Source organism: Acartia tonsa, chromosome 1 (genome assembly GCF_053477335.1).
Source record: "Acartia tonsa isolate MP-2025a chromosome 1, ASM5347733v1, whole genome shotgun sequence".
Classification (NCBI taxonomy): domain Eukaryota; kingdom Metazoa; phylum Arthropoda; class Copepoda; order Calanoida; family Acartiidae; genus Acartia; species Acartia tonsa.
The window spans coordinates 13,726,930-13,871,108 of NC_137260.1; the positions used below are offsets into that span (position 1 = coordinate 13,726,930).

At 31.6% G+C, this 144,179-nt stretch overlaps 6 protein-coding genes across 18 annotated transcripts; 1 reads left to right on the forward strand and 5 right to left on the reverse strand.

The window, feature by feature from the left end:
- Nucleotides 1-14,180: 14,180 nt before the first annotated feature.
- Cbs (Cystathionine beta-synthase) lies at nucleotides 14,181-48,624 on the reverse strand. 4 transcript variants are annotated; one of them, XM_080172278.1, is made up of 18 exons: nucleotides 48,506-48,624; nucleotides 32,019-32,113; nucleotides 31,495-31,571; nucleotides 30,361-30,449; nucleotides 28,838-28,900; nucleotides 25,934-25,977; nucleotides 24,974-25,148; nucleotides 24,327-24,474; nucleotides 23,013-23,114; nucleotides 22,573-22,638; nucleotides 21,753-21,857; nucleotides 20,946-21,060; nucleotides 20,579-20,745; nucleotides 19,930-20,086; nucleotides 16,877-16,929; nucleotides 16,267-16,408; nucleotides 15,506-15,587; nucleotides 14,181-14,847 (listed from the first exon to the last, which is right to left on the reverse strand). In XM_080172278.1, the coding sequence occupies exons 2-18, from the start codon at nucleotides 32,089-32,091 to the stop codon at nucleotides 14,775-14,777; spliced, it is 1,731 nt and encodes a 576-aa protein (XP_080028404.1). In that variant the 5' UTR covers nucleotides 32,092-32,113; nucleotides 48,506-48,624; the 3' UTR covers nucleotides 14,181-14,774. The 4 variants fall into 4 exon arrangements, with proteins under 4 accessions (XP_080028404.1, XP_080028395.1, XP_080028412.1 ...); XM_080172269.1 differs by lacking the exon at nucleotides 48,506-48,624 and adding an exon at nucleotides 48,019-48,142; XM_080172286.1 differs by lacking the exon at nucleotides 48,506-48,624 and adding an exon at nucleotides 37,469-37,623 and having other exon boundaries at nucleotides 25,934-25,980; nucleotides 28,841-28,900.
- Nucleotides 41,271-48,198, forward strand: LOC145328557 (glutamate formimidoyltransferase-like). Its single transcript, XM_080172297.1, has 12 exons — nucleotides 41,271-41,318; nucleotides 41,906-42,018; nucleotides 42,213-42,279; nucleotides 42,540-42,586; nucleotides 42,929-43,034; nucleotides 43,405-43,479; nucleotides 44,378-44,450; nucleotides 45,157-45,222; nucleotides 46,106-46,182; nucleotides 46,389-46,460; nucleotides 47,472-47,557; nucleotides 48,050-48,198. The coding sequence occupies exons 1-12, from the start codon at nucleotides 41,274-41,276 to the stop codon at nucleotides 48,165-48,167; spliced, it is 945 nt and encodes a 314-aa protein (XP_080028423.1). The 5' UTR covers nucleotides 41,271-41,273; the 3' UTR covers nucleotides 48,168-48,198.
- Nucleotides 48,625-48,970: 346 nt separating the features above from the next.
- Nucleotides 48,971-54,957, reverse strand: LOC145328565 (peptidyl-prolyl cis-trans isomerase FKBP5-like). The gene is made up of 10 exons (XM_080172308.1): nucleotides 54,903-54,957; nucleotides 54,407-54,471; nucleotides 53,361-53,414; nucleotides 52,580-52,649; nucleotides 51,601-51,647; nucleotides 51,088-51,227; nucleotides 50,483-50,552; nucleotides 49,913-49,983; nucleotides 49,592-49,659; nucleotides 48,971-49,116 (listed from the first exon to the last, which is right to left on the reverse strand). The coding sequence occupies exons 2-10, from the start codon at nucleotides 54,419-54,421 to the stop codon at nucleotides 49,064-49,066; spliced, it is 588 nt and encodes a 195-aa protein (XP_080028434.1). The 5' UTR covers nucleotides 54,422-54,471; nucleotides 54,903-54,957; the 3' UTR covers nucleotides 48,971-49,063.
- Nucleotides 54,958-56,625: 1,668 nt separating this feature from the next.
- Nucleotides 56,626-66,108, reverse strand: LOC145326418 (uncharacterized). The gene is made up of 7 exons (XM_080169769.1): nucleotides 66,010-66,108; nucleotides 64,706-64,753; nucleotides 64,364-64,415; nucleotides 58,697-58,773; nucleotides 58,094-58,151; nucleotides 57,054-57,133; nucleotides 56,626-56,700 (listed from the first exon to the last, which is right to left on the reverse strand). The coding sequence occupies exons 1-7, from the start codon at nucleotides 66,055-66,057 to the stop codon at nucleotides 56,626-56,628; spliced, it is 438 nt and encodes a 145-aa protein (XP_080025895.1). The 5' UTR covers nucleotides 66,058-66,108.
- A 700-nt stretch (nucleotides 66,109-66,808) lies between these two features.
- LOC145328574 (uncharacterized) lies at nucleotides 66,809-92,619 on the reverse strand. Of its 10 annotated transcripts, none has more exons than XR_013882508.1 (22): nucleotides 92,482-92,619; nucleotides 90,539-90,598; nucleotides 84,962-85,021; nucleotides 84,449-84,562; nucleotides 81,833-81,981; nucleotides 79,669-79,755; nucleotides 78,565-78,623; nucleotides 78,107-78,206; nucleotides 77,563-77,650; nucleotides 77,221-77,286; nucleotides 76,829-76,884; nucleotides 76,327-76,450; nucleotides 75,786-75,844; nucleotides 74,348-74,487; nucleotides 74,017-74,121; nucleotides 73,445-73,637; nucleotides 72,966-73,152; nucleotides 72,433-72,575; nucleotides 71,613-71,712; nucleotides 70,828-70,948; nucleotides 68,914-70,221; nucleotides 66,809-68,707 (listed from the first exon to the last, which is right to left on the reverse strand). XR_013882508.1 is itself a non-coding variant. In XM_080172354.1 (21 exons), the coding sequence occupies exons 1-21, from the start codon at nucleotides 92,602-92,604 to the stop codon at nucleotides 70,163-70,165; spliced, it is 2,178 nt and encodes a 725-aa protein (XP_080028480.1). In that variant the 5' UTR covers nucleotides 92,605-92,619; the 3' UTR covers nucleotides 68,848-70,162. The 10 variants fall into 10 exon arrangements, 5 of the variants coding, with proteins under 5 accessions (XP_080028480.1, XP_080028473.1, XP_080028466.1 ...); XR_013882522.1 differs by lacking the exon at nucleotides 66,809-68,707 and having other exon boundaries at nucleotides 68,848-69,492; nucleotides 69,923-70,221; XR_013882520.1 differs by lacking the exon at nucleotides 66,809-68,707 and having other exon boundaries at nucleotides 68,848-69,546; nucleotides 69,923-70,221.
- Nucleotides 92,620-94,175: 1,556 nt separating this feature from the next.
- LOC145328618 (uncharacterized) lies at nucleotides 94,176-140,593 on the reverse strand. The gene is made up of 13 exons (XM_080172374.1): nucleotides 140,455-140,593; nucleotides 137,899-137,972; nucleotides 136,531-136,589; nucleotides 130,056-130,125; nucleotides 124,012-124,054; nucleotides 114,970-115,106; nucleotides 104,389-104,478; nucleotides 100,809-100,905; nucleotides 100,438-100,494; nucleotides 99,450-99,583; nucleotides 99,071-99,160; nucleotides 94,860-94,946; nucleotides 94,176-94,314 (listed from the first exon to the last, which is right to left on the reverse strand). Exons 1-13 carry the CDS (start codon nucleotides 140,492-140,494, stop codon nucleotides 94,246-94,248), a joined length of 1,047 nt encoding a protein of 348 aa, XP_080028500.1. The 5' UTR covers nucleotides 140,495-140,593; the 3' UTR covers nucleotides 94,176-94,245.
- Nucleotides 140,594-144,179: the final 3,586 nt, after the last annotated feature.

Here is a 144,179-nt window from a genome sequence, read left to right on the forward strand (position 1 = left end):
GCAGGCCGGAGTGTGTGCTGAGTTTTCCAGAATAGTCACATTCAGTTGTGCCGTGGAAATCTCCGTGATGCATTAAGGATGCCATGTCCCTGGATATCTGGGTGCCTTTCCACTAAAAGAGTACAAAATTATATCTCTCTTAAAATCTACACGCGCAGGCTTAAAAGGTCAAGAATACATATTTATTTATCAGAAATATGTATTTTGACTTCTTGGAAATTTACTAGAAAAAACAGGATAAAATCATAAGATATTACAAGTCTTAAAAGTACTAAGTTTTATAACTAATTACGAGATCCGTCATTTGTGGACTTAAAAATTCAAATAAAAGTAAAATCAATAGAGAAAATTAAACGCTTTAAAATGTTACTAATTTCATAAAAATCTGTCCACTCGTTTAGAATATCGTAATGTCATTCTGCTTTATTTTCCAAGTGTCTCAAGTAAGCCCCACTACACCATAAAAATGTTATTATAAAACTTTGGGAACTATTGTAATAAACAGCCAAATGTTACCTTTCTCTCTGGTAAGATATGACTAAAAGCTCTGTTTAAACATAAAATCTAGCTAGACTTTTATTTCTAGTCTTTCTATGGACATAGTTATCATTGTTTTCTACACCCTAAGGCAATCTTAAACAGGTATCCTAAAGGATAAGACATTAGGCGATTTATTCTGACAATTATGATAAACAAAACTACCCCCATCTGTACATTAATTTAATTAGTAATAAAAAAGTTTGGACAAAGCTAGATTGTAATCCTCAATTATAAATGATTAGATAGGCTCAAAGAATTTTGGGTACCACAGTAATTTGTTTCCAATTTCCCCTCACTCCCTGATTTCAGGAGTACATGTATTATCTTAAATTTAGAGAGAGTATTGAAAACTTTTAGCTCAGAATATTATTTTACAGTATGACTTCCAAACTGATTAACATCCGCTGGATTAGAACCTGTTCTTAGCCATACGGAAAAATCATGTGTAGCATTGTATTGCAGACAATTTTCCACGAATATTACAATAAAAATCAAAAAATTATGCTAAATGCTAAAATGCTAAATGCTAAAATATTTATTACATGAGATCAAATTGACAATATGTTTACAAATAAAATATTTTTATTAATTATTACTATTATTGTATATTGTAAATCATGATGATTTTGGTTGAGTTCATAAAAGGTAAGATCCATGTGATCCAGATTCCAAGAAGGCATGTAAGCTATCCACTGTTACAAGGAAAGCTTGCCTGTAAAGCTGGTTCCGGAATAGAGTAATTAATATTAATAGTAAAATGGTGATGTTGTTGTCAGGAGTGGTGGCTCGGTGGTGGCCCAAGCAGGACAAGGTGGGTTGGTTCAGGTATAGAAGTATTAAATTATAGTAGTCACGTATGATGTAAATATTAATATTTGTTGGTAAATAATTTAGTATGGTGTTCTCTATCTTTAACTAAAGTACAAAAATCTATATCGAATTTAACAGGTAATCCTTCACTTTTTTCAAGTTTAGAATTCTATTAGTTTCAAGATTCTTAAAATCATTAGGTAACTCGTTATAAACACGAGGGAAATTAATATCAGTTTTGTTAGTCCGGGCTTTCGGCCCCTCAGGACTAACAGAACTGGTTTAAATCTTATCATTTTAAATTTTTATATCTGTGGAAAACTGTCATTAATACGAAAGTTATACTTTTTTTAGGATTTTTTTGCGTCAAACGCAAGAGACACATAGACATCATTCTGCTTTCCATTAAAAATCAAAACTAAAAGGGTTTTAGAAAAAAAATATATCAGATAAAATATTTTTGTGAAATGTTAAAATGTTTGTTGAAAGTGACCAAATTAGAGGAATTAGGGGAAAATTGTCTTTGATTGGAGGCTAAATTGTTCAAGGGTGTTTTTATGTTACAGAAGAAAAGATTTTACATTTTAAAAACAGCAAAAAAATATTTCTTTATATAATTATCACAGCCAAAGGAGGCAGCTTATAGTGCCTAACAAAAAATTACGTTATCCAATACAAATGACCAATGATAGGCCAGTTACATTGTAATTGTCCAATGGTAAAATGTATACTGGCCTATTATTGGTCCTTTGTATTGCATGATGTTATTTTTTATTAGGCACTATCAGCCAAAGGAGTTCTTTTCTTAAGCATACATTCTCTTTAATGCATTGAACGAATAGCTTTTCAAGGAGTATTTTTGTGGATCTAGGATTATTTTAGCGTAGGTGAGATATAGGTTTAATGTTCACAATTGCTAGGAGTTTTAGAAGTAAAAACAATACAGAAAAATTGAGGATTTGTATCAGTGTATAAAAAAATTAAATAATACTTAACTCATTTCTAACTTTAACTATTATTTACTTGCTGTTGTGCGAAAACACTTGAAATTGGTATCTAAATCTAAGACTGTAGAAAAATGTCATAAAAGTCAATTTGTGTAAATGTTTTAAGATTGCCATGCGCAGGGAAATGGAAAGTTATTCTAATAAAAATTACTGGTAATGGAAGGCGGATTAATATGTCGTAAAGATGTCTGTCCGCCTGTTTGTCTGTATTGATGAAGCTTAAGATCTCTAAAACCGCTGGACCGTTTGGCCTCTGCTATTCAAAGAATATACCTACTGTTCATACCAAAATTTGAAATGTTTTTCTAGGGGCTGTGACAATGTTCGCCTCAACCCCCATAATCAAAACAAAAATTGATAGGGGAGGGGGGGGGGGACACCTCATCATCCCATTGCTGGATAATTACTTCTTAATACTGTTTCAGTATGGCTTCGACACCGATTAATATTCGCCGGATTAGAACCGGTTCTAAGCCATACCAAAAATCATGTATCGTATAGAATTATATCCAGTTTTCTACAAATATAAAAATGTACAATCATAATATAAGTTTTATTCTTATAATGGTACATTTTTTATATCCGCGGAAAGTTGTTTATAATACGATGCGATAAATATCTATTACTTTTCAGATTAATTGTCCCCTAGTCCTTACAAGTCAAAGTGCAGAATCTGATACAGTCAAAGCAATTCTAGGACGTCCGTCTTATTAAGCAGCGCAGCTATCTCAAAATTAATTTTTTCATTGAAAGTTTTTAACCTTGCTTTCCATGAAATATAGAAATAAATAGATTTGAAACAAGTAAAAGAAATTATAATTTTATAGAATTTTATATAAAAGATTAGTTTCCATAAAAATTTGTGTAATTGACTTGTTTAAGTTAATTGTTCTTTCGATGCTTCCTCGTTGTGGCAGCAGCTTTGGATGAGTGCGGCTGCTGCTTTTAAGAAACTGTCTGACTGAGCACCCTTAGGCTGAGTAATGAGACTCAGGGTGGCTGTTGCTAAGTTGAAATTTGGTGGCTGCAGCTGACTGTGTCTGAGTTTATCGAGCCCTGACGAAAATAATGAAAATCACATGTATATCCTTCCAATCAGACAAACGGCTAAAATATACCGCAAATTTCAAACAGTCACATATCATACACCCTACTACTTTAAGGCTAAGACATTCAACTATTCAACTCAGAGACAGCTGGAAGTTGTTTACAAAATAGGGGACGTGCATGGATATAAATCATTTGACGATTTGAACAACTTGTATTTTTATGGTATCTCAAGTACTGAGTTCAATTGATGACAAATGTTTTATTGTCAGTACTTAACTTTTATAGCATAGACTAGATCAACTTATTAAAAATCTGCTACTTTTTCTATGGGCAAAGCAGGGATGGGACATTGGACTGTAAATCACACTGATACCCAAAGTTTTATAAACACTTTCATTTGTTGCCTAAGAAAATTGGGTACTTTTTATCGAACCTTGAATGGTTGGTTTCTTAACTAGCAGTGTTCAAAATTTTCAACTAATAAATTAAATCCACAGAGGGGGTAATTTTGTTATCATCATTGGGGCTCTATATTTATCGTTCATTGTCTTATCCTTTAAGATTGCTAGGGCTTTAAACACTACTTTAAAAGCTTACGATCATATTTTCTATGAAACAGTGTCTTTTCGCTTGTGATTCTATGAATTCTATGAATGAATTCACTATGTAATTCTACATATTTATTATTCTATGGGCATTATTGACATATTTTGTGTTCTTTAAAGTCTGTCGGTTGTTTTACACTGAAAGTAATCTACATATGAATGAATACACTATGCAGTTCTATTTACTTGTTATTCTATGGTTATTATTGACATATTTTGTGTTCTTTAAAGTCTATCGGTTGTTCTACACTGAAAGTAATCTATGAATGAATACACTATGTAATTCTATATATATGTTATTCTTTGGGTACTATTGACATATTTTGTGTTCTTTTAAGTCTATCGGTTGTTCTACACTGAAAGTAATCTATGAATGAATACACTATGTAATTCTATATATTTATTATTCTATGGGCATTATTGACATATTTTGTGTTCTTTAAAGTCTGTCGGCTGATTTAATATTTGATGTAATCTTGACAAGTAGAGAGCAATACTCATCTGATTTCATTTAGATTTTATTTGCGCAGCTACTCTATACATAGGAATATGGTCTGTTTGTTCGTCCACACGTCATGGTTACATATTTTTCAGTGTGATCTGATACATTTTCATTAGATCACAACAGTCTATCAGCAATCATATATTGCATCAGTATTAGAGAGAAAATTCTACACAAAAAATAATTACAATAAATCCCTTTTATTTGCCCCTCGGGGCTAACAAAAGTGGAATTAATCTCTTAACTTTTCATTTTCTTATCCGAGGAAAACTCTAATATTTTACATTTATTGTACCTTGCTGATTGAAATAGATTTTTCATGTATTTCATCTTAGAAATGAACATTTTAAAAACTTTTAATGTTAAATAAGATATTAATTAAATAATATTTGAAATAAATCTTTTTACAACTTATTTCATTTAAGAACCCGAGCATAGAAAATGTTTAAAATATATTATTTGAAAATACGCACATCATGTAGCTCGGGGGCATACACAGGATAGGTTGCGAGATTTTTTATTGAATCTTTTATTTTTTAACACAAGGTAACATCTTCTTGGTATTAGAAGCTATTTTTAATATTCTTTAAATTTTTAAAGAAGCTTTATATGGGTTCTGTTGTAGTTTTGGCTATTTCTTTTAAAGTATAGGCTAACGTCCTTACATATTACACTAGTACTTTAAATTTCACCCAATATCCTATTTCTCAATGTGAAATGTCTGGGGACAAAAATCTCGGAAATGGCTACTCTAAAATGGGTTTTAAAGGGTTTAAAGCCTCCTATAGGCTTGAGCCGCTATTATTACTTTAAAAAATTATTTTTAAACTTATTCAATGTTGTTTTATTTATTTATTTCCAGTTTTGCTGGGCTCAGAGTGGTCTAAGGCCTGTTTTAAAAAAAATAGTGATTAATTTTATGATTTTTACATTCTATTCGTGGATACATAGTTTTTCAGTAAGGCTCAGAACCGGTTCTAATCCAGCGGAAATAAAACAGGGTTATACTATCCTACTAATTCAGTTTATATCCTGTTCTAATATATTATTCATGAATATTTTTTATCATATCGGAAATAGCACTTTTTATAACGGAAATGAAGAAAATTAAGCATAAGAAAGTAAATTAAGAGAGAATCAATCAAAAATTAATCATAATTTAAAGCAAATAATGAATTCTTAGAAAAAGGCTACAACTTAGAAAAGGAAATATATAGTTTTTTATAAAGAACTAAATTTTCAATAACTACTAAAACCATTGAGTTGTCCATTTTTAGGAAGCTTCAAAAAAGTTCTGGGTTGGTTTTAGGCTATTCAAAGCGACCTACTCACCCCATTCAATAAAGAGTCCTAGATGTTAGGGGCGCATGATGCATCCTTATATTCTAAAAGTAACAGGATTTAAGTCTCTATGTATCGAAATATCTCGCCAACCGTTGAACCTATACGACTCTTCTTAACAGAGAAGGTTTTTTTCGGGGGAGGGGGGGGGGGGGTTTCGGGTATACCTTGTACTTCACCCTTTCAAAAGAAATCTCCCAATCAAAAAACATACCCCATTAAAAAAAATATTTATCTTTATAAAACTGAAAATCAAGATGGTGGTGTGTTTTACCTCCTCATTTAAACTGCACCTAGAAGCTTTTAGTAAAATATCTGCTGGTGTAATATAATCTAGGTGTAAAAAGGATTTAAATGGGATGTACGCCAATTTATCGGTCATTGACTTATCCCTATAGATCCCTACTAGTATTAATAAACGTTAATAATAAGTTTGTGTGTTAAACTTAATCTGTAATAAACAAGAAAAATTGAGTCCAAGGACATCCAAGCTTTAAAATTTAATTCTAGTTTTTCAATTCTGACTAATGAGTTTGTTTACAAAGAAGGTGTATCAACTTTTTTTTATAGCTAGCCGGTTCTTTTAGTAAGTAGTAGATGTAAAATTTTTCATAGAATTTAGATATGCAATCGGTTTTTTTGTAGACCTCTTATTTTTTAAGTAATTTAAGTTTTTAAAAAAAAATTAAGTCGATTTTAAGGTACTAAAATGCAACAAAAAAAAGAAAGAAAATGGCCATTATGAACAAAAATAGTAAGATCTTTAATTTGACACCTTACTTTTTCAATTCTGTCAAGCAAAATTGAAAAAAAAAGTTTACAATATAGTATATAAACTACAATAAAAGGAATTATATGAAAATATCATATTATATTATACAGGCAACGTCTTAATTCTTGAATTGAGTATAAAAATGGGAAGGGGGTAAAGAGGGGGTAAAAAAGGGAAGACGAAAGTGTTGCCTGAACAAAAAATATAATTGGCCATTTGTTTATTTTTTATTTTTTTACTTTTTTTCAATTTTCCTTACAATGGATTCGTAATATTTTTCTGATTCTAAAGGTATATATGAACCCATATCTTTTTACCTGTGAAATGATAAAATTAAGTTCAAAGTTTTTATTCTCGTGGGTTTAAAAAAATCAATTTTTTCAATAATTACCTGACAAAATTCAAAAAGTAAGGTGTCAAATTAAAGATCTTACTATTTTTGTACATAATGGACATTTTCTTCCTTTTTTTTGTTGCATTTTAGTACCTTAAAATCGACTTAATCTTTTTTAAAAAAACTTAAATTACTTAAAAAATAAGAGGTCTACAAAAAAACCGATTGCATATCTGAATTCTATGAAAAATTTTACATCTACTACTTACTAAAAGAACCGGCTAGCTATAAAAAAAAAAGTTGATACACCTTCTTTGCATCTTTTGGATTATCACAGACGATTAAATGTCGTCTTTTTAGCTTCTACTTTTAATTAAGTGTTTGACTTAAAGTAATATTTGAAAATTTTCAGTCAACTTGATTTTTAATTGTATTTTTGCCAAAATAAATCATTGATTAGCCAAAATCCTATAAATAACTAAAAAAAAGTGTATTTTCACAGGACATAAAAATTTCCCATGATTTTGTGGTCATGGATGGTGATTTTAGAACACGCGTCCAGAGCAGAAGCTGTCACAAAACAGTAAATGAATGAAAAATAGCAAGCCTTTTTAATTTCAATTTATTTGAGATAAGGGTTAGTTTTGAGTGCTTTTTGGGGTATTTAATCACCAAAATATAAGATCTTACCTTTAATAAGATTTCTGAGCTCATACCAATAACAAAATTAATTCGCGAAAAAAAAAAAATCAAGAAACCTATAACGGGTTTTCAGCTGTCGTTGGGGGGGGGGGCAACATATGGTAAATTTGACGATTTCTCCATTTGGTTATCAAATATTACTTAAGATTTACATATCTTACTTGTTAGTTAAACTTTATACCTGAAGATTTCTATTATTTAATAATTTAATTTGAAGTATTGTCTGGATACCATATTGAGTTGACCATAGAGGACACACAGCTGAGTTGGTGGCGCGCAAATATTTATTAAATGGCGGGTAAACCAATTCTTAGAAATATATATTTTCCACCCGGGTGCGCACCTGATTAATCACACAGTTTTTTCCATGGATCTTAAGTGATAAGACAATGGCCGGTAAATTTATATGTATCCCTATTATATACATAAAATTACCCCTTCTGTAGATTACAATTAGAGGTTGAAATGTTTGGACGCTCAACTTAGTGAACCAACCAAACAATAAAAGTTGTAAGGCCAACGAATAAGAAAATGATAATAATACTTTGGGGACTAGTGTTATAAAAAGCCCATTGGTTTATTCCTTCCTGGTTTTTTTTTCTCACATGTGTGATATTAATATAGGAAAGGAAAGGGGAAAATAGGATATGGGAGAAAAAGGATATGGGGGGAAATCAGGAAAAAAGTAATGATAACATTTCTAAACAACTTTGAAGTTCAACACTGAGTTCACTCTTACTTTTTAAAAATAAAGAAAATAGAGCGAGGGGATTTTTTCATATGACTAACCTTTAAGTGTTGTCCTAACTCAGAGGGGGCTATACCTAACCTTACCTAAATAATACATAATAAAGTACATAAAAGAAAAAATACCCACCCCCTCTTTAATATTTCCAATTTATTTAAAAATAAAAGGAGGACGTGTGATAGCACCAAAACATCAATAAAATTGTATGTTAACAATAAATACCAGGTTTTATATAAAATATCTATTTTTTTTTATTTTTAGTTAAAAAAGCAAAAAATTGTTCTCTTATCATATTATGTAAAGTAGTAAGTTTTTTTTATATCTCTAGCTTTTCAACCTATTTTTGAGAAGCTTCACATTTGTCCAGGGATAGTTTTTGGACTATTTTCTTCCCTTCCATATCCCTTCACATATTAATTTCTTTTATTCTAGGGGCACAAACCAATAGATTTATAGCATTGCTTATGATAATTTACCTCTTCGCTTCTGTCTGAAAAAAAACTTTTAAAATGTTTTCACTCTGGTTTTTCTTAGAATTTGCGTCAATTTTCCAGTTAAAAAGATTTTCTTTTTTCATCAATTATTACTGCAATATGTGTCATTCATTTATATCATTTTCCCATGGTAGTATTACTATTAATGGTCCTGCTTCTGTTCAGTTGGTAGCGCTAAACTGATTTTTACTAGACTGACCTTTTTCTATGCGTTTTAATATAGTTTAATGACCCATTCTGTTATTATTCTACCTCTTTCTACATAGTAAGAATTGTTTTCATTGTCAAATTGGTTATATTTCTGCATAGTAAGATATGATTTCATGATTCATTCTTTAACATATTAGGACATGGTTTTTATAATCCATTCTGTTACTAGACATATCTTTTTCTACATAGTAAGACATGGTTTCATGATCCATTCTGTTACTAGTCATACCTTTTTCTACATAGTAAGACATGGTTTCATGATCCATTCTGTTACTGGTCATACCTTTTTCTACATAGTAATACATGGTTTCATGATACATAATGTTACTAGACATAACACTTTCTACATAGTAAGACATGTTTTCATTATCCATTCTGTTAATAGACATACCGCTTTCTACATAGTAAGACATAGTTTTATGATACATGCTGTTACTAGACATTCCTTTTTTACATAGTAAGACATGGTTTCATGATACATACTGTTACTAGACATAACTCTTTCTACATAGTAAGAAATGTTTTTATTATCCATTCTGTTAATAGACATACCTTTTTTTACATAGTAAGACATGATTTCATGATCCATTCTGTTACTGGACATACCTATTTATGCATAGTAAGACATGTTTTCATGATCCAATCTGTTACTAAACTTACCTCTTTCTACATAGTAAGACATGGTTTCATGGTCCGTACTGTTACTAAATATACCTCTTTCTACATAGTAAGACATGGTTTCGTGGTCCATTCTGTTACTAAATATACCTCTTTGGTCAGATTCTAAGAATTTTATTTTCATGTGAACTTGGCATTTAATCATAATATTACATTTCTATTTTATTCATTATACTCGAAGTGTTCAAATAACTTTGTCCCACTCGGAAGTTTTTCCCTCGAGCGTTTGTTAACTCCGAAGTTTGTCACTCCTTCGTTTGTCCTGGAACCATTTAAACCTATTTGGGTGCTTTGAAATCTTTTTTTGTAAGGAGGGATTGCTATAATTGGGTCAGGTTTAGACCTCATTTTTAAAATTTAAAAGGTTGATTTCCATGAGACTTATTGGCGGCTGACGCGCGGCTGTCGAGCCCTGCTTGTTTTGAAGCCCCTTGAAGCATAGGAGCTAGTTAGATAATCTACTAATATTTTTTGTATTAAAAAATTTTGGTCATTTTATAAAAAAAAAAGTATCAAGTTGCTATTACTTTGCAAAAAATGGCATATCTTTAACTTTCCCCACACATATAACACTTTAATTTGTGTAATTAAGTCTTAATTTTGTGTAAAATTAAGAGTCCGTTAGAAAAACACATCACTTTCTTAAAAATAAAGAGTGTCACTACAAAACTACCGTTAGTTGGGATTTTCTATAATTAACTCACCTAAAGATAAGTTGAGGCGGGGATAGATAAGTCTAACCCCTGTGCGGCCAAAGCCTAGAGTTCTTCAAGGGAAAACGCCGACTTGATATTACTGAATTTAAATAATACATTCATTCAAATAATATGATGTCCAAGTTTCTATTCTATCAATATTATAAATATTAAAATATTATTGAATAAAGAATACTTGGACATATTGACAAGGGAAATGGGTAGCCAATATGGACCTCATTTATTGGTAAATTCGTTTATCCAGAAGGAAGGGAGGGGATTGAATGAATGGGGGTATCGGTATATTAGTCAGTTGGGAGTATCACTTTATTAGAGTACATAAAAATCGGGTGCAACATCCAAGTAATTATATTTCGATTACGATACCGCTCTGTCGATAATATTACAACAATGGCTACTGATTTAAAAATGACATAAACTATAGAAATTGCATGGCGACAAAATGCATTTTATTGATACTAATACTAAAAACATACATAAATTGTTGCACTTATTTAGGGTTTGCTAAAATGAACGAACACCACATGTGAGTAATTTTCTTTAGAATAAAAAATGTGTCATTTTTACCAGAAATTTCTTAGAAACTATTATAATGGTCTTGTTAATCAGGGATATAAAGGGATAAGACATGTCGATAAATTAATGTACTCCCCGATTATGAAGCAGAAAATTACCTCTTCTGGAGATTACAATTAATGGTTGAAACGTTTGGACCAGTGTGTCGGAGCCGTTTGATTTTGGTGCGGCTCCGGCTCCAACCTAAAATCAAGAAAAACATATATAATATTTCCCCCCATAAAAAATAATTTTTATTTTTGACTTTTGAAGGTTTTAAAAGTTCAATTTTTGATAAAAATGGACTTGAAATACTTTAAAAGGGCATTTGCACATGACAAAACAAAGTTACCAAATTATAATGTATAAAAAATCTCTTTATTTATCTAGTCCGGAGCCGGAGCCGTTTTTTAACGAAAATTACGGCTCCGGCTCCAGCAAAAAATGGCGGCTCCACTGCTCCCGGCTCTGGCTCCGAAACACTGGTTTGGACACTTAACTTAATGAACCAAACAATCAAAATTCAAATATGTTAAGCAAAACGTTAATAAGACTTTAGGTGTAATAAACAGTCCAATTCGGTAGCTACACTATAACTAAGACATGTCAGTTACTACAATGGATTTATTATTACTTGGATCTTACAACAGGTTTTCATGTTATGTAATAAAGTGAAACACGCATCGGGCTCAATAAATAGCGATTTCCCCTCTTTCACCACATTTACACAATTCCTTTTCCTCCTACTGGATGAAAGAACTGACCACTGAGTGATGTCCATGTTAGCAAGCTAAATGGGCAATTTTCCCCAGTCATAATATCCACGTATATTCTACATCCATTTCTTCCTAGTTATCCAGGGATCTAAAGGGATAAATCAATGGCCGATAAATTGATGATTATACACAAAATTACACCTTCTGTAGATTAAAGTTAAAGGTTAGAACGTAAGAACGCTTAACCTATTAAACGAACTAAAATTCACTAAAGTTCCCAAAATGGTTATGAAACCAATAAGAAAAAGCTGTCATGAAACTTTGGGGACCAGTGTAATAAACAGCCCATTGTCTCCTCTCTCTCTGCTAGTTATATCTCACTCTCAAGAAGGACTCGCCCTAAAGTTTTGACTGTTACAACTGTTTCAATTTTGTGTGGGAATATTTCAATCATCTTTATTCCTCACTTTAAATTAACTGGGCATGCACAGAGTTTTCCAATGGTGGTTTATAAGGGGACTGTGAGGGGCTGGGGTGTAAAACTGGGAAGGTAAGCTTTTCCAAATTTTATTTTCAAGAAGGATTGAGTTAATAGATATATTATTACTTTGATCTTACACCAGATTTTCATGTTCTCTAATCAAGTGAAACACGCATCAGGCTAAAATAACGATTCCCTCATCCACCCACTTTACCCAATTCTTTCCTTTCCTACTGGATGAACAAACTGACCAATAAATAAGATCCATATTAGCAGCTAAATTGACGACAAATTTTCCCCTGTCAATATAATCACATATTCTAGTATCTATAAAAACTGCTTTGCTCCTATAATAAACAAAAATCTACCTATTAAAGTGAAATATAGCCACTCTGTGACAAACATTCAATTTCCTCGGGTCAATGTTCTAATTTGACTTCTTCAACAACAAAATGAGTCTCATATTTTGGGGGTCTAACTTTTTGCTAGAATTTTAAGTCAGAATTTTTAGTTAAGGTTATAAGTTTATTTTTTTGTGATCCTATCCTATTATATAAAATAGTAATTTTTTTCTGTTACGAGCCTAAGGTTTTAATGGTTTTAGGCTTTTTAAAATTTTTAGATTTACGTCTTGGGAATATTTTAGGCTCAGAGGTGGTTTTAGGCTGTTTACACTACCCTCTCACTCCTCCCCTAGATGCTAATGGCACATCCTCGTAGCAGTTAAGAAGCTTGGCAGCTAAATTCCATCCGCCATTTAGATTACAGTTTTGCCACATTAATGCACGTCAGTTGTTAACTCATTAGTGGCGGCGGCTATAGATTTACCGAATTTAAAACGATAAAAGCGGCTTGTTGATGTAACTGCGGCAGTTTTCACAGCTTTAAATCCCTTGTTACTATACATAATAATCAATTTTCACTAACAAACCGCTATTGAATTAGATACTTCTATAAATACTTTTGACTCTCTTGATCAAAATCTTCTAATAATAAAAATCAAAAAGATTGGCCTGTTTTAAAGAATTTAATGTACTAACAATATTGCTTGTTTTAAACAAGAGGACTTTTACAAAACATCCAGAAAAAAAGAAACAATGTTAGGCCAAGTCCAAAAAATTACTTAGGCCAGCCCAGGATTTATGGTCTCTTTAGTTTTATATTTCAAGGAAAATATAAATAAAAATAAAGCTATACTGAAAAAATCATGTATCTTATCATATCCAGTTTTCTACAAATACAAAAATGTACAATCATAATATTAAAACCAGCTTTGTTAGCCCGTGCCTCCGACATCTCAGGGCTAACAAAACTGGTTTTAATGTTATAATTTTTCATTTTAATATCCGCGGAAATCTATCTATAATACGATGCTGTAAATAACTATTAATATTAGCTAAAACAGTATTAGTCTGTGCAGTATTATTGTTCGAACTGATAAAAACTGTAGGTAAATAATTGCAACTTCCTCTCATTATGTAATTACACTGAAAAATCATAATTCACAAGACTTAAAGAACATAGGGATAGGGCAATTGTAGAATGGATTTGTTATTACTTGGATCTTACAATCTAATAAAGTGAAACTTGTAGCCGGCTAAAAAAACTTTAAATATAACAGTATTTTTTTTTAAATTGAAATAAATTCCTTTTTTCAAAATTTATTTTGAACTCACAAAACCTTTGAAATTATTCAGTCACAAAATAAGAAGTCGTCTTTTCTATAAAACTCAATTATATACAAACTTCTGTAGATTGTCAAATTTCTTGTTTCTACAAGCCCATACAATATCTTAAACGTTGCTAAGGACCTATACATAGCTTTTCTGTAGAATAACAAATACAAACATAAAAACATCATACCTAGTTCTTATCATATTGATGAAATGAAAAAATTACCTCTATTCCCAAAAAAAAACTTTCGATAAATCATATTTATTTAGTATAAATAGTATCAAAGTTACAATAAAAATGCAAAATTATAAAAATGCTTTCAATAAAATAGATAAATGTTTAAAAAGTACTTTAACGACTATGGAATCTGTAATAAAAAATGAATAAAATTTTTATTATGGGAGGCGATATATAATATGATTTAGAAAATTTGGAAAATCATTACTATTTCTTAAAAGACAAAATAATATACAGTCTTTTATTGAATATAACATATGTTTAACGTATATAGGGGTGATTAAAAATATACAATACATACACAGATAGAAAAAAATAGTTTCTGGTGCTTTCCCACAAAGTAACTTGTTGAGCACTGAAAACCACTCTGTTTTTTTAAATATATTAAAAATAATAGGAGGTTGAATTTTTTTATTGTTTATTTTTTATTGTTTATATAGGTTAGTACCCTCCACAGGGGTTATATATAGGAAAATATGCCCCCTTATTTTCCTAATAAGTGGGCGAGGTTATCTGTGCTCAACGGGCCACTAATTGGGAAAGCACCCATTTATTTCATAAAATGCATAGGTAGATAAAAAGTAGACAAAAAAGATAAATTTTTAGTTTCCATTTTCAGAAACTCTTCTTGAAGATTGTTGAGAACTTTCCTGACTTCCCTTTGCTTCGTCACATCTACAAAAAAAGATGAAAAATAAAAAATAATACAATGAAATGCATGATTTTTCAGTATGGCTCATAACTGGTTATAATATAGCGGATATTAATCGGCTTCGAAGCCATACTGGAGATAATATTAATTTTGAATGAACCTTAAATTGTTTTGATTATTATTTTAACTAAATTCAAGAGGATAAAGTCTTAATTTGCAATTTCTTGATGTTAACAAAGCATTCGACTGAGTAAGCTAATTAATACACATTTGTTAATCATAGGCCCAAAATAAATATACTTCTTTTCTTTAAAATTTGCTTTATAAAAGCTAATTAATAATAATAATAATGCCTTCAATTATTATGTTTCAAAATGTTTTGTAGTTTGATATTTATAATTCAATGCAGATTTGCATCAGAGAGAGAGGGGACAAGGGCTGTTTATTACACCCAAGTCCCTAAAGTTTTATAATAACGTTTTCTTATTCGTTGGATTAACAACTTTGGGGACTTTTGTTGAATTTTGATTGGTTGATTGATTAAGTTAAGTGTTCAAACGTTTCAACCACTTATTGTAATCTAAAGAAGGGGTAATTTGTGTATTATCATTGGGGATGTACAGCAATTTAACGGCCATTGTGTTATCCCTTTAGATCCCTGGATTTGCATGGGTAACTAACCTGCTGATATAATGGATCAGATCAATATCTGTAGCTATACCAACAATAACATCTCTAGTCTCAACATCGTTCGAATTCGTGTCTAAAATAGAATCATCATTTTAGAAAAAAAATTGATAGGTATGGTAAATTATCACTTGAATGTTGCACCAGATTTTTATGTACTCTGGTAAAGTGATGCGATCCACCCTTTATACTCCATCCAATCCCCTACTATGATGAACGGACTGACCAACAAATGAGGTCTAAATTAGAAAGCTAAATTGACGAAAACTTTTTCCCTGTCAATATATCCACTTATATACTATATCCATTAAGAAGCAACATATCTGTTTACGACGACGAATCTTGCTAACCGCGAGAACCATATGGCTCTTTTAGGTCCATGAAGGGTTTTTATTTATTTTGAGATGGGTATCTCCACCCTCCAAAGTGAAATTGCACCTTAAAATAACCTCCAACTTTCGTAAAACTATGGTATTTAGCTGGTAAGTAAAATGTTTGGATCATTAAAAGAAAACGAAGTAGCGGGTTTCGTCGTATTTTCATAGTAGCTTTTCTCATATTTCTAGACGCCTGTGAAGGAATCTAACCGTGTAGCCCTATTTCCTATTCCTGCGTTGCAATTATTAAAATTTACCTAACCTAACTCAAAATAACCTATCAAAAGCTACTGTCAAAATAGGACGAAGCCCGCTACTTCGTTTTCTTTCCATGTTCCAAATATTAATATTACTTTCTAAAGGTTGGAAACTACTTACATAATCTTTGAGAGTGTACAACCATGGCAAAGTGCTCTGAGTCCAGGATCCTGTTTAGCTTGCCCAGGGTCGTGTCCAGGGTCACCTTCTTGAAGGTAGAGTATGTCGCCTTCATGATTGGGTCGTCAGACATTATCTTACCCTACAAATAAAATATATAGCCTAAAACTTTGGCAAAAAATATAGTTATGTCTTGGTCACAAAAAAAAGTTATCTTAAAAGAAAGTAGTATATAACAAAGAAACAAAAAAAAAACTCGGTGATTTACTTTTTAAAATTTTACCAATATGTCATTTTCTGTACAGTTCTTACTATTTTTCTAATATTCTATGCTAGTATATAGAGAAGTAGTAAGGTTTTTTTTGTTTGTCCGTTAAGTAAAGATCTCACTCACTACTGAACTTATTGAATTTTCCATTTTAGGGAAGCTTTACAATTACATAGCGAGATGACTTTATGCTGTTTATTTTTAAATTTAAGTCTTTATGATGGTTTAGTCTTTATTTCTTAAATCTTTCTGCTCCTTGAATAAGTGCCCATATAGTTTCTGGGAGTGAATGCGGTAGTACTTTTTTCAGATTATTTATATATTTTAGGAAAATTGTTTTACCTTCAACAACTTTGCTTTCAGACTTCCAAGTGATACAACACCTCCAATCTCACCTAAAATATTGGAAGAATAAGAAAATAATAATCATGGTTTAAGGCTATTTTTATGTCACCTAACCTCACCCTTGGAATAAAGAGCCCCCCAATTGGCAGAGGTGCAACCGCTAGTGATTAATACAAGCATCTAAAACGTATATCATATATTCCTTTGTGACATTGTGTACAATTAATGTAGTTTCTAAAACCACTGTGTAATAATACCCCAAGGATCTAAATGGATAAGACAATTGCCGACTAATTGATGTACATCCCCAATGATGATACACAAAATTACCCCTTCTGCAGCGTAAAATTAGTAGTTTGTTTGTTTGTGTAGCCACTGAAGGTCACACCAAGAACCGCTAACTGGTAGATATCTCTTCAGGTGATTCCCTCGTCAAGTTTTAAAAAGTTAGCGGCCTGATGTGGCGTTGTCCAGAGGCTGATGGGTGTTAGGTCAGTAGAATTTTCTGTACAGTTGAAGAGGTGGGGGGTGTCGTGGGGGGAGGTTCCGCATTTGGGGCACTTATCTTCTATTGTGCCCGATTTGTCAATTCTATGTTTATATGAGAACAATAAGCTGCTGTAGCCGGATCTTAGTTGTGACAGAAGACATCTCACTTTTCTGGGAAGCTTTTCTTCTTCACTGCTTATTTCTGGTGGAGTGCCATTTAGGACTTTATTATTCTCATATTGGTTTAGAGTGGACTGAACAGATTCTGTATGTACCCTCTTAATACTTCGTTTCAATGCTGTTCTGTCGGGTACTGGTAGTAGGTGGTTTATGGTCTGATTCAGTCTCAAAAAAGTAGGTTTTCTGTTTGGTCTTGCTGGAACTGGATGATCAAGAAGCTTGTTACCAGGGTGACCAGGGAGGTGACAGTTGAGTAAAAATTGTTTTGTAAGCATCTGTCCATGTTCTCTGAGAGGTAGAATTTTAGTTTCTCTGTGAAGGTGAACAATTGGCGTTATTTGCATACAACCTGTTATTACTCTTAGTGCTTGATTTTGAACAACCTGTAATTTAGACCAGCAAGTTTCTGAAATAATGGGACTCCAGACAGGTATGGCGTATTCTAGAGTGCTTCTGGCCAAAGCTTTATATGTCATAGAAAGTGTTTCTTTACTTTGGCCCCAGTTATTTCCAGCGACACATTTCATCAGATTGAGTTTAGATTTTGCCGTGTTGATTGTGTTGTTGACATGTGGTGTGAAAGTGTGCATAGTGTCAAAAGTTACCCCTAGAAGTTTAGGATTTCGTTCAAGTTTGACTAAGGTGTTGTTAACTATGACTTGTGGATGGATGTTGAATTCCTTTGTGTCAGGGGTGAACAGAGTAACAGTTGATTTTTCAGCTGATAAAATCAGGTCTCTTTCTTTCAGATATTCAGCGACAGTTTTGGCATATGAGTTGATTTTTTCACTCATTTCTGCTATGTTTGTGCCTGAGGTGTAGATTGAAATGTCGTCGGCATATTGAACCACATAAACCCCTGAAGGAGGTTTAGGGAGTTTAGAAAGGTAGAAATTAAAAAGAACAGGTGAAGTGACAGCTCCTTGTGGGACTCCTGTTCGTACATTTTTAAATCTGGATGTTGAGTTGCGGAAATGTACCTGTGCTTGTCTTCCTTTCAAGTAGCAACAAAACCATCTCTTAATTGAGGGTGGCAGAGTAGACTGGTTCAATTCTGAAAGAAGTTTATCGAGGTTAACCATGTCAAATGCTTTAGAGAGGTCCAACTGTAATAAAACTGTCCTGTCAGGTGGTCTTTTTTGACTAAAACCATCTGAAACTTGAGCGTTAAATTCATTCAGGGCAGTAACAGTTGAATGTAATTGTCTGAAACCATGTTGAAAATCTGGAATCGGTAGGTTCTCCTGCAGGGTTGGTAAGATAAGTCTTTCCAGGATTTTGATGGCTGGGCATAACAGAGAGACTGGACGGTAAGAGTTTGAATCTCCTTTGTCTTTTCCAGGTTTCAATAGTGGTACGACGAATGATTGTTTCCAGATATCAGGGATTTTGCTACAGCTGACAGAGATGTTGAAAATGTTGGTGAGGAATTCAATTTCTTTCTGTCCAAGGTGTTTGATGTGTAGATTAGAGATCCCATCTGGGCCTACGGCCTTAGAGGCTTTGCATTTCTTTATGGCTTCTCTTGTTTGTTCAGGGGTAAAAGAGATAGAGTCAACTAAGGTATTCTTTTTGATATCTTTGGTTACTTTTCTGGAGTTTTTGGAACTCTTGTGGTGAACGACAGATGTAAATTGTTTCACAAATCCTGTGGCAATGTCCTTCCCAAGAGAAAGGTATTTACCTTTAAATCTGATAGCCTGGTTAGGATTGGCAATGTCTTTGTTACTCAGATTTTTTATCAGTTTGAATAGTTTAGATGAACATTTTTTGTCTATATTGTTGACTGTTTCCTTCCACTTTTCTTTTCTGAAGTTGTTGATTTCAGAATTTATTTCTTGATTTAGTTGTTGGATTTCAGGAGAGGAAGGGTTACTATCTCTTAATTCGTCACGTTTGGTAATTTTTTCCATGGCTGAGGTAGGAATTTCCGGAATAGTATCCTTGATTCTTCCTGCAGGAATGGATGCTTTAGCAGCTTTATTGATAATGCGTCTAAAGGTTTTTTCAGCATCAAAGATGTTTGTTGGAGCTGGTTCTTTTGAGAATTTTTCTTCAGTTATGGATGTAAATTTTTCCCAATCAGCTTTTTTGAAATTCACATATGTTCTTTTGATAGATTTGGATATTTTCAGAGATGTTGAGATGGTGATAATTATGGGAAGGTGGTCTGACCCAAGACTTTTCTTTACTTCTCATTTTATGTTGGGGAGAAGGGAAAGTGAGGCCAGGGAGACGTTGAAACGTATGGATTGGACACTTAACTTTATGAACCAACCAATCAAAAGTCCCCATAGTTGTTAAGCCAACGAATAAGAAAACGTAATCATAAAGCTTTGGGGACTTGTGGTCATTGACCCCTCTCCCTCTCTGAATCATACCTGTAGCCTGAATAACCGGAAGCTGATCATACCCCTCCCTGCTCATGATCTCGATGGCATTCTCCACGGACACTGTGGGCAGGATGCTGAGGGGAGCAGACAGCTCCAGCGAGCTCACCTTCTCGTTTTCCCACCAGTTCGTCACGTGACCTTCGTCCTGCGCAAGAAAAAAACTGAACAGCTTTCGCAAAGGATTTAATTTCGAATTTTTTTCTACATAATATTACATACTATTAGTTAAATACCTATACACTTGTTTCTACAAAATAAAATCTATAAAATCTGCCAAGTTGCCTTTTTTTAAAGTGCTAATGATAAAATGATTTTTAAAAACCAGTCATAAACTAGAATAGTTTTATCACATCGTATTAGAGACAGCTTTCCGCTGATATTAAAATGAAAAGATAAATACCTCTCGGGCCTAACAAAACTGGTATAAATCTAAATATTTTTATTTTATTATTCGTAGAAATTTGTCTTTAATACGATGCTATACATGGTTTTTCAGTATGACTGAAAACCAGTTCTAACCCAACGGATATTAATCGGTTTCGAATCCATACTGGAAATTCTGTTCGTGAACGAGAGGATGAAAGGATGGCACCTTAAAATTTCTTGATATCATAAACATACAGTTCAATTCTTTTACCTGGATGATATCTCTATCAATGAGCCAGTTGTTGTCCAAGAACTTGGTCATATAGTTCCTGATGCTGTCTGGCAGGATCACCACGCACCTCTGACCCTCCTTCAGGTCTGCAGCTGCTCTAATAGCGCTGGCCACAGCTGCACCACTGCTGCCGCCGCAGAGAATACCTGAAGATAAAAAGGTGCTGTTTAAAGAAAGAGGATCTGGTGCATTTATTAGGCTCAGTCTAGTTTAGATTTGTAATTTCTCAAAAAGTTTTCTATAGGTAATCACAAGAAATTAATAAAAATTATAATAATAAACATTTCCAAGTGCCTCTAGAGGCGTATCTGCAAGTTTTTTATAAGAGACGACATTTATTTTTTACCTTCCTCCCTGATCATCTTCCTGGCGGTGATGAATGAGTCCTTATCATTAGACTTGACCCATCTGTCCACCACAGATCTGTCCAGAACTGTTGGGATAAAATCATAGCCTGTACCCTAAACATTAATAACAAGGATGACAACATTAGACTTGATCCATCTGTCCACCACAGATCTGTCCAGAACTGTCGGGATAAAATCATAGCCTGTACCCTAAACATTAATAACAAGGATGACAACATTAGACTTGATCCATCTGTCCACCACAGATCTGTCAAGAACTGTTAGGATAAAATCATAGCCTGTACCCTAAATATAAATAACAAGGATGACAACATTAGACTTGACCCATCTGTCCAACACAGATCTGTCCAGAACTGTCGGGATAAAATCATAGCCTGTACCCTAACCATTAACAACAAAGATGACAAACAACATCAGTAGCTAACGATGGACAAAACTGGACAAACGGCCAAAATCATTTTTAGAAATAGATATAAAAAATACGTGTATATTTACAGGGGAATGTTTTTCGTCAATTTAGATTACTGACATGAACCTCATTTATTGATCCGTTCGTTTATCCAGTAGAAGGGGAGGGGATAGGTAAAGGGTTTAGATAGGGTTTATTATTTTAGCCATCTATCACTTTATTAAAGCACATGCAACTTCCAAGTAATAATAAATCGATTGTTTTTAGAGCAGACCTTTTATCAAAAATAGAAAGAGAAAGAAAGCGGATAATCACGTAATCTTTATAAAAAATATGAATTTATATTATTAATTTTTTTGTTATTTTAAATGTTTACCTCGACATCATAGTATGTAACATTGGATTTGTTAAGGTTCTCTGGTTCAGCCAGTATTGACCCCTCGGGGTCTACTCCAACTACAACACAGTCAGGACAACGTTCCTAAGTGAATAGGTTTTAATGTTTTGTTTAATAATAATATATGTAGGCAAAAATACTGGGGAATAATCCCTTTCGTGGCAACGCCCCTCAAGGGGCGATTTGTCGTATTTTTAAAATGGCTTTTGATAGGTTATTTTAGGTTAGGTTAGGTTATAATGGGTTAGGTGATTGCCCCACAGGGTTAGGCAATTAGCTCCGCAGGGGCAAGAAATAGGAGAAAAACTACTGTGAAAAAAATGAAGAAACGCCCCTTAATTGCCACGAAAGGGACTATACCCAAAAACTGTAATATGAAACTTCTGATCTCTCCTCCTTTTATTTGAAAGCGATTGAAGCCTTATCCGTCATCAAACCATCTCCGGGTAAATAGACTGTAATAGATATTAGTGTCTATAGTGTCAAAATGTCTATCTATGTGTGTGTCTGTTTGCCTGTAGTTTAAGATCTCGCTGGATAGATAGGTTCTGGGAACTCTTTTGGGTAACACTTCCTCTAAGAGAAATTGCGCCTCGAAAAAAATTACCCTCTCACCTGCTAATTTTTTACTTCTATTATTAAAGTGGAGTGGTTCGCCTTTTTACCTCCCCAAAACTGCCACTGATTGCCTCCCTCCAGTGGTAGTATAAAAATAAACAGAAGTAGTGCAAAGGATACTGCTATTACTTTTATCAAAATATGACAATAAAATCTAAAACCTTAATGTGAATTTGTTTACCTTTATTTTCCTGCCAATACCAGTAACAGTACCTCCTGTGCCAGCTCCGAGAACAATCATGTCAACCTGAAGATAAGATATTTGTCATATTAAAGTTAAACTAGTCTTATCAAATACCCAGGGTTTATGAAAGTTTCCATTATATGTCCTTGACTATCGAATCTGACGTACATATAGTAATCAAAATTATCATAGTGTAAGTACTTTTTAAATTAAAGTAAAGATCCTTTTCATTATTTTCCTATCCATATTTCCCTGATTAAATTCAAACAGACTTAATTCTTGTAAAACGTATATTAACATAAAATTTTGTATACCTAATATATAGTGAAATAGGTTAAATGTAATATAATTTTTTCTTAGAACATTAATTTTCCTAACTTTTATATGCTAGTTGTCATAAATGTTAAAAATACATTAAATAAACAACATGTCTATACCTTTCCATCGCATTGTTGAATAATTTCCTCAGCTGTTGTGTCATAATGAGCCAGAGGGTTGCCAGGATTACGGTACTGGTCCAGGATAATAGAGTTAGGAACCTGTAATACAATACAATAAGGTATAGCAATGAATATGTTGTATCATAATGAGCCAGAGGGTTACCAGTATTACTGGTTCAGGATTATTGAGTTAGGAACCTGTAATACACAATAAGGTATAGTAATGTTTATGTTGTGTCATAATGAGCCAGGGGGTTGCCAGGATTACGATATTGGTCCAGGATTATTGAGTTAGGAACCTGTAATACAATACATGAGGGTTGCCAGGATTACTGGTCAAGGATTATTGAGATAGGAGTTTTTGCTCATAAAAAGAAAACTATAAAATCTAATATAATTCCTATAACACAACATGTTTAATTATGATGACAATTATAACATATATAACATAATCTTCCCCCTCCCAAAATCGTTATTTAAAAATAATGTTACTGTGATTATGTTTTACTTTTGATCAGGTAAGGTTAAAGTTCCGCAAGATTATACCCCCCCCCCCCCTCCCTTCCACAAAGATTGGGCAAGGCATAAAAGAAAAACACTCTTTATTATCATGCATTTCAAACATAAAAGGGACATCATATAATTTTTCAGTGCTCGCTTTATACTTAATACTAATCAGGAAAATGCACAAAGGTTTGTCCTCAGATGAAGTATTAAATTGAGCAACATTTTTAGGCCATACTACAAAGTACGTACTTTTTTCATATGATTTTTTATGTTTGTGTCAAATGAATACAAAAATTCTTTGTTTAAGTTTAAGTACGAATATTTCATTTACTAAACATGTGTGAATCAATATGTTCAAATTCAAAATAACACGTTTATTATTTGCTTTTACATGTTATTTTCATTTGATTTACATTTTGTTTTGTTTTTTGTACTTTTTTTACAAAACAAAAACTTTGGAAAGAAAACGAAGTAGTGGTATTCGTAATAATTTCACAGTAGCTTTTGATAGGTTATTTTAGGCCAGGTAAATTTTAATGATTACTCCGCAGGGTTAGAGCCCTCAGCAGGAGAAAAGCTACTGTAAAAAGACGACGAAACCCGTAAAACTTCGTTTTCTTTCCATGATCCAAAACTTTTTTCATATTTCTTTTATTCTTCATAATTTTGCTTTAATAAACTTCTACCTTTATCTTCTTAAAAATTATCATAACATTAGAAAACTAAATATACATCATTGTTTTGTTTTTTTGTGGGGGGGGGGGGGGAAGGGGTTGTCGTTAATTATTGAGCCTAAAATCATACCTCTGTAAGAAGTCTCTGTGCAACGGAGATGTGAGACTCTGGAGAATCCCAGCTGGCAGAGGTCGGAGTCCTAACTATTTCAGCTCCGAGAGCCCGCAGGGTTGACACCTTCTCGTTTGACATCTTTTCAGGCATCACAATAATACACCTAGCCATTAAGTTAATATAGATCAATGGATGTAGAATATACGTGGATATTATAACAGGAGAAAAAATGTCGTAAATTTAGCTTGCAACTTCCCCTCGCTTTTTTTGGGACGTTCATCCAGTAGGAGGGTAGAAAATGGGATAAAGAAGGGGGATGGGGGAGATCGTTATTTTAACCCGCTCGAAAGTTCACTTTTTCATAGAACATAAAAATCTCGTGTAAGATCTAAGTAATAATAAATCAATTTGTAGATCGCAATTAAAAATATTTTTACTTACTACTTATCTTATGTAAATATGTCTGTTTTTGAAAAGGACTGTAATTTTGCGATACAAGCAATAAATAAGTCAAGATTTTATGAACTGAAGAAAAAGTATTATATCCATTTGTTATTTTAAGTAGATAATATTTTGTTGTATTTGCTGTAATTTAGAAAAAAGTGCTATGTTAAAAAAATCATGTTTTGACTGGCTAAATCTTCCAGATGAAAAACCTGTACCTGTATCCCTTAACGGCAGCGGCCAGTGCCAGTCCAATACCAGTGTTGCCGGAGGTTGGCTCGATAATAGTGTCTCCAGGCTGCAGCTGGCCGCTCTTCTCGGCATCCTCCACCATCCGCAGGGCGATACGGTCCTTCACGGACCCACCAGCATTGAAAAACTCGCATTTAGCCACTAAAATATTATTAATTTATGAAACAAATTAAAAACATGACCTTCTGTTCGTCTGTCAGAAGCGAAACATCTTGAAAACCACTAGACTGATTGGTTTCTTAAAGTCAATTAAAGCACGAAAAGTAGATAATAAAAAATTTAATCACGAAACCTTTCGATTTATATCATAAGTGAGGGATAATTTTCAACATTTTTAATATTGTTAAAAGCGAAGCTTTTCTATAATTAGGGTCGGTCCGTCCGTACGTCCAAACGTCCGTAACGGATAGCTTTTTTCGTTAATTTAGGCATGTTAGAATTGTCCTATCGATTTCAAATTTTGCATGGTGATTCCTTTAATAGGTACGATTTAGAAAGCGTAGCAACTCTATAATCATCATTAAAATGTCCGTAATTCCATTTTAAACATGTTGATTTTTTTTACTTTTTTAACAACAAATTTTGATGTGATCTGATCATCCGATTGATCTGATTTTTGGTGTATTGATTCCTGGGACAACAAAGTATAATGTAATAAGCGAAGCAACTCTATAATAAAATAAGTCCTAAAAATGTAAGTATGTCCATAAACATTATCCTGAATCAAGCTGTTTTTCAACAAATTTACTTACAATTTTGCGTTGACATTTATATTCTGATTATTCAGTTCTGACACTATACAAGTATTAATGTCCATTTGTCTTACCGTTTCTGTGCTTCGCTTTTATGGATGTTATCATCCTTGTTTTTAAAAAAATAAATAAGATACTTGTAACTTATATTAAAAGTATAAAATTAATACTTACGCAATTCACACTTGAGCCCAGCTTGTTTTCCCAGCTTGTTAATTCTAATTATTTTATTATGTTATCAATTATCATTCATTCTCATAGCTATTTAATTTATATTGAGATTAAATTTTAAACTTTAAAAAAATTGTATAATTCTTTATCTAAAAGCAGAAATACAATTTAAGTTCATAAATTTTGACCATTAGGATAGGTGGATTGGAAACTACCTGCGCTCTAATTGGTTGAATGATGTGCGGCACTTGAGCTTCTCCAATCAGAGCGCAGATAATTTTCAATCCACCAATCATATATGTCAAAATTAATTAACTTAAATTGTATTTCCGCTTTTAGATAAAGAATTATACAAAAAAAACGAATTTTATATAAAATCCTTAAAATTTGATGCAGATTTCAAATCTCCCTTTAACATTAAAATTCTTTCCAACCTATATATCTTAATGTCTAGTCTATAAAATAAAAAGACCCGAGGTTAATTTTATAATTTTTTGTTCTTTGTTAAAAATTATCTGTAATGCGATACGCTACAGGACTTTTCAGTATGGCTCAGAACCAGTTAACTCCAGGAGATAAATCGGATTCAGAGTAATAATACTTGAAAAATCAATTCTCAATGGACCTAACCCCTGATCCCTAACAGTATATGCGAATTATAACGTATTTTAACATGATAAATATCATGTTCTTAAAGCTGTCCATTTGCTTCCGTATTTATCACAACTTTATCATGATTTATATTCGCAAAAAGACACAATCATTATATAAAAGTAACAGGATCTGTGTCTGTGTGTTTAACTGTCTGTCTGTACCAAAGGATCTCTGTAACCGCTGAAACGATATGGTTCTCCTTTACAGTGTACCTTCTCATAGGTCCTCGGAAGGTTTATAACTATTTTGGGGGAGGATACCACCCTCCCAAGAAAAATCAACTCTAGAAAAAATATCTCCCCTACTAAATTTGTTTAACTTTTTCTATTTAAAACTACAATTAAATGTGGGGGATTGACTTCTTCCCAACACCCCCCCCCCCCTCTCCTCATCATAGGCCCCTAGATACAATAATTTGAATATAACATAAATGTGTGGAAGTGAAAGTACACCGTTCTCAAACAAGATTTGATATCATGAGTTCCTAGAATGGTTTGTTATTTTATTTCATTTAGTTAGTTAAAAAATATCTAATTAAAAGTGCTTATGCATTTATGCAGAAAAATTAGGTAAATTGAGTTAATATTCAGCTTTCCACGGATATTAAAATGAAAAATTATTAATCTGGTAGGTATTAATCTTATGATTTATATTTTAATATTTGTGGAAAATAGTCTGCAATACGATGCTATACATGATTTTTCAGTATGGCTGAGAACCAGTTAACATACAGCAGATATTAATCGGTTTCGAACTCATACTGGAAAATGAATACCAAAATAACCTCGAAGAATTAATAACTTTTTTCTCTCACATACCCTAATTCGCTAATTGTAAAACAATTCAATTTTGTTTAAAACGTAATTTTATAGATCTGCATAAGGAAAACAGTTAATGAAAGTTTAATTTTCAACTTTATGAATTTTTACTTCACATTTCTTAGATAAAAATTAATAATATCAAATTCAAATAATATTTTTACAATTAGAAATATGACACTTATCTAAACTATTATAATTTGTGTATTTTATAATGCTGACTTGTAATGTACTTCATTGAAAATATCAGTATCCTTTATTTTTCCAGTAGCCAGTTTACTAGGGATCTATAGACAATTGTCGATAAATTGATGTAAATCTCCAATGATGATACACAAAATTTCCCCCTTTTGCAAATTACAGTTAGTGGTTGAAACGTTTAGACAGTGAACGTAATGAACCAACCAATCAAAAATCAATAAAAGTTCCCTTTAGTTATTAGGCCAACGAAAAAAAGTTATTTTAAAACTTTGGGAACTAGTGTACCTAATAAACAGCCCAATGTCCCCTCCCTCCCTGTATTTTTCTTAAAATATATGTATTTACGTGGAGTGGGCGGGAGTGGCCCCATAGCTAAATAAGGGGATTTGTCTATAATAAATGAAAAGGTCATTAAATCCTGATTAAATGATGAAATTTCAAGTAATATTGCACTTATTTCATGTGTGGACATGTTTATATGTGGACATTTTGACCTTTATTGAAATTATAATAATGTTTTATGTTGATATTAAAAAGTTAAGTTTTGAATATTATACTTTTATTCTCACACATAAACAAGAGATAGATAACTTGTAGATAACTTTGGCACTTGAATCCTCGACAAAATTATCCCTTTGTAGATTAAAATTATTTGGGAATAGTCCTTTTCGTACAATCGCCCCACATGGGGCGATTCGTCGTATTTTTAAAATGGCTTTTTATAGGTTATTTTAGGTTAGGTTAGGTTATATTGGGTTAGGTGATTGCCCTACAAGGTTAGGTAATTGGCCCCGCAGGGTTAGAGCCCCCCGCAGGGGCTAGAAATAGGAGAAAAGTTAGTGTGAAAAATACGAAGAATCGCCCCATAAGGAGCGATGTTACGTAAGGGACTATACCAAATTATTTAACACTACTAGTATGTACCATCCAATTAAGATTTAATATTAGTACCCAAAGTTTAAGAGCCAACAAATGGGAGCATATTGATAAAACTTTGGGCACCATGGTAATTTACAGTCCAATGTCTCCTCCCTTCCTACTTATACCTGTAACCCTTAGAATATTCAATATATATGTCTAAATTGACACTTGAAGAAAATCCAATGCCATATTGGAGGCACAATAATCAAACATACTTGTCAATATTGAAGTTATAAAACTTTCTTTAATAAGCGACAAAATAGACGCAATGAAATTAATTTAGATGGTAAATTATTTTGAATAACATAATTTCCTGACAAGGGGTGTGTTTCCAATGTTGTGCAGAATATCTGGCATAATCTTCACGCGTGCCAACCTAGAATAAAGTCAACTAATTATAGAGATGCTCCGATCCATAAGTGTAAAAATAAAGTCAGCATTGTTCATATGTATGATTCTTTTTCAGCGCAACTACTTTTTATCTTAGGTATTTCGATCCAAATAGTTTCAACTTCTCTAGCTACGCACACATACATATATACATCATTCAACAGACAGATATACGCAAAATCAAATTAAATTAGGTTTCTAGAGGGCTGTAGGAATCCTCTCGGTAGAAATTTAAGTTACAAAAAGTTATTTCTAGGTTAGGAGAATTTCTATACTACAGTCTGTATTACAGTTTACTATTCTTCTTGCACTATTTAAAAACATAAAAGTAATGAATTTATTATTACTTGGATCTTCCACCAGATTATCATGTACTCTAATGCAGCAAAACTTAAAGATGGCTAAACGTTACCCCCTATTAACACCTGAACAACATCGCCTCCTCTCCTACTTGATGAAAAAACTAACCAATAAATTAGGTCCATGTTAGCAGTTTTTTCCTCGTCATAATATCCATGTATATTTTACATCCTTTGTAATTGTATAAGTTAAGTTTTGAATTGTTGATTGACATATATCAACAATGTATAACAACTTTAATGAAAACATATCATCATAATGTCCTTGACATAAAAACAGTTTTTGTTCACTATTTTTATAACATGTAATACGCATTTTTTGAAGTTACATAACAATATACAACAATAGCTAAAACATATGTTCTTAAGAAATTAGATTGTTATATGAATTATATTAAAAAATCAGCGTTTTATCTAAGATTTATAGTTACTAGAAAGCTATAACTTTTATCTTACTATTCAGCAGTGAGATTAGATTTCAAACAAAAGATCGGATCTAGTGCAGTTTACGGTAAAATATTCCTGGTAAATATTATCTTATAAATCTATAAAATGTAAAGGCTGCTAGCTGCCAAACGGCTGGATGTACAGGGCAAGCCGCACACCAAGTAAAGCGACAGCATAAAAAGTCCTATGAATAAATTGGAAAATCCAATTTCCAATGATGCACAGGGAAAGCTTCAATGAAGAAAAATCTTGTAAAATTGCGCATTTTTGCGCATTTATGTAAACTAAGATATATTCTTTTGTCAGTTAAAATTTTGTGCCAGCAAAATATATAAATTCTACCATTTGGCCGATAGCAGCCTTTAAAGTTCTTATTTTTTTTGAGATAATCGTTAATAGGAATGTTTTATCCTAAACTGCACTAGATTCAAAATATCTAGCAAGGACAAACTTTTCTAAAAGAGCAAATATCATTAAGATATTATGCAGTAACGATTAGAATACTATTAATAAATGGATTGAATTGGACTTTGTACTTTAAAGCATTCTTTAGTAACCGTATATTATGACATACAGATATATTCTAGTTATAGATTAGCTCCCATTTTAAATAATCTGAGCATTTAATATTTTTACTTACACATCTTTCTTGGTGCTCTTAGTGTGAGGCGAATCTGATGGTTTGCTGTCCTTCGACCATGTACATCTGCTGGGCAGATCTGGACGAATCTAGATAGATAGATAGAAGATAGTTAGTTAGATAGATACATGACGTCATAGACTGATAGTCTGGGCAGATCTAGACGTATGTAGATAAACTGCGAACCAAAAAAATAGGCAAATCCGAACTTTCACAATAGCAGCTTCATTATTCATTTGGGACGAATTTACTGTAAATATAATATGTAGATGCATCTTTTTGTTACAAGTTTCCACCGTTGATTTTTTATTAATAAGCACCAATGAACCACAAGATCAAAAACAGCATTTTGGGTAAAAACTGGTGAACCAAGAAGATATGCAAATCCAAAACAAATCCATGGAAAAACGATTTTTTTGCACTTTTCTTCTGTTTTAAAGATTGATTCTGATAAATTCACAATTTTTTAAGAGATTTATGCATTAATTATTATGAAATGTAGTATAAGGTAGAAATTAATGATTTTTTTGAATAAGAAATATTAGAAAAAAAGAAATTCATATCTTTTTGGTTCACCAATTTTTACCCAAAATGCTGTTTTTGAGATCTTATGCTTCATTGGTGCTGATTAATAAAAAATTAATGGTGGAAACTTGTAACCAAAAGATACATCTACATTTTATATTTTCAGTAAAATCATCCTAAATGAATATTAAAGCTGCTATTCTGCAAATTCAGATTTGCCTATTTTTTTGGTTCGCAGTTTAGATAGATAGTTAGATAGATGACAATATAGTTATAATCAAATGCATCTACTAAATTTTTTGTTGGATTTATATTGTAATTTGCAGTCCTTTGACAAATAGATAGATAGTTAGTTAGTTGGACAAATAGATGATTTTTATGAAAAAAATAACAAATCATTTGCTATCTATTTAGAATTTAGTCACAATAAAGCTATCAGTCAATTTTTACATCTTATAATAGCATACCTCAAGAATTTTGACGTTAACAAAACATTTAATGGAATTTCAGAAACAGCTCAAAACTGGTACAAAATTATTTTATTCTCAACATAATCAAAAATAAGTTTTATTATGAAGACATAACTTGAATAAGGAGAAAAATGCTTACCAGTTCAAATTCAGCTTGGCTTTCAGTAACTTTTCTCATGCTGGGTTTTCTTCCACGCTTAATTGGTATAGGGGCAACTAACAAATTCATAAATCAAAATTATTCTAGCAATATATGCTTTACATTTCTGAACACTTTTTATACAAGTGTGATATACAGTGACAAAGATTACTTATCTTGAAATAAAAATAACAGGAAGTCCGTCTTTGTGTCTTTTACAGTGAGGCTTCTTAAAGGTTTAGGGAATCCTCACAAGAAAAATAATCAATAGAAAATAGATACCATCCATTCAACAACACCAAAAAAGTCTTTCCTTTTTTACTATAACTAATTTATTTTTTAAAAATTGCAAATGTACTAATTTTAAAAATATGTTTTCTAACATAAAAAATGCAAAAGAAATTATGCCAAGCCTCCACTTTAAATCTTTATTATGTGTTTATTTCATCACTTTCACTTAAAGCATTTTTATGACATTCAATGTTTTAGCAGCCGAGCTACTCTATAATCATGATTATATGTTCCTGGTGGAAGGTGGGGACAGGCAGGTCCTCCAGGAGAGTTGCTGGGAGGTGATCCAACTGATACTGGTGCCATCTTAGCTTAGCTCTGTCTCAACCTGAGTCACGATAGTTTGTTATATGTATGTATATGTGAGAATAACTAGTTTTCTCTCTATACAATTATTTATACATGCAATTGAAAACTTACACTTGTAAGAGTGAGAGCAGGTCGTACAATGTAGAAAAATATCCTTTAAATAATAGCAAAAAAATACTGTTGAAAGCATAATAAAGACCCTTTTATTGGGTTTTTGGTCCTTATTCATTAGGTAATAGAAAATTAAAACTCTCCATTTTCACATCAAAATTTTAAAGAAATTGGTAATTAAGGAAGAAAAACGTAAAAAATCTTTCATTAAAGAATTTTATTTGGCATAAAACTCTCTTTTACTTGAAAGATGTAGAAACTCTTATACACCGTTAAAAAAGAAAATAAAAATTTATAGTTTTGAAAAATATTAGCTATTTTTGATGAACACTTATAACAGCGTAATTGTATGAAAGCCTTTCTCCCAGGGCTACATTACGCGTAAAGGCTTAAGGCTTGGTTTTGAAACACAATAATGTTTAAAATAATAATAAAAAAAATTCTAATATTTAAAGTTTACCTATCGACTTTCTATTTAATCAAAAAATAAGTGTAGCAATAGTCCACAATAAAGGAATTATAGAATATTTTGAAATGGACTTGCAAAAATAAAAAAGGTCAAACATTTTTAGATGAAATTGCCTAAAAAGCAAGATAAAATACCCCTCAGCCACAATTTAAAAAAAAAACAATAATTGTCTAGCTTAAGTTAAGAAATATAACTTTTCCTTTGTGTTTTCAAGATTATGTTCCAAAAATATAGTTAAAATAAAATATTTTTAAAAACTTATCTTCACTTAAATATACAGTATTGTACAAGATTTCTTCAATAGAGATTTTAAAATGTTAGCTCTATATGGTGAGGTAGTTTGTTCTATTTTTAGAAGCGGAGCTTTTCTATAATTTCTATTTCTAGTTAGTTTAGAAATGACAAATTGATTTCAATAACGTCTACTTATTCGTTGGCTTAACATCTTTGGAGACTTTAAATGATATTTGTTTTGTTGGTTGATTAAGTTGAGTGTCCACAGGTTTCAACCACTAATTAGAAGGGGTAAATGTGTGGGGATGTATGTATATCAAACCATCGGCCATTGTCTTATCCCTTTAGATCCTTGGTCTCTTTAGGATAAAAACATTATAAAATTCTTTCTTCTTTATAAATATAATCATCGGCCATTGTCTTATCCCTTTAGATCCTTGGTTTCTTTAGGAAGAAAACATTATAAAATTCTTACTGCCCTATCAATAAAATGTATGTTTGACCGTTTTTTTCTGATGAAATAAGCTTCCCTTCAATTGATGTTGTAGTTCTTGTTAAATTTTAAAGGTAGAGAAACTGGGAAGGAAAGGAAAATCATGATTTGCACTTTTAACCAAAGATTTAGATTTATTATTTATGGAAATTTTAAGTGTCAAAACGTTCCAACCAATCAAATAAATCTTATAAACAGCAAGACAAATAATAAACATTTAGATTTAAATTCAATTTTAACTTTTTGAAATTTTTGATTGTGTTTTAAAAAAACATTAATTGATCCAAACTAATGAACGTTTCATGAAAATTTTTGTTGCTCATAGCAACTTAACACCAGCCTAAGACTAACATGAGGCTTCTCTACAATGATACAATGCAGTGTAAACAATACAATTCATTTCATCAGCATCCATTTTTTATATGTACAAGGCAACTAAAAAGAATCATTTTTCTTCATAAAGTATGAACATCAAAATTCAAGGTAAAATTCATACGTTTCTGGACAATACCAAATTAATGGGTGCGCCTTCTCTTCCGCAAGGATAAATTGTCTCAAGGATACTTTAGGAATAAAAAATATGAGAGAAGATCAATAGGGATAGCTAGGGATCTTAAGGGATAAGACTATAGACCATTCTAAATGATGATAAACAAAATTACCATTTCTGTACATTAAAACTATTGATTGAAAAGTTTGGACACTACTAGAATAGAACAAACATATCAAAATTTTATAAACGTACCCAATGTTTTCAAGCCAACGAATTTGAAAAACGTGGCAATAAAACTCGATATAATATCAATTGGATGTTGCACCAGATTTTCGTGTACTCTGATAATAAAGTGATTCTCGCAGCTGGCGGAATAAACGATTCCCCTCACCCAACCTCTTTAACCTATCCCATACACTCCTACTGGATGAACGAACTTACCAAGAAATGTGTTGAATAATAATAAGCTAAATTGATGACAAATTTACCCCTGCCAATATGTCAACGTATATTATAAAATTCGGTTATAATATGAAATATTTTGCGGAAATGGTAACACACCTCTAGATGTATTTCTTCACTTCACGCACATAATAAAGTAATGGTTTATCTAAATGAACGTTTCATGTACCATTATATACATTAGGATAAAGGGATGAAATAGAAAAATTGAACTGGGGTTGGAATTAAATTCCCCCCCAAAAAACCTTTCTCTGAATGTCTTACTTTTATTCCTGTGTGGCAAGTTTAAAAGATAAATTGATAGGTCAATAAAAAACAAATATTCCCCAATGAAAACGGGCATTTAACTTTTTCTTTCTGTAACTTGGACCAGTTTGTCTTCCATTGCCATTTCCCTCTAAAATTTTTCTTCTCATTTAAGAATATTTCGGTTTTTTTTCATTTGGGCAGTTTTAAGAATTCTTTTCTAGCTAGTCTATGAAGTAGGAATAGAAATAGAAGAGTAGAAGAATATTCTGAACCCTTTTTTCGTCAAATCTAAGAGAGAACATTCCTAGCAGACAAAAGTATTGTTTACTTTCGACTAAAGCTGATGTGGATTCTTAAAAAATGATAGACTCGCTATTCGATAGTGAGGCAAAATTATTTTTGTGAAAAATCATCCAAAAGCACATTAAAAATCTACAAAAAATTAAACAAAATCATATGTTAATAACCCTCTTAAGATTTTATTTCATTTTTGTAAATTTTTTTATTCGATTTTGGAGGATTTTTCACAAAAATAATTTTGCCTCACCAGCGAGTTGCCAGCCTAACTTTTTTTTTAAGAATCCAACTTTGTTTCAAGCTTTCAAATTGTAAACGAAATTTTTGGGCAATTAATTCTGATTCCGCAAAACTTTCTACTAAGAAAATATACTGTTAACAGCTGACTTTTATGTATGTATGACATGAAAAAAAACATGCCTTCGTAGGAAAATGTGTACATAATTTCAACCAATGAGATCCAATGTAAATTCCGATGCGATTCTCCTATTGGCTCAATCAGACATTCCCTCTCTTTCTTAGTACCTTTATTGAAGTAGGGATATAGCAATTAAAGAAAAAACCTATTAGTTTATTGTTCTACTTTATAATCTTCATGTTAGACTGGACTTAAAGAAACCAAAGTTTTTCTTGTGTTGCCATATCCCCCTCCCTTGTGGTTCCCCTATGCATCTAGTTTTTTTTGCAGGGAGGGAGGGGACATTGGGCTGTTTATTACACTAGTCCCCATATCTTTATAAAAAGTTTATTCGTTGGCTAAATATCTTTGGGCCTTATATTGAATTTTGATTGATTGGTTCATTCAGTTGATTGTCCAAATGTTTCAACCACTTATTGTAATCTACAGAAGGGGTAATTTTGGGTATCATCATTAGGGATGTACATTAGTTTATCGGCCATTGCCTTATCCCTTTAGTTCCCTGAGTTTTTTGACCTGTTATCTACGACTCAATCTTTCTACTAATCAAGATTTAGGGGTGACATTTATGTGGTTTTAACAGGGACCTTAAGGGATAAGACAATGAATGATAAATTAATATTGGTCTCCAATAATAATATACAAAATTCAACATTAAGATTATTGGTTAAAAAGTTTGGACACTACTAGTTTAGAATCGACAAATCAAAATTCAAAGAACTGAAAGTTTCTGAGCCAAAGATTGAGATGACGTTCTTATAAAATTTTGAGTACAAGTATGATTTACAGTCCAATATCCCCCCCCTCCCTGGTTTTACATTTGATATGGAAAATTCCACTGCTAATTAATATTTTTCCCAAAAAAATATATTTCTTACACCAGGGAGGGAGGTGATGTTAGACTTACTTTAAAAATATACTGGTCCCAAAAGTTAAAAACACGATCTCACATTCGTGGCCTAAAAAGTTTATGGACTTTGTTGAGATATTGAAAGGGGAAATTTTAACATTAAGAAGAGGAAATTTAATTTATTGTCCAATGTCTCTCCTCTTAATATCCATAATTAAGCCAGCCTAGCATTAAAATGGCTAATTACAAAAATATAACCAATCTGCCCTATCAATAGGACACATAAAATGTTCATTTGAATAAAATAAACTAATTATATAATTTATATGGCCTGTATGAAAACAATGTGTGAATACACATTACTGCATACTTCCTAGTTTTTAGGAAACTGCCATTTGGGAAGAAAATTTTTTTATAAATTAATCATATCAATAAAATTTGACTGTATATATAAATGTATATAATATTCATTTAATTCATTTATTATTTTGTTGTTTTTTTTCTATGTATGTACACCCAAGAATAATAAATCTAATCTAATCTAATCTAATCTAATTAGAAGGATTTTGCACCAAATCAATTATTAATCTAAATATTTATGTTTCTAATTTCCATTCTTAATAGCAATTTATGTTTGATAAATAATGGTACTTGATTACAAATAATTGATCTTCTTAAGAGTTTTACATAAGAAAAGAAAAATCATGTAAGATTCTAAAATCCAATAATAATAACTTATTTAGAAAGAAGATCTTGATTTCAAGATTAGCTTTAATTAAAAAAAACAAGTATAATGATATCCATTGAAAGGTAAATTGATGTAAATCCCTTCTGTAAATAAAGTTGTTTATGGGAAAGTACGGATACCGATAGTTTGTACTAACCAATCAATATTTAATTAAAATCGTCAAAGTTATTAAGCCAAAGAATGTGAGCATATTTTTTAGTCCAGTATAATCTACAGTCCAATATCCCCTTCCTTATATACCCCTTAAGCAAATATGATTTGTGATACTAGAAAGTTCATTTTTATTTTCAATTAAGACTGACCTGACTTATTTTTAAGTAACTTCGTAAATAAGTTTTAATTTCACTTTAGCCTTAAAGTATACAATTATAACCCAACAAAAGGTATACTTCATATGGATATACCTATTTTCAAATAGTTAATGCTAAGGCATGTATATCTATCATAGACATACCCATTTTCACAACTAAAAAATTTCACAATTAAAACGCACAATGACAACAAAACAAAAACTATTACGTAACCAATACATCACTAAAATAAAACGTACCTTTAATGTATGTATGTACTATATAACAGGCAGCTATGTATATGTCTGCCTTGATAGGATGCTCCTCTTGGTGTGCTCAATGTTAAAGCCGAAATGATAGTGAACGATTGAAGGAACTGCTTGGGTTTATATTATCTAACTTTGATGTCAGGGGCGGGGACTTAAATACATAAAATAAGTGGTTTTAACAGGACACTCGCAGATAAAGTAATCTCATTTATCTAAAGGGATGAGACAATGGCCGATAAATTGATGTACTTCTTAAATGATGATAAATTCTGTAGATTACAATGAGTGGTTAAAACGTTTGGACACCTAACTAAATGAACCAACTAATCAAAATTCTATAAAATATATCAAGGTTAGGTCAACGAATAAGAAAATGTAATTATAAGACTTTGGGGACTAGTATAATAAGCAGCCCTATGTCCCCACCCTCCCTGAATTCATCTACACTCTGCATTGTATTTCAAGAACTTACAAGATTTTATAGGCATTATTTTACCAAAAAGAAAGACTTTAATGGCTATTGTCATATATCCTTGTATCCCTGTTTGAGATCGAGAAAAAATATTTCATTTGCCCTTCATCAGAAGCGTACTTAAGCAGATATTGAATCTATGACTGTCTTATTCTCCAACTTATTTTTCTTGATACATATCCGCGAACGTGTTTAAAGCATGGACCAAAACAAGTTTAGAAACCCAGGCCCCTCTTTTCAAATCAGCGTCTATATAAAATAACATATAAAAAAAATAGTTAATTTATAGAATATTATAAGCTTTAATTTTGTCGGTAAGTATATTAAGAAATATAAGATCTCAATAACTACTAAACTGATTAAATCATTCTTTTAAGAAAGCTTCATATAGGACCTGGGATGGTTTTAGGCTATTACATTTTTAGATTTCAGCCTGTGGATGGTTTTAGGTTATATTCTTAATCTAGGGGCGCATCCACTAGTGTTTACCTATCATACTACATGTAATGATGTATGTATTATTTTTTTGTATGTATTGAATTAATTGCAATGGTATTCAAAGAAGACACACAATTTTGAATGGCGGAAAAGTTAGTCAAGATTGATTTATAATGTTATTAAAATATCTTCACTCAAATTTATTGAAGATATCATTATTTGAACCAAGATTGTAGGAACCTCCCCTCCCCCTACTATCTCTTGAACTTTTTAATTTTGCTATAAAAATATTTGCTACAGTGTATGTTATATTTCTATATTATCCTCACTTCTTCTTGTTTATATGTCCCAGTGTTCCCAATAATATTGACTCAATCTATAGTGAAGATTATTTAAATTGTACTATTAAAAGCTGACAAGTTACAATTGTCAATTAAAAAGGGGATAGTTTCATAAAAGGGTAGTTAGTGTGTTTAGCTACTTTGCATAGTGAATCTGCAGTTAGTTATTTGCGTTTAGTTACATAAAAAAAAACTTTTATCGATGTTTGTGTGTATAAAAGTTACCTTTTTGAAGATTAATTTAAAGCATACATTACAAGATGATGAAATATTTTCATAATAAATATACACTTAAAATATCATATTCTTAAAAACATAGGAAAATGTTGATTCTTTGAAATAAGGTGTGTAATAATAAAATCCAAGGATCGAAAGGGATAAGACAATGCTGATAAATAGATGTACATCCCCAAAGATGATACACAAAATTACTCGTTCTGTAGAATAAAATTAGTCGTTGAATTTTTGAACACTAAACTAAATAAATCAACCAATCAAAATTTACTTAAGTCTCCAAAGTTGTTAAACCAACAAATAAGAAAACGATATTATAAAACTTTGGGGACTAGTGTAATAAAGAGCCAATTGTCCCCTCTCTCTCTGATAAAATCCTTATGATGAAAGTATCCCTTTGTATGAAGGACTAACAATACAAAATGTGATTTATAAAATTTCACCATTTTATAAAAGTTGTGTCTATCTAGAATGATCTGCCTTACAATAGTTTTCTTGATTGTATTTGGAAAATTAAAAAAACAATTAAGCCATGATTTTTAAAATCACAATTGTTGTGATAACAATAAGGTTATAGATTTATTATGATAACCCCTATACTGTAATTGGCTTTTCTACTTTTAATTATTTTGCAGAAGTCTGACTGTATTGTATGTTAAATATTATTTTTCTATTTATTTTTCAGATGCCTTATCCCCGCCCTAATTATGTCTACCTATTGACTTTTAAAAATATGTAAATATGCTTACTTAAAATGCATTGATTTTCTTTACTTAACATAAACTTGGTTTGTTTTAGATGTTTTTAAAAGCAAAGCTTTTCTATAAATAAGGTCGGTCTGTACGTCCGTCACCGACGGATAGCTTTTTTTGTTAATTTAAGCATTTAAGAATTGTCCTATCGATTTCAAACTTTGCATGGTGATTGCTTTAATAGTTAGGTACGATTTAGAAAGCGTAGCAACTCTATAATCAATACCAGAATGTCAGTACGTCCATTTTAAACATGTTGATTTTTTTCCATTTTTAACAACAAATTTTTATGTGATCTAATCATTCGATTGATCTGATTTTTGGTATATTGATCCCTGGGACAACAAAGTATAATGTTATAAGCGAAGCAACTCTATAATCAAGTCCTAAAAATGTAAGTATGTCCATAAACATTATCCTGTATGAAGCAGTTTTTCAACAAATTTATTTACAATTTTGCTTTGACTCTTATACATTTATATTATGATTATTCAGTTGTGACACTATACAAATTGTTCATGTCCATTTGTCCTACCGTTTCAGTGCTTCACTTTTATGGATGTTGTCATCCTAGTTTTTTAATATAATACCTAACTAATCTTTTTATCAATCTTTAGAATTTAGGTAAGATTTACATAAGCTCTAGTTTGTTAATGTCTTGCAGGGTTAAAGCTACCCTAAAGGGCTAGAATAACATTAGTACAGGGACATTAAGTAACTTTTTAGGAAAAATACAAATAATTGGGCTACATCTAAATATTTAAGTACTTAATCAATTATGTTGGAAATTAACTTAGACCTTATCTTATTCATATCTATATTGGAATGAAATATAAAGAAATTTTCCCATATATGCAATTCATGTGCAATGCATGTGCTAATAAATCTTGATATTGAAATAAAACAAGGATGAAAACATCCATATGAAGTAAAGCACAAAAAAGTTATTGTTAGACAAACGGACTGCGTGAGACATACAGCAGATGTTCAGCAATCATAAAAAGAGAGGAAGAAAAAAATAAAAATAGGATGGTAAATACATAGAACAGCATAATACCTTCATGTAAGAATTAACATGTTTTATCTAGAACGTTCAACAGTCAGCATAGCAGCTACGCAATTCATTTTTCACCCATTTTACCCAAAAACAAAGACGATAACTTAATAGTTAAGAATCTTAATGTAAAAAATATATATAAATTGTTTTTTTTCCCTACAATTTTAAGGGCATAGACGTCCAGGGGTGGGGTTAATGGGGTGTTTATCCCCTTCAAACTTTGCAACCCCTCATATTATCCCCTTCAAAATAAAAATAAAAACTTGGACGTCCCTGGTCATGGTCAAGGGATATAGGTATAAGACAAGCAGAAAAGTAAGGATGGGTAAAGGAGGAGGGTGTAATCATAGAATATTAACATCATGTCGGAATAGTGTACATACTTTCATTTAAGCATTTTGTAGAATAGCTAAAATCACTTAACTAGATTAGGAATATTCAAGCCTTCTTACGCCATTAGTGACAAATTCTGAAACTTGTTATAATTTTTTTCAGATTAAGAATGTCCAAGAAGAAGTTGTTAGCTTGTCTGCTAAACATTTCAGAAGTAAGAATTTAAGTTCAACTGATGCATTGCTGCATTACATTCATCCCGTCCGTTTGAATTTTAACTAAAACTATGAAGCTCTAAATTCTTTTAAAGAATGATCATTTAAACTTTCATGAAAATCGTAGAACTTGTTGGTATTGTGTACTACTATATATAGCATATTTTAGGTAGTATTTTTATTTAAGAAAAAAAGGGAAGGTATAGTCCCTTTCGTGACAACACCTCTTAAGGGGCGTTTCGTTGTATTTTCGCAGTAGCTTTTGATAGGTTATTTTAGGTTAAGTTAGGTTAGGTGATTGCCCCGCAGGGTTAGGCAATTGGTCCCACAGTGTTAGAGCCCTCCGCTGGGGCTTGAAATAGGAGAAAAACTGCTGTAAAAATACGAAAAAACGCCCCATAAGAGGCGTTGTCACGAAAGGGACCATACCTCCAAAAAATTTTGCTCTTTACTTGGATGACCCTGCCAGGTTTGCTGGCATCCTGTTCCCGCCAGGATATGTTAAAAAATGATTTTAAAAGTCATTATTTAAGGGTCAATCTGACCGAACTCAAAACTTCCAACTGATTTAGTTAATATATTTTAGGGAAGAGATGAACAAATAATCCAAACAGTATTGCAAGCTACAGTAAAATCAATAAGGACCAACAAAGTACCAGCTACAATTCTCAATGTTTTCTCAAATAAAGAATATAACAGGTTAGAGGCCAATTATTTTGAACATTCCAAACTTACAATCCATTTTTGTGTTATACAGTCTTTAAAAAATATTATGGTGTTTCTTTTGTTAGTAAATAGACTTATAAATAACTATTTAGTGATACATAATACACATATTTTGGAAATCTATAGGTTTGATCAATCCTTTGTAATAAATCAAGCATAAATTTTAGGACTGTTATTTCCATTAGTGGGGAGAAAAATGGGGTAAAATCAGCTGTTGCCGAAGCCGCTATACAGGTATTATTGTAGTTCAATTTATATCAAAGAAGAGTAACCTAATTACACAAAAAAATCTGAGATATTTTTTTGATTAAAAGACTTTATTATTAGAATAATTGTATTAACAAAAAAACGATTTTAAAATCTTTTGTTATTTCGTCTTTTTCAGAGCAAATTTCATTGTTTTATAACCCAGCTTCTCAAAAAATCAAATGTCACGTGACTTTTTTCAATTTATGTAATCCATAAAAATACCTATATCTTTTTATTAATTGTAGGCAAATAGCTTGATTGATATGAATAAACAAACTGGAACGCATCCAAGGTAAAAACTCTTTAAATCTAATTAAAATACAAAATAGTTGTCATTTAATTATCCAGGGAGGGGACATTAGGCTGTTTATTACACTAGTCCCCAAAGTTTTAAAATGTTTTCTTATTCGTTGGCTCAACAATTTTAGGGACTTTTATTGAATTTTGATTAGTTGATTTATTAAGTTAAGTGTGCAAACGTTTCCACCACTAATTGTAATCGGTAATGAATAATAATATGAATCAATCGGCCATTGTCCCGTCCTTTTAAATCCCTGAAATTATCACTTTAAATTCTTCTTATTATTAATTTTCTACACATTTAGAATTTGATTAAAATAACTTAAATGTTTAGACTTGGAGCTGTAGATTTGATACCAATTCATCCGCTGACTGCAAATATAAATTTAGAAGAATGTGGACATCTTGCTCATAACATAGCCACAGATATACTAGCAAAGGTAAACTTAAACACAATGGAAAATAAAAGAGCTGTGGCCTGAAAAAATGCAATTTTTTGAGGTTTTGATGGATAATTATGGTTTTGTAATCAAAGAATAGGTTAATCCTTCATATAAAAGTAAGCTTTTTTGTCTGTAGCTTAAGATATCGATAACTATTGAACCAATTGACATCTCCAGTTTAGGGAAGCATAGGCCCTGGAATGGTTAACTTTTTTTATAAATTTTTTAATTGGTAGGGTTTTTGGCTATTTTCTGCCGATTTACCCTTTGAATACGGAACCCTTAGATGCTAGGGGCGCAGCCTCTAGTGTTTTTATAAAGAAAGATTAGTAAGGAATCATTATTAATCGAAAATTTCTTAATTAAGGAACCAAAGTCTAGTTTCTTTTTCTATAGAAGTGCAGATGAACAGAAAAGAAGTCTAATACAAAGAAGAAAACAGGTAGAATAATTCATCATATTTAAAATCTATTCTTGATGAATTCTAGAGTAGCATAGCTACTCTACATGCAGCCTATTTATCATCATGTTTATAGTTTATCTATCAAAGAAGATGTCAAGTCATGATATTGCAATTATATTAGGTCCTAGTTTATTCAAAGGTAGAAATATTTCTAAGCGGTCATAATGTGTCTTTACAGACTGTTTTTTTGCTTTTCTGGTTATGTACATAATTGTCCATGTTGATCTTTTGGAACAAGTTTGGCAGTTTCCCTTAAAATGCTTAGTCGAGAAAAGACCCCCCCACCCCCCCCCCCCCTCCCACCTTATTTCAAAATAATCAGAAAATAAGGGGAGTAGTGAATATTTTACTTTGGGTTAGGTTAGGTTAGGTTGGGTACAGGGTAGCCCCGCATGGGCTAGAGATAACTCTTTGATGGATAGCACCACAAGACAAGGTTAAATGCATGTAGTTTCAATGGACATTGATACATATGTACATATTGATCTTGATTTTTAAGTTTAAAATATAAAGTCCCAAGTCCAGAAAAATAATCTTTGATCATAAAACTCTATGCAATGTTTCTGACTTATTTACTTAATTTTTTTTGAAAACTAAGTTACTACTATAGTAGTCGAAACATGAAGATTAAGTTTTCATTATTTTTCAATATTTCAATGTTTTGAGGTTTCAATGTTTACACGAACGAGTAGTTTTAGCAATTCTCATGAAGACTTGATTTTCCAATGTTTTTATTTCAATATTTTCATAGACATTTTTAAAACTCTTTAAATTGAAAAAAAATCCTCCAATAATGCTAATGCTATTCTTTCTAGTACTCCGTATAAAAATACTTTCAAGATTTTAAAATAATGACAAATCTTTGTCATACTCTTAGATTGGTTGGTTTAGCAGAAAAGTTGTGGATTCTCCAGATTTAGGTGTTTACCATTCCCAACTTGGAGTCACAGGTTTATATTTATTTTTCAACAGTTTATTTTAAAACTAATACTACTTTATTTGATTTTAAATAACCCTATAAGTTTTTTGACAACAGGTCAGGTAGAGAGGGGACAATGGAATGTAAATTACATTAGTATCTTAAGATTAATTCCCCATTTTCTTATTTGTTGGCTCTAAAACTTTGGGTACTTTTATTGATATTAGTTCTAAACTTGTAGTTTCACAATTTTTTAATAATTTAGATTTATAGACGGGGTTATTTGTTTATCATTATTTGGATTAAGTTTTCGTCCATTGTCTTATAATTTAATATCTCTGCTACCTAATACATGAAACATATTTTAAAATCATTTCACTGTCTAGGTATATATCATTAATATTAAGGGGGGGGGGGGAAGAGTTTTGACACATTTGCGTAAACCTGGAGTATAGGCTTAACCTTTGGACTGAGAGTTAGGTTATTAAATTTATTTTTTATTTTTACCTGTACAGAGACCACCTGGAGGCCTGAAGCTCCGTAACCTGGAGACCTATCCAAAAAATCTTAAAGTTGCGGGTATTTCATCATATAAGAATGATTTTATCTTTAATAACCTATCCTCTCAGTCCAAAGGTAAAGCCTATACTCCAGGATTACGCAAATTTGTCAAAAACTCCCCCCCTCCCTTTTTCTCTAAATTTTAGGTCATAGGAAACATTTTGTTTTATCTTTAGGAGTTGGAGCATCTTACTACATGACAAATTTCAATATTATTATCAATACACAAGATAGGGAAATTGGTAAGTAATTTTAATTATTCATTAATATACATTATTGAACATTTTTAAAATGTTTAAAAGATTTGAACTCCTTATTTAAGACAGAATTAATAAAATCCTTGTAAAAATTAAATGAAATGTTTTTTAAAGGAAGCCTGCAAGAAATACCACGCTTTAACTGCTGAAAGACTGCCACAAGTAGACCAAGTACCCCAAATTTAAAGCCTTCAGCTTCTATAACAAAAAAGTTCTAGGCATTTTAAAATGACATTTTATGTACATAAAATTTTTGAAAGAATTGCAATGCTCATGTTGAAAACTTTGAAATTAAACTACGTGGCCTAGAAACAAAATTATAAGCTTATTTTTGTCAAAAATTTAGGTTTCCAGTAACTAATTTTATTTTTACAATAAAAATACCCATTTTTATAGTCAAAATCATTAAAAAAAAAATAAGTTTTACTTGCGTTGTACCGAATGTACTGTAGCCAATCAGAAGGCTGAATCAGCTTAACAACCAATCACAGCTAAGCTTGTATTAGTTTACCCCTTTGTTTCCGCTATGATTTTCGTTTTAAAATGCAATCTAAATCGAATTTTTTTCATAGATTTTGACTATGAAATGTGGTGTTTTTATTGTAAAAATGTAATCAGTTACAGGCAATCTAAGTTTCTGACAAAGATAAGGTTATAATTTTGTGTCTAGGCGACGTAATTTAATATTGTTTTTTCTTTTATAAGCATTAGAAATCTTTCAAAAATTCCATTGTACATAAAATGCTATTTTGAAATGCCTAGAACTTTTTTGTTATTAAAGCTGAAGGCTTTAAATTTGGGGTATTGGGTCTTCTTGGGCAGTCTTTCAGCAGTTAAAGCGTGTTATTTCTTGAAGGCGTCCTTTAAGGTAAGAAAATATTGATCAGTATTAGAGAAAAATCAGGTGGATTTCAAGGTGTTTCAGCAATGGCTTTTGATTACCAGGTAAGAATGGAACAACGAAAAATAGACTGATGGTAAATAGGGATACTTTTATGATTTCTATTTCTTAAGTTCTTTCCTAATCATTTTTTATTTTAAACAAAATATTAGAAAATTCCAACAATTCACAATCTAACAGGTGAATAACCTTAATCATAACCTTAATACCTTTGACTTCCACTTTAAAGTGTTTTTTGATCTTTTTCTAGAATGGAATAGAAATAGCTTGTAATGTTGATATGTTCACAGAAACTCCTGCTAACATAGAACATGTAACTGAGGTACAAAATATTCCTTCAATTTTTGGTGTAGACCAACTCAGAAATCTGAGATAAAACAATAGCTGATAATTTAATGTACATCTCCAATTATGATACACAAAATTACCCTTGTAAATTACAATTAGTGATTAAACGTTTGAGCACTTAACTTAATGAACCAAGTAATTAATATTCAATAAAAGTCCCCAAATTTGTTAAGAATGGAAAAACGTCAGAGGTATTATAAAACTTTGGGGACTAGAGTGTAATAAACAGCCCAATGTCCCCTTCCTCCTTTATACTGCTGTTATACTGACGTTTTAGATATATTAAGAACTTAAATTTAAATTTTCTTTTCTAAAAACACATTCCATTGCAAAAAATGCGATTTTTGGTTTGAGTAAATATAAATTATTTCAAACTATGATGTAAATGGGGTATTCCTATCCAGTTTTTTGTTTAGAAAAAATATTCATTCCTAAACAAAAAACTGGATAGGAATATCATTCTCATTTAAACAAAAACTCATTTTTATGCTAAAATGTGGTTTAATTTTGGTTTTTAAATTTCATTTATTTCCCTGGTATCATTTTTCTTTCTTTTAGTAATTAATAAAAATTCTAAAATCTTCCAAAAAAAATTTAAAATCTTCTAAAAATGATACTAAGGATATAAATGATGATACCGGGGAAATAAATGAATATTTACATCCACTATTTAAGGGGTTGTTTATATGGGAATGACCATTTTTTCTAACAGCGAACCTATTTAATACCTTACTGAAACATTTTGTTTTAGTAAAAAACTCATTTCATAGTGATGAATGAGGGGGAAGTGGTTTAATGACTGCATGTCCCCATCCCAAGGACCCTGTGCATATTTTTAATTTGGTCTTTGAAAATCAACCAAAAGCATCAGGAATATTAACACAACCAAGTAGCCGAAAACAATTTGATAACCGAAAAAGGTTCCTGACAAGGGGATCCAGGTAGTTATCTGGTAATGCATCTATACTATAAGTTTCCTATCCAGGTAATGCCAGGAGTATGGAGGGCAAAATTTTCTTCCATAGAGGAAAAAGTAGAACAAATATGTACTAAACACAACATAAATATAAGGTATTGTTTGCAGACGCATAAAGGGAATAGTAGCTCACGCATTAATCCGTAAAACTGTGTGCAAGCTTCCAATCAAATGCGCTTTTTAAGTCTTACTTTTCTTAATGTTGACCAAACGCATAGTATAATCAAACGCACACCAACAGTTTGACCTAATAAGCGCATTTTACTGGAATCTTACTCGCAACTTCACGGATTATTGCGTTAGCTACTATTCCCTTTTTATTTCTTTATACTGTCCAAAGTCATCAGTTAAGCAAATCTGCATATTTATAGCGCAAATCTGCATATTTATAGCACAAATTTCCTTCCATAACCTTTGCTAAAAACACCCCCATTTAGCTATAGGTTTTTGTGGCTACCATGTAACACAGTAGAGACACTTTGGTACTATGACTGTAGGAAAATCATTTTATCATTATCATAAAAAAAACCAATTTCTTAAAAATCTTAAATTTTACCTTAATAAAATTTTAAATGTATTTTTCATAGGGATAATTCCATGGTGATTGGATTTACTCCAGAGGACGCGGCAAGAAGAACAGAACAAGCTTTACAAGATGGAATACCTGATTATTACCTTGATATTAATAATAAGAATATCATGTAATCTATACCTGCAATAAACTTTCCTTAAAGTATATTTGTTTTGATTTTTTAAAGGACAGGAATAGTTATCTATCGTATCGTATTATAGACATCTTTTCGCGGATATTAAAATAAAAATTATAAGATTAAAACCATTTTTGTTAGCCCAGAGTGGACAAAGGTTTAGGATAACAAAACGGGAATTAATTTTATGATTTTTATTTTAAAATCGGTGGAATGGAAACTTGTCTGTGTTACAATGCTATACATGATTTTTTAGTAACTTTGAACCGGTTCTAAACCAGCACATATTGATCGGTTTCGAAGCCCTACTGGAATGATGTTCATGATATGCCTCACCTGGCCCACGAATGACAGATGTCGTAGTTTGTTTATTCTTAGGATGGTCCATACATATTATTTCTTTAACATTTTACATTTAAAAACAACATTTTGAAAACTAGACCTGAAAATAATACAACAAAATAAAGAGTAGGTACTACTGTTTGATTCCTATACAAACACTGGCATAGTTAGGTAACATTATGATTACTATACAGAAACTTTAATTTTCAAAATAAAACACAAAATATTATGCTGTCTATAAAAAGAATGTCTCATTACAGAAACTTAAAATGGATGAAATACTAATATTCTACATTATATTTTACATTAAAAAATTGTCTTGAATGACAAATAAAGAGTTCTTTACAGAAAATCACTGGTTATTTAATCATTTTTATAAATTACACTATTGAAATACCAAAAGAGGTCTTTTAGGAATTAGGGACGTCCAAGCTTTTTTTTTTTTGGGGGGGGGGGTTAAAATGAGGTGTTTTAATGTTTAAATGAGGGGGGTTAATACCCATTTACTCCCATCCTTAAACGTCTATATTTGCAATTCAATAATAGTATATTTTAATCATCCATTTCAGTGTCTGTGATAACATCACTATCATCACCAGTCTCCTCTACTACATAATTTTTGTGTTCATACAATATCATAGGTATAACTTCTCTCAATTTAATCATCTAAATATTTAATTTATCGCCAATCCTAATAACAGGATGTCTTGTGTGTCTGTCAGTCCCAAAGAAAATTGCTAACCACTGAACCGATATGGTTCTCCTTTACAGTGTAGTGTCTCATAGGTCATGGGAAGGTTAATAACTGTATTAGGGGAGGGTAAGACGACTCTTCAAAGAGAAATCGCAAATAGAAAAAATGACCCCAACCCCAAAGTTAGAAATATATATTTATAATTTTCCCTTTAAAAAATCTCCCACTTATTATCGAAACCCTGAGGAGCTACCCTAACTAACATAAAGTAGAAAACACACGAACGAAAAACTACAATTTTTTAAATAAGGGGAGAGGGGTTGCGATGATCAACAAGGCATTTTGAAGGAAAGTTAATTGTAAATTACTTTGTATAAACACTAGACCTTCAGATTCTATTTCCCAGGGCTTTATGTTATCATCATCATAATCCTCATAGTTTGAGGTTCCAATCCTAACATAAAAAATGTAACTAAGAGTTCATCAGTAAAAAGTAAATGCCTCCAATTTTTATTCTTATTTTCTATGTCAATTACAATTACGTCAAAATAATGGACATGCTCAAATATAATACAGTTTGTTAATTATTTTTATTGTCTTAGAAACAAAATAGTCTTTCCAGGGATATAGGGATGGGAATATGGATCTAAATTCATTTTGTTGGCTATCCTAATTTCTTTGAAGTTTTCATTTAAAACTAAGACTACCTGTCTCTAGCGTGCAGCTCTTTTAAAGTTTCTCCATACATAAACTGAACATTTCTCATATCAGGCCTAACCTACAAATTAAAAAGAAAGTTAACGTTTCTAATATCGAAGCTTTTCTATTATATATTATGATCGATCCGTCCGTCCGTAACGGTTAACTCTATTCGTTTATTTAAACATGTTAGAATTATCCTATAGATTTTAACTTTGCATGAAGATTCCTAGAATATTTAGGTACGATTTAGAAAGCTTAGGATTCCAAGAGGAATTATCCCTAGAAAAAAATAACTCCTAACAAAAATTAAAATTTTGTTTTTACACAGAAATTGAAAATGGGGTGAAGGTCGATTCTCTCCTATCTCCTCCCCCCCCCCCCCACACACACAGGCATCAAGAGTCGTAGCCGCTAGTGTAATATTAGGGCCAAACTGCTACTTGATTTCAACTTATCTATCAGTTTGAATTTATCCTAGGTGTAACTAAATGGTCTCTAATATGATTTTTGTTTTCATTTGCAAATATATTGATTGATAATTAACACTGTAAATGTTTGAAAATTAAACAACATACTTCTAGAACTTGTTGAAAAAGTCTCAACGCAGATTCAGCATCCTCTAACATCAACTTTGCTTTCCCAAATCTAAACATAAACCTGGTATTACTTAAGTCCTAAAGAAACTTTAAATACTTGGTAGCTGTTTTACCATAATTATAAGTTTAAAAGGGTTTTATTTTGATGTACTTGAACTTGAAAATTAAATAAACTGCTGATCATGTGGCCAAACGTCTATGAAGATCGAACTATAAAAACAGCTTACGTACAGGTAAACATAGGTTTTTTTTAAGTTTGACGGATTATGGGTCCAGATTAACCATTCAGATATACTATCCTATCATATAAAGTAGTAAGTTATTTTTGTCTGAAGCTTTAGATTTCAATAAATACTAAACCGATTGAGTTTTTCAATTTAGGGAAGCTTCAAATAGGTTCCGGAATGGTTTTAGACTATTTTTTCAATGAAAACAAAGCCACTAGATTTTAGTAGTGCTGTTACTAGTATCTATTATTGCACTAAAGTTTATATTATTGAAAAATGTGACAGTTGTATAACTTTACTAGACAATCATTTGTAGGGGCAATTAAATTAGGACAGATGTCTAACTTCAAGTTTTACCTGTACATTGCCCTGATATCACCAGGACGTAGATCCAGCGCCTCTCTACAACAGGTACATGCTATTGCAGGTCGCATTATCTTGAGACTTGAACTTGCAAAATTCAGGTATATCTTGAACAACAATCTCTCCTGCTTTTTCTAAAAAACGGATTCACAAATGTTAGTATCGAGATAGAAATAAAAATTCGGAGTAACTCTCAATAATATTAGTGACATTTACCCCACTGATTCTAAACCTGCAGTACCTTTTCCCTGCGGGGCTGACCAGTACCAAATATAACCTAACCTTCTGAAGTAATAAACAAACAAAAACCATCCCCTGACCCCTGACCCCCCCCCCCCCCCCCTATTTTAAAACAATTTATTTCTCTATGGATAGACCATGTAGCCCAAACCTGCGATGTCCTAACCCTGCGGGGGCTACCCAGTACCCAATAAAACCTAACCTAACCTGACCTAAAGTAAGAAACAAAACAAAACCCTACACAATTAATAAATCTAAATTGAAAACCTGCTCTTTCTCATCCTTGAGTCTGTATCTGTTCAGCAATATGCTTGCTAATCACAATATAGTCATTAGAATAAATTAAAAAGGATGACAACATCCATAAAAGCGAAGCACTGAAACGGTAGGACAAACGAACATAAACACTTGTATAGTGTCAGAACTGAATAATCATAATATAAATGTATAAGGGTCAAAGCAAACTTTTAAGTAAATTTGTTGAAAAAACTGGATATTTATGGACATACTTACATTTTTAGGACTTGATGTTTTAGTTGCTTCGCTTATTACATTATACTTTGTTATCCCAGGAATCAATATACCAAAAATCAGATCAATCAGATGATTGGTTCACATAAAAATTTGTTGTTGAAAAAGTAAAAAAAATCAACATGTTTAAAATAGACGTACGGACATTTTGGTAATGATTATAGAGTTGCTACGCTTTCTAAATAGTACTTAACTACTAAAGGAATCACCATTCAAAATTTGAAATCGATAGGACAATTCTAACATTCCTAATTTAATGAAAAAAGCTATTCGTTAAGGACGGACGGACGGACGGACGGACGGACGGACCGACCCTAATTATAGAAAAGTTTCGCTTTAAAAAGGATTGTCACTCAAAATGCATTTCATCAATATTTACATGAAATGCATTTAATGATATATTTTTTTAATATAGCTACGAAACCGATTAATATCTGCTGATCTAGAATTGGTTCTGAATCATTGTAGGTATGCATTGTCGTATTACAGACAATTTTCCATGAATAGTAAAATAAAAACCATAAAATTAAAATTTGTACCCCCAAGGCCCGTGCTTACAAAACAGGCTTTAATATTAGAATTTTTCATTTTGATATCCACATAAAGATGTTTACGGTGATATAAATGACTATTCCACATATTTTAAAATCATAAAATCTTATAATAAGTGAGGAATCTTAACTAATTTTTCTGAATGTACTTTCTGATGATATTCCTTTTTCAAAGAACTGAGAAGCAGTGTACCAATCTGCATCCTTGTACATCTTTATGCCTTGCTTGTAACACTAAATAGTAAATATTATATATATAATCTGCATCCTTGTACATCTTTATGCCTTGCTTGTAACACTAAATAGTAAATATTATATATATATAATCTGCATCCTTGTACATCTTTATCCCTTGCTTGTAACACTAAATAGTAAATATTATATATATATAATCTGCATCCTTGTACATCTTTATGCCTTGCTTGTAACACTAAATAGTAAATATTATTATATATATAATCTGCATCCTTGTACATCTTTATGCCTTGCTTGTAACACTAAATAGTAAACATTTATATATGAATTATAACTTTTAATAAATATTTTGATTTTAATAACAAGTTTACCAAAAAAAATCACTATATCTAATGAAGAGTAAAATCTTTATTTCAAAACTGATTTTCGGCCAATCAACAAAGTAAAAGACTTTTTAAATTCGATCAAACAAGTAACCTATAAGCGCAACAATCCCCCCATATTTCAAAACAAATTGAAAATAAGAGGGATGAATTTTCCTGAGAGGATCTAACCCTACGGTTAGACCACAGTCCCCTAAACCTGCATGGATACCCTTTCCTAACCTGACCAAAGTAAAAAAAACACGGAAAATTTACCCCCTTTCCTTGTTTTAAATTTATTTTTGAACAAGGGGGGCTAATGTTTTCTATGCTCGACTGGGAACTTTGGGGGAATTCGCAAAAGAAATCTTTTTATGAAGTGATTTACCTTGACCGCTTGTCTGTAAACCTGGCGAAACTGAACCTGTCCGGATGCTGAGCCCTGTAAAACAAGAATGATTTCCTAAAAATTGATGCCTTTTTGAACTGAAATAATAAGCTTTTTGTCTTTTTGAGCATGACCGACAAACAGCCGGACAAAAAATAAATAGAGCAGATGCGCCTAAATAATAGGAATAATAGGAATCTTTTTGGGTACTTAAATAAAATAAGTCCCCAATGCCATAGAAATGACGAGAAAGCATTGACATTTTGAATTGGTAAAAGAAGTGAACACTGTATGACTTTTTTTTATCCAAAAAATCATAATAAAAACTATGCTATAATACTGTTTTTTCCGCGTATTTTAAACCGTTTAGTCAAATGCGCTTCTTAAGTCAAAATGTTTTTAATCCTTATACTTAAGTGACAGGATGTCTGTTTGTCTGTGTGTTTGTACCGAAGGATCTCGCTAACCGCTGAACCCATCTTGTTATCCTTAACAGGGTAGATTCTCATAGGTCCCGGGAAGGTTTATAACTATTTTGAGGGAGGGTACCACCACCCTCCCAAGAGAAATAATAAAAAATAAAAAAAAAATTGCGTTTCACTTTCTCGATTTAACAAAGAGAGTTCAACGAAACATAAACGTCAAACGCAACATAGACATATTTAAATATAAAAAAAAAACATTTAAAGTGCCACTAGAGGCCTCTAGGGGCGTAGCCGCTAGTTGTGAATAAACAGTTACGCACAACTTTACGGAAAATACGCAAAAAAATAACCCCTTTTATGGCATTAACAAAGCAATAACATACAAACTGAATAAATTACAACAGAAGTGTTTCTGCCAGCTAATCTTCTGATACCTAAGTAACTAACATGGAAATCACTAGTTGGTCAGCTCGTTCATCTAGTAGGAGGGTAGGGGCCGGGATGAGGTAGAAGTGGTGGATGGGAGGGGATAGTTATTTTAGCCAGCTAGAGAAAATATAAATCTGGTGAAATATCCAAGTAGTAATATATTGATTATGTGTGTAAACTTGAACTGATTACCTGAAACATATCCATCTGTTCTCCTTCCTCTGGTAAACTACTGATAACATGGTCTGCGGAACCAGCCTAGTTGCATCATTTAAATGGATCAAAGTAAATAGGATACTTTTATATGAAAAGTGAAAATATAGATTTTTAAAGTTTTAAAGCCTGCAGGAAATGAACAGCTTTCACTGATTAAAGACTGCCACAAGCAAACTTAATATTCTAAATTTGAAGCCTCCAGCTTTAATAACAAAAAAGGTATTGGGTTTACTTGTGACAGTCGTTCAGCAGTTAAAGCGGTGTATTTCCTGCAGGCTTCCTTTAACAATCAATATTTTAGATTTTACTTGTCCATGGATTGTGTTTTAGTTTATCGTATTAATTTTCCCTTTCATTGACCTGCTAGGTTAAACGCTTTAAAAAGTAATTTAGAAAATTATTCTTAGGTATTTTAAAGTCTGCAATATAAATTGGGTCATATCAAAAATCAATTTAAACATTAGTCCATTATCCTTGTAGAAGTCAATAAGCTGGATAGCTACAATAATCCTGGCTTTTCCTGGGATCCTATTTAATAACAATACTTTCTTTTGCAAAGATTACATATGATTATGCATTTTTTCTACAAACTTTAAAAAACAGTTTACTCGGCGCTTTCACACAATGTACCTTATTGAACACTGTTATTCTCATCCCTTATTTTCAAATAAATTGAAATGGGGGATGAGCCAGAGTTGTTTTCACTTTTATCAGATAAGATTAGCAGGGGTGTATATTCTACATGGGATCCCCTGCTCAGGGGGGGGGGGAATAAAAATAAGTGGTTGGAGGGACAAAAAATGTAAAAATTAAGAAAAATGAAAACATTTTTTCCATTTCCCCCCCTCCTTGGTGAAAAAAACTAAAAAAATGTGTGGTAGAATGGATAAAATAAATAAAATATAGAGTTCTTTAAATATTTTTCCATTTTCCTACTTGGTGAGAAAAAACTAGGGGAATGGGAGGAGGGTGGAAAAAATAAAAAAAATTTTAGCCGGGGAAAAAAAATCTTGTGCAGAATATACACCCCTGAAGATTAGTACTTGGTAGCCCCACAATGTTAGGGTCTTCCCTAGGATTAGGCATGCGAAAAACTATTCCTTCCTCCCCCCCCCCCCCCCCACCTTATTTACTTCAAAAATAAAGGGGAGGAGGCGTATCAGTGCAAAACGTTCTACTGTTGAAAACATTGCATATACTCAAATGTCATGTTTAATTCTAAATGATAAAAAAAATTTATAAGAAAATCATGAGATCCCTAAAACATATTTTATGTATATTTAAACACGGGCGACAGACAGACAAAACAATGTATAAAGTATATGAGCAAAGTTATAGGAATCTTCACTAAAAAAATTAGCAGTCTATTAGCATAAGAAATCACATTTCCCCTATAGCGTTACGGACTGACTGTTGGACGGATAGAAAAAGTGAATCATACAAGGTCATTCAAGAGAAATGATTTTTTTTAAAACTTAATTATGCATAGAAAATAAAACAATTATGTAAAATGCTTTATATATTGGGAAAACCTATTATGGGACATTTATGTTTCAAATATTTAAAAATGATTATTTCAACAAAATATACCCTAAAAACCGGTTTTTCCGAAGGCCTTTTTTTCGAAGATTTATGGATTTACAGGGTGTGCAAAAATATGCACATTTTTGAAATTAAAATTGCGTGGCTTGTGTTAATAGTAGAAAAATGTTACGCATACCGTTAGAATCACTATAAGCTCTAGATTTTGAAAATATAAATACCGTTTTTGTGCTTTTTGTAGTTGAGGAGCTACGTTGAAAAAAGTGAGAAAAAGGTTGAAAAGTTTTGAGTACTTGGAATATTTTACCACGTTGCTCCTATACTATACGTAGAACTGGAATGTTTTTATATTAAAAAACTAGAGCTTATGACAATTCTAACGATATGCATAACATTTTTCTACTATGAACACAAACTGCGCAATTTGAATTTTAAAAAGGTGCGCATTTTTTGACAATCTTTAAATCAATAAATCTTCGAAAAAAGTCCTTTGGAAAACCCGGTTTTTAGGGCATAATTTGTTGAAATAATCATTTTTAAATATTTGAAACATAAATGTCCCATAATATAAAGCATTTTACATAATTGTTTTATTTTCTATGCATAATTAAGTTTTTTTTAAATCATTTATCTTGAATGACCCTGTAGATTAGCTACAAAGTGTTATATTCAATAATTATACAAAGTAGAGTATTCCTTGGTGGAGCTCCCATTTCTCCATATCCATACTAAAGATCAAATCCATTGAAATGTATTTCGTAAGTAAAACAGAATAGTTATTTATCGCATCGTATTATAAGCAGCTTTCAGTGTATATAAAAATGTACAATTATAAGATTAAAACCATTTTTTATATCCGTAGACATTGGATATAATACCATGCTATACATGATTTTTCAGTATGGCTTAGAACCGGTTCTAATCCAAAGGATATTAATCGGTTTCGAACCGATACTGGAAAAATGCGAGTAAATTGAATGTTAGAAAAAATACTTTTTATTCTGATAGAATACATTCCCCTGCTTTAAAATAATTTTGTTTTGTAAGGATTTCCTAAGCTAAAACATATGATGGATGATTCCTTGTAGTTGATAGCAACCATAGATATTTCTCCTTTTCTCATAGAATTTAAAGCTATCTCCAACCCTTCTATAACACCATCTACAACCAAATCAGCCATATTTATTAATTGGTACCCTTGAAGAGAAGATTTCTTAACCCAGATGGCACACACAGAATATTCCGGCCAACTATAAAAAAAATTTCTAGCATAAGACTACGCGGCCAAAAGTCCTTTAGACAACCAACGCTTTAATTAAACGGCCAATTTCTATTTGTAAGTCATAACTGTTTATGTCTATGATTGCATTTGATATGGGCGAAGGCATTCTCCTTACTCTAACTACTAACATAACAGAAATATAAACAAATTTTAACGTCAAAAATTATAACGCAGTGTTGAGCCAATATTCGAATTCATAACCAACGAGCAGATGTGCTACGTGTTATGCCACAGTCGGGGGTTTGCTATATTCATAATCGAGCACCTACAAAATGTAAATATTTTTAAAAGCGAAGCTTTTCTATAATTAGGGTCGGTCCGTCCGAGATAGTTAGCTTTTATTCGTTAATTTAGGCATGTTAGAATTGTCCTATCGATTTCAAATTTTGCATGGTGATTCCTGTAGTAGTTAGGTACGATTTAGAAAGCGTTGCAACTACATATATAATCGTTACCAGAATGTCCGTACTACCATTTTAAACATGTTGATTTTTTTAAAATTTTTAATAACAATTTTTGATGTGATAAAATCATCCGATTGATCTGATTTTTTGGTTACTGATTCCTATTACAATAAGGTGCAATATTATGAGCGAAGCATCTCTATAATCAAGTATTAAAATTTCAGTATGTCCTTAAACAGAATTCTGTATTTAAGAAGTTTTGCAACAAATTTACGTATAATATTGTCAAACCTTATATTTTCATATTTTGTATATTCAGTTCTGACACTCAACAAAAGTTAATGTTCGTCTGTCATATCGTTTCAGAGCTTCGCTTTTATGGATGTTGTCATCCTTGTTTACTTAAAAATAATATTCAAGATGACTGTTTATTCCCTGTAGACAGGTCTATTTTCTGTGGTTTTCCCCTAACCAGGCTGTTATCAATAGGCTCCTATAATTAAAATAATATAAAGTGATACTGAAACTAGGAAATCAAGACTATATTTTCCCCTAACCAGGCTGTAATCAATGGGCTCCTACAATTAAAATAATATAAAGTGATACTGAAACTAGGAAAACATGGAAACTGCTGCCTTTTTGAAATAAAAAAAAAGTACTGCCCGATCGTGTAAAAAGATACAAACCTTAAACGTGCATGCTAAACAACTTTAATATTACTTTACAGATGTTCCCTTGCCCTCTAAAATGACCTTAAAATCAATAAATACTAACCAAAACAACTAAGCTATGTTACTGTCTTTGATTGACAGGGCTAACCTAACCTAACCTGAGTCTGACATAAAGTTAATAAACCAACCAACAAAAACTAACCCACCCCCCCCCCTCCCACATCCATTGACTTTCAATAATTTCAAAAAAAGGGAAAGTTATTTCTGTGCTCGACTTTGTGCACTTTGAGGGAAATCGCCTAATTTTATTTTTAACAAAAATAAGTTAAGAGACTGGACTAATTAGAAATACATATATTATCCTTGCCTCATGATGATCTACAAACATGATAAGATGAAACAAGACTGTACATCCAGCAGGTGCTTTTCCATCCTTTGTCAGTCCTATATACATATATAATTTAATACCTATATTTGAGACAACTTTTATTTAATGAAATCTTCCAATTTTTAACATGTATAAAACAGCCTGCTTTATTGCATCAAGATCCATGACAGATCTATATAGGAAATAAACGTCTATAATCAAGCTCGAGTCTTCCAAGCATATTGTGTTAAAAACTCATAGTGCTTCAATAATCCCTATTAAACTCTCACTGACCAGAACGTCAATACCCATTATTCTACTTTTTGCATCATAAATTCAGTTTTTTTAATTCATGTTGCTATTCAAATAACATTAAAGTATTTGATTTCTATTCTTAAAGCAGAAAACTTAAATTTTAAAAATAGTATATCTTAGAAAACTTAGTTTTAAAATGAATTGATTCGTGCGACACTCCCGTAAATGTGTTCAGATATTGAACTAAATGTTTTAACCCTTTCAGGACGAAAATTTGAAATGAAAAATATTAGGATTTTAATCTTTAATAAATGATTTTAAAAAAGGCTCATTATTTACGAAAAAAACATTTTTCTGCATGAGGTCTCAGATTTTGATAAAAACTTCCAGTCCCCTTCATTTGGTCATAAAACTAAGGGCTGGGTGATTTTTAACCTTCTTAATCCAGTTAAAGTCCGATTTTTCGCGCATTTTCTCACTGTGGTGTTTTCACAATGAAAAAAAGCAATTTTTTCATGATTTTCAAGTTTAAAATTTTTACATTAATTTTCAACTTACATACATGTTTTGTATATTAAATTAATCCCCCAGATGGGTACAATATAGAATTTGTCTTTAAAATCACAAAAATCAAGAATTACAGGGTGTCCCAAGAAAAATGTCAAAACAGGTTTTTTAAACTTTTGACACTGTCAGGAAACGAATTTTGCCCATTTCTTGCCTTGAGAGTGAATATCATCCATTTTACAACACATATGAAGTAAATTTGGCGTGGTAACTCCAAATTTGGACACCTGAGAAATTTTTGAAACACCCTGTAAAAGTGATTTTTGCGTCTGTAGAGCTAAAAATTGGTCCAAATTGATTATTTTTTTCAAATTAGCATACAAAGTATCTAAGTATGTTAGGCCATAGTGTTTTCTGACCAGATTACAATTTTTATATTTTTTGGACACCCTGTATTTTCAAAAAAATGAGAAATTTTTTTTGTTGTTTTTTAAAATTTTTTTTCTTTTTTTAAGTTACCTAAAACAGTCATACAGATACAGATTTTGACTAATAACAATAATATTTGCCTATTTTACAAATTTACACACTTTTGGGACACCCTGTGCATGTTTTTAAAAAATTGTGGTTTTTGCCCCTTTTTTGGGGGAAGGAGTCGTTTTAGGACCAGAGATTATTTCTTCATTTTTGTACAACTTTTCAAGGCACATAATTTGTTATTTTTACATCAACCGCCTCCGGCGAACCGTTTTGCCGTTATTCACCGCCAAAGGCGGAATTTTGACCTTTTTTACCGTTCTCGAGGTTTTAACGAGCAGTTTTGGTAAGAAGGCGTTGATTTATCAAGATCACTCTGAAATACTTTTATTTAGGCTATTTTATTTACTAAATTTCATGTGAAGTAAAATTTTTTGTGCATTTAACCGTTTTTCGTCAAGATGGATTTCAATTGTTAAAACAAGTGAATGAAGTGAATATAATATTAATAATTGATATAACATTAGTAATAAAAGAAACATCCATTTAAAATTCCTTTTGACAAAAATGGGTTGGATATACAAAAAAGTTTACTTTACATGAAATTTAGTAAATAAAATAGCCTAAATAAAAGTATTTTAGAGTGATCTTGATAAATCAACGCCTTCTTACCAAAAATGCTCGTTAAAACCTCGAGAACGGTAAAAAAGGTCAAAATTCCGCCTTTGGCGGTGAATAACGGCAAAACGGTTCGCCGGAGGTGGTTGATGTATAAATAACAAATTATGTGCCTTGAAAAGTTGTACAAAAATGAAGAAATAGTCTCTGGTCCTAAAACGACTCCTTTCCCCCAAAAAGGGGCAAAAACCACAATTTTTTAAAAACATGCACAGGGTGTCCCAAAAGTGTGTAAATTTGTAAAATAGGCAAATGTTATTGTTATTAGTCAAAATCTGTATCTATATGACTGTTTTAGGTAACTTAAAAAAAGAAAAAAAATTTAAAAAAAAACAAAAAAATTTCTCATTTTTTTGAAAATACAGGGTGTCCAAAAAATATAAAAATTGTAATCTGGTCAGAAAACACTATGGCCTAACATACTTAGATACTTTGTATGCTAATTTGAAAAAAATAATCAATTTGGACCAATTTTTAGCTCTACAGACGCAAAAATCACTTTTACAGGGTGTTTCAAAAATTTCTCAGGTGTCCAAATTTGGAGTTACCACGCCAAATTTACTTCATATGTGTTGTAAAATGGATGATATTCACTCTCAAAAAAGAAATGGGCAAAATTCGTTTCCTGACAGTGTCAAAAGTTTAAAAAACCTGTTTTGACATTTTTCTTGGGACACCCTGTAATTCTTGATTTTTGTGATTTTAAAGACAAATTCTATATTGTACCCATCTGGGGGATTAATTTAATATACAAAACATGTATGTAAGTTGAAAATTAATGTAAAAATTTTAAACTTGAAAATCATGAAAAAATTGCTTTTTTTCATTGTGAAAACACCACAGTGAGAAAATGCGCGAAAAATCGGACTTTAACTGGATTAAGAAGGTTAAAAATCACCCAGCCCTTAGTTTTATGACCAAATGAAGGGGACTGGAAGTTTTTATCAAAATCTGAGACCTCATGCAGAAAAATGTTTTTTTCGTAAATAATGTGCCAAAAGGAAGCAAAACGTTAAATCGTGTATTTTTAAATTGGGTGAAAATATAAACTAATTACTGAATACTCAGTTAAACAAATATTCTAACGTAAGACATTAAAAAGTCGTAGTAACGAGACAGAGAGAGGGGGAGAGAAAGAGAACGGGGGGGGGGGGGGAGAGAGAGATAAGGAGAGAGAGGGGGTAGAGGGAGAAATATAACGAGGGGGAGGGGGAGAGAGAGAAAGATTAACAAGGGTGACAAAATCCGTAAAGAACTACTAAATACATTAAAGAACATTAAGAAATATAGAGTAACTGCACTTAAAAGAGAAAATATTTATATTGCAGCAAAAATTTGAGTAAATATGTCATTTAATGCCTTAAATACAAGTTATTTTATTTGGACATACTAACGTCATGGTGATGGGGAAACTATGTAAAGCAATGGTAAAAATTTACTTTGACTTCATTGCAGGACAGTTTCATGAATTTTATTGTCAAGTTTTAATTCAATAGAACAATTCTAATATGCCTAAATTAACAATCAGAACTTTCTTTTAGGGACGTACGGATGGACAGAACAACTGTAGAAATAGATCATTAACATTATACAACCCTTCTACCCATTTCTTCCCTCTTATTGGATGAACGAACTGACCAATAAATGAGGTCCACACTGACAAGTTATGTAGGGAATATTTACACAATTTTTCAGGCATTGAATTGAAAAATTGAAGAGAGAAAATCACATTTCCCCCTAATCCTAGCCATCAGACGAACGGATGGACATTTTGAATTATAAATAAGCTTCGCTACTAAATAACAGCGGAATTTGCAAATGTTCCATTATAATCTTGATTAAAAATTTAAGCCATTTAATTTTGATAGCAGCTGAGAAAACAAATATTTTAGCTATTAAAATATGATGTCTCCAAAAGACTAATGGACCATATGAATTTAGAGGAAGAAGGATAGTTTCAATACCAAAATTTCTTTTCCTCAGGGAAGGAGGGAACATTTGACTGTAAATTACACTGTCAACCAAAGTTTAGTAACCACGTTGACTAAAAAAAACTTAATCAGTGTTTCATCAGTTCTATACATACTAGAAGTGTCCAAACTTAAATCAACAGATGGCTTACCTTTGTTTATCATCATTTGGGATGTAAAATAAATATAGAACATTATCTCCTAAGATCCCTAAGTTTAAAAATCATCAACAATGATGATAATATCCATAAGTAGCAAAGTTCCTAATAGTAAAAGTAAAAACACAAAAGTTAAAAGTTAAAAGAAGAAAACGCGGTATAAGCGACAGACAGACGAACGATGATCAGTGCAGTGGTCATACAAATCTTCACACAAATTAGTCTTTGATATCAGAAAATAAAATTATGTTTATGTGCAGTACTGATTGATCGAAGGATAGGCGGACAGAAGTACATTGGTCTAAAAAAAAATTCAACCTTCTATATTAAATAGCAGAAGGGAAAATAAACATTTCCCTTACAGTAATTTTATTTATTTCGAAGCACTATAGACAGAATAACAGACTAAGTGAGGAATAAAATTATTTAACTTAATATTAATTGACTTTGCTACTAAAATTTAACAGGTAGATAAGGATGACAACATCCATAACCATAGAAGCTCTTGAATTTAAAAATAATAAAAGGCAAAGCAAATGAAAGCAAAAAGGGTGCACAACAGACAGACATAGTAAGTACACAAAAAAATATCTTCGATAAAAGCTGGGAAATTATTTAAGAGCATTACCAATAGACCGACAGACAATATTATTCTTAGAGTAGACGTGCATTGGTCAGTAAACATAAAATAAGTCTTCTGTCTTAACCCTGAAAGATCGGGCCCTCTACAAATTCTTAACTGATCGGATTTTATACCTTAATAATTGCATCAGACTTCTACCTTTCCAGTAAGGATATTTAATATTCTTAAGAGCATTACAGACCAGCGAACAACGTGAGCTGTAGGCTAGTTATACATATAAGGCCTAAATAAATGTACTAAGATCAGAGATGGCATAAAAAAAACAAGCTTAAAAAAAACAAAAAGAAACAAAGTGGGGATGGTTTTTTAAAAAAAATATTTATACAAAGGCCTATCTTTCCAGTTATATCTTTTCATAACGTAAATAATAAAGTAAATAACTGTCAAAAACCTAAATTACCGTATCAGCCAGAGTTGTCAAATCGGACGGGCGCTTTTGGGCTGCCCTTTTTCGGGTCCTTTTGGCCAGATTTGGGCACCCCCCCTTTTGGGGATGAGAAAAAGGGGGAGGGGGTAAAAAAAGAGGGGGGGCAGGCCTATAATTTGGATATTATAAAAAAAAAACCTGGTTTTTATCACAAAAAAAAAACGGTTTAAACCAAAAAAAACAAAGCTGGTTTGTTCTTTTTTAAAAAAACCTGGTTTTTTACCATCTCTGACTAAGATATAAAGAAGTATTGTAAGAAAACCTTTTTAGCCAACCAGTGGATTCGCCCCTAGCCTTTTGGAGCTTCGCCCCGAGGTGCTGGAAAATCCCCCTCCTATATAGAATATTTTTTTTAATCTTAAGAGATATATCAAGACTCTAAAGTTACAAGGTACAATGTTTTAAGCGAAGCATCCCTATAATTAAGTCCTAAAAATGTAAGTATGTCCTTACACAGTATCCTGTGCTAATGCAGTCTTGCAACACATTTACTTACAAATTTGTTTCGACTTATACATTAACAATCTATTAAATAAGACCATCAGTACTTGCCTTGTTTGAACACTTTCTTCTTGACCAAGTTATCTGGAGTCAGTGGTGACATCTAGAACAATGATTAGTCAATACAGCAAATATCTGCCCGTAAAATTAATGTACCTCAATGATAATACACAAAATTAACCCTTATGTAGATTATAATTATTGGTTGTAACGATTGGACACTCAACTTGAGGAACCAAACAATAAAAAAGTAATTGAAGTCCCCAAAGTTGGTAATCCAACGAATAAGAAAACATTATTATTAAACTTTAGGGATTATTGTAACAAACAGCCCAATGTACCCTCCCTGTAATGTTTTTTTAGGCTTAATTTACAGCTGTATTGAAAAGTAACCTTGAGAATAATTTGAGTCCAATCAGTGGCTTCTTGAACAGCTTCATCCTTAAAAATTAATTGAAATATGGACATGGGATTGAATGGGAACTATGCACGAACGAGAGAAAGTACCTTTAAGCAGTGGATTTGAGTATTGTTTCGGTGAATATACTAAGTTTATGTTTGATTTATTTATATCAACTAAAAAAATTAAGTTTTACTAAGGTCATTTTTACGAAAAGTCATGAAATGTTTTGTTGAGTTCAAACTTTTGTGGTAAAAGCTTTGACACAAAAGTATACTTTTTTGATGAAAAATGTAGAAAAAGGAGTGGTAAATTATAATATTGTTTGATTAATGTACTTTTACTTTTTACAGCATGTGATAATGTTTTGCTGTAATTTTTTTTTCCTTTTGAACATTTGAAATTTTTTTTCAAAATCTTCCCCAGAATTGTTTCGACAATAAAGGTGGATGTTAAATGAATTTAGAATGCGTAATTTGTGTATTTATGACTTTTTCAAAGGGTTTGACTACATTTTGTATTTTTACTTAAATTGCCAAAATTCATTAAATGTTTTTTGTTGGTAGTGGAAACATAAACATTTTTCTCGTATTCATACGAATCCGGTGGATAGGAACCGGTTCTCATCCTAACGAAAAAACTATGGTTAGCATCGTATTATATCCGGCTTTCTACGAATATAAAAATGTACAATCATAAGATTAAAACCAGTTTTTTTAGCCATCGGCTTCGGCACCTCGGGACTAAAAAAATGGTTTTAATCTTTTAATTGTACATTCTATATCCGCGGAAAGTCGTTTGTAATACGATGCGAGAAATAACTATTACAAGCACAAGAAAGTTTCAGCAATTCACAAGAAGATTAGGTAGGTTTTCAAGGTATTATTTCAATGTTTTTAAAAACATTGAGAGAGAAAATCCTCTAATGAAAACTAATCTATAATACAAAGTAGAACGATGTCTGTCTGTCTGTCTGTTTGTAGCGAAGGATCTCGCTAACCGCTGAACAGATCGGGTTCTCCTTTACAGGGTAGCTTCTCATAGGTCCCGGGAAGGTTTATAATGAAAAATACCTCCCCCCCAAAATTTTTTAAAAATTTTTCTTTTAAATCTAAAATATGAAAAATTGGTTTGATTAAACCTTTTGGGACAAAGCCTCTAGAGGCTAGGGGCGAAGCCGCTAGTATCTAATAATGTTAATGCCCATCTTTCTAGTGCTCGGTGTAAAAATTAGTTTTTTCTTTAACTACAATAATCTGTAACAAAGCTAAGATTAATAGCATCTACATAATAATACCTTGACAATAATGCCATTCCAGGCATCTTCCAGCGGATACAGGTTCATTTTTTCATGGATTTATTATCTAAAATAATCTTATCATCAGTAACTTGCTCTGAAACAAGATCATGTTAGTTATTTATATAAATGGATATATTATTGCTTGAATGTTACATCAGATATTCATGTTCATTAGTCAAGTAAAACTCGTAGCGGGCAAAAATAACGATCCCCCCATCCCTCCTACTGGATGAACGAACATACAAATAAAAAAGTTCCATGTTAGCAACCTAAATTGACGATATTTTCTGCCTAGTCGTAATATACACGTTTATTCTATTTCCATTCCGACCATACTTTAGCTATATTTAATATTCATGTATCATAGTCATACATTTTTTCTAAATAAGGGGTCGTGATTTAGCAAAATTAAAATATTGCCGAAAATTTGGATACTTGTTTTGTTGTATGTAACTATAGGGAAGCGGGTTAGATAGGGAAAAATATAGGACGTGAGTTGGGGGGGGGGAAAGTTTAATCAGAATACTGGTCTCTTAATTTATTGCCCCAGTTGTAACCAATAGGCTTTAGTAGTTTAATCAAATTAATTATATTATTCATTTCAATCTTAACCCCCTATCGCAACTATTCTACTTCTTTTTTAATTCATTAATTATTTTTTTTTAATCTTAAAAGTCTTAGTTACATTAAGTTAATAATCTTGTAAATCTCGATTCTAATTATTACCAAAAGTTTTATTTTTTAATGCTAGTTATGCACAACCTGGCCAAAAACTAAAAAATCAAAAAAAGGTAACTACGAAAACAATATCTATTTCATTTGAAAGGCATACTTATATATATATTATAATATATTTTTATATAATCTATACTTTAGATTGATTGTACTATTAAAGATAAATATAATTTTGTTATTAATTTAAGGAGGACAAACACAAGAATACAATTAACAAGACATAAATTAGCACACAGTGAGGAAAGTACACAGAGTACGAGAGTACTAGAAGTACACAAATTCAAAAAAGTACAGACGCATAACAAATAAAAATCAGATAAATTTCAATTAGAATGTCAATATAAATTTACAACAATTATAAAATAATTATATTTAAAGATTTTCAATAAAAATCAAAATTTGCTTTTATTTTTAAACCCGTTTTAAAATGACTAAAAATAAGGTTTTAATTAGTATTTTTTTTAAAATATATAATGCTTTTGCATGTCTTTCAATAGGTGATATAATATAATCTAGAAAGACAAAGTTTTATATTAAGCTCCAAATACATACTATTAATTGCCTAGGTAAGTTATTTTTACTGTTGTTAAACCAAAAAAAGATATGTTTATTGCATAATTAAGGGGGGAATGCTTAATTACACTTTCAGCATGAGATGTTCCAGAAAAGTCATTGTTCGCATCCTAATTATACGATGAACACTATTTTTGTTAGCCCCGAGGGGCCAAAGGCCTAGAATAACAAAACTGATAATAATAATATAACTTTTATTTTAGTATCCAAGAATGTACTAGCCATACTCGGCGAGGGTGAGGTAATAAAGAGTAGGTCCCTTGAGACAGCGGGTCAAGTACAATTGTACTTGAGCGTGGACCTTGAGCTGGCCCTGGTGCTAGCATACAAAAGTGTCTTGTCCTACTCCATGACTACTTAGGTCCAAACACTAAGAATTATGGCTACACACACACACACACACAAGAATGTACTACTATACATGATTTTTTAATATGGCTGGGAACCGGTTAAAATCTTGCGGATATTAATCGGTTTTGAGGCCATACTGGAAAAATTTTCATAATCTCAAATATTTTTTATTGGCCTACAAAATTTGAAGGAAGAACAATAACTTTTCTGGAACCACTCACGCTGAAACTGGACTGATGCACATTGCACATTGCACATTCATCTTTCCAATTAAAATAATAGGGGTCAAAATAATTAAGTTTTAAAAATCTTAAATTTAAACACAACAAATATTATTTAATGATAAATTCTATATGATAACATCAAATATATCTAAATTTTCCCAACATTAAAATAATAAATATTATATCATTATGAATGCCACTTAACAATAAAACAACAATTAAAAATAAAATACTTTAAAAATGATCAATAAGTGTAAATTTTGTATTTTTACAACAAATAAAAATAAGTTTTCTTATTGGATAAATATAAAAAATATACTTTTTTGCATTGTCTTTAACTTTTTAAATTTTTATCCGATTATTTGAGAAATATAACATAATCTAGTTTAAGTCTGATTAAATAAGTTTAATTAAGATTAAAAATATGTTAACAAAATAATTTAATTTAATACCAAAAATAACAAGAATTTATTTTTTACATTTAAAAATCATTAGGTATAGTACGTAATTCTACTTTTTTAACCAAGAAAATAAATAAGATTGATTTTTAATGATATACTTGACTTATCATTACCTATGAAATGAAAAAAAAGATTAAAGAAGATTTAAAATTAGGAAATGCAATTTAAAATTTAAAAGTTTGAGATAAATGTTAGTTATGTGCCATCGCAGTAATTTTCATAGTTTTAAACAATATTATATTGCTGAAAAACAACAGTTAAAATCATGAATTCACAATCAAATAAAGTCCATTTCAGCTATTTATATTAACAGTTTAATTTTTACAGATGGATAATTCATTTGAAGAAAAACTACCGCTCCACTTATTAGAAATTTACATTATTGAGTAATGCATGTTAATGCACAAAAATTAAGCCTACTAATGCCATCTAATAAAAAAAATACCGTTAATTTAGATTGACACAAAAAATCAAGAATTATAATTTTCTTGGGGGGGGGGGGGAATAACCCTCCCCGTAAAATTTACGACAAGTTAAATACAGGTTTATTAATTAACAGAGAGGTAGGATTTAGCAAATTGTGCTTTGAAACAGTTAAGTCATAAAAGTGCTGTTTTTAAACACTTATCATAAAATATGTATAACTTTATACAAGATTTTTAAAATCACAATTTAAATTTTTTCTAATTTATTGATAGATTTAGTATGATTGAGTTGATTGTTTTATATATTATCAATTTTAAACAGGACTTTAACCAGGAGAGGACATTTTAACAAAAGAAAAACTATTTTGCACCACAAAAATTTATAGTCAAGATATTTAATATAAAATGATAGTACTATATAAATAATTGTTGGAGTTGAAGTAGTTTTCTTCAGATAAAATATTCTTTCATAGCCATAAACAATAACATTATAGTACTACATAAAGGCATTAGATAATGGACAACAATGGGGGGGGGGGGATACAGGGACAATTAGGCTAATATTGATTTCAATAAATAACAAATAATGATGAAAAATGACAAGAAAAACAGATAGACCAAATATTAAAAATACTTCTTTTGCCATTAGATATTATTTACTAAAACCAATAATAGATTTATAAAGGTAAGAGATTCCAGCTCGAGTAAACACTATACAATTTCTAGATTAATATTGCTATCCATAAAGGGTGTCAAATTATGAAACTTAAATAATATGTTGGCACAAAATTTGGTTAAATGCCTAGGCCTTCTAAAGTTTTAAAAACTTGCAGCTACGCCCCTGGACGCCATTTAAGAACTTGAGCTTGTGGGGGTTGAAATCAACCATCTAAATGTGCATTTTAATTTCTGAAGTAAAAAAATTTTGGTGGGGGGAGTACAATTCTCCAAAATAGTTTTAAACCTATCCAGGACCTATGATAAGCTATATTGTAAAGGAGCACCATGTAGGTTAGCAAGATCCTACAGTATACAAACACACAGGAATCCTGTTACTTTTGTATAAGGATTATCGAAACATAAAAACAAAGACACCCTTTGTTAATGCCAATTGTCGAAATTTGGACTAGCTTGTGACAACATTAAAAATTTATTTTCTTTTTTTGATGTAGATATTTCAATTAAAGAGCACAGCACTGATTTAGCTCATTTATGATGTGAATAAATTTCTCTATAACTAGTATTTTACAATACATACAGTATACTCTATAGCACTTGATTTAACTTCACCGGTATTTTGTAACTTTGTGATGCATACTTCTGCAATATTGTTTATATCAGCTGATTATTGATTGATTGATTGGTAGGCTGTTCAGTTCAACTATTGACCTCCCATGCCTTCGTTTTCAAGAGCTTCGTGGAATTGCTGGAAACATGGCACTGAAACAAGTTAACTTTATCACAGGAATAAGGTATAACCAACAAGTCTTCAATTTTACAATGTGTTGCCCCCCCCCCCCCCCAAGACAGCTGAAAAACACGTTTAGGTTTCCTGTTTTTTTCCGGTTTAATTTCGTTGTTGGGATAAGCTGAGTTTATCCTCAAATTAATTTCAATTGAAATCAGTTATACATACTAATAATAAGTTCATATAATGCCTCAGTACACTAGGAAAAAAACATACAAACTTATTCTTATCTTTTATAGGTAAACAATCAAAAATTTCGCAGCGTTTTTTTTCGTAAAAATCATTAATTTTTCAAAAGATTATAGAATAAATATTTTTCTTGTTTTCTTAATAAGAAAATGGACCACAAAAAGCTTTTCACAGGGAAAAAGCGTATTGATTTTAGGCAAACTTGGTAAAGTGAATGTAAAAAGATCCCCTCAATACTTGCGGATACTTGCATAGTACAGACACATATAGAACTTGATTATTAAACAACAAAAAACCTTATTTTTCCTTGTTCTTGATATACAAAATGATTAAAATGGCCTACTTTTTTCTACCACATCTGGGAAAACAGACGAACTAAAAGTGTTTACCTATGCAAAGGTTAGTCTGACATTCTGGGCAATGGTATTTAGTTTTTCTCCTCAGAATCCGTCCAGAACCATCCGTAGTGTTCCAACAGAAATTACAAGACAATGCAGGTCCATCCCGAGCCTAAATATTCAATATTAATACTAAATTCCATCCCTGCAAGGTTTACAAGAATAATGGATAGGTATAGGATGTATGTGGATATATTGACAGGGGAAAATTTGTCGTCAATTTAGCTTATTAATTTGGGTTTCATTTAAAGTTCAGTTAGTTCATCCAGTAGGAGGGGAGGAGATGGGATAACAGGTGTTGATGGGGAGTATGATTATTTTTGCCATCTGCGAGTATTACTTTATCGGAGTACGTGAAAATCTGGTGTAACATACAAGTAATAATATTTCGATTACATGAATATATTTTCCATTGAAAATTATAGCCCTAGAAACAATAAAGTTTCTAATTTATTATCTAATTGTGTAACATAACTGTTTCTGTCAACGCGAAAGAGTGGACAGTTTATTACACAAGTCACCAAAAATTTATAATAACGTTTTCTTATTCATTGGATTAAAAATTTTGGGGACTTAAGTGAATTTTGATCGGTTGATTTATCATTTTTAGTGTTCAAACGTTTCAGCCACTAAATTAAATACTACAGATGGGGTAATTTTCTGTATCGTTATTTGTCGACCATTATCTTAACCTTTCAGATCCCTGTGTTTCTGTAGGTAGTGAAGCTGATTTTTAATCTCTAAAAAAAATAAGATGTTGAAAAGTTTAAGCCTACCTTAGGGCAATGTCCAAATTGTTCGGACTGTCCAGAAAGAGGATCATCCCTAGTTGATCTTGAGATACTACTGCTGGAGTGTAACAAGTCAGGGTTAGCCCTGCAGGAATACATACATCAATCATATTTTAAATAATACCAGGTGAAAATCATATCTGTTTTTACCTAGTGGAAAAATAGTTTGGCTGATTTTTCTGTGTATTTTTCATTTTTACTTACTTACTTGTAAATATACCTAGAGATCTAAAGAATAAGACAATGACCTATAAATTGATAAACATCCCCCATAAAATACCTCTTCTATAGATTTCTTAATGGTTGAAACGTTTGGACACCTAACTTAATGATCCAACCAATCAGAATTCACTAAAAGACCCCAAAGTTGTTAAGCCAACGAATAATAAACGCTATTATAAAACTTTTAGGACAAATGTAATAAACACTTAACAGCCCATTGTCCCCTCTCTCTCTAAAATAAACCTCTGTTAAGACAGTAAGTTGCCCAATGCAGATATTAAAAGAGTAAAAATTTAGTCCTTCTCAACGGGGAGGAATGGGACATTGGGCTGTTTATTGCACTAGTGTCCAAAGATTTATTATAACGTTTTCTTATTCGTTGGCTTAATAACTTTGGATACTTTATTAAATTCTGATTGGTTGATGTGTTGAGTTGAGTGTCCAAACGTTTCAACAACTAATTCTAATCTACAGAATGGGTAATTTTGTGTGTTATCATTGCGGATGTACATAAATTTATTGGCCATTGTCTTATCCCTTTGGATCCCTGCCTAATGATACTGTTAAGGTGATGAATGCATGCCTTGAGTAAGGTGAGTGGTGTGTGGTTGGAGGTACTAGTGTGTCCATTGCGCGGGAGCGGGGCACTGACATAGAGGAGGGAGGGGGCTTCCTCTCCTGAAAATCATGTTCATAATGAATTGCGGCATTGTTCATTCGTTCTCTCTAGATTGAAAAAATAAGAAATTAATGAAAACTTAATAAATCAGATTAAAAACAGAAAAGTTTTGGTAGATTCCGTTATAGTTCATATGGACCATTAATAAATCATTTAATGAAAGTCGTATTTTTATGCTTATTTCTGGTAAGGTTAAGTAGTGACTTGGAGATCCTTGTGACAGTACCCCATTGGGATAGGTTTGAAAGTAAGAGACACACGCAGGGACTAAAAATTTTTCTTTTTAATTTGAAAATTAAGTTAAAGCACCAAAATTTCAAGATAAGTTATATCGAAACAGGGACGAAATAAAAAAATTATAAAAAATATAAATAAAAAATCTTATAGATACGTTGTAATAAGGGATTTAGAGCACCTTGAACGTGAGCAAACATTACCTGATGTAACATTGATTGACTCAGATGTGGGGGCTGTTCATACGGGGGCATCTGGGGGTACAACAGGGATGGGGAGGGTATAGAGGGCGGATACTGGTGGGGAAGGATCTCATGCACAGGCTCGTTCTCTGGAATAACTCTGACCGATGGCAGGCTTGGCCGCAGCAGGTTAGCCGGCGGGGTCAACCTAAAATTTAAAAGAACATTAATGAGTAACACATAAACAAAAGTATTTTAGCTAATTTAAATTAAGAAATACAATAGTATTTAGTTTTCAGATAAAATACATATAAAACCTTGATAGAAGCTGCGTAATGACGGAAAGAATAATGCAGAGTCCAGAAATTTAAGAATAGCTGCACTACTATTAGTTTTGTTTGATAAACATGTGATTCCAATCTATTTAATTAATGTTTTTGTGAGGTAATTTATTTTTAATGATTAGTTAACTTTAATTTGATTTGGTTATTCTAACTAACCTAGGGCCAGGTCCGGAGCTAGAATACAAGAGGGGCAGGGACTCAAGGCCACACAGGGGGTCCAGGGAGGGTTGGCGGGTAGTTGTGCTGGGCGGTGGGCCAGATATCATCGGCGGAGAAACTGCTGGCTCTGGCGGCGATAAAGGCGGCTCGTCTATCGGCATGGGTGGCCGAGAACTATTGGCTGCGCTACCTGTTAAATAAAAAACTCATAATTTTAAGTTAAGAGATATGAAGTAAATGTTGATGTTACCTTATTTGTTCTTACTTTCTTTTAAACTAGCGGCATTGGGATTTGGGGAGGGAAAATTTTTTAGGGGCTATTTCTCCTTGGAGGGTGGTGGTACCCTCCAAATAGAAATACTTATAAACCTTTATGGTACCTTTTATCATTTTTAAGGAAAACCATTGATATCGATTCAGCAGTCAGCAAGGTCCATCGGTACACACAGACACAAATCCTGCTACTTTTACATAAGGGTAAACAGAAAAATCTTTCCAGAAGTGGCATATAATAAAGATATCCCTTTAGCCACTTTTTCATGCTTTACCTCTGTTTATCCGTTCTTTACCTGAAAATAAACTGGATCCACCGGAGGAGGAAGGAGGTGAGGAATAGCTCTGTGAGGGGAGAAGGGGGTGGGATAGCTGCTTCACCAGTGAGGCGGGGGAGCTCACTAATAACAGATAAATATTTACTTTTGTACAATTTGTTAGTTTGAGAAAAAAGTATGACACTTTAAAAAAATACATTGATTCCAACTTTTCAACCAGTAAAATGCAATGAGATTTGTCACAGTTTATGCATTTAGAGGCAATATAGTTTTTTTAGTTAAAATATCTGTAATTGCTACCAAAATGATTTTAAAATTCTGTCAAAGTTAAAGAGAAATATTTATTTTCCTGTAATTGAGGGTGGTGAGGGGGGAGGTTCACTTTTAGTGACTCCGCCCCCTCCAGAACTGGATTCCGTGTCCTCCGTGGCCTCTTGGCACTGCTGCCGTTTCAGGAATCTGCCACGTTTGAACTTTGTGCTCAGTGCTCTAAAAAAAAGAAAGATACAGTTTTATGAGCAAAAAGTGATCTTAAAATTAAAGAAAATAATAGAGCGGGCATGAGCTATACGTAACTCTACCCACGGGGTGAGGACCTTGTGCCGAATATTAATTGAGTCTTAGAATGTCAGCCAATAATGTCTGAAATATAAACACAGCCATGTCACTGCAAAAAAGCAATTTGCTAGCAGATGAAAAAGATCTCCACCACTTGGGCCAGGTAGATGTCTGGGTTTTACAACTATACTTAGACGTGTACTAGCTCGAAAAAAAAATTGTATTACAAAATACCTAAGTTTTCAAATATTTTTTTCAGCAATACACTTTTTAAATTCCTAAGGTAATATTTACTTTAATATTTCGACAAAATACCAAAATAAAAACTTTAAAATTTAAATTATGTAACAAAAAATTTAATGTTAAGCTCGATTATCTAAAGTATTAATTTTTTAAAACTAAAATTGAGCTGTGTGTTTTTCCTTGGATAGTCTCTTTTCAACAACAATGCCGTGTATTATTCCATTTAACTATTTAATGTGAAGCACTTAAGAATTTAAGAGGATTAAATAGTTAAGATAAAAATTACAGATGAATTGTGCCTACACTACACGCGTTACATAAAAATAAAAACATCAAAATTAATTAGAATTATATAACGATATTATGGAAATACAGAGAAAAACAATACACAACCGGCCACGTTTGACTTTTAAATAAAGGATTAAAATACATTTTAATGCTAATGGTGGATTTAATTATTGACTTTAGTACCATGATATAATACTTTTAGAATTATGTAAGTAAACATTTAAAATGTGGATGGAGAAATATGAAAAATTATTTCTCTTGTAAGGCCAGAAAAAAAGTAATCATTATTGAAATGAATTGTTTTGTATGATACCAAAAGTATTGGCAAGTTAATCAGAAGTAAGCTCTTTAGTTTCCATCCTTTTGTACTTGTTGGAGTTTGTTGAAAGTGTCAAGGCGACAAAAAAAAAGTGGAAAACAGAACTGTATTTGGACTACTAAAGCGAGTTTTGTTAACAGTTATTTACCTCATATTATAAAAGACAACTTTCCGTGAATATTAAAATGAAAAAATATAGGATCATACCAGTTTTTTTAGCCACGATGGGCCGAAGACCTTGGCTAACAAAACTAGTATTAATTTTATGATTTTTATTTATTTTTCATGGAAAATTGTCTATAATAAGTTGCTATACATGATTTGAATGGCTGAGTCCGGTTCTAATCCGGTTTCAAAGCCATTCTGTAAAAATACTTACCCTTGTACTTCTGATGCCGAAACTGTTCTGACAAGAGTTCTAGGGTGTGCTCCAGGTACCTAAACAACCAAAACATTATGTAAGCCATAATGGCATTAACCTCAAAGTGCATTGTCGAGCATTGTAATACCCACCACTCATATTTTTATATACGTATGTTAGTTATTGTTGGAAGGTAGGTTAGTTTATGTTGGAAGTTGAGTAGCCCCACAAGGGTTACGTATAGAATAAAAACTAAACCTCTCCCCTTAATTTTAATTCATTTAAAATAAAAGTTTTGGGGGTTCAGTGCTCGATAGGCACTTTAAGAAAAAGCACCGTAATATTTAAATAATCAAAATTCTTCAAATTAATGTATTTTAGACTAAAGTAAAGTGTTTGATTTAATAAGATATTTCAAGATTTTTAAACATTAAACCATTTAACTAAAAATAAATACTTAAAATAATGCTAAATAGTTGATAAGGAATTCATTTCCCTATACTGTTAAAGCTCAAAAACACAATTATGACTTCCAGGCAAAAGTTATGCAATGAAATACCTGTAAAGTATCTTTAATATGTGCTTCATTCTCCTCCCTGTCAGAACTATGTGATATACTCCGTGACAAGGATAAGCTACTCTCTAAGTGCTTGTTCTCTTTATCAGAGCGTCCACCCTCGCTACTGAAAATAAAAAAGATTAAAATAATCTACGAAAAACGCAAAATTGTCTTGTAAAAAGGAGAACAATGCTAGATTTACAAAATTTTAGACAAACAAGATTAGCTTACATGAAGACTTGCACCTTTTAAATAAAAAAGCTACACGAGTCTTTTTTTTTATTCTGTATACCTTATAATATTTTAGAAAATAATATTAAAACGGTCAAAATATGTCAATTTTATACTAGACAGACATCCTACTTCTCCATACATAAAAATAAGTCTAAGAACGTAGTGAAATATTTTCACTATTAGTATGGCAAACTACAATACTTCACAGACTACACTAGGTACCTAGTTAAAGAATACCCTCGTTATTATTCTATGTAATCTTTTTTACCTTGAATGCTGCATATCTGAACTTTTGGATCCAGAATCAGAACCTGTACGTCGAGCCTAAACGGAAAAAGTTGAAGAGAAGCTATGTTACTTAATATTAGTATAAGAATCTTAAGTGATGAGACAATGGTCGATAAATTGATATATACACCTAATAATAATTGAAAAACTACCTACTCCTTCTGTGGATCAAAATTATTGGTGGTACAGATTGGACACTAATTAAAATTTAATAAAAGTGTTTAAAATTTTGAGCCAACGAATAGGGTTATAAAACTGTGGGTACCAGTGCAATGTAGGTAATTAAAAGTTCATTGGTTTGATCAAAGACAATGGTTTCTATACTTAATTCGTCTAATCAGTAGATTTAGGTTTCTATTATTAATACATCACCTGAAACATAGCTCTCTTCTTCTTAGCAATATGCTCTGTATCAGAACTGCTATACCTACTAGGAGACCTGTTAGCAACAAAAACTTTTGGCTTATTATACAAAGCAACATTTAGAATTAATTTTCCTACTTAATTTCGAACTTCTGATAAATACTGGTTATTTAAAAATGTTTTAAAATGCTAAATACGCTATTATAACAACATGAAATGCTTTGTTTGGGTCTAAAAATCACAAACAAATTTTTTATACTAATAATCAAAAGATTTTTTATAGCTTTAGTTTTCGTGCAAATATGATGCTTACATAACAATAAAAGTATAAGAATGTAAATTTTTTGTTTTCCTGTCTGGTAAAGGAGAGGTGGCCCCAGGTCCCCCTATTCCACCCCCAGCAAGACCTACCCCACCCCCACTGTCTGCACTGTCTCCCTCCTGATGATTGTATTCATTAAAATCAAGAACATGGACGATTACTTAACGTAGCTACGGAGCTTTATTAGGGAAGGAATATCATTGTATGCATTCATAAAAAAACAGAGACAAAATTTTTATTATGTTATCAGCAATAGAAACAAAATTTTAACTAGCCGAAAAGTTAGAGAAAATGCCAAATGCGAGAATTATTTTCTACTGTTTTTTTAATGAACATTAAAGTAAAACAATAGAGGGGGAAAAGGTTCAATGTATGTCCCCCAATCCCTACCCCAAAGACCCTGTGCTAACTTTCAATTTAAATATCAGACAATAGCTACACAAATTTTAACACAACCAAAATACAAAAAGAGCAGAAAGCAATTTACTAGCAGACGAAAAATATCCACAACACTATATCCAGGTAGTTATCTGAATTATATATCTATGCTTAATACATTTATTTAATGAACATTCCTTTTTAGTTTCTGGTTCTGTACGCTCATCAGTGCTGGCACTCTCTGCGTCAGACCGATTACGGAACTTCTTACGTGCATAACTTGTTGAACTCGAACCTGCAAAACAACAGGCGTTAAATAAGTTATTAATTCTCCATGTTATATTTACAATTTAGAATCATACATATTGAAATGGATTTATTATTACTTGGATCTTACACCATAATCATAAAGTGAAACTAGTAGCGGGTTGTAATAACGACCTCTGCCCCTTTTCCTAATCCCCTCCTCTCCTATTAGTTAAACAAACTGACCTATAAATGACAAGGGAAATAGCAATCTAAATTGACAATTTTTCTCCTGTCATATTATCCACGTTTATTTTACAACATACATTCATTTAGATAATTTTGTTTTATTTTGAAATCTACCTATTTACCAATTTTCTGGAGCATACAAAGAAAATATTTCTCACCTTGTTTATTTGTAGAAGAATGTGTGGGGCTAACCGGTGGAGAAATTTGTCTTTTTAACCTACAATATACATTACAGTAAAACATTTATTTATATTATTATGATTCTAAGCTTTAGAAAGGGCATGTAATTAAGGATGAAAAGGATTTATTTAAAGAATTTTCAAACTAATTTTCTCATTGATGTTTTATAACAGTAATAGTAGATTCTCCCGTAGTTTCTAGGGTCTTCATTCTAAAGTAGGGGCATACAATTAAGGAACTCTTAGTCCATCTGTTCATGAGACATAAACAAACACACATAACTTTCTACTTTGTGTATAGAATAAGCAAATTACTCTGACCTGGCTTGAAATAAATGGTTATAAGAAATATGGTCCACAGTTGTTTTTTTATATATAAAAAAACAATCTACATATAATACAAAGTAGAACGATGTCTGTCTGTTTGTGTGTATGTTTGTAGCGAAGGATCTCGCTAACCGCTGAACCGATCGGGTTCTCCTTTACAGGGTAGCTTCTCATAGGTCCCGGGAAGGTTTATAACTATTTTCTTGGGGGGGTGGGACACCCCCAACCCCCCCAAAAATGAAAAATACCCCCCCCCCCCAAAACAAAAAAAATTCTTCTTAAAACTAAAATTAAATAGTGGGGTCGACTACCCCCCCCCCAAAAAAAAATCCCCCCCCCCAAATTTTTTTTTATTATTTTGAATCTAAAATACGAAAAATTGGTTTGATCAAACCTCTTGGGGCAAAGCCCCTAGAGGCTAGGGGCGAAGCCGCTAGTATTACTAAAAGGGAGGAGTAGGTTGCGCTAAAAATCCGTAAAGGTTGTGAGTTTTAAGTTAAAAACAGTAGGTAGTAAAACGATAAAAATTTATGTTAAATTTAAAAAAAAAAATTTGTCTATAGTTCTTTTTAATAATAAATACCTACACATATTTCGTGAATATTATCGTTCTACTACTATTTTTAAGCCTTAAAACTCACACCTTTACGGATTTTTAGTGCAACCTACTCCTCCCTTTATTATCAACATGAAACATGAAACATTCAGACTGACAGACCAAGCTAGGTAAACTTATAGAGAAGCTTCTTTGCTCACCTGGATATGTCCAGAGGTCCAGAATCGAAGCTAAATCCCCTGGATTCTGCAGAATGGGCCCGGTGGGGGAAAAAGCCTCCCTCAGATCTAAAAAACACAAAACTTGGAGAAATTGGATGCTTATGTGACAAAATAATGCTAAGGAAACAGCAAGGCTAGACAAATTTAAATATTTTTCTCGTATTCATTCGAATCCGGTGAATAGGAACCGGTTCTCATCCATACGAAAAAACTATGTCTAGCATCGTATTATATCCAGCTTTCTACGAATATAAAAATGTACAATCATAAGATTAAAACCATTTTTTTAGCCGGTGCCTTTGTACATTAATTGTACATTCTATATCCGCGGAAAGCCGTTTATAATACGATGCGAGAAATAACTATTACAATTTTATAAAAGCTTTGAATTCCTAAAAGATAAGAAAAAAAATATTTTTTCCAGTAAGGCTTTGAAACCGATTAATATAAGCTGGATTAGAACCGTTTCTAAATCATGAAAAATCATGTATTTCATCGTATTATATCGAATTTCTATGGATATAAAAATGTCTAATCATAAGATTTTAGATAAGAAAGTTTTAATCTTATAATTGTACATTTTTATATCCGCGGAAAGATGTATATAACACGATGCGATAAATAACTATTTTGGTTAGTAAAATTAATAATAAGTCGGTGCAATACCTACCCCCCCCCCCCTACAAGTGGGGCAAAGACATTAATCAAAATTACTTGTATTATTGTTTAGTAGCTCCGCTACTAAAAACTTCATTAATCCTCTTATTGATAGAGACACATATTGGATAATTAAGGAAAGATTGGTTAAAAATAACCTTCAGTAATCTCAATCCAAAAATTCCAATAATCAATATTAGTTTTTCCCATGATTTTCATGTATTATGTTAAGTACAACCATAAATTTAAAAATCTTATATTTTAATGTATAACCTTGGTCTTTAAAAAAGCATATACGTTGCATAGATATAAAAAAATTCTATTTTTAGGTTAATTTAAGCATTTTTTGGCATAGGTGTTGAGCGTTTACAGTAAAGAAAATTATGAAGCACATATTTAAAGAAATTATAAAAACTCTGGGAGGGAAGGGTCATTGGACTGTATATTATACTGGTACCCATAGTTTAATCAACAAAATCAATATTGATTGGGTTGTACAAACTTGCAAAATCGGGTGAACGCATTTCTCATAAGAGACTAAAAACAAATCTTTATACCTAGTGAATAAAAAAATATTTTTGCACACGGAATGATTGTATTATTTAGAATAAAAAGAATGCATAGATAACCTAATGCATAGGATCATTGCTTACAAATGTATAAATAAAGATCGTTCTTCCCAAACAAAACCTAAATAAACAATAGTATAGCGGCTGCTAAAATCTTATAAAATGCTAAATTTAAAGATTTCCCAATAGTGTAATAGCATCCTCCCCTTAATAAAAAAAAATATTAGTTTAGTACCCGCCCCACCCCAAACTACCCCAACAAATTAATTCTTTTATTCAGAAAATTTTGTTAAAATGAAGTAGGAGTTCGTACACTACCTGATTATCGTTTATACAACTTCACTGTTTTCATTTTCACTAGTTTCATATTCTATTTAAGTACTTAAAGTCAAGTTCAAATCAAAACAAAGTTCCAGAGATGCTGTGCTACTAATATTTTTTGTTATTTTGTATGAATACTAAAATAGAAATACTGCATTCGCTGCATTCTTGAAGCGTATATTCATATCCAATTTCAAAATAAATATTTTTACACTGACTACACACTACGACACATAAACATTTGCTATTTTTAATGGTGTGTAAAATGTTTAATCTAAATTTTATAATCATTCAATAAAAGTAACAGGATGTGTGATTGTCTTGACCGATATCGTTTTCCTTTACAGTAAAGCTTCTCAAATGTCATTGAAAGGTTTATAAGTATATTAGAGAAGGATACCACCACATTCCTAAGAGAAATCTCCAGTACACCCCCAATCCCCCAAAAAATTAATTTTATTTATCTATTTAAATTAAAAGTAGATGGTTACTACCCCCCCCCCCCCTTCCTTCAAGTGCCCTAGTGGTCTCTTGGGGCGTAGTCGCTTTTCCTACACAACAAAATACTTGTGTAAAAACAGGATGAATCAATTTACCTGGATCTCTGTAGATATTCAGGTAGGGACTCTGTACTGGGTTGCCTGCCCTGCTGGGAGGGGAGGGGTAGAAGGCGAGGGGAGCCCAGGTACGGAGACAACAAGTCATTGTTCTTCTCCAGCCCCTTGATTTGAAGCGCATCCGCAGTCTGAAATATTGGTATCAATTAATTTCTATTGAAACCTCAGAGTGTGAGCGTTGTTGGTTGGGTGCTACCACTTCAACGACTAACAAAAGTATAGTCAACACTGTGTTTTCGGCGATAATTTTTTACCCACTGTCAAAATTACACCTTTACCGCTGTTATATGCAAGGTTTTGTTGTAATTTTCACAACTATGAAATTAAATTAGGCTGTCAAATTCACAGTTTTCATGACAAAAATGCACCTTTTTAATACTTGATTGTTGATGTAAATAAGACAGGGCCATCTGTTTGTAATACCAATCCTTATATTTTACAAAAATTTGTCTAACTGTCTTATACAATGTTTGGTTGTTTGCTGCACTAGATCCTTGCCAAATGTATTTTTACTTAAGGATCTAAAGGGATAAGACAATGGCCGATAAATTGATATACATCTCCAATGAGGACACAAAATTACCCTTTTTGTAGGTTAATATTAGTGGTTGAAACATTTGAACATTCAACTTAATAAACCAACCAATAAAAATTTAGAAAAGTCCCTACCTACAGTTCTTAAGCCAACGAAAAGGAAATATTATTGTAAAACTTTGGAGACATTTAATAAACAGCCCAATGTTCCTCTTTCTCAAATTTTTACTTTTCTTTAAAATCATTTTGATGTCAGACGCCTTACATGGCAGTAATATATTCGATTCTGGATTTAACTAGTTTATTTACTACATGTGAGGACGTATCAATAGTCGCTTCGCTACTAAAAACACACGAGCTGAATAAAAATCAAAATGCATCTAAATTCCATCTAATAGAATCAAATCATTTCATAAATTCATTCCCGTAAAAAATTTATCTTTCATACATTCCTGCTAAATGAAAAGATGTGGAATATTCTGGTGTTTACTTGATTTTGTACCAACTATTCTGTAAAGGTATTCTATCTCCCTTTCTTTGTTTATTTCTTAAAACATTGAAAAGAGTAAAAAAAAATAAAATGATCAAAATGCACAGAATATTCAAACATTTTTAATCTGTGATAGAGGGATAAGTTTATTGAAAATAAATCAGACTAGCCTTCCCTTCCCCGACGTCCAAAACATAAACACTGTCTATGTAGAAAATAATGAGAAAACAAAATCTATCTTCCATTAGCTTCAGAGTGCTCATTCATGAGAATTTGCAGGGATTATATGCTAGCATATGATTTTTTTAAAGACGGCTGCGATTTGGCTCTAGCGAAGCTAGTTGCGGCTGCGGTGAAAAAAGGCTACATATCGATGTTAAATTGGTAAAGCCACCATTTATTAAGGCAGTTCCATCCTGGCTAAAGTCCCAGTAAAAAGTGAGGTTAATACAGTAAAAGAATAGAGGTATTTGGTCTGATAGCTCCGGAAACACAGTCGGGCCTCTAAAAAAAGCAATTTGCTAGCAGACGAAAGGGTTCTCTGTAATTTTGGACAGGTAGTTTTCTGGATTATACATCTATACTTATACATTTATTGTCAGTTCTATTGAAAAAGAGTCGTGTTCAGCTCCGGATCCACAACGCTGGGAATTGGAAAAGGTTAACCAATCAAAAATATATTTGTTTCATGTTTCATACACTTTTGTAATATATAAAGGTAATAAATGATTCAGCACACTGAACAGTAGAACTAATTTATAATTCAACATCTACTATATCTAACTTAAAGGGATTGTTTTATAATAAGGATTTAAAGACAAATTATATTTGTTACACTTCAACTATTGCATCAATTGTAGTAAAATCTTATTTGATAATGCATAGAACTAAATTTGAGTATTCTTTGTTTAGTTAAGAATGTAAAAATTTCTGTACACCCGACCATTACAGAATATGTTAAGATATCTTCTTTTTTAAACATCTGAAACGAATTGACATTAGCTACCTAAATTGGGAATAATTTGAACTATACCTTTTTGCTTTTGATATTTTATACCTATTACATAGAATATAAGATAAAAATTTGCAAGCTGTAATATTTAGAAAACTACGTGGTAGAATTTGCCACCCTCATAAAAGTAACAGAAAAAGTATCTTAGTATGATCCCAAACTTTTTAATGAATCATATTCGTGGAACTAACCCAAATTTCTTTTCTTTTGTAAAACTTAAAGGTTTGGAATTTTCTAGATTTTACATTTTCTATTCTTCTGCGAAAACAAATTGATTGATTTTTAAAATTCTTTTGTTTTATACAGAAGAAAAGAAAAATTTTTGTAATTATTTTGATTAAAATATCTGAATAATCCTGATAGACTGACAATCAGCCTATTAAATTACAGACGTCTAAACTTACTAAAAAAAGGGCATGTGTCTATAGAAGTCCAGAAAGTTTATTGGCAGAACTATTGACAATTCTGTTTCACAATTTTTTCTTACATTATGACCTTCTGTCATCTATCTAAGAAGACAGACAGCCTGTCTATTCCTTATCAGGACAATTATACTTACTTTTAGAACCCCAGGTAGTTTATCGGCAGAAACATTGACTATTCCATAATACATAAATTTGACAACAACTTGTAAATCTTCAAAGGCCACATCCTTCAGGATAACTATTGGGTGCTGAAAAAAAAACTTCATTAGAACATTTTTAAAAAAAAAGTGAACAATATATCAAAGAGACAGCTTATTAACTTTATTTTTTTATTTTAATTTAACGATTTTAATTATTCAGGGATCTTAAGGGAAAGCAAGATAACTAAGATCCACAACCCTCATTAAGATAAATAGTGTTGTAACTTCTGTAGATTTATAACATATTGGTGAAAAAATTTGGACACTGACAATGAAAACCAACTAATCAACATTTATTTATAGTACCCAAAGGTTTTTCAGTCAACGAATGAGATATCATATTCCAAAACTTTGCACTAGTGTAGTTTATATAACAATAACCCCTTCCTTCCTAAAAAATATGTTGAAGCTAAATAAATGTAAATGAGAAATAATGAGTTTTCTAACCTGACAAGGATTTGCCGCAAATAATGACTGAAAGTATTCTGAGCAAGCTGATAACACAACCTGAAAATAGGATCATATTAATTTCTAATAAATTATGCAGATATTACGTAGCGCACATAAATGCGCGAAAAAAGAGTTATTTCACGCGAGTTTTCTTCAGTCAAGCTCTTACTGTATTTCAATATATTTTGGTTATTTAAGATTATTTATAGGCCTTCTTATAACGCTTATAACGAACTAAAACATGTTCGTTCAGCCGTTTGGTAGCTAGCATTGAGTATTTAGTTTATTCTATTTATATCAGTTGTTTTATCACTAGCTTCTAGGGGATTGATGGGATAGGGAAAGATAGAAATCTAGCCTAAAACCATCTCAAGACATTTATAAAGGTTTCTGACAATAAAACTCATTCGGACAAGCAAATGGTTAAATCTTTATATTTTAAAAACACTTTACTATATATTAAAGAATAACTTATTCAATGACTGACGACAAGATAGATAAACAAATTAAGCAGATTAAATATGTTATATCAAATAGATGCTAAAATTCAGACCATTATCTACAAAGCATTCAAAGTGAATAAAGAACAACCTTGAGTTATAGAATAGCTTTGCTTTTACATACAGCATGACCCTCGAAAAAGTATTTTTAAGCATCTGCAGCCCATATTTCTCAATGAATTATCAAAAAATGTATATGTCCTTGTTCTCTGTAGATTTCTACATAAGTAGATATAAAAATATTTTTTTTTACATCAATTAACAGCTGAGATTTTTAGAGCCAAAGTTTTGAAAAAGTGGCTGAGGAAAAAGTAACTTTTCAAGAAAAATGTTTTTTTAAAGTGAAATGACGTGTTTTCCTCATAATTTCAATACTTTTTATAAAACTTATATAAAGATGTTTCCAAGAAATTTATTTCATGCTGAAAGTACTTTTTTCACTTGCTCTAAAAGGCATTTTTAGATTAGTGTAAATTGCAAAAACACCCTTACAGAAAGAAATCCTATAAAAAATAGTAGCAAATTGAAAGTTTACACAAACAGAAATCAAACACTTTTTATTTTATCAAAATAAGTTAAAAAACCAAAAAGTTACAGCTACAAACTTTTATTAAACATTTAACAATTTAAATGATTTTTATGTGTCTTAGATTAATTTGATGAGTGGGCGTGAATTTATTGGTAAAGGTGGCGCTAATCCTTCCGGTAATGAGCATAAATTGGGGAGGAGTTTATTTAAGGTCATATTAATAAGTGGGAGATATTATAAGATTTGATGGAAAATGGTTATAAGAAAAATGTATTCAGTAAAATTTGAAAAGTAGTTTTTTATATGTAAAAGTAACGTTTTTTAATGCAATAAAAAATGTATCAATTGTAAACTTGCTCTTCTTTCTTATTTGTTTTTTAACTGGTTGATAAAAAGTAATATACTAATAAAAAACTAAGAAATATTTAGCAATATCCAGTTTCTCAAGAACTTTTTCCAAACTTTGGCTTTAAAAATCTCGGCTGTTAATTGATATAAAAAAATATTTTGATATCCTTTGACGTAGAAAATTATAGAGAACAAGTAGGTACATATGAATCTTTTAATATTTTATTGAGAAATATAGGCTGCAGATGCTTAAAAATACTTTTTCGAGGGTCATGCTGTATAAAAGATAAAATGAACATTCAAATAAAATTCAAATGAATACCTTATACAAAACTACATGGTTTATTTTTATTAGAACAAAAGTATTGCTTAAAATAACCCACTTGCCATTGACAGAAATTAATAATCTATATCTCAATTTCTTCATTGTGTAATAGGGGCGAAGCAATTCAAGCCCTATTTGGCGAGTCCAGCGAAAGAGCCCCTAGCCTAGTGATTCTATCAATAAAATACTCCAAGTAGTTACAGTTTGAAGATTTATTTAGAACTTCTACACATTATAAAATAATAGCTTTATATACAACAAATTACAGATATTGGGTTAGGTAGAAAATGGGTGTGGAGAGAATGAGGAAATGCGTTCCAGGTGAAAGGCAGAAGGGCAGGTCAGTGTGGGGGGGTAAGGCTGGTGTCCCCCGGAAAAGGGTAGGTTGGCTGGAACATGAGGGGGAGGGGCAATCCTTTCCCCCGCTGGCGGCTGGTAGTGTTGAGCTGGTGAGCTGTTTTGTTAAGCTGGCGGTCAACAAAAGAAAGGGTTTGTTGAGGAATGTGCTGGGTGGAGATTAAACACCTGATTGCTTATCGGGAGTCTAGGAGCGTAGCATGCTCTGGGAAGTGACAGTCTGTCTGACTACCACAATTGGGTTGGGGAGTTTTGTATAAGAAAAAATATTTAGCGATATTTAACAAATTATGCCTTAAAAACTGGTTTTTCCAAAGTACCTATTTTTGAAGATTTTTGGATCATGACCAATTTAAAGAAATTGCAAATGTTACGCATACTGTTAGAATTGTCATAAACTCTAGATTTTGGTAATATAGGTATGTATCATATTCATGCTATTTGTAGTATAGAAGCTACTTTGGAAAATGTGAAAAAAATTTGAAAAGTTTTAAGTAAGTTGGGACATTTTACCACGTAGCTCCTAAACTATGCGTAGCACAGGAATACTAAAACTAGCAAAAACTAGAGTTTATGACGATTCTAACGATATGCATAACATTTTTCTACTATTAACTACAATTTGAATTTTAAAAATGTACGCATTTTTGCACATCCTTTAAATTGGTCATGATCCAAAAATCTTCCAAAAATATGTACTTTGAAAAAAAATGTTTTTTATAGCATAATTTGTTAAAAATAACTAAATATTTTTTTCTTATACAAAACTCCCCAACCCAATAAAGAAATTAAGATATACAATGACAATTGGGTTATATTAAGCAAAACATATTAATATGCTTTTAAAATAATTGAGGATATAAAAGATATTTAATCTTTTTCAAATACTTCCAAAAGTTTTTTTTAATCCTTGTTTTAATAAAATATAAATACTGATTCTTCTAAGATAAGTAATATTAACATTTTAGGATTAAGAATAAATAGAAAATTAATAATTGTTAAAAAGTTGGAAAAACGAGAAATGAAAAATTACTGCTACTTCCATGAAAATATCATAACTGTCATCCCGGCCATTTACGAGGATGTAATGGACATACATACAGACATGGACATACAAACTAACATCCTGTTACCCGAATTCATATGAATTAGGTTTTTGAGTCTAATCTCTTTAGTGAAAATATCCCTTCCAGAATAAAATGAATAAATATGCAGCATCATATTATATATTAATACTTGTATTACAATCAAGATCAACCAAAATTCATTTAAACTTTACAATGATGAAGTTTAGTTTAGAAACTATTTATCTGTTAATAATATATTGCTCTGTATATTATAGCAACTACGACCCTAGAGGCCTCTAGGGGCACTTAAAGGCGGGAGCTTGGTTTCGACAACCCAATCTTTTATTTTAAAGGGGTAGTTTCACGAAATGCATTTGAACTTAATTTAGTGAACCGCATATTTTTTCCTAGTAAATGGGTTAAACTACATTTATATGGCATATATTTGAAATAAATTCAATTTTCTACCACGTAGTTTCTAAATATTAAGACTTGAAAATTGTCTTTTTGTGATATATGCAATTAAAAAAGATGATTTTCAAGACTTGACATTTTAAAAACTACGTGGTAGAAAATTGAAATTCTTTCAAATATATCCCATATAAATGTAGTTTAACCATTTAACCAGGATAAAATATGCAGTTCACTAAATTTATTTAAAATAAAAACTACGTGGTAGAAAATTGAAATTCTTTCAAATATATCCCATATAAATGTAGTTTAACCATTTAACCAGGATAAAATATGCAGTTCACTAAATTTAGTTCAAATGCATTTCGTGAAACTATCCCTTTAAAAATAAAAGAAAATATATTTTTTTATTTTTTTTTTGGGGGGGGGTTGCGAGGTTAAGTGGCGATTTCTCTTGGGATGATGTGGTACTCTCCTCCGAAATAGAATTGAACCTTCACAGGACCTATGTGAAGCACCCTGTAAAGGAGAACCATATCGGTTCAGCAAGATCTTTCGGTACAGACACACAGATCCTTTTACTTTATTTTAAGGATATTCGTTTAATTTCAGGGATCTGAAGGGATAGGGCAATGGACAATTATTTGATGCATATCCCCATGGATTATGAACAAAATTATCCCCTATGTAGATCAAAACTATTAGTTGAAACGCTTGCAAACTCAACCTAAGGAACTAACAAATCAAAACTGACCATTGATTATGAACAACAATTAACCCTTCTGTAGATCAAAAATAATAGTCAAAACGTTTGAAAACTCAACTAAAGTACCCAAGGTATTTAAATCAACGAATAAGAAAAACTTTTAATACAGGCGTAATTTAAAGTCGAATGTCCTCTCCCTCCCTGTATAACTTTAATTATTTTGATTAATTTTGAAATTTTAATTCAAAATAACCCGAAACAAATGATAAATATATACATTTAATCAAAATATTATGAATACATTCCTAATATCAAAATTAAGATTATATCTTAGATTTTATTTAGAGTTTAGAAAATTTATATTTCTTAGTCGCTCAATAAGAAAGTAAATCAACATTTCGTAGCCGCCGCAGTTTTCACAGATCCGTTAGGTCGCTTTTTTCAAAATTTACTTTGGTACATCTTAGCACCAAAGAATATTTTTTTTGTATTTAGATAGATGATTTATGTTTACCTATATGTTTGTGCATCTTCGCCTATTCTACCATTTTGTATTGTTTTTTTTTAAATTTTGTAAGGTATAATTCTTGTACTTTTTAAAAATGATTAATGATTTGGTTAATTTAAGGAAGTTAATTGTAAAATTGAGATGAAAGTTTTAATGAATTTTAAGATTGATATTGCAATATTTGAATTATTAATATTACTTCAAATAGGATTAACAAAATATACTTTTGAAAGTGTAAGGATTAGTTTGTGTTTCTTAAACTTCGGTTATATATCAAAAGTAGAAAGCAAAGTACTTTAAGTCATTAGTCTGATTCAAAAGGCCGCTTGTATTTTATTTTATAAATCCCTAATGTTATCTTTTCAAGGTGTAACTCATTATAAAACAGAAATTTGACAAAACCAGATAAATCTTTTAAGGTTGGTGTACCTCTAATATTAAATCAAATGTTTGTATCAATTTTTCTTGAGTAGAAAATATCAAATGAGCTTATAGCCTAATTAAGGTATAACATACGCATAAATATGTTAGCCAGAGGATTGGATACGTGGATATAGTGACGAAGACAATGTTGTCGTCAATTTAGGTTGCTAATATAGTCCTCAGATATTGGTCCCCATGGTAAGGGGGTAATGTCATTATACCTAATGATTAAGATAATTGTTAAATTAGCCAGCTGTGAGAATCATTTTATCAGGTTATGCGAGAATCTCTTACAATATCTACGCATTATATATCTATAGCTAGAGGTCAAACCTGTCACATACTAAATACGACCCGACAATAATTATAGAGTAGCTACGATACTAAAAGAAATGGTAACCTTGTGAGCTTGAACGTGTCTTCCTTCTGCTGCAAGGGAAACATCAACCAAAGATTCGGCCTAAAAAAGCATTGATAAATTAGTTGAATGGATGTCTGTCTAACTAAACCCTAAACATAGGACTACTCCTATACAAAACTTACTATCATAGCTTAAAACATATTTTAAATGCATTGGTACAGTTAAAACAACATTGACCTATAACTGGATGGATGTCCCATTAAGTTTAACTAGCTGCTACCAGGTGAGTTATACTTTAACCAAACAAAGAATAAGAAATGATATTTAGACTACTGAATAGAATACTAAAGTTAAAATTAAATCATGAAGGGGGGAAGTTTTGACACATTTGCGTAAACAGTGAGTATAGGCTTTATCTTTGGACTGAGAGGATAGGTTATTAGGGATAAAATCATTCTTATATGATAAATTTTCCCAAGTTTTAAGATTTTTTGGATAGGCCTCCAGATTCAGGAGCTGCAGGCATCCAGGTGGTCTCTGGACAGGCAAAAATCAAAATTTATTTTTGAAGAGTTAGAGGTCATTTTATATAACAAAATATGCATATTTTAAAATATTATTTACATATTTGAACAAAAAATATGCATATTTTGTTTAATAAGTTGACCTCTATCTCTTAAAATTTTTTTTTTTATTTTTACATGTCCAGAGATCAACTGGAGGCCTACAGCTCCTGAATCTGGAGGCCTGCAGCTTCTGAACCTGGAGGCCTATCCAAAAAATCTTAAAACTTGGAAAAATTCATCACATAAGAATGATTTTTTCTTTGATAACCTTTCCTCTCAGTCCAAAGATAAAGCCTATACTCACTGTTTACGCAAATGTGTCAAAACTCCCCCCCCCCCCCCTCATGACAAACTATTAGGTCTGTTAACTAAATTATTTAGCAGTTTTCATAACTCTAAATTATTAGTTATTTTCAGAATTCAAGAAACACCTAAATATTAGGAATAAAGTGTGTACTTTACAAATATTCATTGCTCTAATGATATGAAAAAAAAATATTTTTTAACAATCATTTCTCATAACAAGGAACCAATTAAATTTGATATTATGTAATAAATCCGTAATTGACCCTTACAAATAAGGATATGATGACAAAAAAATGAAAGAAAACATTGTGTTAAGTATACCTATTTATTACTTGATTGATAAAAGTTCCCTATGTCTGTATTTTTTTTTTAACTACAAATGATTTTATTTAACTAATCTTAATCTATTTAGCTTCAGGGAAGGCAAGGACATTACACTGTAAATTACACTGGTACCCAAAATTATCTTATTTGTTGGCTAAAAACTTTGGTTACTTTTATTAACTTTTTAACAAATATTTTTTTTACAGAAGAGGTAATTTTGTTTACTATTTTTGAGGATGTATACAATTTTATATTTTACTAGCAGCTTCGCGTGTAAACTCTAGCCTCTAGGGGCTTTACCCCAAGACGTAACGAACTGGGTTTGATCAACCCCTTTTTTATTTATATTAGGTACATTTTAAAAGTAAAAAAATGGAGAGGAAGATTTTTTTTTTGTTCAGGGGGGTGCTAAGTAGTCGACCTCCCAACTTTTTTATATTTTGTTTCAAAAAAGGAAAAGAAATTATTGGGGGTGGGGGGGTTTGGGTGTTGGGGGTGTCCCATCCCCCCAAATAAAGAAATTAGAAAATAGTTTAAAACCATCACAGGACAAGTAGGTAAATTCGATAAAGAGTAGAGCCCAATCGGTTAAGTGGTTTCTGAGATCTTTAGCTTCAGACAGACAGACATCGTTCTACTTTGTATTATAGATTGACCAATGTCTTATCCCTTAAGATACTTGATTTAGCCAAAAATCTTGTTACTATTTAACTTGTATCTTTACCTACTAAAAGTTTTTTAAAAGGTTATATTATAACATTGTAATGATAATTAGGTATATTTTACCTGATAAAGGCCAGTAAATACAGAGACTAGATTCACAGGATGATTATTCCACCTCAGAGAGAAGTATTGAGACCCGGGATTACTTCCACCCCCTCCTCCTCCTCCCATACTACCCGCCGCCATTTTGAATTTTGTGCGTACGCGCGCAGTTGCCGCGCACTATCTTTAAAAATATGTGCGGACGCGCAAATGCTACGCACAATTTTTGTAATTGATGCGCACGTGCAAATGCCACGCACTATCTGAAATGTGTCAGGTACATGAGTTTTACATTATTGAGTTGGTTTTAACTTAGATACCATTTTTATTAAGTTAAAAGATAAAAAGTGATGTAAAAATACAAAATTGAAAGAAACTGTCAGTAATAAATTACCAAGTTCCTTATATTTGTGTCTTTTAACATAATATTAATGGAGAAAAATATAAATAAATAAGTAAAGTTAACAAAATAATTAAGAGGTAACACAATATTAAATAACAGTTACATATTTACAATAAAAATATTATGTTAATTTTTGTTGAAAAATGCATAGATACCTATTTGTATATTATTTGTAAATATTTATCCAAAAAGTAAAAAATGTACAAAATTTGATGCTAAGTCAATAATGAAAACTTCATTGGCAACTTGCAAAATTCCTTAACTGTTTTCCCACTATCCAAACTTATAGGAAGGTAAATAAATAAGGCATTCATATAAGCAGGAAAATTGCATTCAAATAGCTTTGAACAGTTTTTTTTGCACTAATGCATAATTGTTTTTATAAGGATTCATAACAAAGGTTTTGTATATTTTAAGCAAATTCATTTAATGCAATTAGCTAAATCATTTTAATTTCCATTTTTTCACATCATTGTGAATGAATAAGAATGAAACAACTTGAAAAAATTGTTTCAATCAAAGGATCAAATTTCAGTGATTGGAATGTATTGTTTTATAGAAGAAAACAGTTAGTTATATTCTAGTCTGACTATTGTCAGAGAGAGAAGGGACAATAGGCTGTTTATTACACTAGTCCAAAAAGTTTTCTTATTTGTTGGCTCATTAATTTTGGGGACTTTTGATTGGTTGATTCATTAAGTTGAGTATTAGAACTAGTTCTCGGCTATACTAAAAAATCATTTATAGCATCGTATTACATACATTTTTTCTACCAATAAAAATAAAAATCATAAAATTAATACCTGTTTTGTTAGGCCGGGCCTTTAGCTAAACTGGTTTCAATCTTCTATTTTAATATTTGCGAAAGGCTGTCTATAATACTATGCGATAAATATCTTTTCTAAATTGATCTTCCCTGAATTCTTCGTCTATTTAAAGTGGCTAGACAATAATATTAAAATTCATCATAAAACCAGACAAAAATTTTAACATGAATTTTAGTTAAATATCATTTCATAACAAAATCTCTCTCTTTCTCTCTGGCCTCTTTAAAATAATATTTTATAAGTTCTCAGTAAAAAATAATACAGTACAAACTACCTACCAAAACATTACATATTATAAATTACGCAAAATTAATATCAAACAAGAAGGTCTCAAGTTACACACTAATTAAGGTACAGTTATGTTATGAGAATAGAATAATTAAATATCAAATATTACTAAACATATTACATAAGAGAGATTTTATTTTGAGTTAGTAACAAAATTATTCAATAGGAATAAAAGCTTTCTTTGTTTTAATTACCTAGTATTTTTCAAGATTTTAATTTTCATAGAATTTATGGTAACTATTTGAAATCAGTATTAGAACACAAATTTTACTTAACCCAACCTAATTGAGATTCTAAGCTGTTGAGAATATCTTGATCTGGAGTATCTAACATTGCCTAAAATAAAAATATTATCTTGAAATAACACTGTCTAAAATACTAGGTAATCTATTTATCTTTTACATGTATTTCTAGGTATACACTTGCCATTTTGTAAATCTACATAATAAATAAGTATAGATATATAACCCAGACAACTACTTGACCAAAGATGTGGGGAACTTTATTGTCTGCTAACAAATTACTTTCTGCTCTTTTGTAGCGACTTGGCTGTATTAACATTTCCGATGCTATTGACCCAATTGAAAGTCGGCATATGGTCCCCACCCAGTGGGTAGAGTTACATATAGCTCATGCCCCCTTCTCTTCTTTTATTTCAATAACTAGATATTTATCTTTTTATTTATGTTAGTCTGTTTAGTATTAACTACATCTTTTTGTCTGTCTTCTCTATGACTAGGTATTTGTTTGTAAGTTCTTTTTGTCAATCATCCAACCAGAATGTTCATCTGTATATCTATATCTTTAAATCTGAATGATAAACATTCCAGTAACTCGTCTGTCAGTCAGTTTGTCTAATATCTTTCTCTTTATCTGTGTACCTGATCAAATTGTAGGGGAGGCCATCTTGGAACAATCCCAGAATTTAACATGCCAGTTAAATCTCCCTCCAGCTTTGCAGTAACATCCTGAAATTGGAGTAAATCAATTACCTAGAGCTATTTCTCATACCTTTTATTGGCCATCGAACTTCAGTCTTCCAACCAAGTAGTTGAAAAAAGGGCTAGGCTGCGGTTGAATTAGGATTTCAAAATTGGTAGTGGTTAACTAATTTGTCAGCTGATTAACAAGATACGAAGTCGCAGCTCTAAGCGGCTGCCAAGTAGTTATTTTTCAACCAAACAAAATACACTACAATACTATTATAAAATAGATCTTATTGTGTTATTATCTAACTTCTCTTGTTCAATTTTGATAAATATTATAGAAAAAAATACAAGGATAAATGTTTGCATAACAATATTAATCTTTTTAAATTCTAAAATATTTGTTCAATATATCTTAAAATGAAAAATCACAGCATATATACTAATATAGACGGGCAGATATATAACATAACTACATAACTACATAAGCTATCAGAAGAGTGAAATTCCAACAATAAAAATTATAAATTACACTTTTTATTCTAGCCTCATGATTCTACAGTTACACCCAAACAAATATCTATTATTTTTTATTATCATTTTTTTCAGATGTTTAATTTTGTCAATGTGATTTCTGTAGAAGTATTTATTTGAGTTAAAATACTTTTATGGAATATATTTACCACCGACTGACAATCTGAAGTACGTATAAGACATGTTTTAGAGAAGCTCCGATTATAAAAATCTAAAACGCAAAAAAATATTTAAAACTAAGAGAGTACGAGTCCAAATAGAGAGAGAGAGAGAGAGAGAGAGAGAGAGAAAAAAAGAGAAGAAATTGAATAATAAATTAAGAGTATAATACTATCTAGAATGAAGAATAGTTTTCTAAATAAAATAAGGGATAAAGAAGAAATCACTTAAGCTGATAACATATATATATATTTATTCAAATACTGTTTATTTTAACTGATGGATAAAATTGAGAAAAATAGTTTTTTTTTCGGCAGTGAAAATATCCCTTTCTTTATCGGTATACCTATCTGGTTTTTAAAAATTGTTCACGATTTTTGGTAACATTGATGTAAATCATCAATGATAATTTTGTATAAAAAAGTTCCTTATCCTAGGATATTATGTAATTTATAATATTGGTACTCTTCACTCCTCTCACTTCAAATACAATATGTACGAGTCAGGGATTAGGGAGGTTAAACATTAAAAAAATCATTGTGACTTTTGATAGGAATTATACAGGGAAGGAAGGGAAAATTGGGCTTTCTATCACACAAGTCCCCAAAGTTTTCTTATTCGTTGGCTTAACACCTTTGGGGACTTTAATTCAATTTTTATTGGTTGGTTTAATAAGTTAAGTGTCCAAACAACTAATTGTAATCTACAAAAGGGGTAATTTTGTGTAGCACCATTGGTGATGTTCATGAATTTATTGGCCATTGTCTTATCCCTTAAGATCCTGGGAAATATAGTTGATTGATTAATAAAAAGTCACATGATCTTGTATTTAAAATTATATAATCATGTTATATCTCTTTATCCCTGAGATATTGAATTCCAATATCAAAGTTGAACACTTATATAAAATTTTTCTTTTAAAAAGACTCAAGATTTAAAATCTAATCTTTTAATAGACACAACATATTTTCTCTTGTATACAGTTTTTCAACTCCAACCAGTTCAAGGATAAAAATTTTAGGACTAAAGAGCCAATTTACTTCAAAATCTACTTAAATCTGATGTTCTTTGATATTAAAACAAATAAAATAAAGAATGACTACACACAATTGGACAACAGAACCACAAGACAAAGGTTGTATAGAACCCGCGACCGTGGCTCAACAAGTAGCGCATCCGCTCGTCGTTGGGGAGGTGTTAGGTTCAAATCTCGGTCCGACACCGCATCATAACTAAAGCCGTTAAAATGGTTCCCACTGCTGCTATGTCAGATGCGCGACGTAAATAGTTAGAATTGAGAGAATGCCTTGGCCCAAAACAGGCGCAACTCGTTACCATGCACAGTTGGGACTTCTCAGACAGGTCGTGCATCTCAGAGAGTTGGTTGTCTGATGGAAGAATGAACGCTTTACACCGCAATCCTAAGCGGAGTATATTTTAAAGGTGCGTGGAGAGGTCTAGTACCCGAAGCGACACAAAGCCACCTAGAGTCTTAACTCTTAAGGTTGTATAGGTAAACAAGTAGACTTAGGGCATTTTAAATGGCATTTTTAAGACGAATATTACAGCCTTTTATTCAAGAATTTGGGTACAAAATTTATGAGGAACTAGGTGCTTTGCCCCTAGCATCTATGGGCTGTATTTAAGAGAGGGAAGGGCAGAAAATAGTCTGGAACAATACAGCTTCCTTTAAATGGAGAACTCCATCGGTTCGATATTAATTGAAATCTTAAGCTACAGTAAAAAAAACTTAGGAGGATGAATCAGAACAATTACACAGACAAACTAAATGGCAGGTTTCCAGACATTCACAAGATCTTGAGTGACAATCACATAATCATTAAAACCATAGTACTTCAGAAACAGGACATTGAAATAACATTTTAATTTTTATCGATCAATTTTAAAAGGATGTAAATCATACGCTTTTCCATATTTTATATATTTATATTTTTCCTAAAAACATGAAAATGATTCGAAAGGGTTTCTATTAAATCTATTCAAGTGTATATTATATGAAAATAAAAACTAAAAATGGAATTAAACTTAACAACTAAACAGGAAAGGGACATTTGATCTGGAGCATGGTTTTTTATGACATCGTATTATATACAGCTTTCCGCGGTTTAAAAAAATGTACAATTTTAAGATTAAAACTAGTTTTGTTAGCTCCGAGATGTCGAATGCAAGGGCTAACAAAACTGGTTTTAATATTGTGATTGTACGTTTTTACATTCGTAGAAAATTGGATATAATACGATACGATACATGATTTTTCAGTATGACTTAGAACCAGTTCTAATCCAGCAAATATTCATCGGTTTAGAAGCCATACTGGAAGAACTATTTTACCAGTTAAAAATCACAACATTTTGCCCAAATAGTAATATTTAGTAAAGAATCTGTATGTAACATTGTTTTTCTTCTAACAACATATTGCTCCTTGTTAAGAAGTATTTAGAAATATCATTGTGAGAAAAAAATAGAAACCTAATGAAATTATAATGAGGGAGAGAAAAATAAATTATCCCATTATAACATTCATCTTTTAGTCCAAACATGTAAACTTTAAACGAAACAGAAAGAGATATTTTGTCTAAATAAAAATATTCTGCCTCAAACTTTTCCACCAATTATAATAATCATCATTTAAACTAAATGAATTGTTTGTTTTGTATGTTTGGTTTTGCATAATATCAAAGTTTTTGAGTACTTCTCAAGTTACCATATAATGAACTAGAAGCTTCGCCTAGAAAATAGCTTAAAACCATCATAGGACCAGTAGGTATATTCCCTGAAGAGTAGAGCCCAATCGGTTCAGTGGTTACTGAGATCTTAAGCTTCAGACGGACAGACAGACGGACAGACAGACAGACAGACATCGTTCTACTTTGTATTATAGATAGAATTGTTAAAATAAATTGCAAGAATTCAATACTATTATGTAAAGCAATTAGCTTTTTTGTCTATAGCGCAAGCTCTCAATAACCGCTGAACCGATTTGGTTCTCCTTTACGTTGAAGCTTCGTGTAGGTCCAGGGAAGGTTTTAAACTATTTTGAGGGAGGGAATCTATCTCCACCATCCCCATAAAAAAGGTCCCCGCAAAACATTGTTCTTTAAAATCTAAAAATGAAAATGAGGGGGGGATCAACTTCTTCCACAACCCCAACTTAAGAGCCCATAGGGGCTTTGCCACTAGTCCAAAATAATGTATGAAGCAGCAAAATAACAAGTTAATACACAAAAAAACATATTCTAAAGGCATAATATTTTGAAAACTACATTTATTTGGTTATTTGCAGAATAAATGTAGATATTATTCAAATATTTGATCTCTAATTTAAGTTCGTAGAACAAACCGTTTTCAGGAATCTGGATAAATTGTTAATTTCTTGGTTTTAGATGAATAAAAAATTTCTAGGTACCTATACAATTAAATTTTTATCTGGATATTATTTAAATATTATTTACCTTTATCTCTTCTGGTCCGCTAAGTTTATCCACAACTTGGCACCACAGGTAAAACATTAATGTAAAGTTGTTTCTCTCACTTTCAAGAACCTAAAAACAGGTATGGAAATATAAGCCCTTTCCCTCAAAGTTATAATCGAGCACTAAAACCTCACCTTCTTATTTTTTTAAATAAATTAAAATAGGGGTGGGGGGGGGGGGGGGCTGAGAGTATTTCCCCCTAGGCCCAAATATAATAATAATTTCACTTTAAACAAAAGTGGAAGACAATTTTTTATTTGTTTCTTAAGATTAGGCTAGGTTAAGTAATTTTAAAAGTTAATTTGTTGGACAATGATCGGTGAATTACACTGCAACAATCTCCATAATAAAACCCTACCTGTAGAGTGTATCCGGTGGGCAACCAGGACAGGTATTGCGCGGTGAATCCTGGTGGGAGCTTCTCATACTTTTCATCCGCCTTCACACCAGATTCATTAAAGCTCTGGTTGTATTCAGTGTCTGACAAAAGATCTAAAAAAAAAAAATTTGGTATTATCCTCTTAGAAATTTTTTTTTCAATTTCAGACTGGCCAGCAAATTTTGAAAATAAAAAACGTATATAACGTACAAAAAAAATACGTTACGTACATAAAAATAAAGTAAAAAAAACGAACAAAACGTACATTCCTAAGAAAAATAATGAATATATTATCCTATCCTATCCTGTTAAGGAGAACCATATCGGTTCAGCGGTTAGCGAGTTCCTTTGGTGCAAACAATCAGACATCCTGTTATTACGTACAAAGTATATCCTATTATAAGGACCAGCGACTACGCGGCCCTTAGAGGCCTCTAGAGGAACTTGATTAGGGGGGAGTTGAATTCAAAAACCCAATTTTTTTTTTATTTAAAAATAAAAAGTAATAAACAAGGATGACAACATCCATGAGTAGCGAAACTCAAAAGTTATGGATGGAAATCGGGGAAAATAAATAAACTATAGAGTAGTGTCATAAAAAATAAGCATTTAACTTATTTAAATTACAAAACCTTTTTAAAATATATAAAAACGTAAAAATTAGGATAAATTCAGCCCCCCAACCAATAAGCAAATCTCAATGAAAGTTCTTCAAATGCCAATACAAAACTAACAGAAGTAAATGCCTAGTAATTTCATAGATTTTTTTGCTTCCATTTAGAGGATTTTTATTATAAAATAATTATGAACAAAGAATTATTTTTCCTTTCAATTAAAACTAATGTAGGTAAATAATATGTTATTTAACCTTTTATATTCTATTGGAATAATAAATATCAATAAAACCTTTTAGTCTTAACATCTAAAGAAAAACTTACTGTTGTTCATATTAAAAAGGCAAAACTACCTGTTAGGTGATTGACTAGGGCTTGTATCTCCATTCTCAGTGGTAGTAGTGGATTTTCTAAACAAATATTATATTCATTATAACAAAAAATCAATTCATTATCTCTATAAGTAGCGCACATCAATAACAAGCTAACAAGAATAGAGTAGTAAAGTATCATACAGAAAGAATAAGAAAAAATAAATTACACACAGGAGAGTATTCTATATTCTATGTTTGAAGAAAAAGATTACTAGCATAGTTAGACACATTGAATTGGCCTTTTTTGAGGAGGACATACATCTTGGGAGGTTTATGGGTTTGTTAATTAAAAGTGCAGAAATGCCCACTTTCTAACAGTGCCATGTTGGTAGTAGCGAAGTTGCTATTACCTGAATAAACTGGAGAGGTGAGAAACTGATCAGTCCTATGACGTACAGCCGGGCTACGCTTCAAACAGTCAAAGGCCATGTGATTCTCTATGCTGACCTGCAAATAAATCACTATGTGACTATTAGTGCTTCTTTCTTAGGAAATGCTGTACATATATACAGAGGGGGATATCTACTGAAAGAAAACTTTTTAGTCTCCCACTTTATCGTGGACTAAAAAAACTAATTGATACACTTTAATAATGTATTGTTTTATGCATGTCAATTTGAAATAATGTTTTTTAAAACATGGAAGACCTTTTTGATTAGGTAATGGATAAGTCGGGGGATTTTTTCCCCTTAAACCATTCAAAGAATTGAGGACATTTACAAACATTCTAGAGCCTTAAAAATCAAAATAAAGCTTCCAATAGGAATCTTTATAATGTGACTTTTATAATAACATTTTAATTTACGAGATCTCAAAATAATTCCTCTATCCCCTAATAGATAATCCCCCATATCATGTTGGGGGTCTTATCCACTATTGGTGCACAGTATATACTAATATCATTATAGTATAAATTCTAAATAGTACGATAAAAGATTCAAGAACCTCTAAGACTTAAAGAAATTGCAGGTTGGATGGAGTTCCATTTGATGGAGCTCACAAGTAAGACCAATTGATTCTCAGTTATTACTTTCCTTATCCCTGGATAAAAGGCAAATATTTTTTCTGAATATTTTATCATTTACTAAGACTTAAAAAATTACGTCAGTACTTCTTGCTAATATATTGTAAATAATAACTGAACTGTATAAAACTCTAGATAAGTTTTAATTAAGTAAAAGCTGGCGGCTACGCCCCTAGAGGCCTCTAGGGACACGTAAAATGTTTCCTTTTCAATCTATGTTAAGAACAGTGATTTTAGCGATTTTTCATGGGAGGGTGATGATACCCTCCCCCAAATAGCTATAAATCTTCCCAGGACCGATGAGAAGATATATTGTAAAGGAGAACCATATCGGTTGAGAGGTTAGCAAGATCATTTGGTACAGACAGACATCCTTTTACTTTACTATAAGGATCTTTGCCCCTTAAACTTGTATACATTTTTGCTCTACTGGGTATCTGGCATCATTTAGTTTACACTGTCATTTCCCTTGTTAGGTCATTATATAATATTAAATAAGTGTATAATATCTAATTTAATTTAAAAAAAACAGATCCGCAAAAAAGCAAGATGGCGGTATCCTTGATTTATCTGAATCTGAAATGGATATTTTATTACATGGATGTTACAACAGATTTTTAGCTTCTATAATTAAGTTAATCTCGCCGCGGGCTAAAATAACGATACCCCCCATCAACCCCTTTCACCCCATCACCTTCCCATCTTATGGATGAACGAGCTGACCAATAAATGAGTTCCATGTTAGCAACCTTAATTGAAAAAAAAAATTTCCCCTGTCATAATATCCACGTATATTATATATACACTAGCGGCTTCGCCCCTAGCCTCTAGGGGCTTTGCCCCAAGAGGTTTGATCAAACCAATTTTTCGTATTTTAGATTTAAAGGAAAATTTCAAAAAAAATTTGGGGGGGGAGAATTTTTTATTTTTTTTTAGGGGGGGGGTATTTTTAATTTTTGGGGGGGTTGGGGGTGTCCCACCCCCCAAGAAAATAGTTATAAACCTTCCCGGGACCTATGAGAAGCTACCCTGTAAAGGAGAACCCGATCGGTTCAGCGGTTAGCGAGATCCTTCGCTACAAACAAACAGACAAACGGACAGACACACAGACAAACAGACAGACATCGTTCTACTTTGTATTATAGATTGTATCTGAATGATTGTATGATCTGACATTTCATGATAACATACTCACCATAGGAAAGTTTATATCATGGTTTTCTAAGAGCAAAACTTTTATATAATTTAAGGTGGCTTAGTCAGTAATTCAAATTTCACTTTTATATTAATTAGTTCTTTTATAGAAACAACTTATAAATCTGAAAAGATTATATTCGTTTAACAGCAAAGCTTTATAGGGTCAACCTAACTTAACCTAACCTAAAATAGCCTTTCGAAAGCTACTTTTAAAATACGATGAAACCAGCAACTTCGGTTTCTTCACATGACCTGCTTTATACAATAAATTAGAATCAGTAAGTTTTTTTTAATTGGTTACTTTTAAGAGTAAGGTATAGCCAACAAGCGAAATAGATCTAAAAAATATTGGGGGGAGGGGCAGCTAAAAATGTCGTCTTTACTACGAAAAATCTGCTGAAATTACCAATTTTTTAAAAATTAAGTTGTAGAATACGGCTGGGTAGCTTTACATCCTAAAACGATACAAACGTAGCAACCTCGACATTCAATATACTCTTATTGTTACAAAATAATTCAAATTTTAACAATTTTAATTTTTTTTAATAAGAACAACCTGCTGTTAGCTTTGTCTTTTTCAATATTGTTAATCTTGTTATTATCCTTCTATGAGAAACAATGTAAATACACTAATATTAAAGTAACAAAATATATGAATAATATATATATATATATATATATATACGCAATAGGTACTTTAAATGTGAAAAAATTTTCAATGCGGATGATAACTGTGGTATCCGCCTCGGTTAAATGGCAGACACCCGAGTTCAAATGATTACGGCAGTGCGAACAGACATGGACACATATATTATAGAGAAGCTGCGCTTCTCTAGCAATCACTAAATAATAAACAGAGTCTATTCAGATGTTACTTTATTCAGGGTCTAAGGTTTACTAAAGTTATATACAACAAATAATAAATACACAGATTGGAATAAATAATCCTGAAGCAAAAATCAATATAAAATACATATACAATAATCAGATTGGGCAATAATGAACCCCCATCCCTGTAAAGGGTGGGGGAACCAAACAATACAGCTTAACCATAATAAGGCTGTCAAAATCTATCATTAATTTTAAAGCATAGGGAGGGGTCAGGCTGACCCCTTCCCCGGTACTCGGGGGAGGGCCCTCGGCCCTTCTCCGAACCAAGGTCAGGGTTGCCATAGAACATGGCTCAAGGTTGCCGAATACCACAATAACATCCATAGACAGCTAAGCATAAAAATGGTCATGGATGGACAAACAGACAAAGTGAGTTATAAAGCGGATGGAAAAAATCCGGCAATGCTAGCGGTCAATTGTATGAAACTTTCATAATAGAGTGTTACCGCTACTCATATTAAAATAAAGTAAATAATTTTATAGTTTAAGAGACTTAAGTATTTCTTTCTTTTTCTGAATGTTAAATTTTTTTATCAATGACGCTTACAGTGTACAATTACATAGTAAATGCATTTAAACTTTTTTTAAAATCAGAAAAAAGTATAAAATAATAAAAATTCAAGGAATTTTAAGTACAATATATGTAACAATGCTTCTTTATAACAAGGGCCTTTCCAATACACGTCATATTCATTTGAGAGATTAGCTACAAGTGTTCGTTATTATAAAATTCAGATAACACACTTAATTCAAGTAAAGTCTTCTGTCAGTTTTTTATGACTTTTGATAATAGGTGCTAATAATGTATTAAAGCTTACCTTTTTATAGATGACAGTTGAGCATTTAGGACAGGATTCAGTTCTTTCATACGCATTGGCTCTCACTTCTAGCCCTTCTTTACCATCATCCTACAATAATAGAATACCTTATTATTATCTCTAGGGATGGTTGATAACAACTTCGGGCTATACTTTTATAGTACAACTTTTAACGTCTTTAGTTATGATGCGTTTTGGGCCGAGATATGATATCTGCTCTCAGAAGACGAGCGGATGCGCGCAGGGATAAGGGATGGGAAACGTAGGAAAATATTATTCCAGGCCTATTTTCCAACTAGGCCTAAAAAACTAGTTTCGGGATGACGCAGTAGTTAGATTTGAAAACTATGAACAATGATGAAATAGCTATTATATGAATGCAAAGAAAAAAAGTATAGAATAGAATTCAGGTAGTTGATTTCACCTATCATAAAATATAATAAAAACTTTTCAAAGAACCAATATGTTAGTGGCTTTAAGTAGAATCCCGTTATTACTTCGCCAACCCCCCTTCCCCCCCATTTAAAAAAAAGTTTTTTTTGAGATGGTTAAATCTGATTTATTTTCAAACATTTTAAGGGGGGATCTACTTCACCCCAAAATTTGTATATAGAAATAAACACCGCTTTAGCTCCCCAGCTTTAATAAATAAATTAAGTAGAATTGAATAAGTACATGGGTAACATTCTATCAACTACTTGTTCCATAGCAAACATATAAATTAAGAATTAAAAAAAGAAAATATTTTACGTTAAATATTAACAGAAAAGTTCAATTAAGTGTGCAATAATTTTTACCAAAATTAATGAAATTTTTTTTTAACAAAACACAGTACACTTTTATTTACATATTGAACTAGTTTTGTATTTGTGATCATTTAGATGAGTTATCAATTCCACATGAAATGTAACTTTTAAATTGTCTAAAGACATGAGTTTTTCACATTGTTCTAAAGTATAAAATGTTGAATCCTACTCAGTCTTCAAAAAACGATCTCTCAATTTATGTTTTGCTATATGGACATTTATTAATGTGTAAAGGGGGGGGGGCGAAAGTGACACTTTTTGAAACCAAAACTAAGAGTCAACAAAGGAACTCAACTAATAAAAGGGTTACAGGTCTGAGATTTTGCATGGCAGTTGCTTTATAGGGGTACAATATGGAACTGTGAAGAAACGGCGGCGCAACCGCCGAAAACCGCCGTTTCCCGCCGTAATTTGTTGCCTTTTCTCGGCGGTTTTCGGCGGTTGCGCCGCCGTTTCTTCACAGTTCCATATTGTACCCCTATAAAGCAACTGCCATGCAAAATGTCAGACCTGTAACTCTTTTTTTAGTTGAGTTCCTTTGACTTTTAGTTTTGGTTTCAAAAAGTGTCACTTTCGCCCCCCCCCCCTTTAATAATAAGTTGATGTGATTGAACGTCATATATATTGTTGTCATTCGAATAGCAGAAAGTTTCCATTGTTGTCTTTCTAATAGCAGAAATTTATGTTTGCTTGAATTAATTTAGCCAATAATGAACTGGGGGACGCGTTTGTTATTAATTAATTGGTTAATGCTAAAAGCAAGTTTCAGGCTATTGGATATTGGCCTACAGCCAATGAGGAACTGGGGGAAATGAGTTGATTTTATAGGCAAAAAAGAAAAGTTGCCCCATCACTTTTAAAAGGAGGCTGAGACCTAATTTTCGGTCAGGTTTCCAATCCCTTATCCCTGGATGCGCGATATGTTGCTATATACCTATGCAAGATACAGTATAGAATGGTTACATCAATTTAAAATTGGACCATTGATTGGATACAAAGGGATTTTTGTTGATATCGTTAATTTAGGTCCAGATAATTGTATGACCTTTTTTTCAGAAAGTACTAAATATGCATAAAATCTGCTTTTTTTTAATGTCACGCATCTTACGTATCAGCAGAAGATAAAAAATATTTAATAATAGTATAATTATCTAGAATATCAAGATGATTTGAGAATATTGTATGCGAAAACTAAACACTGGTAATGAAGACCTACTGTTTATAGGTCAAGGCATTACTCTACTCCTCTGGAGTCACGAGCCTAATAAAGTAGAAGTATGCAAAATTGTTAAAGTCTTTATTATGACACATATAATGGCAATTATATTAACCCGACATATCACTCGCGAAACACTATGCTAAATGATAATATACAACTAAAAAAAGGTAAATTACCAAATACTTTAGTTATGTAAATTACAATAGTTTTGACAATCTGATATTGTTACATTAAGCTTACAAATTGTTTAAATTGCTAAGTGTAAGCTAGAATTAAACAAAGCATTTAACAAGAATTTATTACTAAATGTACTTAACTATAAAATGCATGTGATTTGTGTTTATAGAAAACAGAAAAAAATAAAAGGGGGAGGTCATTTTCTAGTAAATTCCGCAAAGGTGTGTGTGTTATAAGGCCTAAAAATAGTAGTAGAACGATAAGGTGCTCTATATATTTGTATTCCCTATTGAATAGAACAATAGGGAGCACCTTATCGTTCTACTACTATTTTTAGGCCTTATAACACACACACCTATACACACCTTTACGGAATTTACTAGAAAATGACCTCCCCCTTTATAGCGCATTTAAAATATAACCAGGGTTGGTCCATTCGTATACATAACAAGGATGACAACATCAATAAAAGCGAAGCACTGAAACGGTAGGACAAACGGACATTAACACTTGTATAGTGTCAGAACTGAATTGAATAATCAGAATATAGAATTATAAGAGTCGAAGCAAAATCGTAAGTAAATTTGTTAAAAAACTGCTTGATACAGGATAATGTTTATGGACAATGGACATAATTAATTTTTTAGGACTTGATTATCGAGTTGCTTCGCTTATAACATTATACTTTGTTGTCCCAGGAAACAATATACCAAAAATCAAAACAATCGGATAATTGGATCACATAAAAATTCGTTGTTAAAAAAGTAAAAAAATCAACATGTTTAAAATGGACGAACGGACATTCTGTTAATGATTATAGAGTTGCTAGACTTTCCTAATCGTACCTAACTACTAAAGGAATCACCATGCAAAGTTTGAAATCGATAGGACAATTCTAACATGCCTAAATTGACGAAAAAAGCTATCCGTTACGGACGGACCGACTCTAATTATAGAAAAGCTTCGCTTTTAAAAACCACATGTAACTAACTATTTAAATAGCTTATAGTCATACACTAGACCTAATTGTATAATCTAGTATTTTTACCTAAGGGGGGGGTTTTTAATGCAACCATCTCGTAATCAGTGATTAAATGCAGGGAGTAAGGGAGGGGACAATGGATCGAATATTCAATTTTTAGGAGTCTTAGACTTTGGGGACTGGCTTAAAGGGAACATGCAAGAATTTAGCAGTTTCTAATCAATCTTGGGGACCAATTATGAATGACGTCACGCAAAATCATGCATAATCTCGCGGCAAACTAGCGCGTCAAGAAAAAAATAAACAATAACAAGCAGACAGAATATTTTGATTTTGAAAATTATTTTGTAAATTGAATCATTACATTTTTTATATCTAATTCTTGTTTAATGTTAATTCATTCCGATTAGTTCGTTGTAGAAAGAAATTATATTAAGATTATTAGTTATTATGAGCAAAGCCTTCCTATAATTAGGTCCCGCACATTTGTACGTCCGTAACGATTAGCTCTTTTCGTTACTTTAGACATGTTAGATGTTTCTTATTGATTTAATGTAAAGGCAAAAGTTTTTTGTCTTTAGCTTAATATTTCTGTATTTAATGATCCGATTAATTTCAAAATTTTAGGGAAAATTCACGAAGTCCTGAGTTGTTCAAGGTTTGTTTATCATTAAAATCTCAAGATGGTGTTATTTTATTTTTCTGTCCTGGATGCTAGGAGCGCAGCTACCAGTTATCCTAAGATATGTTACTTAAACCTTAAGATCTTTAAAATTAAGATGTACTTATGTTCTCAACTATTTTATTTATGTAGTATGAAATTTTGACGCAAGGTATCTCATTTTTATTTCGTTAAATGAAATAACTTGAGTTAAAAGTTCTGTAGGAAGGTAATTGTTTTAGTAAGTTTTGTAATATAATTATTTAAAGGCTTTTTCATGTCTAAGCTTTTTAATAAATACAAAAAAAAAATTTGGGTAAAAGAAGTTGTAAAAGTAAAATGGTCTGTTTCCTTAATTTTCCGAAGTTTAAATAATAACAGTTATGGAAATGTATTGTTAACAAGGGTTTTGATCTCTAGAATCAAAGACTTGTGGTATAGCATCAGTTTAAGGATGGTGCATTTCGAAATAAAAACAATTTAAAAAGTCAAAAATTTCCACTAAAGGTTGCTATATTGCAAATACTTGTTTTATCTGGAAATATCTGGGTTTTCAACCTTAAAGGGTCACAACTATAAAATTGAATTAACTGCCCATTGTCCCCTCCCTTACTCCCTGGATTAAATGGCACTTAGAATTCGAATTTCGATCTGAAATTTTGCATGAGTAATCCTTGGTAGGTCTATTTTCCCTAAATTGAACAAAAAGTTGGAAAAGTAACGGCTGGCGGATGGCAGCTCAGCCGTTTTGCCGTTTTTTGCCTAATTTCAGGGCAAATTCATTGTTAATTACGTAGGAATCAACTTTAAAAAAAATATTTTTGGTTTAATTCATGGTGAATGATAGCAATAACCATTTTTTAAATTTCTAGTACCAGCTGCTAAACGGCTAGAACCGGCTGAAAACGGCTGGAAGCTGCCAAGAGAATGAAGGGTAGATATGGCTTGTGACGTGTCTAGGGGTAGGTTTTTATGGCTGCTGAGCTCAAAAATACTTCCAAAAATAGTGGTGGCCCAACCATATGGCAGCTGGGTAACAGCTGCAGCTCAGCTGCCAGCGGCCAAGAGTAGAATGAGTTAATTGAGTACATAGGGCTTGTGACATGTCTAGGGGTAGGTTTTTATGGGTGCTGAGCTCAAACATACTACTAAAAATAGTGGCGGCCCGTCCATATGGCGGCTGGGTAACAGCTGCAGCTCAGCTGGGAGCAGCCAAGAGTAGAATGAGTACATAGGGCTTGTGACGTGTCAAAGGGTAGATTTTTATGATTGCTAAGCTCAAAAAACTACCAAAAATAGTGGTGGCCCATCCATATGGTTGCTGGGTAACAGCTGCAGCTGTGCAGTAAGCCGTTGTTTAAGACTCAGCTGTATTGAATATTTTAGTATTGATTATGTTGTTGAACAGCTGAAATTGGCTGAGAACAATTACCAACAGATAAAAGTTTAAGACATAGCTTGTGATGTGTCAAGGATATAAAAAAATTTATTATTTCAGTAGAATTAAACTTCGCCCAATTAACATTATAACTTTATTTCATGGACATATTACTAGTAACACTTTTTTAATTTCTAGGTTTCACTGAAAACTACCAAAAATGTCTGAAAACAGTTATCAACAGCCAAAAGTATATGTTGTAGATATAGCAATATAAGGGGTAGGTTTTTAACTTTTTATGGGTGTGTTGAGCTCAAAAATACTACCAAAAATAGTGGGGTCCAATCCATATGGCCGCTGGGTAACAGCTACAGCTGAGCAGCAGCCGTTACCCTAATGCCATATGGATGGGCCTTTTTATTTTTGGGGAGTATTAATAAGCTTGGCACCTATAAAAACTTACCCAACACATTACAAGCTATGTCTTAAACTTTTACTTTTATCTGTTGGTAACTGTTCTCAGCCAATTTCAGCTGTTTAACAACTAAATCAATACTGAAATATTCAATATTTGGTTATCCTTTAATAGTACCAAAAAGTGCTTAGAGCTAAGTCTTAAACAAAGGCTTACTGCACAGCTGCAGCTGTTACCCAGCAACCATATGGATGGGCCACCACTATTTTTGGTAGTTTTTTTGAGCTTAGCACCCTTAAAAATCTACCCCTTGACAAGTCACAAGCCCTATGTACTCCTTTTACTCTTGGCTGCTCCCAGCTGAGCTGCAGCTATTACCCAACTGCAATATGGATGGGCCGCCACTATTTTTGATGCTCAGACCTACCCCTGTTACACAGCAACCATATGGATGGACCACCACTATTTTTGGTAGTTTTTTTGAGCTTAGCACCCATAGAAACCTACCCCTAGACACGTCACAATCCCTATCAACTCATTCTATCCTGGCCGCTCCCAGCTGAGCTGCAGCTGTTACCAAACTGCCATATGGATGGGCCGATACTATCTTTGGTAGCATTTTTGAGCTCAGCACCCATAAAAACCTACCCCTAGACACCTCACAAGCCCTATGTACTCATTCTACTCTTGGCCGCTCCCAGCTGAGCTGCAGCTGTTACCCAGCAGCCATATGGATGGGCTGCCACTATTTTTGGTAGTATTTTTGAGCTTAGCACACATAAAAACCTACCCCTAAACACGTCATAAGCCCTATCTACTTATTTCACTCTTGGCCGCTGCCAGCTGAGCTGCAGCTGTTACCCAGCTGCCATATGGATGGGCCGCCACTGTTATTGGTAGTATTTTTGAGCTCAGCACTCATAAAAACCTACCCCTAGACACGTCACAAGCCCTATCTTTTCATTCTACTCTTGGTTGCTGCCAGCTGAGCTGCAGCTGTTATCCAGTAGGGGATTTTTTTTTCCCGGCTTTTTTTGAAATTCAAGTAGTGCCGTTGCAATTATTATGCCTTTTGGTGAAAAAACACTTGTGTAAAAATTTTAACCATTTTGGACAAGTATTATGCCCAGTAATTTCACTTTGAAATTTTGACGCCCCCCTTATGGGGGTCAAAAAATCATTGCATCAGAACTATGGCTTCATGGTGCTCCCTGAATAGGTCTTGAGGAGTAGAATCAGGAATTTTTGAAATTTTGAAAATATCTCGTTCCTAGCCTGAGAAAAGTTCAAAAAACCTATAAAAATTGGCCAATTTTCAAAAATGGCGTTTTTTAGGGGTTTTTTGAACTTTTCTCAGTCTAGGAACGAGATATTTTGAAAATTTCAAAAATTCCTGATTCTACTCCTCAAGACCTATTCAGGGAGCACCATGAAGCCATAGTTCTGATGCAATGATTTTTTGACCTCCATAAGGGGGGCGTCAAAATTTCAAAGTGAAATTACTGGGCAAAATACTTGTCCAAAATGGTTAAAATTTTTACACAAGTGTTTTTTCACCAAAAGGCATAATAATTGCAACGGCACTACTTGAATTTCAAAAAAAGCCGGGAAAAAAAAATCCCCTATTATCCAGCCGCCATATGGACGGGCCGCCACTATTTTAAGTAGTATTTTTGAGCTCAGCACCCATAAAAACCTTCCCCTAGACACGTCACAAGCCCTATGTACTGATTCAACTCATTCTACTCTTGGCCGCTCCTATCTGAGCTGCAGCTGTTACCCAGCTGCCATATTGATGGGCCTTCACTTTTTTTGGTAGTATTTTTGAGCTCAGCACCCATAAAAACCTACCCCTAGATATATCACAAGCCATATCTACTCTTCATAATCTTGGCAGCTCCCAGCCGTTAACAGCCGGTTCTAGCCGTTTAGCAGCTGTTACTAGAAATTTAAAAAATGGTTATTGCTATCATTTACCATGAATTAAACCAAAAATATGTTTTTAAAAGTTGATTCCTACGTAATAAATGATGAATTTGCCCTGAAAATAGGCAAAAAACGGCAAAACGGCTGAGCTGCCAGCCGCCAGCCGTCACTTTTCTAACTTTTTGTTCAATTTAGGGAAAATAGACTTACCAAGGATTAGTCATGCAAAATTTCAGATCGAAATTCGAATTCTAAGTGCCATTTAATCACTGATTACGAGATGGTTGCATTAAAAACCCCCCCCTTAATTTTTGATTAACCTTTTTTTTATGCTACTTATGAAATTAATTCATTTTTGTATCAAAAAATGATAAAGAGGTAGAATTTTTACCGCTATTATATCTTATATTTTTTTGGTAAAATAAAAGAAACAGCTTCAAAGTGATTGCATGAACGATATACATTGTGCAGACTTAAAATTTTATAGGAAGGAACAGGACTTGGACAATGGCATATAAATTAATTTTTATTAAAAACTCACCTCTTATATTTCAAAGCATTAAATAGCAGAATTTCCCATAAAAGAACAAGGTGGGAAAAGGGAATATTTATCGACATTTTTTAAAGAGTAATAAGCCTTCATGGGACTTATGAGAAGCTACCCTGTTATGGAGAACCAAATCGGTTCAGCGGTTAGCGAGACAGACAGACATCGTTCTACTTGATAGAGATAGTGATCAACTCAGTTTATTAAAACATGTGTTATTCTTATTTGGTACACTACACGGTGTTTCGGAAGATACCAATACAATATTTCAAATTTATAATTTTGGTATTAATGGTTGAAAGGTCAATGCATTTGTAGAAAGTGTCAATAAAATAGATGTGCTAGTGGTTAAAAATATACAAAGCAAAGCTATTTTTATATTTGTATATTCATGAATTCTAAGCACGAAACCTCATCAAACATTTTTTTAAATCACTTAATTTGCCAGTGGAATTCCCCAAAAACCAATTCCTCAACCCCCTCATTATTTTAAGCCCCTGTGGATGTAACCACGCGAGGCTCTTACCCAACAGAAATCTCCTGAACCTCACTAAACCTAAACTAACTTTCATATAAGTGGGGGGTAGGTTGTGCTAAAAATCCGTAAAGATGCGAGTTTTAATGCTTAAAAACAGTATAGTAAAACGATAAAAATTATGTTAACTTTAATAAAATTATTTTGTATATAGTTCTTTTCATTTAGGAATACACATATTTAGTGAATATTATCGTTCTACTACTGTTTTAAAGCCTTAAAACTCACACCTTTACGAAATTTAAGCACAACCAACCACATCCTTTTTAAAAATGTGGGGGGGGGGGGTATAGGATAGTCCACTAAGAGATTAAGGGATTTTATCTGCTATTCAGAGCTGTGTACAAAAAGTAAACATTATAAATATAACACTGAATAATATAAAATGTCTACCAAATAATTTCTCTTGTTTTAAGATGTGTTTTTTATATTTATTTTTATACAAGTTTTCATTCATACAAAAATAAATTATTTCTTTGGAAAGAATAGAGAGTTGCCATTAGGAAATTGAAAAAATTCTAACATTTTGTTTAGTAAAAAATAATCATTAATTTAAAATTGAAAATGTTACCAATATGCATTATTTTGTATAGGGACGTCACAGGGAGGGGTTAAAGGGGCATTTTTGAATATTTATTCAATGATTCCTTATGTCCTTTAAGATTTATAAAACCGACGCGATAGATCAATTTATCTACAACAGCAGTAACAAGATGCATCCAATAGAGTAATCTCCAAACTACTTTTACATTAAGTATTTATTATTGAGCTAAGCCTTTGATTGAACGACCTTTGTCTGTGCATGGTAATGAGTTGCACCTATTTTTGGCAAAGAATTTTTTCTCCTAGTCTTTCTAGTAATGTTGCGTATCTGGCATAGCAGCAGTAATAACAACTTCGATTCACTTTTGTTATGCCGTTTTAGGACCAAGATTCGAACTCATCCCAACCCTAACGACGAGCGGATGCGCCATATCAAAGAGTAGCTTTACTCAGATACTCAATGTTCATAGCTAAAAATAGAAAGTTTGAGAAAGTAAAGGATTAAAGTTTAAAGTTTTTATTCTCCTGGTTAAACACTTTCACCACCAAGTCTAAAATTAGTTCACTTCTGTCCTTACAGGAAACTTGGCTGAACTTCACAATGTTTTTAGAGATTTTACAAGAAATTATAATAATGTTGCATGTAATGACATGATGTAAAGATTTCAAAATATAAGTTTACGCTACTACTTTCCTTAAACCTAAAAATTTTAGGTTTACTACCTACTATCCTTATTTTTAAAGAATATTTCAGAGAGGGTAAGGACATTTGTCTGTTAATTACACTGGTACCCAAAGTTTTATTATCACATTATCTTACTCAATAATAAAAATATTTTGTATAAACTTTAAACCAATTATCTTGACCTACAGAAGTGGTAATCTTGTTTATCATCATTGGGGATTAATTTCAATTTGTCGTCTATTGCCTTCTCCCTTTAATCCCTGGATAAATTATAAAAAGGGTGTTCATGTAGGGAGGGGTGGGGGGGGGGGGTAGGTAAGAGAGAGTATTCAATATTATCAACTTTATTTTTATTAGATAAAATTTATCATTGACAAAAAAACGTGAATAGTCCCTTTCGTGGCAACGCGCCCCTTAAGGGGCGATTGGGCGTATTTTTAAAATGGCTTTTTATAGGTTATATTAGGTTAGGTTATATTGGGTTAGGTGATTGCCCTACAGGGTTAGGAAATTGGCAGGGTTAGAGCCCACGAAATAGGAGAAAAGCTACTGTGAAAAATACGAAGAATCGCTCCTTAAGGTGCGTTGCCACGAAAGGGTGTATACCCCAAAAACTGCATAATACCTATCAGTTTTCTGAAAAAAATCTACCGGAAACCCTGTTACAATTAAATCACCGTTCAAATGAAATGAAATAATTTACCAACCTTTTCTACAACTTGGATTTGATTTTGGGTGGCTCCATGGAAAACCGTGAGATGTGTCTGGAGTGTGCAGACGGTGGCAGGTTCTGTGCCACATTTCAGGGGACATTGCAGCAAGGTGCTTTCTGACTCTTGTTCACCTGAATACAGAGAAAATAATAAAAGAGAGGAATCAAGATATTTGGAGGACTAAAATAGGCAGTGGGCCTAGAGGCCTGTTTTGCGCTATTGCCGCGGTGAATTTCATTATTATTCCACCACATTAAAAAATAGGAGTATTTTAAAAATAGATTTAATTTCCAGAAAACTATATTGGATGTTTGAAGCATACATCTGATTTTTAAAAGAAGATATAGAATTGTTTTGAATTATTATTAATTCTGACAAAACCTTGTAAAAGAATGTAAAATCATCATTATGAATTTCTCAAGACTTTGCTACTGACTTTAATCATTACACACACAATCAGCTTTTAAGATATAAATTGCAGTAAACTGCAAACTTTTTTTCTTAATAAATAAACGTTTTTACAAATTGATACAAACACTTGATTTTAAATCACAATTATCAGCTTTTCAGTAACATCTAGCTTTGAATATATATTCTTTTTCCTTATGCATGAATATAATTCACATTTAAAATGTTAGTTAAGATATTTATTTACAAGAGTAGAGTAGGAAAGGGTAACATGACTCTATGTTCACGGGGTGGGGAACCTGTGCCGACTATCAATTGGTTCTTTGGATATCAGCCAATAGCGTTGAAAATATTGACACAGCAAAATCGCTAAAAATAGCAGAAATTTGCTAGCAGGCTCCGTAAACTGAAACCAGGTAGTTTTCTGGATAATACAATATACATCTACATATACTATTACATTTATTGATAAGATCCTTAAAAATCATCTGTACTTTCTTCTATACTTTGGTAACTTAATAATTCTATAATAAAATATTAGTCTTCCCTGTTAAATGTACTCGAATAATTACATGTCAAAGGATCCATTTTCATTGACTTATCCCTCCCAGCATGTCAAAATTCAACTTTCAAGTTTGATATGAGGTTAATAAGGAAATATTTGCTGCTGGGTTAAGAAACACTTTATTCACAGTCAAGGCCTTGGGTGTTTATACATTGTAGATAATGTTATATTTAAAATTGGACATAAACAAGGAATAATCGCAAAATATAAATGTTTTTGTTCTAAAGATATTTGGTATGTTTTTTTTATATCTATTTAGAGGGTCAGAACCGAGCAAGAAAAAGATTCTATAAATAAATAACCTTTTCCCCTGTAAAAAAAATGTCTTGCAGCGTAGCTAATATTAAGGAGCGAGCCACTATTAAGACAATAAAGTGATACATGAGAAAGCCAAATGTATCACCATTGAAAGTAAATTTAACTAACAAATACAATTAGCTAATCCTATTTTTTATATTTGTTTTCTTTAAACACCAGCTCTCCTGAGTAAGGATAAATATTTATAATTTCTTTGCGTATAAGTTGTGGAGCCTTTAACTGGGCATATACCCAAAAAAAGAAGTTTGTTTTATAAATAGGGCTTGTATGTATGTCGGTTTCATTTTCATTTAAAAGATTTACTCAAAATTATGAACAAGAAAAAATTCATTAAATTCTGCAAAATTTAAAACTTTAGTGCATCTATTTTAAGATTAAAAAATTATTAATAGCATATACAATACCATTTTGAAATTATTTGAAACTAATTTTGCAGTAATTTTTCTGTCTCTTTCTCCCCCTCTCTTTTATGACTACTGAACATTTGTTATAACTTACTTTGTCCGTTTGTCCATCCATGATTTTTTTAAGTGCTTCGTAAATAATGGTTGTTGTCTTCCATGTTTCTCTATAAACCCCCTCTGTCTGTTCAAAATGTAAATAATTGTCTAAAATACTTCTAATATTTGAAGTTCCATAACCCGGCCCTCTAAGTCTGTCCAGAAAAAAAAAAATCGTCTAAAATACTTCTAATATTGTATGTTGCATAACAGAGGCTGCTGATATTTGTTTTATCTTATTACACAGAACTGCATTCAGCACGCTAGACAGGGATAGAACAATGGCAGAAATATTAATCTACAATCCATTCTTTCCCCTAATATATATAGTCTTCAATGGGTATTATTTCATATATTATAATTAAGGGAGAAGATTAACTTATTGATTATTGTCCTACACCTGTCTCCCTAGATTTCAGCACAATATAACAAAGTACATTTATATGGGTACTTTCAAGAAGAGAGTTGGGGATATTGGACAGTAAATAACACTGGTTCCAAAAATTTCTTTGGAGAGTTTAATTGAACTTTCAGTGGTTGCCTCTTTGGACATTGCCTCATTATTTGCTTTGGCTAAATGTGTCATCTTTCTTAAACCTTTAGAAAGAAAATGTGGGTACAAAAACGGCACTCCTTTGTAGGTTTTTCAAACGGAAATTCTTTATTAAAAAACCAGGGAAAAGAGAATGTGATACTGACAAACAATTCTAAGTGAAAATTTCCCCTCAATCCCCTTCCCTTTTTTCTCCCCTTCTTACCCACTTCCTTTTCAGTTATACCCAAAACAGGTTTCACTCCAATTTGACACCAACAAAATATTTAATTTTCGGCAATTTCAAATGGAATTAATTAGCTGTATAGCAGCCCCTGTTAAAAAAAATAATAAAACACTATTTAATACTAATATCCATTAATGAAAATAAAGTGTTAATATTTAATAAAATACTCTATGATTTTCAGAGAAGTTTCCCATCAAGGTCATCAAATAATCTGTACCTAATAAGAAAGTCACTGGAGAAAAAATAATTTAAGATAATAAGAGATAATTTATTTATGCCCTATGATTATGTCTCATATCGTACAATATAAAATAAAGTCAAAAGGGCATTATATCTGTTAACTGTATAGTACCTAACTCTTTAACTTCAAGATTTACATTAATGAACTTTTTATCCACCTTCTAATGACACTGTATAATAGCAAGGGAGGGAGGGAACAATGGACTGGAAATCTTACTAGAGTCCAAAGTTTTGTAAACATGTTTTTTCTTGCTTTGGATACTTTTTTAAAATCTTGATTGGTTGGTTTAAACTAGCGGGGTTCCAAAATTAACAACCATCATCAAGTTTTATTCTAAATAAGGCGTGATTTTTGTTCTAATTATAAAGGATGTATATATCAATGTATACTGTATAGCCTATTATCTTAGCCCTTAAAATCCCTGTTTAAAACAGAAGACCATTTATAGAACTAACTGCAATAAAGTTAGGTTTAAGTAATTTACTGATGCATAATTGCAAACAAAATGACGTCACACAAATGAAAACTTTAACATCTAAAAATATACATTGGAAAAGTTCTTTTATATTTTGCCCACTAAAAATTGCAGTTTATGATCAATAACTTGAAAGTTATGTTTAAGATACCAAAGATATGTCTTATTTTCTCTATTTTATAACTGAAATATATAAAATGTTTATACTTTTAGTTTTATATTTTTACCTAGGGCCTGAATTGGATTAAATTAATCTATAAATAGGTGATAATTTCCAAGTCTATAATAGTTATTTTTCGCAGCTTTCCGAAAAATTATAAGACTAAAACCAGTTTTGTTAATCCCGAGGGGTCGAAGGCCTGGGCTAACCAAACTGTTATTAATTTTATGATTTTTATTTTAATATTTGTGGAAAATTGTCTTTAATTCGATGCTATACATGATTTTTCAATATGGTTCTAATCCACCGGATATTAATCGGCTTCGAGGCCACTGGAATATGAAAAACAATGTTGTTATTGTTTTCGAAACAAATTTTCTATTAAATTCTGGACCGATTAGGTAAGGCTTTTAAAGAAATCAATGTAGATATGTAACTTCATCAACCCATATACAGATATAGCCCTTAGAAGAAAGTGACGCAGTTGCTAATGTGAATCTTATAAATGCAAGACCCTAATACAAAGAAAACAAAGAGGTGTAATAGCATTTAAACAAGGATGACAACATCCATAAGTAGCGAAGCACAAAAAATCGTCGATTGGAATACGTAGATTTAAAAGGTTTTTACTAAAATCAAGAATAGATTTATTGGATAAAATAAACATGAAACCTTGTTTTATTTTGCATGATGACAATGGTCAAAGTAAATTATATTAAAGATGCTCATAACAATGGGAAAAATTATTTTGATACAGATATCCCATAAAAGTTTGAAAATTGCATCAAAATATACAAAGATATGGGGAAATATGTAAAACATATAAAAATAGCCAAAAACCTGATAAAAGGCAGTCTGGCCGTCATGGTTGTTTTATTAAAACGACAAAAAAATTAATTTTTAAATCCTTACCTTAAAAAATTTGGAAAATCGGACAATATACACTGAAGATATGGAAAAAAGTGTTAAATATAGAAAAATAGCCTAAAACCTGCTAAAAAGGCAGTCTAGCCGTCATGGTTATTTTGTTTAAAAGACGGAAAATTTAATTTTGATATATGTAACTGAAAATTTTTGAAAAATCGGACTATAAACACTGAAGATATGGAGAAAAATCTTAAATATATAAAAAACAGCCTAAAACCTGCTAAAAAGGCAGTCTGGCCGTCATGGTTGTTTTCTTTAAAAGACGGAAAATTTAATTGTGATATCTATAACTGAAAAAATTTTGGAAATTGGACCATAAACACTGAAGATATGGAGAAAAATGTGAAAAGTATAAAAATAGCCTAAAACCTGCTGAAAAGGCAGTCTGGCCTTCATGGTTGTTCCTTTAAACGACGGGAAATTTAGTTTTGATATCTGTAACTGAAAAAATTTTGAAAATCGGACCATAAACACTGAAGATATGGAGAAAAATGTGAAAAATATAAAAATAGCCTAAAACCTGCTAAAAATCGGTCCTAACGCCAATGATGTTTTATAGTCAATTGTGCTCCTTAATGATGGGAATGTTGTCAAAAAATTTCAGCATTCTATCTTTTATAGGAGCTGAGTAAATCCCATTTCCCCCATAGCGTTACGGACTGACGGACTGACTGACGGACGGACAAAGTGAATTATAGAGTAGCTTCGCTACTAAAAATGAATGCAATCATACTTGTTTTTATTGGACAACATAAGCTTTTTAATGCATTAGGTCACAGTGAACTCTTAATACTTTTGTTATGAATGAGGGGGTTACCTAAAATATTTCGTCACTCTAGTAGTGCATTTCTAGAATAGAAAGGTATATTTCAAGTTGAAAAATAACTTTTTTGCCTTATATCTTAATAAAGTTCTTATCTTTTTCATTTTGCTTTCTGCAAATCTACCGTGTAAGCCTCTAGATGTCTCTAATGGGCACTTGAGTGGTAGTGGGTAGGTGAAAGTGTTCCAATTTTAGTTTTAAAAAAATAGGGGGATGGGATAATTTGTTTTCTTGAGGCGATTTATCTTGGGAGGGTGGTGGTGGTACTCTCCCACAAAATAGTTATAAACCTTCCCAGAACCTTTGAGAACCTATAATGTAATGAAGAACCATATAGGTTCAGCGGTTAGCAAGACCTTTCGGTATATATTGACAGAGACAAATACAGACATCTAGTTACGTTTATATAAGGATACTTTACAATAGTTTGAAGAATAAAAAATGTATTTGATCATCTTTCTTTAGAAAGTTAAAAACAAAAAATTTTCTTGAGATAAAAGATCCCTTCCTGAATCATATTTGCATTGACTCAGCCTAACATAATTCCTCCAATAATAACTTTTACGGTGTCTATTCAATTCCGCATAATAATTTGGACCAAATCCTATAAGATTTCTTAGGCTATCCTAGAAGTTAGGGTTTCCTAACTCTTACATGTTCCTGTAAAATCATTGAAGGCAGAGAAAACAGGAGTTTGAGTTTTCTAAGTCTTATTTATTTATAGCATGTGAGGCTTAGGAAACTCCTGAGGTTTTAGCCCTTTAACATCTAAACCACATAGTATTACAACAGCACTTATTACTCTGATCTTACATTCAACTCATATATTTTGTACATTGAGTCTTTTTGTGAATGGAATATGCGTAAGTGAAGGCACACCATCTTTTACTTTGCACAATATTTAGTTTTGTTTTGTTTTAATCTAGATTATATAAATAGTTTATGCTGTCAGCAGATTAGATTTATGTACTAACATTAAAGAGAAAAAAATTGCTAGAATTTGTCAGAAATAAATAAGCCAAAATATTAGGCCAAATTAAAAGTTTTTTTTTGTATTATAGTGTTAAATAAAGTTGTTTTAATTACTAAAGTATACATCATTTCAATGAAACTGTTGATTTGTCATTCAAAAGTTGGGAGGTAAAATAGATTTTCTGGTGAAAGATTTATTCTCAGGGGACTCGAACCCTGAGGGGCTTCCCAGTACCCAGTATAATCTAACCTGATAATACATAAAGCAATAAACTAACCCTCCCACCCCGTCTTATTTACAATTTGATTCAAAATAAGTGCTCGAATAGGCACTTCGAGGGAAAGTTTTATTTTTATTTTGGTGGTTTAGGTAAACATAAACAAAAAAGTAAAATTCAGCAGTTACCCCATTACTGTAAAAGTTAATTTGATTAGGTGGACACAACAATATACAGCTTCTTGGTAGGATCAGGGAGGAAGGGAAGATAGGACTGTAAATTGCACTGATGCCCAAAGTTTTCTTATAGACTTAATCGTTGGTTTAAAAACTTAGGACACACAATTTATAATAAGTCATCATCTAAAAATCTCCAAAAATAACTACAGAAAAAAACTAAATACTTAAGCATATAATGTGCAATGTATGAAAAGTAGAAGTCACTTTTTTAATGATAAAGAATGGAGGGACCAAAGTTAAATAGCACTACCCCACATTTTTAAGATCAGAAAAAAACATTTTATATTATTATTAAAGGCCATAATTTAAAAATTTAACAACATCAATTTCTGAGATTTAATATTTTAAGGAATACTTAATTTAATAATGAATGCACACTTATAAGAATAAGTGCATGTGCTTCCAGATAAAATATGATTTCAAACATTTAAATCTTGTAAACTTTGGAATAGTTTTTGACATTGTAAATCTCAAAAGTGGCTAAGTATCTTTTCTTGTCAACAGACCAACTAACCCCCTTCCCCCCACCCCCTCTATTTAACCCTCAGTTTCTATTTATATTATTTAACTATTTCTTGAAGATTACCTAACCTAATCAAAAAAAAAAAAATACCAAAGAAAATCGACCAAAGAATAGTTATTTATCGCATTTATTATAAACCGATTTCCGCGGATATTGAAAATGAAAGACTTTAAGATTAAAACTTTTTTTATTAGCCCCGATGGGCCAAAGACCCGTACTAACAGAAAATTGTCTCTAATACGATGCTATACATGATCTTTAAGCATAGCTAAGAACCGGTTCTAACCCAGCAGATTGAAAATCTAATATGGAGGGAGGGCCAATAGGGATTTAATGGAATTTGCTCCTAATGCTTCCGTGTGTCAAACTGTGAAAGGATAACATTCCACTTAAACTTGTTAACTAAGCTGTACAACAAACTTGTATCAACACAGGGACACATATTCTACGGATGCAGTACAGGATGTTTTAGAGAAAATATTTTAGTCAAACGGGACAGATATACTTATTTATAGCTTATAGTTAATAAATTCTATTCTTATTAGATTAGTTTTTGTGTAAAAATTATATCTCAATGATGCAAAATACAGTCTTGGGAAAAAACTGTTTTGAACTTTTTTTGGAGACTCATTTTGGCCCTCAACAAATTCTGATCTAGAAATTTTAATTCATAATACAAACTTCCTAATTATATGGGTAGAGAGAGAGGGTACATTATGCTGTTTATTACTCCAGTATAATTCGTTTCCTTATCCGTTGGCTTATCAAATTTGGAAACTTTAGTGAATTTTGATTGGTTAATTCATTAAGTTGAGTGATTAAACGTTTCGACCACTAATTTTAAACTACAGAAGTAATTTTGTGTATCATCATTAGAGATTTACATCAATTTATCGGCCATTGATCCCTATAGATCACTGGACTATAGGACTATTATTGGGCTATTATTTTACATGCTGTACTGCGAAAACTTCTTAAATGAGAAATAATACTTTGAATTTTAGCTAAATTACAATTACACTGTAATATTAGAACATCAAAATATATTCATCTCCTTTGTTATTGTACAAGTTATAAAGTTTAATTTCAAATATTATATTAGGTTCCATTCATTATTTTATGTACATAGTTAAATCAGTAAGTATCTACTCTTATTTTAGTTTATTTTAGTATTTAGTTCTTACAACCAACGACCTTCATTCAATGCACGAGTTTTGTCTTAGAAGTCCTATCTATGTCGCATACCTGACATAGCAGCAGTAGAACCATTTTTAATGTCTTTGGTTAGTTAAAAAACCAAGGCAAAGTTTTTCAACGTTTTATAGGGTATGATCGTCAGTCCATATGTTTGTATGTGATAGCCTTGACTGTTAAAACGGCCTATGACATACACGGATGCAACATTATTATAAGGAAGTCCATAAGCTGTATAGAGCTTTGATTTATGTGTATTTCATGATCCTTGTTTAGAATACTTTCTAAATATGATTCATATCATCTTCAAAATGATTAGGTAATTCCTTGAAAATAATAATATTTTACTTTCATTCATGTTAAGTAGGTAGCATCTTGGAGTTAAATTTCAAAATATTTTAAGCCTCTTTTTTAATTGTGGTTTAAGAATAATTCATTAGCTTAATTTGTATTGTAAAAGATGAAATTGAAACATATCATAGAACCATAAAAGATAACATTTTGCTTTACTGTCAATTAAGGAAAACGGATGGGGAATAGGTCGACCCACCAAATTCTATTTCATTTTTAAAAGAAGCAATTTTTCTTGGGGTGATTCTTCGGTACACAAAGACATCCTGTTACTTTTATTAGAGGAGAAATATACAGAAAAATGAGAAAATGTACAAGATACTACAATTTTTTAAAAACTCACCATTATTCTCCTTCGTATTTTCTTCACTTCCATCCCAAACCAACTGAAAATAAATAATATTAACAATAGGTAGGCATACATAAAGGAGATCTACGCTCTTGAAACTATACCATAGTTATAGGATATATGTGGATATATTGACAGAAGAAAATTTATCGTCAATTTAGGTTGGTAATATGAACCTCATTTATTGATCACTTGGTTCAATCAGTAGGAGAGTGGGGATGAGGAAATAGGGGTTATAGTATATTTAGTCAGCTGCGAGCAACAATTTATCAAGGTACATGAAAATATGGTGCAACATCCATGTAATAGGTAATATATCGATTACTAAACCACATGTAACAAAAGCATAAATTCTGAAGTCTGTACAACATTTAATATGCAAAAAAATACTTTATTTACTAAGTGACGCACAATGTTTTACTTATCAATCTTACTAGACCTATTATTAACATTTTAATAATTTAGAGTAAAAGGAGGATGTGCTTAAGGACCATTTGGGCAGGGGGGGGGGTTTACTCGAGAACCCTTAGAGCTAGAGGGAGCTAATTTTGGATTTAAGCTTCTATGGGGCCAAAGTTACTTTTAAAATTATCGTCGACCCCCCACCCCCCCCAAAAAAAATTTTTTTTGGGGGGGGGGTAAAAATTTTTTTTATTGCATTTCTCGCCGAATTAGGCAATTTGGAATCATTTGAGACCATGTTATTTTTTTCAAAAATTTTTCCCCTTACAACCAACCCTGCGGGGGGACTTGGTTATTTATTTCAAATTCTCGTTTATAAAGGTATATCTTAAATACAGTATGCTACTCCCTTAGTTTTAGCTTATTATTGCCCAATTCGGCAAGAAATGTTATTTTTTTCAAAAATTTTTCCCCTTACAACCAACCCTGCGGGGGGACTTGGTTATTTTTTTCAAATTCTCGTTTATAAAGGTATATCTCAAATACAGTATGCTACTCCCTTAGTTTTAGAGATAATTGGATGAAATCTTTTTGATTGTGTCACTTATTACCCCAAGTTTTGGTATCTTTAAAAAAAAAAACGGCGGCGGGACCGCCGCTCCCGCCGTCCGCCGCCGTTTTCCGTTTTGAAAAAAATAACATGGTCTCAAATGATTCCAAATTGCCCAATTTGGCAACTTAGTCATTTTTTTCAAATTCTCGTTTATGAAGGTATATCTTAAATACAGTATGCTACTCTCTTAGTTTTAGAGATAATTGGATGAAATCTTTTTGATTGTGTCACTAATTACTTCAAGTTTTGGTATCTTAAAAAAAAAAAACGGCGGCGGGACCGCTGCTCCCGCCGTCCGCTACCAAAAATTTTTTTTTTATTGCATTTCTTGCCGAATTGGGCAATTTGGAATCATTTGAGACCATGTTATTTTTTTAAAACGGAAAACGGTGGCGGACGGCGGGAGCGGCGGTCCCACCGCCGTTTTTTTTTTAAAGATACCAAAACTTGGGGTAATAAGCTAAAACTAAGGGAGTAGCATACTGTATTTAAGATATACCTTTATAAACGAGAATTTGAAATAAATAACCAAGTCCCCCCGCAGGGTTGGTTGTAAGGGGAAAAATTTTTGAAAAAAATAACATGAACTCAAATGATTCCAAATTGCCTAATTCGGCGAGAAATATAATATAAAAATTTTTTTGGTGGCGGCGGAAAAGGGTTGCAATCAAAAAGATTTCATCCAATTATCTCTAAAACTAAGGGAGTAGCATACTGTATTTAAGATATACCTTTATAAACGAGAATTTGAAAAAAATAACCAAGTCCCCCCGCAGGGTTGCTTGTAAGGCGAAAAATTTTTGAAAAAAATAACATGGTCTCAAATGATTCCAAATTGCCTAATTCGGCGAGAAATGCAATAAAAAAAATTTTTACCCCCCCCCCAAAAAAAAAATTTTTTTGGGGGGGGGGGTCGACGATAACTTTAAAAGTAACTTTGGCCCCATAGAAGCTTAAATCTAAAATTAGCTCCCTCTAGCTCTAAGGGTTCTCGAGTAAACCCCCCCCCCCCTGCCCAAATGGTCCTTAAGCACATCCTCCTCCTAAGCAAAAATCATAATCGAGATGTGATTTTTAAATAAGCTACTTAATATTACTTTTTCAATTGTCATTTCCCTTTTAATCTATTTAAAAAAAATTAAGTAGATATAAAAAAACAATTTAAGTAAGAAACGTTGTCAATCACTTAATAAAATAATGAAAAACAAATATTTCATCATAAATTACGTATTTTAAATAATGCTATAAAAAAGTTAGAGATAAAGACAAATTACAAAATTAAAACTTTAAAACTTTATTAATTCCTTAGAATTACAACGTTTCTTTTTTTGACAATGCAATTAAACTAAATTCATAACATTATTCATTTTTTAAGAGAAAAATTAGGATATGTAGGTAAGATTTTAATGCAACACTTATTAATATGGTAGCGAAGTATTATCAAACAGAGAAAGGGGGGACACTTTCCTGTTTATTTCACTAGTCCCCAAAGTTTTATAATAACGTTTTCTTATTTGTTGGCTTAACAACTTTCGGGACTTCAGAGAATTTTGATTGCTCGCTTCAAGTCGAGTGTTAAAACGTTCCACCTAATAACTTTAAACAACAGAATAAATAATTTTGTTAATCATCATTGGGGAGTTACAGCAATTTATCGGTCTTATCCCTTTAGATCCCTGATTATTTAACGATAAGCTAAACATAAGGACATAAGTAGGGAAAGAAAGATAATATAATGAAAGGGTCAGACATAGAGTAGCTTCACTACAAAGTTTTCTATAACCAATAATTAAAATAAAATAAAATAAGTTATTAATATTTTCTTTGATTGATTATACGGAAAAGATTATAATTATCTATACAAAATTACTCGTTTATTATTTTATTCATTGATTAGTTTTATATCTTTTCTAAGATATTAAAATAATACCAAATTGAAATTAAATGTCTCAAAAAAACTTCAAAATATAACACCACTAGCGGCTACGCCCCTAGAGGCCTCTATGGTCACTCAAGGACGGGGAGTTGAATTCGGTAACACAAAGTGGTACCCTCCCCAAAAATAGTTACAAACATATACCAGGAACTATGAGAAGCTACCCTGACTTGATGTCCTCTGAGAGGAGTAGGGTAGAAGACTTTGCTGGTTTGCTGGTGTTGTTGCTCTCCAGGTAGATGCACCTCGTACAGGCTCTTCCTCGACATCCATACTAGAGAAGTGCAGAAGGCCCTGGCACACTACCCCCCCAGTAAAGTCCTCAATGCCAACCCCCCTGAGGTGAACAAGGAGGAAGTCAACTTGCCCAGAATAACCAGATCCAGACTGTCCCAGTTATGTTCTGGTTACTGCAGAATGCTTAATTCCTATATGAGCAGAATTAAGCCTAACATAGACGACAATTGCCCATTATGCAACACAACCCCACACAACACAAAACATCTGTTCAACTGCCCAAATAACCCCACAGACCTCAACATTTTATCTCTTTGGACCCAACCTAAACAGGCGGCAGAATTTTTATCACTTGACGAGGGCATTACCTGAACAGAAAATTCGAGACTGACAAGATGTAGCTCTGGAGGCTAATCAATCAATCAATCAAGAAGCTACCCTGTAAAGGATAACCGTATCGATTCAACGGTTATAGAGTGATCCTTTCGTACAGACAGAAAAAATTACAAACATCCTGTTATTTTATTATTAAGATTGATGAAAGAACTCTAAACTTTTTTATATAAAAAGTATTCCCTTACACATATAAATTATGAATATAAGGAGGTGTACGTGATAAAAAGATAAATTAATAAATGTATAATATTCCATGAATTAAGGTTAACAAAAGATGATTCTAATGAAAGTATGAGTAAGAATGTCTTACATTTCAACCAAAAAACTGAACTTAGAAACAGAAGAAAAACACATAGGTACTTGGTTATAGTTACTGAAAAGTTGAACTCCCTCCCTTTCAAAAAGAAAAACATTTTATCCTTTATGACTTAAAATACATAAAGGAAAATTTCTTAATATAAGGGATAAGACAATAGCTGATAAATTATTATGTAACCCGAATTAAGATACACAAATTTACCTCTTCTTGCAATAAGTGGTTGAAAAGTTTTGACACTGAACTTAATGAACCAACCAATGAAAATTTACCAATAAAGTCCCAAAAGTTGTAAAGCCAACGAATAAGAAAACGTTATTATAAAACTTTAGGGACTAGTGTAATAAACAGACCAATGTTCCCTCCTTCCCTTCATTAGCATAGGGATGAATTTAAGTACTCTTATACATCTAATCTTAATTTTGCTTTTAGTAATACAATTTTCAGTTGTTTAGAAAGAACACTTTGAATAAATGAGTGTGAGAACACCCAGACATGATTCATCTTCAATAATATGGGAAAATACAGGCATGTGCGGACAATGAGAATACTAGAAAAAAAAACTAAGACAAATATATGGATTTTTCTACCAAAAACATTATTTCTCTGTCTAATTTTGAGTTGCGCCATGGCATTTTCTCTTTTTTTAATATTTGTTTCATGCCCCTGACATAGCAGCAGTGGGTATTATTATTTAAGTTTCTTCTTGTAGTCCAAACTCGAACCCAACATTGTAATGACACGTTACCAAATACGAGGATTACATCCATAAAAAAAAGTTATTTTCAATGGTTAGTTATCAACCAAGTTTTATTCTAGAACTGTTTAGGGAACGGCTACTTCTTACAAACAAATATTGCTTTATAAAGATGCCTATCCCTCATTCATTTTTATTTAATTCGCCCTATTAACCAACTACAGTAGAAAGTACACAAAAATTGCCAAGAATCAATACAAATCTTCACGAAAAATTGTAAAACTCATGATCCAGCTGTTTTAAAGATATTCATTTACCCAAAAAACAAACATAACAAAATTCTGCACTACATTCTTAGCAATTCAAAATATTAAAATCAAAATAATTAAAGAAAAGATCTTCATTAGTTCTAATGAAAAATATATTTAATTTTTAGGTAAAAATTATAGAAAATATGCTAAGAACACATATAGGTACAATAAATCATGAAAGAGTTTAAACACATTTTATACTTTCAAGTTTATTTTCTTCTTATTCATATGAAGAAAAACTATTTTTCCTCCATATTTTCTGCAAGTAATCTGCTTTTTTTCTACATGTTTATTTATACAATATATTCTAAATTATGATTTAACAAACAGAAGGTATGGCAATTTAAAAAAAGTCATTCTTGTAAATTCAAGATTTCTTTTTTTACATTCGGAATAAAAATTAGTTTAGACAGTTTTAGGAATTTCTACTTTTTCTTTTTTTGTTTAGATTTTGCATGTAATGTAAAATACAAGCATTGTGTCTTAACTGTAATGTTTCAAATTACAATATGTATATTCATACATTCAACATTTTAAAAGATTATACAGCTTCTTATGCTATATAGTAGATGAATGTGTTTCTGTGTGTGTCAAATATGATATATATTATATAAGTACAGCTGGTTTCAAGCTATTTTGCGAATAAAAGGTTAAAACAAAAAGCCACAGAATACTATCATGTGCTTTATGGATAGGTTAAGATAGCGAAAACAATACATTAGTCTTGATAATGATCATTGTTAAGTGGCGTCAAAAAATATCGGCAATAAAGTTTTTCAACAGGTGCTCTTGTTTACAAGGATCTAATGGGATAAGACAGTGGCCGATAAATTGATGCACATTCCTAATGTTAATTTACAACATCACTCATTTTGTAGATTACTTTTTGTGGTTGAAACGTTTGGACTCTTAACTTAATAAATTAACCAATCTAAATTCATTAAAAGTCCCCAAAGTTGATAAGCCAAAGTTATCATAAACCTTTGAGGAATCGTGTTGTAAACAGCCAATTGTCCCATCTCTCTCACTCTCTCTTTCTTGCTTAGCTGACTCGTGCAAGGATAAAAAATAAGGAGAATATCCATAAGTAGCTAAGCTTGGAAACAACTAAAGGAATAAAGAAAATCTACCTGATGAATACAGAGGGCTGCATAGGTTGGCCAGGAACCCCCACACCATCCACATGTTTTGCTTGTACTTCTAAAATAAACATAAATTTAGGTATGAAGTAAGGTATTGCAATGTTATAATTAAGGCTTCTGATGTAGTTATCGATATCTGCCATAAATGTATTGAGCTTATACTGGAAACATTTCATACTTTTGTCATGTCAGGAATATGCTAAGGCCTTTAAGACAAAAGTTAGGCGACAAATTGGCTAGTTATCTTTAAGACATTTTGCCATAAGAATTTGCATTTTGTATTTTGTAAAGAAAGATTCATCTATAAAGGCTTTCGAAGTAAAAAAAAACATTTATTTCAATTCTCATGATTGCTCTATAAAATGGAAATTAATTTTAATTTTATTGATTTAATGTAATAGCATCTACTTAGTTAAATTACAATAAAAGATTAAACACAATAAACTCCAGGTATGTAAAGGGATAAGTAAGACAATGGCCAATACATTGATGTACATTCCCAATGATGATACACAAAATTTCTCCATTAGTAGGTAAATTACAATTAGAAGTTGAAACGTTTAGACACTCAACTAACCAATTAAAATTCAATGAAAGTTCCCAAAGCTGTTAAGCCAACGAATGAGAAAACGTTATTATAAAACTTTGGAGACTAATGTAATAAACAGCACAATGCCCCCTCCCTCCCTGATAAACTCTCTCTCTCTCTCTCTCTCTATGAATGCAGAATAGTTCAGGGATACAATTACAGGGATAGGACAGTGAAGGAAAATTTTATCTTCCGCTAATTTAAGGTGTTAAATTCTACCTTCCTTAGATTGTTGATACTTTTGGGAGGGGGATAAAGATTTTTTTATCTGCCATTAATATCTCCCTTCCTGATAATAATCCAAGTGGAAATCTATTTATTTGAAACAATCTCCAAGATTAACATTCTGCAAGTTTAATAAATACTTTATATTTTGAACATTTTTCTATATGTGACCAGTAAATAGATTTGGTACTTAAAGATTCCATTAAACCTCAGAGATCTGAAGCTACGTTGAAATCATCATCTTATAACTTTTTAGTTATCAAAACGTTTTTTCTATTTTATTTTCCTATTAGTAAAAATAACTACTTTACAAAATATCAACATACACTTTTGTTTCTCCTTATATTAGGGTAAGGAGGGGCAATAGTTGGTAATTTTTCGTTTTTTTAAAAAGGGGTAAATATTAATATTGCAATTAAAAGCTTGCAAAAAAGGCTAACAGTTCCTAAAAGGACATTATCCTAGGACATTTAGAAGTAGATCAAAATTGGACAAAAAGATTATGAAAAACGGCCACACAAGCAAAGTAAAGCACATTTTTTTTTTACAACGAGAAATTTCATTTTATACTTTTTTGTAGCCATGAACAAATTTCCTTCGGTCAAGTTTGCTGACATTCGACAAGGTTCAAGGTAAAAACTGACATTTTCCAGAGGTGGGTCGAAAAATACCATTTTTGCCCCGCTTCCATAATTGCCCCTCCTTACCCTAAACTTTTTTTTTCTCTCAACAGCAATATACACAAGATGACATTTTCATGTCAATTATTTTTGTTGATTTTTCAGATTCTTGACATAAAATATTGATGTTATAAAACCAAGATACAGTAATAGTAATAGTAATACAAGTAATAGATGTTATAAAACCAATTTTTTTTTAATATTATGATTATACATTTTGTTCTAAAATTTAGTGAACATACCTATTGTTTTTTTTTATACTTGGTAGCTTCAAAGAAAAGTAAAATATTAAAATATTGTTAAAAGAGAAACACAATACAAAAAAGTTTGCCAAAACATTTTTTTTCATTTCCAAGATGTAACCAGATTATTTTTTAAATGTCAAAAAGAAGAGACTTTGAATAATGATTTAGAAAAATAGGTCTCAACAAGCATGTCGAAAAAACTGAAAACGAAGCCAAATTAAACTATTTAGTCAAACCTTAGTACATAAAATACTGATCAATAATTTTTGTCCTTTATTCAATACAAAAAATCTTTTGAAATAAACAAGATTATCAAAATTTCAATGTTATGTTTCTTTTAAAATATATCAAGAATATGTGCTAAACCAACCAGAGTCAACTAAAATTGAGTCAAACACTTTGTTTAGGTCCATTAAAAGAATGTGAACTACTGCACTGGTAAAAGTAAACTAACCTAATATTTACTAAAACTTTACCTACACTATTTTTCAACAAAAATTGCAACATACATTCTCTTTCAATGAATTCTCTCTGCACCCCTTTCCTTTTACCCTAAACCATTTCCCTATATTAGTTAAGTGGTCCAACAAAAATGCATGAAACCTCCTCTGCATCAAATAATAAATAATGGATTAAAAATATGTCATGGTTTAGATGAATTGATACAAACTAATTCAAGTGAATAGACTTAAGAAAGGTAATGCCATATTTGTTGGAGAATTTTTGTCTTATCAAATGTCTTCTTCAAACTATGAAAGTTAATAGAACACATACATGAACAAATGTTCAAAACATAAGTGTTTTCAAAATCATTTGCTTTGTTCACTTGAAAACTAAATAGAACAAAATGATATGAGTTAGAAAAAAAGACTTGGCTGTAACTAATGCATGTTTATTTAGTTATATTGCAGTAACAGACCTTATTTACAGAGTAGCAATGCAAGTCCTCAGTGAGTAAACTATTTTGCAAATCTAATATGAGTAACCTTATAATCTACTCTTGTATGGAACAGTAAAGGGTATGCAATGGCAAAAAGTAACTATACAAAATTGGCTACAAACAAAATTCATTTTTAACTCATAATAAATGTACTTTTAATGAAGAAAACTAAAATATGATAAGTTTCTAAAATAAAGTACTGTATTGTATAATTTGCACAGATGGAGAAAAGTAAAGCATGTGCTTAATACTTAAACTATTTTTGAACCAAAAACATTTTAAAGTGATTGAAACAAACGTTCATTATGAACTCCTTTATGCTATTAATCATTATTTGAAAATTCATGAGTAGTTTTTAATATGAGTAATCTTATATTAAACAGTGATAATGCATCCTTAACGATTTATAAAGTTTATTTCAAATTGTTTAAACATGTAATTTTTCGACTCACATTATTGAATGTCTTACAGTGTGAGTAACTCTTTTTCTCTTTTATGAAACAGTAGGTAATGGGTTTACATTTGTGTTATCCTTGGTACTAAAATAGGAGGCCTACACTAATTTCCTAAACATTTCAATTAATAAATATATGAGACGAGTTGTAGATTTGTTTATATATAAAATACAGGAAAATGTAGGCAGGTAAGAACAAAAACTTTCTCTATTTTAACACTCTGTGATGCCAGGTTTAGTAAAATGTAGCCAGGTAAAGACTTACTATTCCTCTTATTTACTACTCTGTGATAAAATTAATTGCAGAGGTGGGTCTAGGAAAATGTAGCCAGGTAAAGACTTACTATTTCTCTTACTTACTACTCTATGATAACATGAATTGCAGAGGTAGATCCAGGAAAATGTAGCCAGGTAAGGACAAAATGGGCACAGAGATGAATAGAGGTATGAATGGGGATGAGAACTAAATCATACAATGCTACCAAAGTAACTTTTGGTAAGATATAATTTGATTGAAGAGGATAAGTAGAGATATTTTTTTTATAGAAATTAGAGGAACAGAAATTTTCAACTATTTTATAGCAATTTGAGCCATTTATTAGCAGTTATCTTTTTAATATAAAATCTTAAGAACAAAAATATTGGATACTTTAAGAAACCTTTTACAGTGGAATATTGTAATATATCAGTACTGCTACAGAACCATAATAAATTTAGGTATATTTTTTATAATATTCATGAATTTTAATAATTTGTTATTTTGCATGAACTTTGCAAATAGTGAAAATATTTGCACCATATGCACATTGCACCATTGCAATTGCACAAACTCTTTGTATGCTCATGAACTACGGGGTAAAGGTAAGGTTGTTTTGTAGGAGAAAGGTGTGATTTTAATGTAAAGAATTCACCAGTATTTCACATTTCAAAACTATTCAATAAATCAGTGAGTACATATGTCCAACTTAATATTATTAGAGATGGAGCCTAAAATTTCTTGTCTTAATTTCCAAGCTTATAGATTACAACTTACTTTGACCGTCTGTTCTCTCTATGTAGATGATCTTATCTTATTTCTTATTTCCATATAGGTTTAATTATTTGAATGTAAAATATATGCATTGTAAATAAATTCTAGTTTTAATCTATAATACAAAGTAGAACGATGTCTGTCTGTTTGTCTGTTTGTTTGTCTGTCTGTCTGTCTGTTTGTTTGTAGCGAAGGATCTCGCTAACCGCTGAACCGATCGGGTTCTCCTTTACAGGGTAGCTTCTCATAGGTCCCGGGAAGGTTTATAACTATTTTTTTGGGGGGTGGGACACCCCCAACCCCCCCCCCAAAAAAACAACCCCCTAAAAAAATTTTTCTTTTCTTTTTAAAACTAAAATTAAAATAGTGGGGTCGACTCCCCCCCCTCAAAATTTTTTTTTAAAATTTCCTTAAATCTAAAATACGAAAAATTGGTTTGATCAAACCTCTTGGGGCAAAACCCCTAGACGCTAGGGGCGAAGCCGCTAGTAATTCAATAATACAATATTGAGTAGAATAAAATACTTCATAATTATTTATGCAGTTACATATTGCCAAAATATAAAAATATTTTTAGCTTTTTATTATTTCCTTTATCCCTGTTTTAAACAGATTTCCTTATTTTATTTTGCAAGTAAAGTTATAAAAGTAAATCACTAGGCTATGCAATAGCTTTTTGCAGCATGGAGATTTGGTTTGGTTACTACTTAGGTTTGAGTCATATATATATAATAGGGTTATTCACATGTGTATTTTTAACTTCTGATGTAATAATAAATAATTAAAATTGAAAAATGATGCAAACAGATTTAAGAAATGTTATCATTTACTTTTTTTATTTGAGACTATTGAATAATAGAGATGCTAGGGGTTTAGGTTATGAAGTTTTTCATACCCCTTACCAAAATAACTCCTTCTAACATGTTCTTTATCAAAGATACATTCCAATGTCCTTGGCTTAACTCTCATGCCAAGGTTTGTTATTACTGGTTAAAAAAATCAATTAACCAATATTATGTTATCTAAAAAACGTTCTGTAATCTATGTTAAGAAAACAAGGAAATTAGAAAATTTCCTTTTAATAAACTATTTTTGTTTTACATCCTACAAAATATTCCTAGCAATTAAAAAGGAATAAAAGAATGTAAAATAACCAGACATAAGGCGTCAGAAAAAAGGAAAGGTTAATCTAAGAAAAATGCACTATTTACCAAAATAAGAAAAATTTTTAATTCAAAGATCTATTCAAGCTAGGTATACAAATATAGATAAGGGTCTAGTAGATAAAAATAGTTTTAATTTACTTATTCCTGTATTTCTGAAAAGTTTGACAAAAATGATTACTTAATTTTATAAAAATAGATGAGTAAAATGACTTTTTTCCTGGGTGCCAAAAACTTTAACCTCCTCCCCCCCCCCAGAAGTTACAAACAATTTATGATCATCTAGAAAAAGATGCCAAGAAACATTGGCCTGCTACCAAAATTATGGATTTTTCCATCAAATCTTAAAGGTTATGAATATCACGAAATAAATGTGTTTAGAGCATTATTGTCGTCATTAGATACTAATAGCATTATAAAAAGCACTTAGTATTTCGAAGGTAATACGGATGGTTCCATCCAAGATAATTTATGGAGAAAAAATATGTCTTTGTGAAAGAAAAAGTAAAATGTATCATTATCTGATGTTATTTGATGGTTAAACATATTATAATTTAAATAAATACTTTTTTGGTATATACATATGCACACATAGTGCATAATCAAATTAGATTATATCCCTATTTATAAAAAATGTAACGTTGAAATGAAGTGATATGTCATCAGCTAGAAAAGCTTTTTGCCTCTAACTTTTCCGCCTGTTCAATAAAACATTTTGTTTTCTCTATTATAACAAGGAGGTAAAGTTGAAGGCAAAATAGTTTTTCTTCAAAGGGGTAGTTGCACGAAATGCATTTGAACTTGAATTTAGTGAATCACAATTTTTTTCCATTTAAATGGTACAAACTATCTTTATAGAGCATATATTAATTTCAATTTTCAACACGCAGTTTTAAAATTATCAAGACTGAAATCGTGACTTTGACCTACACGAATTAGACATTTTTGGACGTATTTCAAAAACTGTCTGGTAAAAGGTTATTCTTATTTTAAATATCTTTATGGCTAACCTATAAATTAGCTCACATTCTACGAAACATTTAAAGGTTTACTTCTACAAGTATCCCCAACTCGTTAAATGCGCTTCGTGCAACTATCCCTTTAAAAATCCCCATTGAAAAAAATATTAAGAAATACCTGTGTTGTTTTCCATGTGCAATATATCTATGAATGTTGTCAAAAACTTCACCACATACCTAGAGAAGAAAAGAAAATTGGCTACTATTAACCAAGTACAAAATTTAAGGTATTACATCTTTTAGAACTTCCAATAGCAGTAGCAATTACAAAACCATAAAAAAAAACATTTTTTACTTGACAAAAAAAGTACGAACCCGGTAGTGTCGTAGTTTTAAGGTATCTCAGCTACTAAAAAAGTATGACGTTGTAACAACTAAAGAAAAAAAGTACATGATATAGCAAGTCATTCTTGCAAATATATCTATAATACAAAGTAGAATGATGTCTGTCCGTCCGTCCGTCTGAAGCTTAAGATCTCGGTAACCACAGAACCGATTGGATGCTACTCTTTAGGGTATATACCTATTGGTCCTGTGGTGGTTTTAAGCTATTTTCTTGGGGGGGGGGGGTGGGACACCCACAACCCTCCCAAAAACAAAAAATCCCCCCACCATTTTTTTGTTTTTTATTCAATTATTTCAAAATAAGTGGCAGCACTAGAAATACTTATTTTTTTTTAAAATTACCTCTTGGGACAAAGCCCCTAGAGGCTAGGGGCGAGGCCGCTAGTATTATATAAAGACTTATTTTTATTTTCAAAATAAATCAGTGCACAAATTGTATCCCAATATTAACAAAGCATTTTATGAACAAGTTTCTACCATAAACAATTTGCCACCCTTTCTCTACTCAACAATATTTTTAGATTCAGTAAGACCTTCCATATAAACAAGGATAGAAGAACACATTTAACCATCCACTAAACCAAAAAGGAAGATTTGCAGAGCAGTGTTGTTTATGTTCTTATAGTTCAGGAAAAAAAAAACTTGTAAAACAACAAGGAAGACTTTAAGCTTAGTTTTGCAGCTATAAAAACTATCTAATATTAAGGAAAACAGGAATTGAAAGGTTTATCTATAAAAACAACCAGGTAACATACACAAGTAATACTTAAAGGGTTCTATGACAAATGCAGAAGTCCCAAACGTCGGAGTGGACAAACGCAGGAGTGGACACTTAACCTAACCTATTTTAGACCATCTTATAAGTTTTTTAAATGCCTAACCCCTGCGTGGGGCTTATTTGTACATTCATATCTTAACCTAACCTAATCTGAATAGAAATACTTAATTAAATTAATATTTTAACACTCCTGCGTTTGTCCACTCCGACGTTTGGGACTCCTGCGTTTGTCATGGAACCGGTTTCTATATAGCGGCAATACAAAAATGTCTCTTCCTATTTCATGATCCCTTAGGTTTAAACATAAAGAAAGTAAGGCTTTTCAATCAATTAAACTATCATATTTTAAGAAAAAATAGTTACCTTGCAATAGAAAACTTCTTGGTTGATACAATGATTAAGACAAGCCGGGACAGGCACATCTATCCGGACAATATCTGAACAGTAAATTTTTGTAAGGTATGTCACAATATTTTGTGAATTATGACAAAAAACATTTTCCAGTATGGATTAATATCCCCTGGATTAGAACCAGTTCTCAGCAATACCGAAAATTATGTATTACAGACCATTTTCCAGGAAGATTAAAAGAAAAATACATTATTACCATTTCTAATGTTAGCCGGATCCTTCAGCTCTCGAGAGGCTAACAAAACTGATTTTAATCTTATAATTTTTCATTTTAATATCCACGAAAAGCTGTTTACAATACAATGCGATAAACAACTAGGTACCTAGTACTTTCCTGCATAATCATATTAATAAAAAAAACTTTTTTATGCTGTATTATTAACAATACCTAATCAAAATAGAAAATTGAAAACTAGGTACATACTAGCAGAAGATAATTCTTTTCGAATAGTTTAGGTACAAATGTCGTTTATTGTCAAAAAAAAAGAAATAATTGCTATTTATAAAATACAAAATGGAATTAAAAATTTCAATATTGATATTCCCTAAATCAATTTTACGTCGTAAATGCAATAATCGTTTCGTATATTTTTCTACAAATAGCAGAACAAATGTGAAATTTATGATAATTTTAGTAAATATTACTCATAGGTTCAAAATGTACATCATATTTTTTTATCTGTGTAATTACTTTCTGAGACTTTTAGCTTACATGTAAAATATAAAATAAGTTTTAACATTAATTTGGCCTATAATAAGCAGAATAATAATAAGTTCATAAAGTAATGTTAGAGAAAGCATATTATATACCTAGTTAAGTAATAACTAATAACAGACTCTTTTGAATAAAAATTAACAAAATGTACAGAGTATTTCTATTGCAAGCGTGTTTACCTAAATGTTAAAGAGTAGAGTCTAAATATTTAATGAGTTACAGATAATACAAAAATAGAGTAGATGTGCTACTTCCAAATAATTTAATATTGAAAGTAATAATTACAATTATGAATATGTTTACATATAATATTTTACTCCAATATTTGCATAAGACATAACAAAATATGTTATAGCAATTGTTAAAAAAGAAGATAGCTTGTAATATATTTATTAGAAGAGAGAGAAGCTACTAATAATTTCTTGTCAATGCATGCAATTGTTATACATACAGTTTCTACACAGTCGAAAATTCTATGTGGTCTACAGTACTGTCTCTACGCTAGAGACAATGTTATCTCACTGACAAACATTAAACGCATAGACGTCCAAGGGTGGGGAAAAGTGGTGTTTACACCCCTCAAACTTTGGATCCATTCATTTTACCCCCTTATCATTTTTAAAAATACATTAATTTATCCCCTTCCTCAAACTTTCGAAACCCCTTATTTTACCTAAAAGCTTGGACGTCACTGATACACTTGAGGTAGAAATTTATTAAAATGTGACCGAGTTGACTGTGTTTTTTTAAGGGCATAATCTTCCTTGTTAACATTGTTTGATCTAACATATGTTAAGTTGTGTTACTTATTATGACAAATAAAAATATTTAATATCAGAAATTACATATAACACAAATATTTCATAATAAATATCTCTAGCTTAATATGTCAGGTTCATTTGAAAGATTTTTCGATGGTCAGAATCCTATTATATAAAGTACTAAGCTTTTTTGTCTGTAGCGAAGGACCACTGAACCGATATGGTTCTCTTTTAGAGGAAAGTTTCGTATACCTAGGCCCTGAGATGGTTTTAGGCTATTTTTTTTATTTTTATAACCAAGTCTTTATATGGTTTTAAGCTATTTTTCTGCCCTTCCATATCCTTTCGAATTTAGAGCTCCTAGATGCTAGTGGAGCAGCCGCTAGTAAGATATATTAGACTAAGTTAAGTGAAAAAATGGATTTATTATTACTTGGATATTACACCAGATTATCCTATACTCAAATGAAGTAAACTTGTAGCAGACTTAACTAACGATCTCCCCATCCACCCCTTTACCCAATCCCCTTTCCTCCTACTGGTCGAACGAACTAACCAATAAATGATGTCCATGTTAGCAACCTTAATTGACGACGATTTTTCCCCTGTTAGGTATTATATCCTCGTATATTCTATACCTATACATTAATGAAAGTGATAAATGAAGTTTAGTTGGCAATTTTAGTTAAGCATTATGAGAGTTAGGTACCTTCTTACTTAGTTAAATATCCTACATAAAACTATCCCCTTTAGAAAAAAACAAGCGACTGCGCTCCTATCATCTAGAAGCTCTGTATTTGAAGGAGTAGGGAAAATAGCCTAAAACTAAACTTTTAAATAAAAATTAAATACCAAGCCTAAAACCATCTATGAACAATAACATATTAGAAGCATCTATAAAATTTTTTCTTTGAAGAACTCAATCAGTTCAGTAGTCATCGAAATATTAAGCAACAGAGAAAATAAACCTTACTACTTTATATAATAGGATATAATGCTTAATAACTTATATAAACAAAATAGTTTACTTACCACTAGTAAGAGCTTTCAAGCTCTCAAACGCTTGAGACATTTTATCTGAAAAAAAGTATGTTGATTCAGTTTGTGGCTGTGTATATTCTGGAAATTATTGCCAATTTATGTCAATAGAAACTTTGTAAAAAAAAAGCGTAAATTTTATCTACACTGAGATGTGATTTTAATTAGGAAATTGGTCTATGGAAATTTTTTGCATTGCATAGGTATGTCATATATTAAATAGGTTTAAAACAAGATTTTACAAATTCTTGATAATTTTGGGGGAAATGGTCCAAATCTAACCTAAAGATTACAAAATAAGATATTCAAATTCTTTTAAATCTTGCCTACCTGCTTAGTTTCTATTCTTAAGTATGAAATTGAGTAAGATAACTGCCATACGAGGTCCGATTAAGTCTTGATAAAACTTAAGATAAAATATCATTTATATTTCAGAAAATAAAGCTTCTACCAAAACCATTCTTATCCAGGAGGAAGGGAAACCCCATTGGACTGTAGTTACACTGATACCCCAAGTTTTATAACTCCGTCATTTTATTCGGAAGGTAGTGTCAAAACTTTTCTAACCTACAGAAAGAGTAATTTTATCATTAACATAGGAGATGTATTAAAATATGACGTCCATTGTCTTATCCCTAAAAAATCCCTGGTCTTTTATATCCTATTGTTCCATCCCCTGGCAATGTGGGAAATAGCAACAAACTTCAAGAATTTAAATTGATTAAAATCTAAAAGAAGTACATATTAATGCGCACCTTAGTACTAGTTCTTCTTTCTAGTACCAGTCATTAACGAGATAAACATCATTAAAAGAAGGCTGTCAATGACAAAGTTAAAAAAAATAGAAGCCATAATCTGATTTAATATTTCGATGGTAAAAACAAAATCATTTAAATTTCTACTTCATCAATTAAATATCGTAAAAATATTAATGTTTAAAGTTAAAGCCATCATAGAATTATACTATGTTGTATATTGAAAAATTGTATTATTGAGGTTCTTTAAAGAATAACTTTGAATTTCTTGGCAACATCTAATAGGTCAAGTGACTTTAAATGCCACTAATTACGAATAGTTTTCTTTGTTGATAACAATTTTAATGTTAGTTCATTAGTTTCAGAAAGCCTTACACATTATATCAATGATTATTATCTTAGACAAGGTAAAAAGAACAAAAAATCTCAATCTCAAAAAATGTAAATCCTGTAGGTACCCACCCAATTTTAACAAATCATTTTATCTTAGATTTTCCTTGTAAATGAGGTTGGTACCTAAGTAATTATAAAATTAAATGTTTATTATAAAAATGTAATCATAGCTACAAAAAAGTAACGATTACGAATAAAGTGCATTCAACTCCAAATGTTATGGTGATAATATCCCTTCAACTGCAAGTGGACCACTAAACTAATATATCAATAGAAAACTTATTTGTGATGCTTATTTAAGATTAGGTTGGGTTTTATTTTTGGGTTGGGAAAGCTCTGCAGGGCTTGTACCCATCCAAAACGGATACCCACAGGGTTTGTAATTCCTAGCAAAAACAGTTTTAAAAAAAATAAAGGAGAGAAGGGGGAATTATGTAGTCCACAAAGATTTAGAGGAGATAATACCATGTTGATCATGGACTGGTAATACTTTATACAACACAGCTTTAAAAAAAGAAGTATTTCCCATTGAACCAGGAACAGCAGTCATAAAATTTAATTACAAAACATTTTTGAGATAACTACCTAGTTAATATTAAAAATAAATATTTTATCTATCTAAAATATCTTTGCTACAAACCTTAGCAAGAAGAAAATAATTGGATTTTTAATATTATATCATTTGCTTCTGACATTTTACCAACGTTTTGTGCAAAAACATAAAGAAAATCTAATACTGTTCGACTTGAGGAAAAGTTTGAGTTAGCAAAAGTATATTTTTAAGTACCTACTGATATTCATAACATCTGAATATAACACTAATAATTCAGTTTCAATTCTTTAACTTTCAGTTGAACGTTTTTCTTGTTGATACAATAAAACTTCATGACACCTGTTTTAACACATAAATGACACATTTATTTTTCATAACATTCATCCCTGTTCTTGTTCCAGCAAAGTTGAGTTTGTGTGATGTGACTCACGGCAGAAAAATCTGCATTTATGATGTAAAATGTTGCATGCCATTCTCACAACAAAAACAACAATTATGTACTTCTCTAGTATACATTTGCAAACTATTACACAAAAATACATTTATAGCCTTGTTACAAAATAATGTGTGATGTGTCACTAGGTATGTGCAGTTTCACCTTTTTAAAACTATAAAAAAAACTATTTTTTTGCAGAATAATGTCCATAGCTATAGCAGGAAATGATACTATATTACTGTTTGTAAGCTGAAAAAGGAAGAAATTAGAGAAAATAAGGGAAAGGTAAGGGTTAGAAAGAGTAGGGGAAAAGGTGATACAGTGACAAGGAGAGAGAGATAGAGAGATGGAGAGAGCAACAGGAGGATAAAAAACTTGCAAAGTATAGCACTGCACACCAAATTATCAACTCACTAAACATATAAAAAGTACATATACTAACTAAACACTTTAATAGAGTCTAGATAGGTGGATAGTTGTTGGTGGGTAGCTAATTTTTATATATCACACACAGACAAAAACACACACACACAAACACACGCAGGCGCGCTGGTGCTTACGCAATGTGTTACGATGCAATGGCAACTTTCCTACTTGTTCAGTGTGTACAGAAAGAGGTGTCATTCAGAGAGAGAGAGAAAAACAGAAAGGTTTCATTCAGCTAGAGATATAGAAGGAAAGAAGCATGAAGAGAGAGAGAGAAAACAGAGACTGTGGCCTAAAGAACAGCACAGCTCCCTAGAAGGAAAGAGAGGCTACACACACACACACATAAACACATTCACACACACACACACATTATTTCTCTCTCAAAATCAGACACACACACACAGAATTACACTAACATACATTATATTCTTTACTAATCTATGAATAAAGAGAAAGAAAAGGGGTACCAGCTCTATACCTATATATATATATAACCAACCACCTACCCAAATATAAATTGATCAAGGGGGGTCCTAGGAAAAAATAGAGGTTTAGAATTATTCAGATCTTTCTTCTCTATCTTTTCAAAGTTTCCAGACTCGTTTTATAGATAAAAAGAGAGAATAGGAAAAAATTCATTGATAATAACATATAGTACGAGAAACTAATGTAAGATTGAATAGAGAAAATCCCATAAAATCAATTAGGTTTATAGGTACTTGTACAATTTTTTTTAATGGCAATGGCCTTAAAAAGTCTTTATACAATTCTTCTGTATAGCTAAACCTAAAATATAAACCGCACATTAGATAGAAAAAAATATAAATCTCAGAGAATTGAAGAAAAAACAAGAAAAATCTAGCTTTGAAGTTTGGAGTATTTTTATAATTTACTTCCCGGATTTTTTTCTTTTTTAAGTTGTTATAAAGAAACACTAGAAAAATCCTCTGACTTTCCTTCCTTAATAAATCACCTCCCCTTTATACTCCATTCCCATTAGTAATATATTATATATACATAGAAAAGTCTGTTAAAAGTGTAGATAGATAGATCTATATAAATATTGTACTTGCGTCATACAGTTACGTCACAATCAAAACATTGTCAGTAAATGTTTAATATTTAAACAAATATTTAATATAAGTTTCTTTAG

What these genes read in the sequence shown, in the direction of transcription:
- LOC145328557 (XM_080172297.1), top strand. Translation starts at nt 41,274, where the DNA reads ATGTCCAAGAAGAAGTTGTTAGCTTGTCTGCTAAACATTTCAGAA. An exon ending in GTCTGCTAAACATTTCAGAA is followed by an intron (nt 41,319 to 41,905) that starts GTAAGAATTTAA and finishes AATATATTTTAG; the next exon opens with GGAAGAGATGAACAAATAAT. An exon ending in ACATAGAACATGTAACTGAG is followed by an intron (nt 46,461 to 47,471) that starts GTACAAAATATT and finishes TTTCCTATCCAG; the next exon opens with GTAATGCCAGGAGTATGGAG.
- LOC145326418 (XM_080169769.1), bottom strand. Translation starts at nt 66,057, where the DNA reads ATGAACCTGTATCCGCTGGAAGATGCCTGGAATGGCATTATTGTCAAG. An exon ending in GAAGAAAGTGTTCAAACAAG is followed by an intron (nt 58,774 to 64,363) that starts GCAAGTACTGAT and finishes ATATGTATATAG; the next exon opens with GACTGACAAAGGATGGAAAA. An exon ending in TGTTTGTAGATCATCATGAG is followed by an intron (nt 58,152 to 58,696) that starts GCAAGGATAATA and finishes TTTTAATTATAG; the next exon opens with GAGCCTATTGATAACAGCCT.
- Cbs (XM_080172278.1), bottom strand. Translation starts at nt 32,091, where the DNA reads ATGGCACCAGTATCAGTTGGATCACCTCCCAGCAACTCTCCTGGAGGA. An exon ending in TGAAAGCAAAGTTGTTGAAG is followed by an intron (nt 16,409 to 16,876) that starts GTAAAACAATTT and finishes TTTTATTTGTAG; the next exon opens with GGTAAGATAATGTCTGACGA. An exon ending in TGTACACTCTCAAAGATTAT is followed by an intron (nt 15,588 to 16,266) that starts GTAAGTAGTTTC and finishes ATTCTATTTTAG; the next exon opens with ACACGAATTCGAACGATGTT.
- LOC145328618 (XM_080172374.1), bottom strand. Translation starts at nt 140,494, where the DNA reads ATGTCTCAAGCGTTTGAGAGCTTGAAAGCTCTTACTAGTG. An exon ending in CAGCCCTCTGTATTCATCAG is followed by an intron (nt 124,055 to 130,055) that starts GTAGATTTTCTT and finishes ATTTATTTTCAG; the next exon opens with TTGGTTTGGGATGGAAGTGA. An exon ending in CACCTCTCCAGTTTATTCAG is followed by an intron (nt 100,495 to 100,808) that starts GTAATAGCAACT and finishes ATATTTGTTTAG; the next exon opens with AAAATCCACTACTACCACTG.
- LOC145328574 (XM_080172318.1), bottom strand. Translation starts at nt 92,604, where the DNA reads ATGGCGGCGGGTAGTATGGGAGGAGGAGGAGGGGGTGGAAGTAATCCC. An exon ending in AACTACCTGGGGTTCTAAAA is followed by an intron (nt 81,982 to 84,448) that starts GTAAGTATAATT and finishes CCAATATTTCAG; the next exon opens with ACTGCGGATGCGCTTCAAAT. An exon ending in TCAGATATGCAGCATTCAAG is followed by an intron (nt 76,451 to 76,828) that starts GTAAAAAAGATT and finishes TTTTATTTTCAG; the next exon opens with TAGCGAGGGTGGACGCTCTG.
- LOC145328565 (XM_080172308.1), bottom strand. An exon ending in TTCTCAGTTCTTTGAAAAAG is followed by an intron (nt 51,648 to 52,579) that starts GAATATCATCAG and finishes TATTGTGATTAG; the next exon opens with CAAGCATATTGCTGAACAGA. An exon ending in CTGGGAAATAGAATCTGAAG is followed by an intron (nt 49,117 to 49,591) that starts GTCTAGTGTTTA and finishes ATTATGTAGTAG; the next exon opens with AGGAGACTGGTGATGATAGT.